The sequence below is a fragment of the Haemaphysalis longicornis genome, unplaced genomic scaffold (assembly GCF_048455015.1).
Source record: "Haemaphysalis longicornis isolate Haplotype H1 unplaced genomic scaffold, Haemaphysalis longicornis Haplotype H1 scaffold_1, whole genome shotgun sequence".
Lineage (NCBI taxonomy): Eukaryota > Metazoa > Arthropoda > Arachnida > Ixodida > Ixodidae > Haemaphysalis > Haemaphysalis longicornis.
Genome location: NW_027526203.1, coordinates 176,850,606 through 176,994,784, shown reverse-complemented (window position 1 = coordinate 176,994,784; position 144,179 = coordinate 176,850,606). Strand labels below are relative to the sequence as shown.

At 46.6% G+C, this 144,179-nt stretch overlaps 2 protein-coding genes and 1 long non-coding RNA gene across 3 annotated transcripts; 1 reads left to right on the top strand and 2 right to left on the bottom strand.

The window, feature by feature from the left end:
- Positions 1-51,794: 51,794 nt before the first annotated feature.
- On the bottom strand, positions 51,795-58,381 carry LOC144139732 (uncharacterized). Its single transcript, XR_013316299.1, has 3 exons — positions 58,003-58,381; positions 56,212-56,481; positions 51,795-53,329 (listed from the first exon to the last, which is right to left on the bottom strand). It is a non-coding gene; the product is annotated as an uncharacterized LOC144139732 (long non-coding RNA).
- A 33,534-nt stretch (positions 58,382-91,915) lies between these two features.
- On the top strand, positions 91,916-100,350 carry LOC144139713 (uncharacterized). The gene is made up of 12 exons (XM_077671999.1): positions 91,916-92,386; positions 93,587-93,860; positions 93,961-94,057; positions 94,526-94,763; positions 94,910-95,279; positions 95,772-95,942; positions 96,034-96,220; positions 96,304-96,447; positions 97,885-97,983; positions 98,046-98,217; positions 98,310-98,458; positions 98,512-100,350. The coding sequence occupies exons 2-12, from the start codon at positions 93,588-93,590 to the stop codon at positions 98,730-98,732; spliced, it is 2,121 nt and encodes a 706-aa protein (XP_077528125.1). The 5' UTR covers positions 91,916-92,386; position 93,587; the 3' UTR covers positions 98,733-100,350.
- A 53-nt stretch (positions 100,351-100,403) lies between these two features.
- Positions 100,404-103,807, bottom strand: LOC144139723 (P2X purinoceptor 7-like). Its single transcript, XM_077672009.1, has 3 exons — positions 103,243-103,807; positions 102,958-103,164; positions 100,404-100,687 (listed from the first exon to the last, which is right to left on the bottom strand). Exons 1-3 carry the CDS (start codon positions 103,431-103,433, stop codon positions 100,531-100,533), a joined length of 555 nt encoding a protein of 184 aa, XP_077528135.1. The 5' UTR covers positions 103,434-103,807; the 3' UTR covers positions 100,404-100,530.
- Positions 103,808-144,179: the final 40,372 nt, after the last annotated feature.

Sequence of the window (144,179 nt, the reverse complement as noted above, 5' to 3'; positions counted from 1 at the left end):
AGTTTTTCTTGCGATACTTAAACATGAGACTTTGTTTGTGTATGTCTACGTCTGTCTGTCTGTCTGTCTGTCTGTCTGTCTGTCTGTCTGCAAATTTCCAATTCTGCAAAGACAAGTTCATATATGCAAAACCTTTCCAAACCACCAAATCTGCTACCATAATTCATACTCGTCAACAATGCAGAAACAAAATGGGCGTATCTTCGGGAAAGAATCAACACATTTTGCGATAGAAACACAACATACGCATTTAACAGAATATTTTGACCAAAAAATAGAAAATGAGCTCGTGCCATAGCCTAGACCTCGCGGCAAAATTTCAAGTAACGACAGGTCCTAATGAATGGCGCGCGGGCAATTGGAACGCGGGAAATTTGAATGGACTCGAGCAAACCTCCACCGTTTTCATCGTGGGAGGAGCGAGACGGGAGGGGACGAAAGTCAGGGTGGGTGGGTGGGAGAGAGAGGAGATGCATTTACGTTGCAGGGACGGAAGGCGACTGTCGTCTTTTGATGATATTTCCAGTAACAGTAACGGGAACAGATATGCGGCAGATGTTTTTGTCGGGTGTCAAGTGGTCGAATCGCGTGGCGGGCAGGCAGGCAGGCAGGCAAAGCTTTCGCGTGTAGGCTTCTAAAGGAAGACCTTAAAAATCTCATTCTAGAGTAGTGGTCCATTAACAGATGCTCTATCGCCCCATTAATCCATGCCCAGCACACCACGAGGCTTCACATGGCAATGCAATTCAAACGTATTTTGGCCATGGGAGACCTCCATGCGCGGGCAATTGGAATTGCCTCTCTAAAAACTGTCTCGAAAGAAAATACTTGATAAAACAACCTATTTAGGGAATACTGTATTCAGACAAGGTTTTTCTTCTGGATGATAATCAAAAATATAAGCAACTGCTTTAAACTACCGCTGACCAGGAAACCAAGAACGTTGGCTTATATGTTAGTAGAACATTCGGACATATTGGTTTTAGGGGAGCGAGCGAGCGAGAGAGAGAGAGACAGAGAAACCTTTTTATGTGAACAGGTGACGTCAGCCTTGCAGAAGGCAGGGCTCGCTACGGCAGATGAGGATGACTACATTGATGTGGGCAAATGTGGGACATTGCGGGGACAGCAAACAAAAAAACATATAAATTGAGGTGCAAGGAAATGCTAGGGGTAGGAGGAGTAGAAGAAGTAAGAATACTGGAGCACTGCCGATCGAGTATTGCAGAATACTGAGACACAATTAATACAAATATTTGACCATGAATATAGGCAAAGGAAAAGACTACTTTACGGTTTACGAGGCAGAACGCCAGTTTTTTCACTTAATGTACCATTCCATTCTCTCTGACTGAAAAGATTTTAGCTAAGACCTTTATTCCGAGTTCAAAAAGGTGGAGCTTCGGCGAATTCATGTCGGTGTAGCATTCACACCAGGCCATCACAATCACCTGGGCACTGGATCGACGTCACCGTTTGGGCCAAGTTTCCCATAATGCTTGCTGAACATCGGCATCGACAGCAGATATTCCCTATCTTCTGTGGACTTGTCCTGCTGTACTGCAGCGCTGCCAACAGCGACTTTTAAACTGTTGCGAACAGAATAAAACGCCGCCTTGTTGGACCGTATCACCGCAACTCCTTAGAAATTGTCAGTGAGAAAAACCTGTTCCAGTACATGTACCCGACTCGTCTCCACCGAACTGTGCTGCAGAGCGAGGTTTCGAATTGGAAAAAAAACAAAATGTGCTATCAGACCCACAAGGCTGAGTATATTACGGCGTTTTTATCCGTAGTACGACGGGGCATTCCCCGATATTCGACGAGAAGCCGAGCCCATAAAATTAAAAAAAAAAAACGCTCGCCACAAGCCTCCAACTACCGGCAGCCTTTCCTCAAGCCCTGTTTCCACAGAGTTCGCTGGGATGTCTCCGCATCCATACGATCTCCATACTCTTATCTCGACCGGAAAAGCGGAGCCCATAGAAACAGAAAAAAAACGTTCCTGGGGTGGAATACGCTCGACCATAAATGAGGCAGTGCGCGGAAAAGAAATCTCCTCACATTTCTATTTTTATATATATAACACGGACAACTCCGATCCAAACGGCCCAAAAATCATAGCGTCATCCGAATAGCCATAGGGACTAACTTTTTTTTTCCTCTGTTATAAGCGTCGAGAATATGTTCCACGTTAGAATACAATCAATATAAAGCTGCATATGCGCTGTTCTTATAACCGGCTTTTTGACTGATGACACGAGAAAAAAATCTGCAGAAATTCAGAGCATTGCCGTCTATAAAGCGTAGCATTCTTCTGCCGTTTGTGTAGAGTGTGACCTCTTTAATGCCAACTATGGCTATGAATATCGAAACACGATGGAATATTTTATTATTTTTAAGTTTTAGTTTGTCTGTTTAAACCAATGATCTAAATTTGTACCATTAAAGCGCTGAAGTGCCTGTACTTTGCGAATGATGTTTTTTTTTTTTGAAGATGGCGTAGTGCAGGTTTGGTCTATTTTTGCTGTTTTTGTATTCGTGTTTTCGACGTTATTTTGCGGAATTATTTTCCTTACTGTTCGCCTTTGTGGGGGTATGTAGAACATGCATAATTTTTTTTTGTCAGATCATTGTTGTCAAAATGTTATTGCTTCTATTTTTCTTATTTTTCAGTTTTTCACAATTCTGTTGGGCCAATGACCTCTATTTACGCTAATATACGAATTGCAGGTGTTACTTCCGCAAATCTGCATTTTTGTTGCAATGTTACGTGGTTTGCTCATTTTCCCTACTCTTTTTATTCAATATGTCAGCGTTATTTTGTGGACTTTTTCCGTTTATTCTCCGGTGTTTTTGGGAGTTGTAATAGATGCATATTTTTAATTTTGTCGGATCACTTCTGTCAAAAAATTATGCTTTCTATTTTTCTTATTTTTTGGTATTTCAAAATTCGGTTCGACAAGTATGCGCGTCGTTACACGGTCCTGGCTGTGTGGGTATTCGGCCAAAAATTCATCGCATTAAAAGTTCGTACTCATAGCTAACGCTACACCCAGATCCCGTTCCAAACCAAACCAGTCTCACACATCACTGCGCACAAAATTTGCTATCTTCGGCGCCCTAATTAGCATAAGACGCCATTTTTGTGGTGGACCACAGAAGAAATACTGGGGTACGTGATAGAAAATTTCAGGTACACGTGTTCGTCTGCGTCAAGAGGCGCCTATAGCTACTAGGACGACTTCTAATCACGTAAATCACAATATTAGTCGGGAACATGATCCTGAGAGCGCAAATCATGTGGTACTCATGAGAAAAATATGGACCACCACGGAATCTCAATGTCTTTCCTCCTTCTTCCGCTTGTAACGTTAGATAGCAGCGGAAATAAGCGCTTACATCCTGCCTGCAGCGCGACCGTGACAGTTTGCCTCGTTACGGCCCGCAGGTTGATGGGGAGAGAAATAACACCGCAAACGTTTTAATGCGACGGTATTATTAGGCTCATTTTTCTATTTTCCTGTGCCTGCTACCAGTCCGCTATGAGCGGTGCTCATCAAGCGATCACGGAAATGCGTCACCGCTGCCAACCGGAAGCTACGAACTAGGCAGGCAGATGCGAAGGTTCGCCTGAATCCGGAAACGCGCCGCACCAACAGAAATGCGAAAGGATGGACAATATATAGTAGCGACGGGACGACAGAGAAAATAGTGAATTTAGCCGGCACCGCGCCTTCTCCCTCAAGTTAGTTCTACGTTCTGTGGGTCCTAAAATGCTCGGCAGACCGTCGCCAGCCGTGCCAGCACTTATGCCATTACACTAAAGGGACTGCCCCATCGCAACTAATTCCGGCAGAAACATTGTGCCACCTAACTAACAAGGGGGCAGAATGTTATCGCTAGGGCCTGAAAAACCAAGGCAGGTCTAGATTACGAGCAGAAACGAACTAAAATGTCTCCTGTTAAAAAATAAAACCAAGTTTATAGTTCCGAATTACACTATTTTTAAAAGTTGGTTTTCAAATTTCCCGTGGTTTAGTCACCACCGCAATGTGTGCGGGGCAAAGGAGTGATGGCACCCCGGTGCCAAGATAAAAAAACACTCCAAAATATTTCACCATGTCACCACCGAGAACACTCAAGCAAGAATCCTCGAACCCACCTCGGCGGCTCAGTGGCTAAGGCGTTGTGCTGCTGAGCACGAGGACGCAGGTTCGATTCCCGGCCGCGGCAGCGGCTTTTCTGATCGAGGCGAAGAGGAAAAACATCCGTGTGTACGAGATTTCGACGCACGTTAAAAATCCCCAGGTGGTCAAGATTAATCCGGTGCCCTCCACTACGGCGCACCTCATCGCCTGCATTGCGTTGACGCATTAAACCCTACAATCAATCAAGAATTTTTGATGTTGCCTTACAGAGAAGCGGCAGAACTGTTCTCACAATCGCCAAGATACAGAAAGTCTGTAGCGGATTGTGCCACATTATAAAACGCCTTACCAGGGAAACAGCACGAGGGAAAGAGGAAATGATAAGAAAAGACAACATTAACTATAACAGATAATGCGCTTATTATCGTACAGCCTCCCTTACCGGAAACTTGCCGTCACCGAAAAAAAAACAAATAAATGTCTTCGTCGGGATTGTTATAAGCCAGTCCTCAACCTACCAATTTTCATGGTCGTCGAAAAGGGTCCTGAAATCGGGTTTTATAACAAGGTTGAAGACATCAGCAAACCGCTCTCCTAGCGCAAAGGAAGGAGCTATTAATTAAAATAGTTACCGCAGTAATCGTATCCATGACAGCCCCCCGCCCCTCCTTGGTAGGTCAGAAACTGGACTTCATGTTAGACATACCACAGATCCAACCACTACCGATAAATACCCTTCTCAATCAATATCATTGGGTCCAATCCTACGAAAGGACAAGCGAGCAGCCAGGATCAAACTCCTGGCTGCTCCTAGATCAAACCATGAAAACGCAGTATAAACCGACGCCGAAACATGCGAAAGTACTGGGGCAACAATGTACGCAATGGACTACCCTGGCAATCCTCGTGACTGCATGACCCTCCACACACACAGGAACGGAAGAACCGGAAATTGGACCCGCCGTCTCGGCAATCCAACTAGCGAAACTATGAAATAGAAGGCCAAACTTCATTAGAGACGCTCATCACAGCATTTCAGACATCGTTACAGGCGGAATACGCCAACGCATCCGAAAGATTGTTCCATCCACAATGAAGACGTTGACATTACATGGACACCCTGACGCGAGAGCTGGAAGGGGTGGAGGGTGCTGACCGGTAACCACGCGAACTCACATATCGGACTCCTTGCGACCACGACTGCCACACTCCCCTCACCGAAAAATATGGACAACCTGTCTTCTTTCTACGCCTAGGAACACAGTCCTACGCTTGCTGAAGAATCGCAAGGTCTGCGCAGGAAGCAAACCACTCTTCATACCCACAAATCTACATGGGCGAAGATGTTTGGAAGGAAACATCCGACGTTAACTGCAAACTGTTTCAATGCGGAAAACATGCACCGTCTTCCACGCAACTAGCCATGTTAAAGGGTAGGCTCAGGGGAGAACGACTCAAACATTACATATTTGACTTCTGTGTAGAAATGGGAGGCAGCTTTGGCTAGCTGGCCAACTCAAGATCTAAGTGAATTTATTCAGAGGGCAGGGAACGAGCTGCTGCATCCGGGGGTCACTGAAACTTATCAACCCCAGGCACCTCCAACTTTTCACGCCCACATCTTAAGCCACACATGGCGTCTGTCTTTTTGTGCCAGGGCGGGGTAAAATCATTGCAGCTAGTCTTGCTCTATTGACTGATTTTCGGTGTTTAAAAATCATAAATGGTAAATTCAGCAACTCCGTTCCAAAACGATCCCTGGGCGTCTAAGTAATGCTATCGCGTCGTACATCTTAAGCCTTAAACGTAGATGTCACTGCAACTTTTAGGGGCGCACCGCCTTAGGGGGTCGGGCTGTTGGCGTCTCCTGTCATCGTCCTCATAATCGCCGACTCATGTAGTTACGGTACTAAAACACTGGAAAACTCATTTACGTTTTGCGAGAACGTAACGCCTACTAAAAAAAAAAAAACACCTGGACACCTATTTACGGCTCGCGCTAGGGGGCTTCGTGCTTCGAAGACAAGAGAATTTTACACCAAAGCTGTATACCTTACACCCCAACTGTTTTTTCTCCGTTGGCAAAAACGCCAAGGCGCATGCCTTGGTGTTTCACTGCATGCTTCGCTCCTCCACAGGTTTCACGTGAATGGCGATGGTACGGGATTTTTTTATTACTACCCCACGCCTCATTGCGCTGCAGCCGCTAGTCTCGAGAGGGGTGTTTGCTTCTCAAGGGGGCAATTGCACCATTCCACGCTCCCGTTCTTATGACACCGGTGACAATACGCAGGAATGGCCACACTACGGCCACGACCGCCTTTACAGATAGCGAACTGCCCATCGTAGCCGGCGACAATGGGAGCCAGCGTCCCAAAACATTGCCCTGTAGGGAAGTCGTGCTCCTTCAGGTGTAGCTAATTTTAATCCCCAAATTCGCCAGCTTCGCTTGGCTCGCAGTGAGGCCAGGGTCTTCTCGCATAAAATCTAGCGGTTGTACCAATCTATACCTACTGCACCGATTCCTACCTATAATACCGGCCATCAACGACAATTCCCGGCTAAGTTAGATCTTTTTCTTAGCTGTGCAAAAGTCAACGTAAGCCACGCTGCTACCATATGCTCCTGCTCGACTAGCGTTCTTTATTTTCGAGCATTTTTGTTCATCTAAACATGCGGAAACTTTGTCGACTTTCGCTTTACGTCGAGGAGCTTTCTTTGACGTGCAGCTCGTCTACGCACGTGCAAACGTTTACAGGTAAAGCTCAAATTTGTATAAGCGCCCCAACACGACCATCCTGCGCGTGGGAGCGCCGCCATCTTTGCGGGAAAACAATGTTTTTCCAGCGAAGGGAGCACTAATCGACGGCAACCTTTCAGCGGCTGCGACCTTTTCGCCGTAACTGGCGCGCCATGTGTGTAGGAGCTCCGTCGGGGTGGCTTGCAAGCAAAAAAAAAAAGAAAAAAAGAAAAGTTGGGTATGGCAGCCATCCCAGGTACATCTTTCCGGGGAGAACTGGTTATCTGCCGAATATTTTAATGACCCACTGCCCCGTACCGAAACGGTCGGAACCTAGTGGAAAGAAATTGTCTTTACCGTGCGCCTTCTGGGCATGCTCACTGGGTACGCAACAAATACCATCCTACGATATGTTCACCGAAAGTACGTGCAAGAATATTGCAGGATCTCTCAGCGTATTCTGTCGCGAACGCATTTCTTTTAACTAGGTTTGCGCCGAGCCTCCTGCGTAAGTCTCACTATAACCTACAACCTCGGCATCAGACTCACTACAGCTACTCTTTCAAGAATCACTAGTCATGCTGCTGCTACACTGCGTCAGAAGCTGAAGGCCAACCAAAACTGCGCGGGAAATTTACGACACACGCTAATGTTTTTACTGAAAAGCAGCATATGTCCAACCCCCCATGTTTTCATTCTGGTGAAGCCGATTTACTCAGCGCCACTCCGGGGCTCCTCCTCACCACCGCCGACCCCTCTTTCACAACTGTTATTACCCTCGCCACCACCGATGCCTTTCGCAAGTTCCGCAATCGGCTGACAACGGCGGCAGCGCCGTTATCAGATGATTACGGTGAATCAACACGAGTGCGAATAGGCGTATAAACGACCGAAAGCCGCCGCTACCGAGCATGTAGCAACCGTTGCCGCCTGAAATTCCACCTCGCCGTGCAGCTGCCAATCTCTCCCCGTTTAAGATTGATTGAACGTGGGGTGTAACGCGCCGACGCAACGCAGGCGATGAGGCGCGCCGTAGTGGAGGACTCCGGAATAATTTTGACCACCTGGGGATCTTTATCGTGCGCCGAAATCTCGTACACACGGGCGTTTTTGCTTTTCGCCTCCGTCAGAAAAGCGGTCGACGCCGCGGCCCGTTTAAGATCAACATGCCCGCTTGGAATGAAGGCGTGAACCTATAGTTCTTCAGCTTGAAAGACTTTGCGAGCGGCATTTTCGCCAGTGAATTACACACCTAAGTTTCGCCCATGACCTGTTACCCATCTATGCGTGCACGGGTTAGGGGTGAAAGGAGGAGGGCGTGCACGCACAACTGGGCTTCATACCGCTACCGATGACATGCCCGTTGAACTGGTGGGAGATTTAAACGTGGAAGTCTTATAGCTGAATGCGCCATGCCAGCTCTCTTCAGCAAATGAGCGGTTTGGGTCTGGGTTGGTATGTTACACAGACAGCAAGATGCCTACAACGGGAGCGGATAATGGACAGCCATATGTTTTTCCGCTGGAGTAAACATATTCATAGTAACAGCGCGAACAACACGAGACGAAAAGAAGAGGGCACAAACACAGCACTGAGTTTGTACCCTATTTTTTCGTCTTGTGTTGTTTGCGCTGTTACACTGAATATGCACCAACTCGCCCAATCGTTTGTTTTAGCTAGAAGAAAGCTCGAAGCCGCGCAGGTTTTTACTCGCTGGGGAAGAACGCATGTCGTGCGCTCGGGGGAAGAATAGCGGCAATTCAAGAAGAGTCGTCCTGAACAGAAGCGCGAATGGAGGAGAAGACTACGCAAAGTTCAACGAAAACAACGAAAACTTCCCGTGCGTCGTTGGGTCAGCAGCCTTGCTTACCGTCAGTCCTCACAGGGGGCGCAACCATACTGAGCCGCGCACCGTTATCCGACGTTGCCTTGTTTTTGACCGCGTATTTGTACCTGATTTGTTTTTGTTACAGTAGGAAGTAATTAATCGCTTCGTGAAACATGGGATATGCTCGACAAAGGGGATCACGTAAGGCAACGTCGCCTACGTCAATCTGCCAGTGTAGTGTAAAACAACTACTATGCGGTGGACTGCTGTGCAGCTAAAACAAGCATATTGCACGCTGAGGGCCAACAGCCGTACGCATCAGTACTTCTATTTTTACGTGTATTTTCGTAACTTTTATTGCTTACCTCACCCTTCTTACTTCGTAAAATGAATATGAATTGCATATATGCGCAAATAGCTCTTCTGCAAGCTTATGAGCCTGCCTGATTTGCAGTTGCTTTAGCCGGCCTCAGCCAATCGCACAGCTGGACATCATAGGTTCTGTTGCGGGAAATGAGCTAGTGGGTCGCAAGGCGATTCTCTTTTTTCCTAATTATACAGCTTATTTGAGCGATGTGTGCGTTAAAAGTGGTATCAGTATGATTCTAACGAGGTAATATTTCGAATGAACCAAACTTGTGTTTTGACTGCATGGTCACTTTAATTATTGTAGCTTAATCTCGGCATCCACAGCAAAAACAAACACAGCAAAAGTTCAATCATTAAAAAAATGTTCCGCCTACTTTCAGGGGTATATTAGTTATCCCCGACTAGAAAAATATTCCACTCTTACAATATTATAGCTTTTGAACAGGTATAATTTCCAGATTTTAAGTTCTTTTTATTTTTCTTCCGGAGCGTACAAGCACTTTTCAAACTCCACAGCACTGCTAACAAGTTCCTCCCACGCAGTGACCACACGAAATACAAAACCCTGGCATATTCCTCGTTTTCCAACTAGCTACAAATGGCGATCGTTACAATGGAATCTTGCCGTCATTCTAAATAGGTATAAAGTAACGCAAAGTTTTGCCTTTGTAGAGCTGTTACGATATTTTGTTGATCTTGTACGAAGTCGTGGATCTTGAATGAGCGCTCCTTATTTTTTGTACCCAATGTCATCATTTATTTTGCGTAGCACTTAACTTTGTATATTGAAGATTATTGTTATTTGTACAGACCCGAAGACCTTGTTCTCCATAAAAAAAAGTCACGCTCCCATGTACAACCAATTCCTGATTCTATTGCTCGTTTTTATAAACGTGTAATTTATTGCATTGCAGTCTATTGTGTCTTTGGTATTTTGCATCTGTGGACAAGTGTTTCTGTAAACCACTATGCTGAAATTTATTGTGCTTGTTGCTCTAACTACAGTCTTGTATGAGAAATTTGCGATTTCACTACTGTTTACCTTGCAAATATGTTCGGTACCCTTGTAACTTTTTTTGTGCATTCATTCAATCCCACTTATATTCGTTTACGGCCGGTCTGGACTCGCGCGCGATCTCTGCGCTCGCTTGGCGGTGAACAAGCGCAGAACACGCTAGCGCCTCCAGGCTGGATGTGGTTCATTATATGTATTGTGTGCATGCCCCACCAAGTATCGGCTCCGGGGCCGGGTCACCGTGCCGGTAGCAGCTTTTTGCCTATCAGTCCGTCTATATCAATCTACAAAATAAACTCAACTGAATTAAAACTTACTGTTCGGATTCAACTCCGCATGTATGAAGCCCCCCCTCTCCTCCCCCGCTCCTCCTCTCCATGGAGCTTCCAGGCCTATATTTGTTTGCGCTCCCGGTTTATTTTTTGCATCTCCGTGGACGAAACTTATTTGACTCCAAGTGTAATTCGTTCAAACACGCATTGTTTATATTTCTTTTATATTACATGATGTGACTCCCGTACTCGGTATTGAAGGAAAAACAGAGCTTGTGTTTCAAAGCCCTTTTCCTTCAGCCGCGAAACTTCTCCCGTGCTTCCGATTAACAGCTATTTTAAATGATTATTTATCGAAGTACCCTGCGTGTTTGTGATTTATACAGATGCATGTCAAAATACGGAGAAAGCTGGAATAGGAATTGGAGTTATTCACATCGGACCCCGAACTACACACGCATTTTTATGGCATTGTTTATAGCAAAAGCTCTCGCTCTATGTAAAGTACCACAACATGTATCAAACATACCACAGAATGTATCAGAAATCATCATGGTATCGGATTCAATGTTAGTTCTTTCGGCACTAACTTCCTCTTCCGACCCTCCTTTCTACCGCGCACTACGTTTTTCGCTCCAAGGCACGGGAAGGTGGTACATTTTGCATGGGTCCCTGGCCGTATACGGGCATCAGGGAACACGAGTTAGTGGATAGTCTAGCTAATTCCTCAAAGCTCCCGTGCAGTTCTGCAATCTAAACATCGCTATTTTTGCATCTCCAAGATTAAAAAGATATTGGAATCAAGGCGCTACTCGTTCCGATGCACACCTATCCTTTGAAGAGTACAAACATTTAAATTTCGTATGGAATGTTTTTTTGTAATTCTGGGCCATTCGAAGTAACCTTCACTGAGCTGCGCTGCAGAATTCCAAGGCTAAATTTCTATCTGTATAGAAAAGGGCTTTCACGTACGGAACTATGTGCGCGGAGCCAGGTCTCGCAATCAATCGAACATTTTGTTCTCATATGCAGCCACGACTCAGCAGCTACAAAACTGCTTTAGAAGGAGCGATTTGAGCGTTTGGGGTTGGCGCTTTCGGTTCCCCTTATCTTATATATTGGGGCAATAAATTTGGGGTACGCAAAAAGGAATATGTGTATAATTGTATTAAAGCTTGCCCTTCGCCTATGTCGCTTGAATCGCTAAAGAATACATAATTATTTGGCAATTCAGGTGTTAATTATACTGAACTTCCCTTTCACGCCCTTCTTTTTTCTGGAAATAAGTTAATATTTTAATGTATTTTAGAAGTACAATCAGTTAATAGCCATGGCCAATCCCCCCTTGTGAGTACGTCTCCAATAAATTAAAGGATCATCATAATCAAAGGATCATCAAAGGATCATCATAATTAAAGGATCATCATACTTCTTTTTTGAAAAAAAAAACGGAGCGAGCACTGTCGCACCTGTTATTGTCGCTGTTAATCAGGAAAGACTGATGAATTTACCGTGCATAGTTCACGACGTCGCTCTCCACAGAGAGTTGTTAAGCTATGGGACTCAGCCGCACTGTAAAAAGCAAAGAGCAACGTTGCTTGCATAGCAGGCATTAAAAGAATTGGCGGGGTTGTGGATTATATACCATTGTAAAAATGACCCATTTCGGATATGTACTGGGGGATCTAACACAGGGCTTCGTGATGGTAGTGCACGCACTGTGAGATATGTCATTTCCACTGTATTTCCGCATACCTTCGTTGTTAACTTTTATATGTTGTCTTCCATCCCTCCAACCCGACCAAATTACAAAACAGAAACAGTCTGTTCCACTCTCCTGCATTTCATATCTCAACCCATCATTTTTTACGGCTATTTCCTAGCTATCCTACAACATGGTTCCTCAATTTCACTTTTGAAGTTTGATCCCCGTATTGCCATTATTTAAATACATGTTAAAAACTACCTTTTCTGGCTGACTTGTTACAGGCGGAAAATAATTCTCAGGCCTGCTTTCTCTACTATTTTGTTATCATTACTTGCACCTTTGTTTATGTAGTGGATGAGATCGTTGGATTCCTGGCTTGGTGGTACGCTTCTTTCAGACTCTTGTTACGCTGTTCTTATCTTACCTGCTGTAAAAATGAGCCATCGTGAGCATCTTAATTTTTCATCGAAACAGCTATGTGCAAAGTTGACACAGATGTCTGAAGGCTACTCCAAAGCGTGCATTGGCTATCTCGCCTTCGGAATCTTAGACTGCGCCAATAAAAACGGTAGAGGTCACTTACAGAATTGTGAACTGTACCGTCGACCCACGCACTCATATCTTTTGTGACATCAAGAATACCTCTCGGAAAATCATGGTGCCCAGTTTTGTGGTGGATCCTATTGGTCTGTAACAGGCCGTTACCACGAGTACTATGTTAGCGAGAGAACATTCCCCACACCTGCCCAGTTTTCGTCTTTTGGTCGTGAAAACTTGCTGCCAGGAGACTTAAGCGTGATGGTTTCCCTCGTTCCTAAAGCTTGCGGACACATCTCTAAAATAGTGAACAAAAAGCAGGTTTATCCTTTAATACTTGATCCACAAGTGAGCTTTGATTACAACTCCATATTTGTAGGTAGTTATGGCTGAAAATATTGCCATCGACATAAATGCTGGAAGCTAGTGCTCGTGAGTATAGACAATTTCATCCGTTAATATTTAATACGATCAAGCCATGCCCTGCTCTACGGTGCGAATGCGCAGTAAGATCATCCTGCCGACTGCGCCAATCATAGATCCGCTAGCATAACCCACTGGTGAAATGGTTGCTCACACGACGAAGAAGTTAAAAAGATCCATGGTACACATAAAAAAAAACGCATCCTCGCAACAGGTATTTTATTGGTTTGTTCCACCTCGTAGAGCTCCTAGCAGAAAACGGAGGTCAACCATGTTAGAGGCAACTTGCGCGTCTGGGTGGCATATTCAACACTGGAACCGAGAAGCGCATCATTTGTTGCCCTTTTCGCTGTTTTTGCCATTATTTCTGATATGACACCAACCGCAATGCACTGTTTCCCTTTTTTCTCTTTTTACGCAGTTCTGATCTAAATTATCATTTTATTTCCAAAGCGCATTTACTCTTACTTTGCTTGGCTGTTTGACATGATCGTATATTGCAAGATTAAGCGCCACATTACCTTTTTCTTTCGCTTTTGTGGGGTCGCCTGGCGCGCCAAGAGATTGTGAAGGGTAGCGGCCATTGCTTCTGGTCTTCATTTTGCTTTCACTGCCCAGGTAGGCAGAGCTCCCCCGAACCCACGTCGTCCCTGCGTCAGGGTAATTACCGTGCGGTGATGCGCCAGGAGAGGGCCGCTGAGTGAACGTGTCTTCAGAGCTTGCGCCACACTCGAGTGGCAGCTGTCTCTTGCAGTCTCTGTGGCAATTTACTTTGCTGTAGAAGAAATTATATTCTGATGTACGAGTAACTTTCCACACACTGACGTCACGTTGGGTGGGTGGTAGAGAACGTTGCATAAAAGTGGTGCCCCTTCTAACAATTTTTTTCCTTTTCGGCTAGTATAAGTATCATTCTTTTTGGCCAGATTCGTGTTGTGTCACGCAATATTTGTCAAGGTGTAGCACGACCACATGCCCCTTCGTCATGGGTAATTTTTATTGCCCATATTGGGCGTCACATCTTGTTATTCACTTGCATATTTTTTTCTGAACACTAACTGAACCCAGTTGCAAATATATTTGGCCTATTCACTCAAAAGCATATTAAACTGGAACGGGTGCTCCTGCCCGAATCGGTCGGTTGAAATAATACATTTAGGTTATCTTATAATTATCTCGGCCCCTAAGACCGGGCCTCCCCAATGTCTTCCCGTACCTTTGCCGTCGTTTTAATTCTTGTGTAAATCCAAAGGCCGTAAAATTTTCCCCGCGTACTCAGACTACGGAGTATTCACATGCATTACTGCTGAATACAGCATAAGACAAAATATATACAACATCGGAGCAGTTGTATCCCCTCGTCTGACACTTTCCCGAAAATTGAAATTTGAAAAAGAAAATTGAAAAATTTTCTTATGACGCTTCATCCTGGCCGTAAGTTCTTTGTAATGATCTCCACGGGCCATGCGGAAATCTAACTTTTTTGTCGTCCCCGTGAGCTACCATTTTTTACCAAATCATGTATAAATAAAGACGATTGCCAACCGACAAACCGACCGACCAACCGATTGACTCATCAATGCCCAACCGAAACTGCTGAACCTCGGGCCCAGAAATTTGGGGAGTGCAACAACGAATTCTTATTATGGCTCAGGGGCTTTTCAAGACAGGGTTTTCGGAAATTACACTTTGAGGAAGTTAAAAGGGCTAATTGGTGTTGTCGCAAATTTCTGATTAACTCGCAGGCTCTGAACTATCAGATCAGGTTTTGATGATACATGAGACCCGTATGGTTTCAGGGTATCGCCCTAACTATACCCTCTCAGGTGATTTGGGTGTTGGCGGTTAATTGCGTCTGTTTACGAATTCTTCATTCCGCAGCGTAGTAGCACTTGGGGAAACGTGAGAGAGAAGGGAGAGAGCGCGGGGTCGAACATGATACAGATGCTGCCCCCGCCAGTCACGTGGACATCGCCAACAGGCAAGACGAAGCATTCCCATCCACTCCTTTGGACACACGCCAGTCAATCATGTTTTGTTTCATAAGTGTGTGCACTCAAATGAAACTGAAATAACTTGGCTGTGTGATAAAGTGATCAAACGGTTAGACAGATATCGACAGACCGAAAACGTTCAAATATAAGAAATGAATAAAGACTAGGTGAAATGGATGAAACCGGCCTAGAGTGCTCATGGTATTGAAACCACCAAGTACGGCAAGTCGTTCTGGCGCTCAACTGGTCCCATCTAGCAACGCCACATTAACCCCGTTAGTCAAGAATATGCGGTTTTCTTGTTGCGACGCCATATCTTCCTCAATAACTTCCATTTTGTCCTCACCGCCCACTTTGGGAACATCCCACAAGTTTTAATTCCCTTTCTGAAATATTTTACATCATGTCGTCATTCTAGTATGATGTCAGAACGCTGCAGCTATTTGAGCGAGTTGTATGAACACCAGGTAATTAAAGGAGCCCTACGCGTGATAACGTTCTAGTGAACAAGGTGGCGTGGCCCGAGCAAAGGCTGCCAATACAGTTCTGTTTTAAAACTTGTTCATTGAAGTAAAATGGCTGGTTTTCAACTGTGTATATCCATGAAGCCTTAGACCGACGATAAACATGCAATGCAGACAGTGTGCAATACACGATCTTCAAGATGCGCTATGGTTTCAACACACGAGGCGGTATTTTACACCGGCGTCGTTAAAACTTAACAGTGTTTTTTTTTCTTAATGGTATGGTTTTCAGAGTACCCTGTTTGCCTGAACTGAATCTTCATCCATTACGTTTAATCATTCCGGCGACCTTTTCTTATTTGCTTCCTTTTTTACTCGGACCATCGAGACGGTTATTTGTCACAGCTGTATTTTTTTCGCAGGAGTCTCATTGAGATATGAGATGAAAGCATCGTTGACTAGCCAACAGAAACAAGATATACAAATTGCGCGAGCAAGGCGTACTATAAAGTTGCGACGAAATGTTACAACTTTCATTACCCACATAGGCTGCTCTATCACAAGATTAAAATACAGCGTGACCGAGAAAACAAGTTAAATTAAGCACATAAAAAAGCATGCTCGCGCATCGATTACTCATCACACTCTAGCAGGCTTGTCACACAAAAAAAAACTTCAGTGCCTATAAAATTATGCGCTCCTCCGTAGCCCTATCTCGCATTAAAATGTTTTTATCGGGCAGTACATTTTTTTTCTACACGCTTTTTTAGCGTTAAACGCACGGCCGAGCTTAGGAGTTAAATATTTACAACATATATCGCCCCTGGAGTCTTTGCATGACTGGGCTCATGAAAAACTGCGTCTCTCGACATCGTTGAGCATGCTTTAATATTACTTCACTGCTGCGTCAAATCGGGCGCCGATTATCGATTTGTCGGAGAAACTTCTTCAGCTCCCGTCGCTATCTTTGACACGCATTCCGTTGCGCCAGTGGACAAATATGGAGTCAATGACCCCTGATAATTATAGCGTCACGTCGCCTCACATGGTTGCTACCTAGCTGAAAGGGCTGGCAATTTTCCCACGTGGGGACCTGAAAAGGCCGAGCCCTGATGCGGGGCTTCGGAAAGGTATAGTACTGGAAGCCGTTCGGAAGCAAGCAGAAACCTTTTCACGCCGCATTACCTGCAGAACTCAGGCGCCAGCACTTTGTCCCAAGTTGTTCTGAAATTCTCCTGTAGCCTCCAGCCAGAAAGGCCAGAGCAACTTGGTTTCAAAATTACTGGCGACAGTGAGAGACCGTTGAGAGCATTGATGTTCTCCAAAGGAGCCGCATTTACTTAAATACCAGATTTTTTTTGTCCCCGATGTTTAAATGCAAGTAGACGAGGAACCTAACGCTCCTTTTTTCAAGACGATCGATGTTACGAGAAGTGGATGGCTGGGACTAGAAGTTCAGGCTAACCTGAATTATACGGCTGCCATCAGCTGGGTATTAAGTGTGGGGGGCTTCAAAGATACCCTAGGCCCAAATTTCAAGTTTTCACCTCAAATGGAACCTGGTGGTGCAGGGAGGTGCGAAATTACTTAAGATATTTTTTAGGAATGCTTTTTACAATCTTTCGATTTTTTCTGCGACTGCAAATGAAATATATTTTATTTAAGATTTAGTTCAAAAGCACACGCATTACAGATTCGCATACACACAGTTGTTTTTCGTAATGCAGATAGACAATGCTCCGAAATATCTGTAACCCTCAACTCGACAATAGAAAATCTACAGCAGTATTCTTCGGCAATACACTTGGCAGATTGCAAGTCATTGTTCCGTGTGATAGCAAGCACCACTCTAAGTTGGCATACTTTTTACACAAACAGAGCATGCTTACCGAACCCGTAGAAAGTTTCCGACTGCCTTGACATTGCCAAAGACTGCTCGATTTCTTCAGTAGGTCAAAGGTAGTAGGATCGTTGCCGTGAAATGTGCTCAGAAAACAATCGAGGCTTGCCCATGACGCATCATGATGTATTTCTTGTGTGCGGCGCATGTAGGGAAATCAACGTGCAAACTTTCTCAAACATTCAGACCTATGTAGAGCGCCAACAAATTTACATGATAAATTAGACCTCCGGTTTATAGCTAGTCACGTCCCAAGCATGTTTGGTCACTTTAGTTTCATTCGATACTCGGTATACAATTCATATCATACATCGGAGACGATTTAATGAATTGCTATCTTCATTATATATTACTAGAAAGTATTTATCATCTGTTTATAACACGAGAAGTTGCTTAAATAGCTCTCTTGCAATTAGTAAAGGGAAGCTTCGGCTTCTGTGACTGCAGAAACCACGAATAGCAGGAGGCAGTGACTTTACCCAGGCAGCACAGAAAACGTGACCAGCCTTTGGCTTATCTTTGGCCGATGCTTGGCCTGTTTGGCCATTGGAAAAGTTTGGGCTGCCAGAGAACTTAGGTTCTTCGGCATGCATTTGGTCGCGGAATACTTGTTGTTTGTTTGGCCAGCCGAGGTCCGAAGACGAACGACAAAAATCTGGCCGCGGAATACTTGTTGTTTGTTTGGCCAGCCGAGGTCCGAAGACGAACGACAAAAATCTGGCCGCGGAATACTTGTTGTTCGTTTGGCCAGCCGAGGTCCGAAGACGAACGGCAAAACTCTGGCCGCGGAATACTTGTTGTTTGTTTGGCCAGCCGAGGTCCGAAGACGAACGACACAAATCTGGCCGCGGAATACTTGTTGTTTGTTTGGCCAGCCGAGGTCCGAAGACGAACGACATAAATCTGGCCACGGAATACTCGTTTTCTCTGCGGCCACCCATCTAGAAAAGATCTCCGGCCAGAGAATTGCGCGTGTGTACGTGACTACCTCTAGAAGGAGGGGTCGCGGTGGCCGGGAAATACAATGGTGCGGGGGAACGAGCCGCTTGTCCGCGGGGACTATGTGGCATGCAGTAGCATGGTATGTAGCTTCGCGAGTGCCAGGCGGTGGCAGTGACCTCTTCAGCGAATACCCCTTTCTTTGAGTCAGCTAATGATGGCCAAAGATCTCTCCTTTAGTTAATAAGCTCTGATAAAGCAGGTACGGCTACTGACATCAGACTTGCTTTAACTGAAATATTAGTGTGTAGGATGCTAACTTAAATTTAAAATATTTTTCGCGCCGAAGCTTGCTTAAACAAAACGTTACCCCTAAATGCTACATTTTCACAAATACGAGGATATTAAGTTAGCGCCGCAAAGGCGACGTAAGGGCATTCTTTTTTAAAAAACGAAAAAAAAACGGCAGCTGTTGCAACGGATCTAACTAGCATTCGTGTTGTGTTTGGAAGCACCGCACCGCTCTGGTTACTTTAGGCGTGATACCCATGAATAAAAGCAAAAACAGGCAATGAGCATGTAGACCAGTCATTTCATTTTCATTCTCCCAGCCTACCACGCACATGCATATGCTCCTAGCATACAGCTAAGTGCCCGTGAGACACGTGGCGCTACTGATTCACATCAGCCTTTCATTTGAGACATGTGCTGTGTTAATAAATGTTATTACATTTGCGGCGTAATAACAACATACCCCTTAGCCCTGCTATGCATGACTGCATACTTCGCTGTGCCAAAATGTCTTGCGACCCAGCTGCTTCACCGAAAACACGTTTCGTCACTGGTGAGTGGAACATCCTTGACGTTTCATTTCGGTTATATTTCCTATATAATTCAGTACCTGGACAAAAAAAAAGAACCCTTCGGGTATTAGAAATATGTATTTTACGATAGCTGCATGCCATGCTAATGTTTTATGCTCTAATGTATATTAGTATGAACCATGAACGCTCTGAAACGACGTGAGTTATTCATAAAAAATGGTGGGAACCACGTAAGTTGCGAAGCCCTATATTTCTGGCATCTAGGCCATAAGAACTGTCCTGACATGCACAAAGGATAATACATGCCTTAGGTCACACGTAGGTTGTTGAATACAAGCTATACATACGATTGTGAATACCCTCATACTACGAAATCACGTGCTGGGAGCGTCCTGAATTTGGAAATAATGTATTCCGTGGTTGTGATGAAATGCGTATGCGTGTGAGATTTAAAGGAACATTACGTGGTGTTTCCCTGCAACGTCATAGCATGCTTTCAATTATCGCTTCAATAATCTTGTGCATGTCGTTACCACAAACATATTCTCACCCAGGCAACGTGTATCACGGCTTTTTTTTTTCAAAGTAGCGAATGTAGCTTATTTGAACTGTTCCTTCACGATTTTGACTGCCGCCATTTTTACGCAGCCGAGGTGATCAATCTGTCTCCAAAATGAATTATTACAACAGCATTACGAATAGTTACATCCTTACAATTTCCTTGTGAGAATATCAGTTTGCCAAGTACTTGAATAGTATATTTTATATCGCCAGTAACAAGCCATCTATATAGTGAACGACACACCAATGGAGGTTACGGGTGACACTGCTGAAGGAGGATCCGGCATGAGGTCGCCTCTCGCCTAAACAAAAAATTCCCCGCATTTCCCCAAGGGGAAGATTGTGAAAGTGCGAATGCACGAGTTGAATTTGCGCGGTTCGGTAATGTTCGCGAAAGAGAGATCACACACACACACACAACTACAAAGAAAGAAAGATGCATTTATTCACAGACACCTATTTGTGTTGTCGTTGTACTTGATTGCTAGAGCGGATCTCAGCTTTGAAATTTCGTGTCAGTACTCCTTTAAGCGGGTGCATTAGCCCTTCTCACGCCCGATTCCTGGCCAATCCCCCACGTGGGTATGTGCCATGTCAGCGGCCAGGCAGCGCGCGCCCATCTCCCCCCCTTGCCAAGGAAGACGAGGACATTCCTGGCCAATCCCCCACGTGGGTATGTGCCATGTCAGCGGCCAGGCACGAGCATTCGCACGAGCGCGGACATCGCCGGTAGACGCAGGTTCAGGGTCGCTTAAGAAGTGCATTCGCACTTAAAATGTTTGCCCCTACGCCGCCGTAACTCCCATCCCGTTTCTCCCACATGCGCTCTACTCTTGCACCGGTCGCTTCCAATTTGTTCACGAACATTTTCGGCCTAGCGGACATTTGTTTTTGCTAAAACGCTTTTCAGCTACTTCTATAGATTGTTTCTCCCTCGAAAGATAGAAATAATTAGCATCGCTTCTGTGCGGGACGATATGTTTGTTTTAAAACTTGAGGCAGGAAGTGAAAGTCTACTGTCTCCCGCCGCGGTGGCTCAGTGGCTAAGGCGTTCGCTGCTGAGCACGAGGTCGCGGGTTCGATTCCCGGCCGTGGCGGCCACTTTTCTAATGGGGGCGAAAAGCAAAAACACCCGTGTGTACGATATTGCACGTCAAAGATCTCCAGGTGGTCAAAATTATTCTGGAGCCCTCCACTACGGCGGGCCTCATCGCCTGCGTTGCGTCGGCGCGTTAAACCCTACAATCAATCAATCGAAGGTCTAGTGTCGGCTCAAACGTCGGGCTGAATGTAACTAAGGGAAGAGGAGGGGTAGGAGAGGGGGGATAAGGGGATAGGTGCATTTTGAAGTTTGAAGTTTATTGAAGGGTAAGCATACATATAAAGGAATAGATAAGCGGAGTACATGAGGAGGTTCCAGAGTACGAACTGTCGGGGGGACCTCCTAACACATTGTGGATAAAATAATGCATAATATGCAGCAGACAATGGCCGTTATGACAAAGTTTTAAATACAATGTGTAGCGTTAACGCTACACGCTACAATGTGTAACGGGAACTTTTTATCCATATAAATATCATTAGGCATTCCACTCTGTGGAGGTGGATTGTCAGTGACACTTTTTAGCTCTAGACATAGGGGTGACAGAATTCAGGGGAAAGGTATGACAAAATTTTATTTACTTTACTTGCTCGGCAATCTTTCCACCGAGCAAAGAAAATAAACGTCGGCATGCGGACGTCCATCCCTGTTTTTCTGATGGGGAAAAAAAAGAAAACCTCTAGCTGTGTTCGCCACTCATTTCACGACGCAGCGGTGAGTCGCAGTTCCAACTCTAACTGAAACCCCTTGTTTACGATGCGGCTGGTGGTCTAATAAAATTTCGGAATTTTCCTCATAGGCTACCCCCCCTGAAGGCAGCCACACGACCGTTTCGCGCGCTTTATATAAATACAAAACTTGTGACCCTTACGTACAAACAGCAGCCACGCCATCAGTGTTTGAGATATCACCTATTCTAATTTTTCTGGCTTTAGCGTTCCCCCTCTCCCTCCAGCCACTTTTTTTTACTTTCCGGTTTTGTTATTTTTTTGTAAGTTGCTGCTTCGCGTACTGCACCCGCCTGTTTGCAATATTGCACCTTTCACATTGCTTATAATTGTTACAGCTAAACTTCCTTAATCCGCGCGTGAACGTCTGAAAGCTCTTATTAACAAAAATGTCACTGCCTAAAGTATGCGAAAACATCTATAAAAATTGTTTTTGGTTAGGTGGCTAAACAACCCTAATATATCTGTTGTAATTACATATAGGCGTACTGACCACTTAAGCAACGGCCTCATGCTAGAAAGAAGCCAATATTTAACTTCAATCTCGTTTTAAAGCAGCTGACAAGCTCAAGGTAGCGCATAAAAAAATCTACGTTTCTCTTCAACTTGTGAAGTTCACTTGACATCTTTTAATGAGGTCATTAGTTGTTCAAGCAGCGACTGCGCTCAGCAGTGGGGGGAGGTTTGGCAAGAACGGGTGAAACCAAAATGGATCTAGCAAATGTACGTCGACGTACTATCGGCGTCAAATGAAGCGCGAACCTAAAAATATGAACCTGAACCCCCAAATAGCGCAATTTCTTTCTATGCAAGCGAAGATGACGCGTGCATTAGTTACAAAAACAACATTTGGAAAAGTGGATTTCCAAACATACCAACAGTAAGCCAATATATGAACTCTGCGAACAGTATTTTTCAATTTTGCACGTTCTGGGTTCATATTTTTGTGTTCGCGTTTCATTTGACGCCGATATTACTGTATTAGTCTATGACATAAAGTTGCTCAGGAGTTTCGAGAAATCCTATGGTGTATGACTATGCGATCTCCTACAGTTATTTATTTTGTAAAGCACCTCAACAGCAACAAAAAACAAACTGAAACCGAAACTGAACATTAGCCACAGCCAGCAGCAAGACGACAGTAGCTCAAGCCAAAGCAAAGCCAGTAAGCAATGGCCGGCAAAAGAGTTGGGCGGCTAGGCACGTTGGGGTAATTTTCGATCGCTTCCACGCGTAATTTCAGTTTATTTAATTTGTTCGATGCTTTTCAATCTAAACTACCGTTCTCAACTTTAGAGCAGCATCCGTCACGTGTATTATGCGCGGCAGGAAGCCAGGACTCGCCTATTTCTACCGTACTATGTGCTCGGTCTTTGTTTGAGGGGACGATTGTGTGTGTACTGGAATTTCGGTGCAACAAGGGACATCAACGAAGCGGCGTCCTGCGATTCGTCGTGAGTGCCCTCTAGGGCAGTGCATGGTGACGGTGTTTGAAGGTATGTTGGTCTTCCGTTACTCTATTTCATGTATTTGCAAGCGTGTTTAGCCCTGTTGTGCTATGCATGTATTGACAGGGGTGTAGGAAAAAATGGTCCCGAAGCCAAGGCAGGAAAAAAGTGTGGGTGGGGGTGGCCGTATCTTTCGTACGAAATTTCAAGACATATCAACAGAAAATTTCGCCTTCACATTCTCAGAGTCGTAAGCACCCCCTGGAATTTTTTGCGTTTTTCTTTCTTAGCTTTTTTATGCACTCTTTGTTGCTGTTTGTTGCTCCTGAATGCTTTTTTTCCTTTGTTCGTTCATACTTCGGCGTTAAAGATTGTATATTTGAACTGTACTTACATTTACATTTCGGAGCAGGCACATGTTGTTGCAGGATGTCTCGGTGTGGCAGTTTCGGTGCACGGGATGTCCCAGACATTATTTTAACGCTTTAGCTTTTTTTTTGTCGGATGACATGACATTACGTTCGAGGGTTTGGTTTGGGCCACACTGCGCGGAAACTAATTCACATAGTAGATCTGAAAAATTAGCGTTGCTAATTTACTTCCGTTCCACCTTCTTTTTATTTTAACATTCATGTGAAGAACCCTAATAAGTGTTACCGAAGCGCAGTGCTTTCACTTCACCAAACGCTGCGAGACGTTGCTGCCTCTAGGTCATTCCTATATCTCCTGCCTCCCCCCCCCCCTACCCACAGCAAAACTGCCTCGAGAGAAAGAAAGGAAACAAGGTAGCTTAAGCGCGTGTGTATTTACTCATCCTCACTTTCTGTATTAATGTCGTCTTCGTTGCGTTCGGTTTCAGTTCTATTTATAAGCTTATCAACAAACGTGTTTACAGGAGCATCGCTAAAGGTTTGGGGTTGCGGGGGGGGGGGGGCTGAGCATCGCGGGTACCAGCCCCCTTGGTAGAGAGAGGGGGGGGTGTCACTTGTGCTTCTCCAAAGTACTTAAACACGACTGTCGCGGCCCTCGCCAAACCAGCCTATTCAAAATTTTCCCCTCTTACAATGGAAGAAAGGGAGGAATGTCTGGCCTGTCCGTGGCGTGCGAAACTTGAAGAGGTAATTGCGGAAGGGTCGACCGAAAGCAAAGAAAGAGCTATCCTAGAGAGGGGCGCCTTCGGTGGGACCGCGACGCGCAGAAGAGTGCGGCCAGCAAGCTTGTTCCTCCATGGAGGCGACAGGCGCCAACGATCCTGGTCATTGTGTCCCCAGCGGCTTTTCGGGTGGCTTTTTGTTGTGCACTAGAGAGGTTGTGAGCTCATGCTGAATGTATCGCTTTTCTTGCATCAATGCGGTGACGCTTCGGAGACCGCGACCTCCTCTATGCCTGCAAGATTTTCACCTGAAAGTGAACATACCTAATATGACTGAAAACGAAATCTGGGGATGATTAAAACTTAAAGAGGGGGGGGGGGTCTTTTGGTAGCTATGGCATAAGGAATGCACGGGATGGTTCGGAGGAAGGTAGCCTGCATGGTTTACTGTCAGGGCATGAGATTGGGCGACTTCAAGAGGAATACTGCGAATTTTTTTTTGAAACTGACTGGGTGAAACTGTCTCGGTGGTTTTGAAAGCGGTGACTAACATTGGTGAAATGTTTGGTGCATTTGCTTCCTGTATTTTTTTCTTGGTGAGGGATCGTTGCTGCCATCTTGAATTTTGGTGTTTCGGGATAGTGCTCCCTCCCAACTTTGCCGGTGATCTCGAGTTGCGTGCAGGAGAACACTTGCTCCAACTTTTACGGTAGCAATTGCGGGCTTCGCATGCTTTCAAAACTGCTCAGAATGCATGTGCTCAAGACATTGTCTGGTTGAGTGACTCTTCACCATAAGTAAAGCACACATTTACGCACACACGCCCTCCTCAATCTGCACTGCTATTATAGCGCATGTTTGCCCACACTCCCCACCGAACTTGAATCAGTGCTTCCTGCCGATAATATGCGTTCAACGATAGCTACAACAGATAGACCCAGCCGTTGTTGTACCTATTTTAACACTTTTAGGGAGTACTGTGGTGAGCGCGTCCCGTGGGAAGCTTTTCGAAGCCATAAACACCATTCGAGCAGCACCTAGTTGCACTTAGTGGTACTCTACATTATGGTTAAAATGTTCTATAAGTATGGCGGTGAGTGCTCATTCGCAGCACCGCAACTGTCGCAGCAACACAAACTAACGTGCACGCGTGATTAAAAAAAAAACAAGCTCTGTTCTGTGGCGGCCATTTTATTTCAAAACAACGCGCACGCGTCATTAAAATAAAAACATCTGTGCTGTGGCGGCCACTTTTCGGGAAATTCGAGATACCATTCGTACAATGGTGATGGGGTTGAAATTCAAGGGTCCCCGCGCACAGCCAGGGAAAGTAGGCAGGTCTGCTTATTGCTTTGATTTCATTTGTTTGTTTCATAATTATTTCATTTTTCATTTCCAGGACCACCAAAGCCAGACCAAGAAGCCGACAAGAGAATTGGGGCAGCCATTATGAAGAATTCATGGGAAAACATTGCAAGGAAAGACGAAGACACAGATAGAAAGGCAATATAAATAAGCACGACGCTGGACGATGCTGATTATGAAGAAATTGATAAATATACTCTGCGAATGCCATCTAAGTGCTAACTAACAACAAAACATCTAACAAAAGGAAATTGCATGCATTGCGTAAGGACAAATAAAGACATAAAACTGACTGGTTTGTGTTTCATTTACATAACACCTGTGGGCCATTAACACGGCCAAGGTTAACGGCCTGCTCCGGGGCATGCATGGCAGCAGCCTTGGGCGGGCTTCCTCTGGCCTGCATAGAATAACCAGAATCTGGCCAATGGAAGGCCATACATTATTGGCCAATGGTAGGCCATACATGCTTGGCCAATGGTAGGCCATACATGCCTGGCCAAGAGTAGGCCATATGTCTTTGGCCAATTGTAGGCCATACGTAGTCGGCCAATGGTCGGTGACCCAATGGTATCAGCGGCCAAAGCAGATTGGCCAATGAATGACAGCCAAGCTCCATCCTTACACGGCCAAGGACCATTTTGGATTAAGTGCCGAACACTTTGGCCGAAGATTGGCCGGGGGGAAAAGGGCTGGCCAATGTTCTTTGGGCAAAGATTGGCCGCACATGCTCGTGCTGCTTGGGTAAATCACTGCAAGCTGGCTGACATTGCAAGCTGAGCGGAGAAAAAAATTCAAGTAAAGGGGAGAAAGATAACATACGTTACATTATGACCATCTCACACAAAAACATAAAAGCAGATTTTATGACTGGATTCCGCTATGGGATCTAATTCGCGCATCAATGAAGAAAACGCGATACCAGATACCTAGAGACAAGTCCAGGTCCATACGAAAGTGGTATAAGATACGGCCGCCAAGTAATCCCCTCCAAGCGATTAGCTAGATGATCCCTATTGAGGAGATAGCGCTTGACACCGTTATTTAAACTTGGGCACTGTCTTCGACTTAGGAAGTGAGAAAGATGACATCGTAATAAGGTTCTATTTCTTTCGTCAGTGCAGCTAAACGTAAAAACTTGAAGATGAGAAAAAATAGTAGCTACTTGGCGGCAAGCGCAACAAAAGCAGCCCAAAAAAGATAAAGAATAGTACGAAAACCGAGACACGAGTGACCAGGAACATTTTTTTTCTTGGTCCCAGCAATATTTCTTGCGAGAACGTGTCGCCGCACCGAGGTGCGCGCGACTGCCTTCGTATAATACACGGGAAGCTGACCGCCTGGCCGGTCGTTTATTTCAATTACGTGACAGAACAGGGTATCGCGGGCCGTATGTTTCGATCTCAGGGACGAAAAGTGCAACAAACGTACAAAGAGGATGTCGGACGCAAGTGATGTCAATACGTGTTTGGGTATTTCAGTTTATGTACCGTATTTACTTACCTGCTTTTCTCGCTTCCTAGAAAGATGATATCTTTGAACATTTGACCTCTGCTTCTGTTTACTTGCTGCTCAAATATATGATTAAAATCAAAGATGGAGCATTGAAACCTGGAGCATTGAAGTTAGCGCTTCGGAAATAAAAGTGGACGGCAATTCAGTGCTTGTCACTTCAGGATGGGGTGTTAAAATGGTGAAGCATTTTATACGGGGCCACGTGGTTGCTTGTCAGCTTACGGCAACAGTACATAAGCTGCGAGGTGTTATTGCTATGTAATTAATATGTTTTTACGAAACTGTTTACTTGTGGGCCCCGAAGAAGAGTACAAGTCTTTCAATGCTAATTTCAAAGGTGTTTGTAGCTGTAGAAGCCTTAAAATAACTCTGAGATTTGGCTCCACATTTGCTATTTAATGTTTCACCTTAGCCGCGATAGCTGCCATCCTACTGAATACGTTTGTCGGAATAGTCACGTTGGCTGACTATATATGTAACACAAAAATTATGTTTATCCTTCTGTTCCCCTATGTTCAGATAGAACCCCTTAGCTTCCAAATTACTCCCAGAATGGCTTAGGTGTCTGCAGTGCCACAATAGTAAGAAAACTACACCCTAATTGTAATCCATGGGAAAAATGATTTTAAATCGACAATAAATTACAGACCAATCAGCCTACTTTCAGTTGTGTCCAAGTTATTTGCAAGGCTATAGTTTACCGCTTAAGCGACATGCTGTAGATTTCCAACAATCGAGCAGACCGGTTGGTTTTAGAAAAATATCCACAACATTGTTTCAACTTCGTGCCATAAACGACGTAGACGATAAAGCCGTTAGATATTTTAAACCCCGTACACGCGAAGAAGATAATAAGAAATAAGCGTTTATTCAGAGGATACCACCCCAACAATTATAAGCATTGAGAGAACAGGGCGAGTGGGAGGGACAAACACATTTATTGTGTCCCGTGGGTTAGGTGGCAGCCCTAATGACCAGGAGTGCTTAGACTTCCAGGTTCTAGCTGTCCAGCTCACCCTGCCCATTCTCCTGGGGGTATGTCCGCGTACAACTGTGGTGAAGTAGCCGTGGATAGAAAACTTGTTAAACGGATGGGATAGAAAAGTCGACGGGTAGGAACGAATTTGGATGGCGTTGATTAGGATAGAGACACCGTTCTGCAGTGAACATAAATGTGCTGATGTTAAGAGAATTAGGTAATCTTTTCCCTCCTCTATTGGGGTATGAGAACATTCATACGCTGATTAGCGTCGTCCTTATGTGATAAGAAGTTTAGGTATTGGGACATCGTCTCATGGCGATGATAAACGAGGTATAACGTTGATGGCATAAGGGAAGGCATAGCGCTGGCAGTAAGTACATGGGGAAGTGGAAAGCTCGGCAAACAGGGGTTGCCGGACCAGCTTTATTGTCCGCTCTACCAAGCCGCCGCGGTGGCTCAGTGGCTATGGCGTTGTCCTGCTGAGTCCAAGAACGCGGGTGCAACAGAGCACCCTTGTGAAGACATTTGCGATACGGCAGTTCGCATGTGCGTTGTAAACGCATTTCTGGACAAACATCATCACCAATGTGGGATAGAAGCTTCAAAAATTTGTATCGAAGTGCTGTATTCGTAGAAATGTGTGACATGCCACCCTTGCAAGCAGGGGGGGAATTATGATTTCGGGTTCAGTAGCATAGCAAGGCAAGAAAGGACGAAAAGAAAACGGGAGTAAAAAATTCAATGTTGATTTGTTTCTTGCACATTCCTCAACGTTCGACATTCAAAGTACAACACAGCGGGCTAGGCAGGAGGCCGAAGCCAGTTACTGTTTTTTACCTAAGCGGTAGTTCAGGCGAACGTTTAAATAGTAGCAGTAAGTATAGAATAGTCGGCGAAACAGCCGCAGCAGCAAACCTTGCTGTTCTCTTGCGCAGATGTTATGTACATTATAGAAACTGCGCTGTTTTGACTTCCGGCTCTTCTGTCGCTGTGCCGTTTTGTCATTCCAAAGCGCAGAGGTGCCTGGGCGTGCTCCCCCTGAGCCCACCAGATACATTGGATACTCTTTTAGACCAGTAATTACGCTTCATCAAGTGGTGGCGTTCTGCTGATGGCCTCTTACTGATCCGTTTCGTTTACACAAAAATATTGATCCTAAACCTGTTACCGAACTTACAGGCTTATTGTGGGAGGTAAAAAAAAACTAACTATCCATTCCGGCCCTTCCATAATGACCAGCAGAGCTTTATAGCAACTCGCATAGAGGTGACACAAAATCTGGTGGAAAAGTACGAGGAGATTGTTTCTTTTTAGCGGTGGTCATTAAGAAACACACGTACATTCACGGACACACGTTTGTTTTGTCCTTAGTGATCGTCAAAATGGTGCTTGTTAATGATAGCTAATACACTTCAAATGCGTATCCTACTAAAGAAACGTATAAGCTTGTGGCCCAATCATATTTGAAAACAGCCTGAGGCTTTCAACGTTACCGATTTATAATATCCCACGCGCTTGGTCGCTTTATGAGTTGCACAATACGTCACCCACTACGTCATACATTCACATGGTCACATACCTTTGACGCGAGCGGTGATATGTGTTTGCTTTTGTGACCGGCTTTTCCACTCCCTAATATTTATGGGTTAGTTTCCCCTCCAGCGCAAGGGACGATTTGAATTTGCTCTGGTGATACGCTCGGTCTTGGTAAGCTGACTTCCCATATCGCGCTTCTCCGCGAGCGCCCCGACGCCATAAAATCCTGGATACTAGCCACCGAAGCCTACCTTAAAATTTTCATCAATCGCTGGTGCTTACCTTTTCCTGCGAAGCTGAGCCAGTTGAAAATAACGGTTTTCCGTCTTGTGCAAATAAGTGCTATATTATATATGCATACGCAAGAACCAATGGCATCCGGGCAACCGCAGAAATATACAGACAAGGAATCTTTATAGTGAAATAATCTTAGAGGGAGAAGAGGACGCACACAATGCTTTTACAGAAGTTCAAGGAATAACCATGGCATACTCCGCAACGGAACGTTGAAATGATTTGCTATTCATGGCAAAATGCAGGATCGTTTAAAGGGGTCATACAGACATAACACAAATTTCTTTTATTCGAAGGATTTCGAGTTTTATAGTGGCCCCAGCGCTTGTCCGGAAGAAAACGATGCTTTATCCACCGAGAAATTAAAAATATTAAGTTAAAATTTTGATTCTCGCGCCAAATCGTGTGTTTTACTATACAGCGGCGAGATGTTTTCTGGCTTTGCTTTGCTTTTGGCCGCATTTGTACCTCGCTTGTTTTTGTTAAGCCAGCAAATAACGTTTCGGGAAACATGGTGCTCGCTCGACATATATGGTCATGTAAGAGAGCGTCGCTTACGCCAATCCGTCAGTGTCGTCTGAGACAATCCCAAATCCCCGCAGTCCTGTGCAGCTAAACAAGAATAGTGCGCGCAGTACCAACAGCAGCAGTACGTATCGATACTTCTATGTTTACTTTTACTTTCGCAACTTCCACTGTTTACACCACCATTCTTACTACTATAGAGGGAATGTGCCTTAACTTTAAACACAAATAGCTTGTTCGGCAACCTTATAGCCCGGGCTAATTTGCGTTTGCTTTTTCCGGCCTCAGCCAATCGCAGAGCTGGCACAGAAGACATCATAGGTTCTGTTGCGGGAAATGATCTAGTGAGTCGCATGGCCAGTTCTTTTTTTCCTAATTATATAGCTTATTTGAGCAAAGTTTACGTTAATAGTGGTGTCAGCAGGATTCTAACGAGGCAATCTTTCCAGTGAACCAAACTTGTGCTTTGTCTGCATCCTCCCTTTAAGAAGAACAGTAAAGCATCGCTATGAATGACGAACCGTCACGATATGCACCATACGCCTCGAAGGCTGCCTTCTAAGTTTTTACACACATAATACTCTTTGAGGAAACGATTCTAGTATCCTTGCAGACGTGGTTAATATGGCAACGAGAGGGTACCAGATAGGACAAACATTTCTACTGGGTGCTTTAAAAGGACCCCGCAACACTTTTTTCAACATCTTTTGAAATCGTAAATGCTTGGAGAACGCAGTCACCCAGCACACCCAGCACTTAGATTTGGGAGTCGCAAAGTACCTCGGACAAAAATTACTGCTCTATGCCCGTCAGATAACTTGGAAACTCGCTCAAAAGATTTTTCTCTCTTTCCCGGTATTGACGTTATTCGACCGCTCGAATTACGTCACTAAGGCCGCGTAATGGCTGTTGGCCGGTTTTCCTTCAATTGCAGCAATGAACGCTTTTCGATAGCAACTCTAAAAATAAAGCCAGAAACGGAAGGCGTATCTGGTACGACGAGCAATGCAAGCAGTGCTGCTCCATGCTGGTGATAACTATAGCTTTCGCAGTGCTTCCAGACGCGAAGGAAAGAGTGAAAGCGTTTATTGAAGGTGTTGCAGGGTCCCTTTAACAATAATTTACAATAGTTATTTCTAGTCGCCGTTTCCTTCAAAGGCCAAAGGGAATCAATTTATTTTCCACGAACATGATGCGGACGAGTACACTGTCATTTATACGCTATCTGTAGTACGTACATCCAAACGTTCACAAAAACAACTAACTACTTTGCTCCCATCGGCGCAAGCACGGTCCGCCTCATGCGGGCCTCCGATTGATAACTTCAGGCCCTGTCGCGGATATTAATTTACGCTTGCAAGCCATTCCTATACGAACTAATATTTTTTCAGCTCTTGGCTCATTCGGCGTTTGGGGCCCGCAGTCATTCCGTTTGGAACCACTCGTAAAACTCGCTACCGTCCGGACCGCTCAAACTTTAACTGAACAGAGGCATTCAAGATCTAAGGTCACGAAATTTACCGAGGAACTGCACTGGATTTGGCGTCAAAGTTTAATGAGGTTGCAACATATTAGATCACAAAGCTAGGCGCTCGTTTCATTCCGCGGAGACGGGGGGGGGTGCCCTTTTTGTCGCTGAATAATACAACTCTTGCACAGGGCTAGATCGTGCGCCGTGTCTCTCGGTGTGCGTCCTGAACTTCTTTGGCGTATGTGATTCTTTGAAGGGATGGCTTGTAAAATGTGGATTTATGCCGGTGCCAGTATTTTCCAGGATTGCTGCATTCACGACAGCGGGGAGAAATGAAAACGAGTGAATCGGGAAGGCGTGGCGAAAGATGTCTGTGCCGTTACCAACTCAGCTGAGTATGCAAGGGTAGGTTCCTTGATCATTGACACTTTAGATAGTCAATAGAAGACGATGCTTGAATGCTCGGTAGCCTAGTGTGGTGGCTGTCTAAGAGCGGGCGTGAGGTGCAAGCTCTGTTGGCCTGTGTTTTCGGCTTCTTGAGAGTGTCAATGCCTCCTAAAATGCCAGTTTTATATCTCGCGGCAAAATAGTGGGAATAATTAATATTATTATAGTATTTATAGAAATAATGATAACAGTGCAAGAATCTAAATACTAAAACAATATTTAAACTACTATTTTAACAACGGGAGTATTATTATTGATAAAATTGAATACGTTTTAAACTTTCGACAGACTACATCCAGCGAGCAAGCGGGTTTCCCTAAAACAGAGGATGTATGTAGCTTTCAAATGACCTGGTCTTAATGTAAGAAATGCACGTTTTTTACGCTCCTGGAGTCACGTGAGCGTGCCGCAACGTAGAGCTGCCCAGTCATTTCGCGCATCTCTTCGCCCATTCGCTCGTTACCCTGCGTTCGAAACCTGTATGTTGTTGTACGCTCATAGGACGCCAGAAAAATAGAAAACGTGCATTTGTATCACCAATGGCGTGGCATTTTAAAATGACTGATTTTGTTTTGGAGAATACAGCCCCAAATCAGTTGTCGTATATAGAGGGCATATCCCAAGGGTCATATACAACTGGCCTAGAAATCTTTATTTAGAATGGAGTGCAAATAAAACAGCGAATAGAAGAATACAAATTAGCCGTGCAATAATAAAAAAAATGTATTCCAATATAAAAAATATATTCTACCTCGGGACATGCTGCATACTTGCCCTGATTAAGCGAAACAAATGTATAAATTAAGTAAATACCCTACGGTTTATATAGCCTCAGCTTTTGCAGTGCAAAAAAAAACATGTTTTCGTGTAAATCAACGAGATCAAATTTTAGATGCAACAACAGAGATATAATAAACCTCCATTATGATATATTTAGAGTAAAAACATTATTATTTCACTTTTTTAGAAAACAACAGCCACGACAGGAAATTCTCGATGCAAATTCAGAGTGAATTGTCCAAACACATTAGAAATATTCAATTCCAGTTTAACATGTTTGCAGCTAATAATAGTGGTATTAAGATCGTTTTTCTGGGCCCAAATTCCTCAGCATTTGCGCAGTAATTGGAGGAATACCTTTAGTGTCAGAGGGGGCATTAATGCCTCGTTGGGGAAGGAGGAAGTGAGGAAATAATCGAAAAAAAACTGCTGTTCAAGGTTGAATCACTTGAAATGGTGGATGCATTTTAAAGTCTATGTTCCGGGAATACATAGTTCGTAGATTTTGTGAAGAGAATTGAGCAAATTCGCAAGGGCTTGCAACTGATGAAATGCAAATAAAGATATACAGAAAAAATTGCGCGATAATAAATGAAGATGTTTTAACGTGTGCCACTAGAGCAGATTCACTTTATACCGACCAAGGAATAAAACAAAGAGAACTTAAAAAAACATAACTTTTAACCTCAACAATGCACCTGTAGCGGCCACTTCTTTATCGACCGCAAGCAACCACCATCATCATCACATTATTAGACGCTGCCTTCATCGTTATCAGGGCGTCACCTCGCCACGCAGGCCAAGACATGCGCCATAGAGGACACCCACGGTTCAGCTCGGCCGCTGCCTATGGGCGCTCCTTGACTCGCAGCTCCTGTTGCCATCGATACCCATCTGAAAATAAGTGTAGGTGCTGCCGCACAACCAGATCGGCGCTTGCACAACTATTACGCGCAATAAAACATTACCTAAACTGCAATAAGCAAACAGAAAATGTAGTTTATGCAGACAGAATAATGATAAATTATAGTATCTATAGGCTGAAGGGTAAAATCAGAGCACAACGCCTTAACACGGGCGGTATACTAGGCAACCAGTTGAACCAAATGTCAACGTCTATTATATAAAAGAAACATCGTCTGACCACACAATGAGAGAAATACACCATGCAGCTTTACGGGAGTTATTTAGAGCAAGACTTTGCATTGAATAGAACAAATGAACTTAACATATGAAGTTAGGCGGTGAAAATATAACCATCATCAACAACGATACATCTACCTTAAAAGTTCAAGGTGCTTTGCAGCCTGAGCAGGGGACTGTAGCCATCAGAGAAGTTGGAAGTGCAAAAAGGACATTTCCTTGCTAATTGCGGTAATTTTGGGGGGACTATTACTGGGCTTCAAACAACTTAGCACAGCTAGACTAGTCTATATCTAGTAGAAGTAAAACTAGTATATATCTAGTAGAAGGCGCAATTGCCGGCATACCACACAAGGCTATGTCCATCCCTTAAAAAACATCCTCACCACCACCACCTGGAAGGAAGGACCACTCCTGCATCACGAGGCTTTAAACAGCGTCAACAATCCCCGGCGCTGAGAAAAGGCCTAAAAAGTGATATCGAAGCTTAGTCAAAACACTGGACATCGATGCTTAAATATTGGGAGCATTTCTCTCAGTCATAGCGCAGGAGCTCATGATGGATTGTTTTTTAATCAACCCATATAACAGAGAAAAGTGCGAGAGAATTTCTTTTTACAAAATCCTCGTAAACCAATCCAACCTATCCTGCGGGAGGGTTTCTGTTATGAACTAGGTTTTCTTGACATACTCATGCGAATGTCGAAACTGGTTTGCAGGATTTGGCAACTAACTCTTAATCGGGCAAATTTGGGTTTCGAGAAAAGTGCACGCTTTTACGGATATTTAAGAAGCGTTCAGCTCGTTGATATAATGGTACACTGTGTTTTGCTTGTATGTGTGATGTTGTAGATGATACCTTGTATATTGTATATCTTACCTTGTACCTTGTTATATGTTGGCTCTAAATCCCAAAAATCTCAGTATTGTTCCTTCCAAACGTATTTAAACAGTGAGAAAATTTGTTTTTTTCACACCACTTTGTGAAGATGGAGTACATATTGTATTAGGGACTCGCCGAAAGTACCCAAAATAAAGACTTCAAATGCTAGAGTACATTCCTCTCCTGATCTAAGCTTCCTTTTTTGTGGCCCTCAAAAGAGAGCGGGACAGTTAAAACGCTTCTTTCCGTAATGCTTGATGATCTCGCGGGCCCGTTGCTCACATACACATCGCTTACCAGCATCACTTCCGAGGTTTCTCTAAAACACTATTCCAGCAAACCTCCATTTGTGACCAAATTCCGTGTTTTACGGATTCTGCCCGATATCTGTTGTATTTGTAAAAACATACCCCGCCGTGCGGGCCTCATCAGGTGCTACAGCTAGTTAACAAGGCAAACAGCCAAGTCCGAGCACGGATCTTTCCGCTACGCCACTCGATAAACAGTCAAGATAGAACTACTTCATAATGCTTGGCACTCTGTAATGTTCATGCACCATAAACAATTGAAGTTAGCGCGTAAGATATGGGAGACACCATACAAAAATAATACGGCTTGATACTATTCTACAGACTATTCTTCAGCACATCAACGAATAACGTCAAAGTATAGCACGCACAGCGCACATCGCGTAAGTCAAAACCGACCGGTAACTACATGACATCGACGACATTTCTGATAAAAAGTAAATTCTTAAGGAAAGAGTCATTCCAACGAGCCACATACACATTCACGGCAACATTTCTTTGTGTGTAACGCTTTTAGTATATATCGCACGTGCACTTCCATTCTCTGCTCGTCATGAAATCCTAACACCCGTTACGCGGGAGTTACAACTTCTCGGCCCGAAGGGTATAGAAATGCGGCAGTTTCTTAATTGATCTTGAGGGCAATTGACAATCACGTGCTAAAGCAAAATTACCGCGTGAACCCCACCCAGGCAAGAGTCCCTCCCGCAGTATACTGGGGTATCTCGTGTATCGTTCCTGTGCAACATTCTACGAAGAGCCTAGCATATTTCTTCTCTCCAGCCCACTGGCTGTTAACCGATAGCCGTTGAAATTGACGTAACGTGGCCACCTCGCCAGTAGCTTATTCAAATTTCAAGAAATGAATTTTCCCTTCAGGACTAAACCATTTGGTACTAGCAAGAAGTGACTCACGACATCAAAATCAAAGCTCTGCTCAGCAGATTGCAGTGTGTTGGGCTGTCTGTGAAAATGAACCGGTTAGGCCACTCGTTGTATGGAAGAGGTGAGATTACTTGTAGGGAAACGGTCATACAACATCCCTGCTGTTCGCAAACAAGATGATGATTTAACCCTGAACGACAAACGATAATAGTGGAACCAATGCCACACAAAGAAGCTAAATATAGGTGAAAAAGTTACTAGCATTATCTTCGTCAGCAGTTTTAAAGTGAGGGTGAGTTCGCTATATTTTCCAGGCACCTGGAAATGCGGCTGATCAAATTGAACTGAATATTTCCGGAAGAGTGTCGCCAGCGACTCAAGAAAAATGCATTAGTAGAAGATTCATTGCTGTATCTTTGACGATGCGTGAGCACCAACTTCCTCGAACAAGTCGAGAGGCATACAAGAAGCGAATGTACTCAGGCTGGTCTAAGACTTTGTCGCCTCCATACACCGTACAATCTTCAGGCTGGAACGGACAACATGGATGCGATCGTTCACTAGACAAACAAATTATGTTGATGGGTAGTACCATCAGGTGGCGCTCCCCATTAACACCTCGACGTAGAGACTTCTACATTAGGGAGTTCACATTACCTTCGGTGAAGTCCTCGAAGCTCCTAATTTCACCCAAATCTTGCGCCTTAGCTCCGCGCATCCCATGCTAGGGGCATTTTAACCCAACTGTGCCTGAACTTACGGCCGAAACCCCTGCAGGCAGAGGCGACTAAGCTCGTGAAGGAGATTTCTCAGTTTATTGATGTGGCTCCCCCACTCCGCGACCTGCGCCAGGCACACCACCAGGTTCACTTAGTGCACAGAGCAAAAGCGAGTTCCAAGCAGAGCCGCCAACGCTCCGCCGCAGGCTACACCAAGCAGCTTCGTATCCCGTGCGATCAAGAAGGACCGCTCGTGTGGCTGGTACTCTAGTCCATATCACATGCACGTAAATTCATACCCCCCCCCCCCTCCAAACAGGTGGCGGCGGAATAAGCGGCCATCTCCCTAGACATTTCACTAGCTCTGGCCTATGGCCCCATGCCTAGCAACACAGCTGTCAACCAGGAAGCATGATAGCTTTTCTCCCAACAAGTGAGGCATTCGGGGAGCAGTGATAGGTCTGTCCCCTATTAAGGCGAAACCTCTATATTCTCATTGAAAGGTGACCTTGAACCACGAACGCTATTATGGATAGCAACCTGCCCATAGCTGCCGCCTCCAATGAAAGCCAGCGCACCGTAACAAATACAGCTGGAGACCGCGCGCTCCATGAGGTGGTGCTAAATTTAATCCCCAACTTCGCTATCTTTGCTTCGCTCTCAGTGCGATCTGCGACTGCTAGATAAAAATTAGCCGTAGTCCTATATTACCGGTCAGCGCCTGGATTGCACTACTCAGTCCGGACTCACCTCTCAGCTATGCAAACCCAAATGTACAAAAGTAAACCACGCTGGCACCACATCTGCTAGCTCAACTAGCTCCTTCATTTAATTTCTATTCATTTCTATTCATTCAAACACTAAGAAACTTTTTAGACATTGGTGTTGCGTTCAGGAGCTCCGTTTTTGTGTGAAGCTCGTCTGTGAACGTGCAACATTTAACTGCTAGGTCCTAAATAGGTGTGAAGCAGCTTTAACAAGGAATTTTCTTCTTGGCCGCAGCGCCGTTTGGTAGCGAAACCAAACGTTTTTCATTCGAAGGGAGAACTAGTCGAGGCAAACTGTTTCAATGGCAGCGGCATTTTCGCAATTATTGGAGCCATGCTTATAACCCCTTGAGGTTGCTTGCAAGCCCAACAAATGAAAAAGTTGGGCATGACAGCCCACCCCGCTTGACGCCTCTGATGAGAAGCGTAGTTATCTTCGGAGTGTCTTTCGGAGCCACTGCCTGCGTACAGAAGCGTTGGGAACGTGGTGAAAATAGAATGCAACTGCGTACTCCTGCTGTTCCTGCTCAGGTGTACGAAACAATATCCCAGTACAGTAATGTGCACAAGCAGAAACGCTGGACGAGTCTACAGCGGGGGCATTCAACTCCCCAGTGACTAAAAATTTAGTGCCTTGGTAGGCGTTGACTATATAATTGTTCAGAATAACAGGCCGTTTGGAACGGCAGCGTGTGTGTCAAAATAGTGACACCCGCTGTGGCGGCTCACTGGCTAAGGAAAGCCGTTTGTTGGGGCCCGGACGATGTTTATGACTGTCTTTTGGTCGCTGAAGTGGATAATAAATGCTGGGAGACGATTCGTGCTTGGTAGATCTTTGAGGGACGGAGGTCGATGTTGGGGAGCATTGACCGTAGCCGGATTTCTGAGTTCTGTGTTGTAGCACGTAGATGATATTTTAATGAGTTTCCGTACACAAGTGTTTTTTTTCTCGGCGATTCCAATGTTGAACTCTCCAGCATTGATTAGAAGCGCTGCGTAGCTGTAAATGATTGCGAAGTTGTTTGTCGTGATTCACTCTATGTATGTTTTGGCCCACTTGGAGAGAAGTGATAGCAGCTAAAACAACTGCCTTATGCAACAGGGCAATACGTCTCCGACGACGCTTGTAGCAGCTTCGTTCTCGAATGCGGTGAAACCATAATAGATTGCCCTAACACTCTTCTAATGGGTGAGTATCCCTGGCGATCTACAAACGTACCTCTCCAACTTGCTGAAGCCGCGCTTTTGACTTGATATCGTTGAGCACATAATTGGACCATGGTTTCGCCCCGCTGTCTACCGACTATTGACCGAAAGCGTTGTGGGGAAGTAGGTCTGATGCCTCAAGACAGAGCGGCAGAGAATGGGCGTACAGGCACAGAGAATGAATGACACCGCTCAATGACCACACGGGCCCGCGTGGTGGGCGGATTATTCCCTGAGAAGCGCCGAGATAGGTGTGGGTCGCAGAGGGGTCGCGAAAGGAAGATTTCATAAAACTCGCTGCTGAGCTAGTTGATTCAAATTCATCATGACGGAGGTTAGCGCTTCAAGAAAGAAGATACACGACAGAAAAACGAACAGGACGGGCGCTACTTCAACATCTTCGCATATATAGCACAAAAAAACAGAGCATGTGTAGCGGGAACCATTCAATACACACCGCCAAAACAATCTTCGCAACAAATACATAGATAGCACCAGCCTGTACTAATTAATACTAGATAAAAAGTCTACCTCACAGGAAAGAGAGCAACGGAAGTATCACCGACACATTCATTACCATATTTCTTGTTATTAAAAGCTTCAGTATTTCACACGCTTTCGCTTTGTGGCTCCTTCCCAAAATCTTGATTTCACTTAGCCGTGCAACACAATCCTTATAGTTCCCGCAATGTGCAGGCAAGTGCGGAGTCCCCCCATTTTTTAATGCCAATTCATGTTCCCGTGCTCGATCATTAATACACCGCCCCGTCTGGCCGATATAGGCCTTCCCGCACGAAAGCGGAATCTCACACACCCCACCGGTGCAGCATTTTACAAATGGCCTCGCGTGTTTCTTCCCGCATGCTCGCTTCTGCGCGGTAGAAATGCGAGGGCACAGGGCAGAGAGCTTCCTAGGTGCCGGGAAGACAACAGAGAGGCCGTGTTTTTTGCCACCTTCTTCATGTGGTGGGACGCCTTGTGCACATTAGGCACCAAGCCTTATTGTCGCGCGCTTCAAATAAGCTCTTTCCTTTCTCCCGACACTTTTTATCTTCTGAAGCAGGGATTCAGCAACCGCTGTAATCACCGGGCACAGAAACCCAGCCGCAAACACCCTTTCCACCGGTTTTTGGAAGGCTATGTGCATTTTGTGGCAGCACGACCTCGTGAGTGCAGATTTACGTTTTCAGCGTTCACACGCCAAGTTTAGGATACCGAGGAGTTCTTGCACCGTGAAATATTTTAAAAATGTGAAGACCAGAATTGGCCTCGGGTTTTTTCGCTTATAAAAAAAACGGGACTGCTAGACTCTGTGGTTGAAGGCAGTGCGCAGTGAAAACGGATATACGGATATACAGTTTGATACAGTGAAAACTGTATCAAACGGATACAGAATATTCAGCGGCCATTACATTTCTGATTTGCCAAATGCTGTTTCTGAATAATTTCCTCTGGCTTACGTTGCACAGTCGGGACATATGATCCTGTTTTTCTTTTGTCACCACGTGATACAGAAGCGCAGAGTGAGTGACCGACAGCCATACATACTGAGTGTAGACCAGCTACTGATGACACGCAAGGAGGCATTTCTTCTCGGCCATTTCGCACGACAAATATGTAGCGCTCATCGCGTTTTTCCTTCGAGAAACTTTTTAACTATTTCTTGTACGTCTTTGACGATGAGTAAGCCGAGTATAACTCAATTCCGACCCCCATAGGACGTTGCTTTCATAGAAAGAGATCACTACATTGACGAAGTCTCAAGTTTTACAGAGCGCCCCCCGCGGTGGCGTAATGGCTAAGGTGTTGTGCTGCTGAACCCAAGGACGCGAGTTCGATTCCGGGCCACCGCGGCCGCTTTTCTGATGGAGGCGAAAAGCACAAACGGCCGTGTGTCCAGATTTCGACGCGCGTTCAAGATTCCCACGTTGTCAAATAATCCCCGAGCCCTCCACTACTGCGCGCCTCATAGGCAAGCTGTTGCTTCGGCGTTAAACCCCACAATGAATCGAAATCGACTAAATGGAATGTGAATGCTTTGAGCGCAGCAGGAAGCGGCAACGACGCAAAGTTAGAGTAAGTCAGACCGGAAATATTTTATTAGTGAAAGTGTTGTCGCCCGACCGTTATTTCCTCAAGACAAGCGAAAGGCGAAGCTCTTCCTCACTCATGTCAAAGAATTAGTTACACCGTGTTGATATTGTCACGAAGCCAAAGACGACGCGGTTGTCTTCAAGGAAAACACGTTTATTGGAGCGAACTTGTGCGCCCCTAACAACTCAAAGAATACACAGGCGGCGAAGCAGCAGTCAACAAAGTGACGTGCCCAGGCGAGCGTCGGCGAGGTGAATGCCGCGGCGTCTGCTCTGCGGTCATTTATCTCTCGGCGCGAGGGCTTCTCGAACAGTCGAATTGCATCCAGAACACTGTAGATCACAGAAGATTATTCTAGGCTGGTGATGTTAGTTCACGACACTCTTTCTATCAAAGGAGATAACCCGTGCTGCATAAAGAATAGAACATGCGCTTCACTTGGCCGACGGATAACGCAGATAACATAGCCAGGCGCAGCCGGTCGGCAAAAACAAAACATAAACAAACCAACTCAAAACATGGTTCGTGGCAATGTATCTGTTGACTTGCTCCAGAAAAGGATGTGAGCTATTCCCAATCGAAAATCAGGACAAGAAAAATTTCCCTAGTTTTGTCGTATTTTCGCGTGTCGTTATGTCGTCTTGTCGTATTCTTGTCGTGACGGGATTCTGATGTTCGGTCGTCTGTCGTATTACTGTCCTTATTTTGATGTTCCGTCATGCCGAATCCTCATTTCTTGTCGTGATACTGATGCTTAATGTGTAGTTGCACGTGGTTTGAATGTTATTGCCCATTGTGAAGAGTAGCGTTAATGGCAGTTCTGTTGTGACTACAGTAATGTTTTTCGTTTAGAAAATTGACTTTGTCGTTATGACAGAAATGTGTGTCGTGACAACAGATAGTTTTGTCGTAACAACAAGACTTCTGTTGTCACAAGAATCTTTTTTGTCGTACGACAGGAATTATTGTTAGGTTTTTGTAGTATTCCTGTTGTGTTTTTAGACTGGGTTGTTGATTAACCTTTCTGCAATATAACCTTTTCTCTCGACTTTTAAAATCTACTGTGGCAGTTCAGTGGTCGTTTATAATCTCGGTAAACAACTTGTAGGCAAGAGGCAGTAGGGTGGTGGGGCGATAATTTTCAAGTTCTTTGATAGTGTCTTTCTAGTGAACCAGAATTACAATGACATTTTTACAATGACGCTAGTAATATCTGTAAGGTCTTGGGAAGTTCACAGAATTGTTTTGCAAGCTTTCCAACTGCAATGTTACCTTACCTCTATCGTTGAGTAGATGAGAGGCGTTTTTGTTGCGTTCTGCGGCTTACTCTCCCTACATCTTCTTCAGCTCTTTTTTCTCCTTTCGTGTTCGGTTAATCCGCATCGTCGCAATCCAAGCTACTTCTTTTTATTACCGCTTCATGGCCTAACGTTTCGCACCGTACACATATGGCTAAAACATGTCCTCATCCATTTTTTTTTACCGTTAATAGATTCCTCTCTCAGAGTATACATCTGTCTCTGCCATAGCAATCTCTTTAGTGGTCAAAAATTTGTCCGGTTTTTAACATCTCCTCAATTTTTTTTTGTGTTGTACAAAATGCGTCCCCATCCTTGTTTCTGTTAATCAATTTTGTGGTCTGCGCCAGTTCGATTAGCTCTTTCTGTCCTCACAATTGTTTACTTCTCTGTTTCTTGGGATCTTAGATTGCTTTTTTGGAGATGGTCTTGTTGCTTTAAAAAATGTATCTGGTGTTGAACGCGCCGACGCTACTGATAGGCCATGAGCCGCGCCTTAGTGCAGGGCTCCGGATTAATTTTGACCGCCTGAAAATTACTAACGGGAGCCAAAATCATGGCGCCGGGAAGTTTATGCTTCTCGCTTCCACCTGAACAACGGCCACAGCAGCCGGAGTTGAGCCCGTGTCTTCAGGCTCAACAGCATAACGCCTTTTTTAAGCACTGCGCCAACGCGGCGAGCTACACCGTGTCCCCAAATCTGTCCCTCCTACAGTTAGTTCTAATTTGAATATTACGTTTGTTGCAACTCCCAGCACATATCTTTCCCCGTGATTCTTTTGCTGCTAGGGATTACTTATATTGATGTCCACAATTTTCAAGCATTTAGAAATTTCATTGTTATACAGGCTAACAGAATACGACATGGTTTACGCGTGTTTGAACGAGCCCCCTATAACTGTTAGGCCCATGAAGAAGGTTTGTATAATTTTCGTTTAAACATTTGTAACTGTTATTTGAAATAAATGAACGGTTGGCGGGAATTACAACAAAAAAAATAAAAGAATTGCACCTTCCTCGAACTGCTTTCACCACAAGAGCATGTAAGTTCTACATTCCTTAAGTCTTTAAAGTTATGGAATTCGTTCCTACCACCTAAAAATTGCCCTTAATCACAATTTTAAAACATTCCTCATTAACGACGTAAAATGGAGAGCACGTGACGCAAAATGCGTTTCAACATTTTCAGTCAAGTGAAGTTATCACATTGTTTCATATGCCAAAGTCCTGCTCGAACAGGAGTGTAAACGCAGAATTATAGAGTTTCTAAACACTTTATTTGCACAGAGAATGAAATAAATCATTCGGCTTAAAAGCATTTCCCCACTTTCCGCATTTCAATGAGTTGTATGACAAGATCACAATGTTTCTTTTTTCTCCTGACCACTTCTCATACTAAAGTCTAAAAACAATTTCAGCCTTTTATATACTTTTTTGTTATGCGAGTAAAGAAATGAGCCTAAATGTTTACATCAATCCCACACTGTGTCTTTCACCTCTGGTGTCTCAGAGTGCCAAAGCGTTCTGCTCCATACTACACGCGATACCATACACGTTTGTGTGTGGCTTTAAAAGCGGGATTATGCGCACCGTCAACTAACCTCCGCCTTTTTAGCGTAGCGAAAACCCTTCCGCATGCCTAAATTGACTGTCACACTGCGACAATCGTCTGAGCCAATTTGCAATAGACAGCCACGATCCTCCGCTGCATGATATGTTTTATGTGCGGATTTTCTGATAATTTTGAATCCTCTTGCAATGGCTAGGAGGTCGCAGAGAGCTTAGCATGGCTTGTAAACTTTTGTCAACTTTAAAAAGGATCCCATATACATATATCTTTCGCTCCAGACCCTTCTGACACACAAGGAACACCCGCATGGTGGATTCACGCTAATTGACCCTGACCTGACGAGTAAGCTTAGACGGTCATCCGTAACAGTTCAATACTTATGTGTCCACATAGGACACGAGCCTAGACCTTTTTTTTCTGGTTTTAAGGATAAAACTTCGTGATATACCGCCGGGACGTTGTCCTTCCAAGATTATTGGAGGCCCAAAAGCTGTCAGTGTGGTCCGCATCCGCTTAAGACGATCGTCTTCTAATTTCAATGTAAAAGCACTATTGGACTCGGTAGCTCAAGCATCCGGCTTCGTCGGCGTCGTAAACGGGAGATGACAAACAATGGCCTACCAGCGCGAAGTAAATACAAGTAAAGTCATTGAATTGAAAAGAAAATTCCCTAAATTATGGTTCTGGGTGGGACTCGAACCCAGTGCCCCCGTTATCCGATACGGCACGCACCTCCCCCCCGCTATGGCTCTAGTTGAATAAAAGTGGTCCTAGTGAGTGCGTTGTAGTCACCAATTTCGAAATATATTAGAGGCATGTACTAGGGCTTGGTTAGTAATTTCAGCATGCTAACTAGACAAGTTGCAATGGCGCCTGTGGCAAATTACTTGGACATGCGAGGCTGGTTGTGCCGGCCTAACCTTACGTTTTCAACTCCAGCGTAGTAAAATGGTACCGACAGTGTGCAGATTAAGTCTTACGTTGCTTGGGAAGTCGTAATGCTCAACGTTAGGCCTACCTAAAGTTAAGCTTACATGACGACTAAAAAGTATAATTGGCCAAAACTCAGTTGTAGAAACACCGCGAAGAAAAAGACACCAAAAGGAAAGTATGACGATGAATTTGAGAGCAAACTTAGTTTTAGCCCGCGCTGCACAGAATAGGGTACTCCCGTCGAGCAGAGGCGCAGCGGCCAACTGAGATACAGCGCACTATGGCGGCGCCCCTCATACAAGCCAATATTCGGGCACTTCAAACAAGTATGCTCATATCCGGGATATACAACCGGCATTACGGCCTACAGGAGGCGGACTTAACGCGATTGGTGCAGGCCTTCATCATAAGGCGCATCACCTACGTAGCCTGATTTTTGGCTCTCAAGAAAGTACGCCTCAAGAAAACAGGCTATGTGCTTCCCCATCACAGCTTCTACAGAATGTTTCCTAGCTATGGTCGTTCACAACACTTCTGGTTAACTTGTAGAGGCTCAACGTATTGAGTAACTTTTACGCCTGGCCGGGAGCACGACCTGTCGTTTCATTCTGCAGCAGTTGATCGTCACGTACCTCAGACAAGGTGGGGCTAACGGGCGAGCAGAGGGCGCATATACGCATACCCCCTCTCCTTCGAAACATGCACTGCGAGCATTACGCCGAACGCCGCTTGTACGCGCGCAAGCCTAACGACGCCGCCTGCTCAGTCAGGAACACGTGGTCTATGTCGATGCGGCCGACTTCCTAGATCGGAAAGACATAGGTGTAGCACTCGTCGTTGATCGAAAGAGTGACACGGTTGTCTCTGCATCAATCGGCACGGTTTACCTAGAAATTGGGGAAGATATGGCCACTGCGTTAGCACTTCCTTCCAAATATGGTCAGTGATTCAAAAACAGGGCTCCGACACTTCGCAATGAGTAGAATACCCCTTAAACTTCAACGTTCATTCCGTCAATACGGAGGTTCTTAGATGTGGAACATATATGGATTCCAGCCCATTCGTCTCTGCCGAAAAGCGAGGGTGCTCATAAGCCTGTCTGAATCTTAAGCTGCCAGGTCCGTCTCGGCTCTTCCGAGGGCTCTTCCGAGGACACGGACATGCTAGCTGCATAATGTAAATAACGATAACCATTGTTTAGGCAGCCACAAATACACGGCGCAACACCACTTTCTCACCAGGTGGCAATCCGTGGCGCGGAGACACAGCCTCACACATTTCCTAATCCTGCTTCCTATAACCATTTGTATTCTGAGCTTATATACACTCCTGCAAATTCTGTGCCTCGAAACCTAGCCTACATCATATCGTTTGGGTCTTCCCGCAACACCCCACTCGCACTCTACCGATAACAAACACCTTTAGCATCAACACTTTGGAGCAGTGCGAAGCTGCTGCCCACCTCCAACGCAGAGTCCCAACTACGAGTCGTCCGATTTGCTTATGTACTGACAAAATTTTGAAGGCGAGATAACTTCGGAGATAGATTGGTGTGAACACACATGCATCATCTGCAAAATATCAGCGGCGAACACAGCCTAGAACATATTTAAAATCAATTTTGAAGTGTGCGAAACGCAACTGAGCAGCCAGCAGAGGGCCACGCGCAATCAACATCCCGCGGATATTTTGTAAATAAACAACATCCAAACACGCCACGAGTTTGTGTTTGCCGCTTCCGCACTGCCGGCGTTTTTCGCCGGCTCGCCCGGCTCGCCGCTCCAATCGGAGGGCCGGAGGGCGGAGCTTCTGCTCTCGAGAACGAGTGACCCGATCGTTGGCGGCAGAGGCAGCCGAGGCGCCGTGATTTCGTCAGCTCATCGGGCAGCTGGCCATGACCAAAGTTCTAGAGCGGTTCCAGGCACTCTGTTTCTATTACTTTTTATTTAAATGGGACGCAAAAACGCGCCAGAGACACGAAAAGCCCACTGATAGAGCCGCACGGTCGCTGTGCAGGCGGCGGCCACGGCCGCGAAGTGGCCCAGGCCGGCTCAGGTAGCTCGAGTGATGGCTTGTTACCGCTGCACGAAATTGTACCGAAGTCCCAACCATGGCAACTTATATGAGAAAGGAGTTAATGATGCGATGACGGGTCGCATGAAAAATTGTCATCTGCACCGCTTACGAGAGCGGCAATCGAATATCCGCCGCAGTGCTAAGCCGAACACATCTGTAGGCGGACCTGTAGGCATACCGGCCGGCTGCTCTTAGCGCGCGTCTTGCCACCCACTGTCTCGAGCGTCGCGCGTCGTTCTTTAGCCGCGCTAGCATTTGCACTCGCAGCGCCTGCGTCACGTCACCGTCGCTTTTTAATTAAGCGGCTCACAAGATAAGTACGTGCCGGCGATGCGGATTCGACAGTGCTACGGCAGCTCTGCTCTGTGATACCCCTCCGACGGTCACGTGGTCAGCTTTGTTCACAAAAAATCCATCGTTTCGCGGCACCCGCTGAAACCGAAACTGCTACTGGCCACAGTGAAAATGGCTCTAATTAAACAACCGTCACACAATGAAGCAAATGAGGTTTCTACAGGTGATAAGTAGGTGACTAGCTACTTATCGCAACAACAAAAACAAGATGAAAAATTTTTGTGCCAGTGCCCCTTTAAGGATGCCGCTTATGGCCCATGGCTTAATCACAGCCATCTTATGGGAAAGGACCTGCGCAATATCCCATTCTGCGACTCTATTCGTCGAGTTCTTGGCACATTAATGTTTATCCATCGTCACCATCCGGTCGGGAATCGGTACTAACGGCTTCTCATTCCTATATCAGAAGCAGCGTTTAGGTATCCTCATAAATTATTTACCTTGAGCTCAGTGGAGAGCGTGCACATATGCATTCAACCTATTTGTCCCGTTGTACAATACGAGCAAAGTCGGCAAAATCGCAAAGCTAGACAACACTTAGGAGCTATTTTGTGTCGCCGCCAGGACCGCGAATACTTCGTTGGTGATTGAAACTGTGTTTAGCGAGGTTGTCCGGAAGTCATGCCATTCAGGCGGCCTCAAAACATAAATTCAGTTTTCAATTTGGAATTTAAAGAAAAGGTTCATTTCTTCGCAAACCGAGTTTCGTTGGTCCGTGTTTTCAAATAAGTTCCACGTTTTGGCAGTTGTGTTAGCGTACTTTTTCCTGTTGTATTTTTTATACTACATAACACAAAGTCCTCTGCAAAGCTCCAGGCATCACGTTTTTTTTTTGTTTTAAAGTGAACTTATTTAAAAAGCAATAATTGGAATATATACGTTAGCCTAAATAGGAAGTCATAACAATAAGCTCCAAAATATCTACCTTCATTGCTGTTTTAACGTGAGAGTCGACTGTAATCGTTCTTAACACTCAACCACATGTCGCAATAACTGAGAGCTGTTCGTCGTGCCTTGGATGTAAAAGATACGATCCGAGGCTATCCAACGTTATTTTCGCGGGGTGAGCTTGTTGCTCCAAAGCAATGATCTTTTACGGCCTCCTCATCGCGTGTATGGCGACTATCGTGTTTAGATGTTGACCACCACGATGGCGGCCCGCGTGTAATCCTGGCAAGCTGTTCCAATCACGTCCGCGGTTTGACGACAGCCTCTCTAGTTATTTGCTGCGCTGGCAGCGCTCGCAAAGCGCGTGCAGGGGACAGGAATGATTGATCGTTCGTTTAAAGGCAACCCACTCGAGGATTACTCGGGGGAGATACTTTCATTTCGTCGTTTTTGTAACTGTACTTTCCGTTATTGTAAACGCGCGAGGAGCACGGCTCCGTAGCCAGTCTCTATACGTTTGGAAGCTTTTGAGCGTTTAAGCTTTATATACGGCGTCGTTCACTGAGTATGTTGTGATTCATGACGTTGTGGCCGAAACAGAGCTGTTGCTCTAAACCAGTGACAAAACAATCCTTGATCCCAGTGCGATACAAAAGCAGCAGTCAGCTTGTAGGACTCAAGAGTCTTTTTCGAAAGCAATTGTGCTCCGGTGACCCGTGCTATACACGGACAGCCTTGATTTTGTTTCGATCTTTGGGTCATCAAGTATTTTGCGTTACTGAGTAGCTAACAAATATAAAAAACTGTTTGCGCTAAGCCTTAAGTAGTATAGTTTATTCTTTTAATTAAATCTTGTTCACCCGCCGCGTTGGCTCAGTGACTAAGGCGTTGCGCTGCTGAGCACGAGGTCGCGGGTTCGATTCCCGGCCGCGGCGGCCGCTTTTCTGATGGAGGCGAAAATTTAAAAAATGCCTGTGTGTACAAGGTTTCGGCGCACGTTAACGATCCCTAGGTGGTCAAAATTAATCCGGAGCCCTCCACTAGGGCGCGCCATATCGCCTGCGTCGCGTCGGAGCGTTGCGCCCTACAATCAATCAATCAGATCTTGTTGGCTTGTGGATCTGTCTCTGTTAGCGAAGGCAGGGATCACGGGATAAACCGGTTATTTTAGAAAAATGTTTCTCTCGATTTAGGCACTCCTGTTCAAAACCATGCAAAAATTGCGGAGGATGTACCGGTTCAAGACAAATAGCTAATACTTGAAACATCTAACAAGTCTCAGTTTATAATACGGTCAAGGGATTCCACATCAGCTTACCCGAGCAGGAAAAAAAAGTGTATGTGTACAAAGAAGACCTTGCTGGTGCAGGCAATGCCTCTCGAGATGTAGCATACAATCCTTCCTTTGGGCGACTCCTATTCGCAAATATGCTTCCAAGTAAACAGCGAACAGCCACTAGAGGAGCAGCTAGCTGCGTCAACCGTGGATTTCCAACACAAATTCGAGCCATTTATTTCATTTTGTTTTCTCCGCAATTTCTTCCAGGTACCCCATATACCAGAGCTTGAAATGGGGCTACACACTAAAAATTTTTACGGCCAAAAGGGTGCTTCAGCTTGTCGCCGCAGGAGCACCCTAAAAACTGAATATTTTACGCCCTTTAGGGTGCTTGGATTTTGTCGCCGCAGGAGCACCCTCTGTGAAGCACCCCAGAAGACAGGTGCCTTATAAACACCCTTTTCCGCCTAAAAGTATCCTAGGGTGCTACTTTGCACCCCAATCTGTAGGAGCATCTTCTGCAAAAGCACCCACCTAAAGGGGTACAAAACGGGTGCGTCATCCTCGGTTCACAGGTGCAGCAGGTGTGAGACCACATATTGCACAATATCACACACGATTATGGTATGAAACATTCGTGCTTTCCAAGCTCGGTTCTGTGAGACATTCCATTGAAGCTCAACATCAGCTGATAATTTCCTTGAACTTGTGTCACCGATTGTTAAAACATCAATTTAAAAAGTCAGGAGCCACATCTCAGTACAGTTATAACTTTAGAGGTAGTTGATTACCCAAAACTTCGTAAAAAACCAATTATATGTTCACTTTGCCGAACTGCAGTACACATCCTTCGAGATTCACTGCAGAGCCTAACCATGCTGTGCAGTGAAAGCAATTAGGTGTGCAACACTTCAACCACACAAAACTTCCTTGAACCTTAAAACCCTTGGCTTCTTAGTATTGCATCAAACTTCCAATCAAGGTAGCTACCTGCAATGTTTAGTGCCTTATTCTTGAGCTGAGCAGGAAGGTTCAATATCAAGGAAGACCAAATGCAAAATGTATAGTTTCCTCCGTAATGCGGCTCATAATATAGTTCCCTCCGTACTGCGGCTCATAATCTACTTATAAAAGTTGGGTACCCAAGCCATTTATTTTCGTTTGCATTATTCTTTTTGCTTTACGGAAAAATATTCATATGGTACAGCACTTGCAAGGTTTGGTGGTATTTGGAGTTTTATAAACATATCTTTAGACTAAATGACCCCACATAGCAATAGCAAGAACTGCAAACATCACAGAACAATGCATACAAGTTCCCTGGTGAAGCCCATGGTTGAAATGTAATGCCATTGTTCAGAAAACATTATTTTATCATGAGGCTAGCTTGTACATGGTGCCTTGCATTATGTCCCTGCCGGTGGATGTGGGGTCATTTGTCACTGTTGCAAATGAAAACAGCCAGGGCCCATTAGTTTTGGCTAGTATTACGAGGTGCCTCACAGTAAGCATTCTACGTCGATAGACTTTTTTAGAGTTGACTAGAACTGAAATCAGCAAAAGATTCTCTACAAAACATTCATTCTATCCGCAGCTTTAGGGTTTGCTAATTTCCATAGTTCGGTTTCTTCTGCCTTTCTTAACAACATTTTTCTTTTGATAAGAAGGTGCACAACCAAAAGCAAAAAGCTTTTCTGTAAACCTTTGGTAGCTATATAATTATTACAAAATATTTTACTCTAAATATGGCAGCTTAAACTGAGAATATTTGCATGTAAAAACATTAAAATAAGTTTAAATTGATCATAAATTTTTAGCTGTTTTTACGCAAAACTGTACATGGGATATGAAGTGCACCACAAGGAGGGCTTTGGATTAGCTTTAGCAAATTTGGGACATTTAAGGTGCACTGAAATCTCTACACATGCGCTTTTTCACTTTCTGTATCCACCAGGAAAATGGCTGCCAATTTAGACAGCGATTCTAAATAGTAGTTGACGTGCATTTTAAAATAATCACAAACATTATAGCCACAAAATTAATTTTTACAAGTTGTAGACATTGCCCGTTACACCAGACATTGGACTACACTGTCAAGAGCTTTGACATCTACAATGACGTCTACAAAGCAGGCTTATACTGGTAGAATGTTTCATACCATAATTACTGTGTGTTCAGAGCTCACGTGTGAAGTATGGATACTGCTGCTTCAGCAAGAACCGAGGATGAGCACCCTTCCTGGTTCTGAAAAAAAATAACAGAGGAAATGCCTTAAGCAGGATTCTGAAACGGGGTTGAATGAAACAAGAATGAACAAGAAATTCTTTCAAAACATGTAAAGCAATGCAAACAAATATTTATTTCAACTTATTTTTACAAAAGACCACCTCATGAAGACTGGTAGTGGGGTATTGGCTCAAAAAAAAAAGCAGAGAGCACTTATACAAATGCTACAGGGAGCCTTCGCAGCCAACAATTGTTTGAACACACCTAAACTAATCACTGTTCAACAAACTCATAAAAAATGTTTGAATGCATAAAAAACCAGTGGTAAACACAGGAAACAGTTAAAACAGAATGACGGCACAAGTTTGTCCCGTCGTTCTCTTCTGTGTCCTGGGTTTTCCTATGGTTTTTCATCCATTCAAACATGTACCAGCTAGCCCAGTCCAACGCCTTGGTATCATAAAAATATGGATAGTCAATCCTTACACAAAGTTGAAAAAAAAAGAAAGTATAAAGTAGGTGACAAAATTAAAACGACAGCAAATTGGTTGGCTTTTAATTTTAAATGATAATATAAAAAATAATGGCATGAATGAAAGTGAGCAGCACGCGAAGTACCTTGTTGCTAGCCCGACATTCCACTTTGAAGCAAAATGTCCGCTTTCAACACTACATAGGCTAAACATGCAATGAGGCATTCCTTTAGGCACACAAAATATACCATAATTGTTAAAAAAGCTACGAATTAGTTGAAAAAACCTGACCACGACAAATTGGAATTAGTGACTAGATACAGTTTCAGAAATACACAGCGACATCATATAAAAATATATGGTTCCCATACAAAGAGTGATCATAACAAAAATTCAGGACATTTATCAGACTGGCATCAATGTGCAAAGCAGCTTAATGAAGGAAGACGGTCTTCATTAAAAACATGTTAATATTGGGAGCTCATGTGCTTCCCTGCAAGTTGGGTGTGTAAACCCACTGACATCTTAACTAACCCGCCTGAATCATCACTTGATAGACATTGAGGAATTTTACGAATTGGTTTATTGTAGCCAGCTGTCTAGTTTATTTCCCTATTTTTCTTGGCATTTCGTGTCTAATTCTAAATTTGGTGACTAGATAGCTTTTACTATGGTCATGCACTGGTGACAACGAATATTTGATTTTACTTTAAAAAATTTTCAGTTTTGTTTTATTGCTCACCAGCCAACGATCTGAAATATCAGAGGTGCTTAAAACGTATGTTGGCATTTCCTTCCTGCAGTGTAGTACAACTAATCATGACTTTTACCATAATTTGTTCACAAATCGTAATATGTGGAAAGTATTCAGCTTAATGAAAATGTCATTTCAGAAGCATGCACAATCAACAAGGCCTCAATGACTCTCATGACGTGGTCCACTTGTTTCTGTCACAAATAACCTGAGTGCAGACACATTCCACCGAAGACGAAGGTAACATGCCCTCTTGGGTGATGAATATTTAAAAAGCCTTACGAGTAAATTTGCTGCTGAGCACGTGAAATTGTGGCATTAAAACAAAAGATCCCTCTGCGGCATCGTTCACTTGGAGGAGCGCTTGACCACAAACTTTGAGAAGCTGGAAAATGCTCCATGAACCGCTCCAGCCAGCAGAAACGATGCAGGACACAAGTTGGTAGGCGGACCGTTGGCATCCTGCGATTGTGAAGATATTTCTGTTTAGTAGATGCTCTTCTTTTTGTACCACTGTTTATTTCACCTTTAACAAGCAGCTGAACTCCTTAACGTTCGCATAATAAAATGCTGCAATGCAGAACAGTTAGCAGGGTTACCTCAATTTTGCTTTTCTACGAATTAACACAATGTAGGTAATCTGCACACAACTACAATCAAACTACAATTTTCACCTACTTCACTGCTAACATCAGCGTTTGACTGCTCAAGCACAAGTACAGGTTAGACATGTGAGCAATCTGCTAAACGTATCCCCACAAACTGAACAATCAGGCATCAGAAATCGGCAAGGAAGGAGGTGTCACGTTTAAATGGCACTTTTTTTGTTCAAAACATAAACAACACCTGGAAGCTTGAAGCGTGAGAGGGGGTCTTTCACGCTGACAATGTCAGAACATAGCTTGCTAGTGGGCACCTGCACGATGTGCACAATGTGTTTCTTGAAAATGCGTGCGAAAGTTTGATTGATGTGTAGGACGAGAATTGCAGCACGTTTTGACACAGGCCTTGTGGACGCTTCTGCCTGCTAATGTCAATGTGGATTCTTGCTAGTCGCCCTCTTCGCTTCTTTCTGAATATAATGCTTTAGGCATTATATTCAGGACAACGACTGCATCAAAACGTGCAGCAATTACCTACGTCCCACACATCGGTGAAACTCTCGCACACATTTTCAAGACACGCAGTGCATACATTGTGCATGTGCCCACTAGCAAGCTGCGTTCTGACATTGTCAGCGTGAGAGACCCCCTCTCACGCTCCAAGCTTCCGGGTATTGTTTATTAGATTCCATGCGCTGAATGCAAATCAGTGTACATTGGCGAAACGGGCAATCTGCACAGAAGATTAATGCAGCACTGGAACGAAGTGAACAAGGGCCATGCAAAAACAAGTCCACTGGCAGAGCACCGTGAGAGGACGGGACACGTGGTCGACTGGAACAAGACAAAATTACTGACAACTGAGTGCAATCTATCTTCTCGATTACTGCTAGAGTCCCTCATTGTTCGGACGACGCCCAACATTATCAACATAATGGATGGCAATCTGCACCATATCTATGCAAACTCATTGCGCCGCGTAATGCCCAATATATAGCTTCGTTTTCCACGACCCATGCTCACCGTGAACAAGCAACAAACCGTTAAATGGCTTTCTTGACTTGGTCAGTGACCTACGTTTCATCACTGCAATAATGCTTTTACCTGCCTACACGGCATTCCGTCAAACACTGGACTACACCACATGAGCCATTGGCGTTCTTAACCTGCACCAGAGTATATAACCTTTCACTACTGCTATGAGATAGACCCATAAACGCACTTCAATATGGCCTTTATATTTAGCTCTTGGAAACATTATGTATAATTTTACCTTTAAGTTGCACCTGCTACAGCAGCTGGTACTATACCAAAAACATGAAAAAAAAACGGTGGTTTAACACGCCAAAGCTACACTTGGGATATGGGGAGCACTGTAGGGGAAGGCTTCGCATTAATTTTGACCATCTGGGTATTTTTGTGCGCATCGAAATCTCCAAACACGGGCGTCTTTACGTGTTGCCTCCATCTGAAAAGCGGCTACACCAAGCGGTATCTAACTGACATTCGCCTCCACAGCACACCACCCTAGCCACGGCAGTGGGTTAAACATATAAAATAAAGCGAGTTTTGGAGTGCAAATGAAAATATTAATCACACGTCTTATTTTCCCAATCGATGTACCTTTTGAAATCCACCATGCAATCCCCCCTCCCCTACTGGCCTACCAAAACACCTTTGTCTCAAGAGGTAATCAGGCTGTTGTTAATGAAGTAAGTATTTACAATCCGAGACTTGCCACCGTTAAAGTCATGCACTTTGTTTTAGAGATAAGCGACATTAGCCATTTGCAGCACCAGGAGTTAATTGTGTTAAGATCAGATTGAAAGCATTGACGGTAGTAGTTAAAGAAATTGTGTGATAAATTACAACATCATCTGCAAATAGACCTACATGGGAGGATATGCAACATGGAAGATAGACCAAGCAACCTGCCTGGGGGGACAACAAAGTGGCACGAGCAAAAGAAGTATATAGTTATTAGAAGTAAACTGCATTTGAGAAGAATTGAAATTTTTTGCTCAAGTGAGGACATTAGGGTGAAGTTTGAGAAGTAGTCTGTGGTGTGCAATGCGATTGAATGCTTTAGAAAAATCGAGAAAAACTACCGCAGTTTGTAAGCCTGTGTCAATGGATCAATGTAGATCGTGAACAAATCCTGAAAGTTGTGTTTCTCAAGTAACCCTTGTGAAAACCGTGGTGATACTCGAATGTGATATTGTGATTTTATAAATAATTAGCGACCTGAGAGTGGATGAAATGTTTCCTGACCTTGCATATGGTGCTTGTTAGGGAAATTTAATGGTGAAGTACCGTCTCCTGATTTAAAGACTGGTGCTACCTCGACTATCTTCCAACTATTGAGATTAGTGCCTGTCATGAGAGACTGCGAAAAAAGCGCTGTCAGAATTCTACAGACTGCGGGATGTACTTTTCGGTATAGTATGATTATTAGCAGTATGATCTGAAGTAGACCAGTTTGTATTGCAAGTTTAAAACCATATCGAAAGATCCTAAATGTTTGCTTGGCTTGATTACATACGAATACTTGCTTCAAAGTCAGTTCAATTTCTCTTCTTGCCCTTTAGTCGTCAGCCCCAGATTCTCTTCAATATCTCTGCTAAGCAATGACACGCTCCATACGCACAGCACTGCTTCATGAAAATGTTTCAAATAATCAGAGGCCACAGCACTGCTAACAGGTATACATCATGGCAAGTTCCACAACATGCAATAACTAACCTAAAAATACATAATCGGTGGGTGCACCGATATGGCAGCAGTGCCTGGACCGATGTGTCGAGCAAATGCGCTGACTTCTGAACGGGTGGTCCAAGCGGCCAGATGATGGATGAATGACCATTCCTGGCGGCAAAGCGTACGGAGCACCAACGAAAGGCCAGGCAGTACTTGGGTACAGCAGGTGCAGTGTCGGTTGGCCAAGGGAGGCCCTGGCAAAGCCTTTGAAACTGGACTGGAAGGCAGCTGACCCAGGACAGCCAGCAGCAGCACCTGCAGGTGCATAATCTGTGAGTGTGCTGACACTTGTTGAAATACAAGAAGAGCACACACAAAGCATGAATGCTTACATCAAGTAGATTTTTAATCGTTTAAAGACAGTAACCACCAAGGCACTAATAAGAACATTCCCGGAACACCCCAAGTGAAATTTAGGTCACAGTAAGAATGTATTTATTAGACCCGCAGGTACTGTGAGTGGGGTATGCATGATATATGCAAAGCTAGCTACTGAGCTAATTTGCATGGAACGCATGCTAGCAGCTCATCTGTATCCCTTGCTTTCAATCGGAACTGCTGTGTGATAGTTGAGGCTCCTCCATTTCAATGTCTGACTTGTATCTGCACGTTCAATTCTCCAATATAAATCGAGTTGAGTGAGTGCCTACAGCTTTCTTGTTAGTCTCTGTATGGCCTGCGGTTTTGCGAAAATGAGAACTTGCGAATTGGCTCAATTTTCTGCACTAATTTAAACAATACATATGCCTCTGATATCAAGCCCCAGACTTCCCGAGAGCTACTCTGACAGAATCGGCAGGCGCCTCGTAGGCGTTGTGAAATCTCCCCCACTACCCCGAGACTATGCTAACTCCCTGCGAGGCCACATGCGCGCATTTCACCTTCAATTTGCACGTATGTGAATTCTATACCTCTATGAACTCTCAGACGGGCGTCGTCATATTCGTGCCGGACTCGTGAAACTCGGCAACGTAAATTACCGCACTCGCTCGCTGGCGCGCGGCCCGAACTCTCTCACCGTTTCCGGCCCTTGCATACTATTTTCTCCACCTTGCACTTTGTAAATTCTCATGTTTAACCACACCTCGTGCGCCCTCATCTCTTGCCTGCTTTTCTTCCAGCACAACTCCGTCAGCACCCGGTCGACGCGTACGCTGTCGGGGCGCGTTGGCGAGCGAGTACGGCAATTTCGCTGTTGTCGAGCTTCACGAGAACAGCACACATATCGCGGCCCGAAGACCGCGAGGCGTACGGTCGCCGGTCTCGCGAGCGCAATAGCTGCGAAGCGCACTGCACGGAATTCGTGAAGGGGGGGGGGGGGGGGGGGGAGAGACGCCAGCCATGGAATCACGTGTACGCGTTTTCACATGCACTTCCAGGGAACCTCCTGTTCATGTTATTTCTTGGTATACCGCGGGTATTCACGAGGGAGGACTAATCACAGCGTTGTGCCACTCACGCGAAATTGCGACTGCGATCTGCAACCGCAAAGGCACTGTTTGAGAGACACATAAACAAACGCCCCGGTGTTAAAGAGCCTTGCGTGATGTGAAATTATTAGCAGCCGTGTACCATAGCGCGAGCATCGTAGCCAAGGTCTAGCTTCAGCGTAAATTGATGCTGACTTCTGCGGAAACGGTGGACTGGGCGCCAAACAAGTATACTAACTCACGTAGGCTCTCAGAGCAAACGAGATGGGGGTCTAGCGAATTACTGACCCATAAACACCAGAACTCGTTCCAACCAAATACAGAATAATAAAAAATGCGTACTTACCCGAGCAAAAACGATGTTTCCAACGTAAAATTCTCCTTCACTGTCGTCTTCATCTCGCGGACACACGAACACGCTTTATTCTGATGCAACGTCACCCACTTTTGACGCGCAGTATTTTATCCGGCGATGATCGTTCTTCCGGGGTCCCCATGTTCAACACACGCGTAGGTTAGAAGGGTAGACATCACCCATAAAGCTTCTATAACTATGATTTAAGCTTGAAATAGATAAAACAGATTAAATCACGCCACCAACCACTCGGCACAAAACGCCATGAAAAAACACACACAAAAGTGAGAGATAGTTGCCAGACTTCAAATGCAGCACCTCTATGTTTGACGAAAATTGTGTTACTACTGTAATGTTGGTAATTATCTTTCTGCTTTCAAAGTTTGAAATGTGTTTATAACTTAAATTTAAGGTTTTTAAACACAAGAAGTGAATACACATAAAGTAATTGACATATATACTGATATTGTAAAGAGGTTTGACGTTTGTTTTGGTTTTGTTTTCACGGCGGGCTTCTCAAGAGAGAACGTGCGAGAAAACGAGCTACTTTGGGTTTAGGAATAGGGCGGTAAATGTCGGCGTGATAGAAAGCAAGGAACAGGTTCTTACCCTGGTCGTTAAAAAAGGAGCTAATGAAACCCTCACGTAAAAAAAAAAAAAAAAAAAAAAAAAAACACGTTTGACGAGGAATCGAACCATTGACCTACAAAACAGTAAACGGACGCGTTAACAAACAGCTATGTCGGCGGGCGGTGTTCGAGGCGCCTAAAACAACTCTATACTTACGTAAGTTGTCAACGAATATTGTTGCTTGTGTCTAGTCATCGCCACCTTTAACGATGGTCTAGTTTATGCTGCATTTTTGAAATTCTGGCTGTCCTAACGCTTGTTTCTCACGCACCAGTCTTGCAGACGAGGCCGCATTGCTAGCGCTGCAAGCGATTGAGCCAAAGCTCCATTATTTGACTCAAGAAAAGCTATCGCAGTCAACCCGACCTTTTCTGCGCAAGCCACGGCAGCCACGAAATAAATGGAATGTGCCGTTAGAATTATGGCGTTGATAACGCTTGTTTGACCGGCACCGTCTTGCAGACAAGCAACGTCGCTCTAATACTACAAGCGATGTCACTCCTGGCATGTCAGGCGCATCAAACCCATCGTGTAAAACGACTGCTAACAGTGCGAAAACCTCTGAGTTTGTAACAAGTGGGGATTTGCGGTGGCGGCGACGTAATAGGTACAAACAGCAGCGTAGGGTTACAACCTTTCCCCGAAAAAAAAAACGGGCCTTCCGGGGGGGGGGGGGGGGGGGGGGAGGGGGGATTGTGTTGAAAAAAGACGCCATGTTTTTTAACATGCAGTGCCATTTATTGTAGTGTTTTCTTAGAGAGAAATCCACATAACGTTTGTACTGGAAGTGATTGAGAGCTTGGTTAATCGCTCTGCATGTGCTTCACTGAAAAGTAACCGCAATTGCTGACCGCGGCGGTAGAATTTCGTTATTTTGTTGTTCCCTTAGGTCCCCCTCCATCTGAGGCAGTGCGCTCGCCCGCGTATTTTCTCTGCTCGCGTGTCTTTGCGCAGCTTGTCGTCGTTGTCGACACGTATTTATTGTCTTAGTTGTTGAATTGACGCTTATAAAACGCCAAAACGGGCATAATCACGGCACAAAAGCCAAAAAACCGGCTGATGACGGCTGGTTTTAGATATGGACCGGCAACCGGCCCGCTGTTTAAAAAACCGGTCGGGCCGGTCCAAAACCAGGAAGGTGGCAACCCTACGGCAGCGACGAGCGAAAATGATTTTACACGACCGCCCCCGTCGGCCTGCGCAAAAAAGGAAGATAGAACCCCTGCATACACGCCCTCGAAGAAAGCTGTACAGCCGATTCAGTTTGTTGTGGACGAAGAGCAACCGAAGCTGCAGCCACAAACGATTGCGCTTGCCTTGGTATGAGCCAAAGCATATCTTCACATAGTTATGTTATCGTCCGTCTGACTGTTACTTACTGAAGGGAAAATTCAGAACACAAACGTTGACGTCTAGCGTCTATGCCAGACATAGACGCTGCTGTTTAGGCCCTAAAAACCACCTTCAGGGCGTCTGTCGGTTCTGTCTGATGGCGCGCTCGCGCCGCTGATTACGAACGAGGCGTCTGTTGGCGTTGACTTATCGTGTTGGCGAGCCGGTAAACGCCATCACGGTTAAACTCCCTGTTGGAAGACTACGCTGTTGGGACGATAGAGTGCCGACAGAGCTTCTTATTGGCCCCACAAACGCCATCAAGGTTAAACTCCCTGTTGGAAGACTAGGCTATTGGAACGATAGAGTGCCGACAGAACTTCGTATTGGCCCCACAGGCGTGCTGTGAGCCCAACAAGAAAGTCTTGTTGGAATTTTTGCCCGGGGCATAATAATACGGGAACAAATTCTTAGGTAAATTCGATTTCGTTGAGGACACCGATGCCTCGCGTAAAAGTTTTATTTATAGGACTACAAGAGGCATTTTGTAGCCTTTCCTTGCCGTGCACCCAAACGTCGAAACGAACCTTGTGATACACTCGAAGCAGTAGATTAGTGCAGAGTGGAATTTAAACATTCAGCACGTTTTGTTCAATTTACGAACAGCAATTTTAGAGCCTTTCCCCTGGTCTATGTGGAGAGTTCATATTTATTCTCTCAACGGGCGGTGAAATAGTGCAATGTGCGGTTTAAACATTCAGCCTGTTTTTGTGCAATTTTGCATGCTTGCATTCACACACCGTTCTTTTAGGCACCCTAACGATAAGGTGCCGTGGTAACACCCCAATCGAGAAGAAATACTTTTTAGCACCCCTTTAACGGTCGTAGCACCCTATGAAACTGTTGATTACACCCCTGAATTTTGGCACCCTCGAGGTGGGGTGCCCGAGCAATATTTGGGTGCTTGAAAGGTGCAAAAAGGGTGCAAAATGTTCAGTACACCCTCCTTGCACCTTAAAGAGTGTAAAAATGTTAAGATTTACACCCCTTAATATGTGGCACCCTCATGATTGGGTGCCGAAGCAATGTTTTAGTCCTTAAAAGGTGCAAAAAGGGGGCAAAATGTTGAGTGCACCCTTTTAGCACCTTTAAGGGTGTTAAAAAGTTTAGTGTGTAGTTGGTTTCTTACTCGGAACATTGCTGGCGCTAGGCGGGACAAGGACAAGTTGTGTGTAATTCGTCGTTCTTGTCCCGCCTAGCGCCAGCAATGTTCCGACCCCATATACGTCACCTAGGAACAGGCCGGGTTAGCCACCAGTCCCCAGCTACCATTATACAAGGATTCCTCACCTTGGAATTGTGGGCCGTTGAAATCGCAATACACAGTGGCAAAATAGCAATATAGACTTTTCTATTACCTTATTTATTTTAACAAGGCTCCCATCCAATGTTTGTTGCTAAAACATTTTCAGCTCAACTTAGACCCAAACATTCTAACTGGATAAGAGAATATCTAAGCAACCGCTCGCAATTTGTAACAGCAAATATCCACTGTTCAACTTCACGTCCAATAATATCCGACGTCCAACTAGGCTCTGTTCTCGCCCCCTACCTGTTTCGCATATACATCAATAATCTTTCATTGCATATTTCAAGCCATATTCGTCTCTACGCTGAAGACTGCGCCATATACCCGCCGATCACATCCGCTAGCTAGCCCTACAACAGGACGTCCTTCATCTTCAAGAATGGGGTAAAGTGTGGCTAATGACACACTCCTTCCAAATGTAAAGCTATGTCGTTTAGCCACCGGCATAATCCTTTCGCCTTTCCGTACAGCATTTCTAATGTTACAATAAACCTAGTACCTTCGTTCACCCGCCGCGGTGGCTCAGTGGCTAAGGCCATGTGCTACTAAGCACGAGGACGCGAGTTCGATTCGCGGCCGCGGCGGCCGCTTTTATGATGGAGTCGAAAAGCAAAAACGCCCGGGTGTTCGAAATTTCGGCGCACGTTAAAGATCCCCAGATGGTGAAAATTAATCCGGAGCCCTCCACTACGGCGCGCCTCATCGCCTGCATTGCGTCGGCGCGTTAAACCCAACAATCGATCGATAGCACCTTCATTTAAAATACCTCGTTGTTATTCTGTACAATGATCTTTCGTGGAAGGCTCACGTAAGTAGCGTTATCGCCTCAGCCAATAAAATGCTTGGTTGTCTCATACGTCATCTGCGCCATTCTCCATCACATGTCAAGAAACTCGCCTTAAAATCCATTGTTTTCTATACTTCAATACGAAAGCGCCATCTGGAACTCACGCCAAATTTATCTCATCAACGCTGTTCAATCTGTTCAAAACCATACTACCAGGTTCATTAATTCAGCGTCCTCCAATGATACCAACACTTGCTCTTTAAAATCATAATCTGGATTGGAGCATAGTTCTTTTCGACGTCACATCACCACCGCTTCTCTTTATTATAGAATCTTATTCTTCAGTCAACTGCCCACATTACATCCCCCAACCGACGTACAGTCGGCACCAATTTGAGGGTGATCGCGGGAGCATTAATAACAGGACCCTTCAACCCACACAGCGGCCGTTTTCAGATCTTTGGAGATAAAGGTAGCAGTGCCGCCTTCACCTCGTGGTCTCTTGCGTGGTACAACCCCGATACAACCCGTAACACGGCGTTGCTGCTTGTTTCTTTGTGACCCGAGCTATCCCCTTCAAATTGATCCAGACTGTACATATCTCATCGCACCGGTCATGCAGTTCAAGTTTCAGGACACCGCACCTGGACCACCACCTTCACTCCCTCCTTTTTTGCTTGCGCTGATAAAGACTGGAACGGCACTTCCCACCATATCGCAGCCAACAACATGCCCCTCTTCTTTCAGTGCAGAAGTAACGGCTTATCTGTGCTGTTAAGTTTTTGCGGCTACAAATTATTGTTTTTCCTGTGCTCATACCGCCCTTTATGTAATACCCTTATTTGGGGGTCTTTAAGGAAAATAAAACGAAACGAAATGAAATGAAATATATCACCCGTTTTCGCAATAATTGGTAGTACGCCTTGCACTGCGCTAAGTGCCAATGGGTGCCCCCCTGTGGGGTCCACGCACATTGCCACAGGCGTGTTGCAGGATAATCTATGAGAGTTAATAACAACTGGAATGGCAATAACAAAAACTTGTGAAACCATTGTGATACCATTGCCTGATTATGAAGCGGAAACAAAAAAAAAATGCTGTGACGCGTCAAGTTAGGTAGTACGTACACAACTATTAATAAGACTTCCAACACTTCCGCTTTCAAAGCATGCTAATTTGCATAGTAATTTCTTTCAGCCATCTTTGAACCACAATTATCAAGCTGCATAGTTTTCGAATAGATGATACTGAAAACATTCAGAGTCTTATGAATATCATAACTGAAAGTAATCATGACATTCGTCCGGGGAAACCGGAGAAGTCAAGCTGTTCTTTAGCTTTTGCCTGGTGTCTTTTGCGTGATTTATCAACTTTATGCAAGCATAACATTCTATTCTATTTATTCAATCAATAAATCGATAAAATAACAACAGGTTAATTGCTGAAGTGAGGTCTCTAGGGTCACTCTCTTATTGCCTGTGCCGTAGATGGGAAACCTTGGCGATATTTTCACGGCATTCTGTTGATTTCCGTGGCTCTTTATAACGAGAGGAAACCATTAGAGAGTTTTAGCATAGCGGCTAGCAAAGGCTCACGCTACGGCTGCGGGAAAGCGGGACCCTACTGCGCATGCGCGCGCGGGGGTTGTGAGGAGGTTTAGAAGGATTAGGAGGAATGCGTGGGCATGGCGAAGGCTGGCTCGCGGAACTAATCCCCCCTAGCGGAAAGAATTTGCGCTTGCCTAGTTTGGCCCCGCTACCCGCCGCCGTAGCGTTAGCGGACGGAGCCCGCTATGCTAAAACTCTCTATTGAGGGGCAGGGAACGGCAGAGTGTAGGTATGCGGACAGCCCCGACCACATCGCGATACGTTGAAACAATTTTTCGACAAGAAGTACATACGAGCTATAACGTTCCTACCTTTTTTAATCCACCGGCATGGCTCATACATGTTAACTTTATGCTCATGTTTGCGGCAAGAAGTCAGTACCTCATACTAATGAACAGCGGCATCTTTCTTTTAATAAAAAGTGAACGCTGCATTGCTTTTTGCGGTACGATATCCCCGTATGCCTTCCTTGATATTCTAGAGTGCTGATTTTCCTTTTGCCTTCGCTGTATGTATGTATGTATGTATGTATGTATGTATGTATGTATGTATGTATGTACGCACGCAAGCACGCACGTACGTAGTTACGTATGTATGTATGTATGTATGTATGTATGTATGTATGTATGTATGTATGTATGTATGTATGTATGTATGTATGTATGTATGTATGTATGTATGCATTCATTGATTGATTGATTGATTGATTGATTGTAGGGTTTAACGCGCCGACGCAACGCAGGCGATGAGGCGCGCCGTAGTGGAGGGCTCCGGATTAATTTTGACCACCTGGGGATCTTTATCGTGCGCCGAAATCTCGTACACACGGGCGTTTTTGCTTTTCGCCTCCATCAGAAAAGCGGCCGCCGCGGCCGGGAATCAAACCCGCGACCTTGTGCTCAGTATGTATGCATTCATGCATGCATGTATGTATGCATGTATGTATGCATGAGACCCCGATAATACAACTTTGAAGGGACCGCGAGAAATCGTCGTACGACCGGGGGGGCGGGTAACGCCGGCCTCGCAGACAGTCTCACGCGACAGTTGGGCTGAGAACTTATCAAACGACTATATTTTGTGCGTTCTCATGTTTTTGCAAAACTTTAGCTGAAATCTAAACGTAAAAAAAAGAAACACCTATGCTGCACCCCCCTCACCTCCACGGCGTGCGAGCTAGCCCACCAGCCAAGCGTCGCCCGCTACGCAACACCCGAGCCATCCCCGAGCAACACCCGAGCCAACACCCGAGCAACACCCGAGCCATTAGAGAGTTTTAGCATAGCGCGCACCATCTGCTAACGCTACGGCGGCGGGTGGCGCAGCCCTACTGGGCAGGTGCACATTCGTTCCGGTAGGGTGGATTAGTTCCGCGGGCCTGCCTCCATCATGCCCGCGCATTCGCTTCGGTGAGAGGCAATTCTCCTCGCCCTCCTTGCGAGCGCCTCCGCAGTCGGGTACCAGTAAACCGCCGACGCAGCGTGAGCCTCCGTTAGCCGCTATGCTAAAGCTCTCTATATCCCGCCAGCCCCGCGACTGTTGTGCGCTAGGTAAGGCCGACGTGGACAAGCAAATTGAAAGGGGAAAAGCCAGTGTGAAACTGACAAGGTTAAGCGAAACGAACGATAGCACAAGGCGGAGATTTAAAAAAAACGATATTCCCGAACAGGGTGGAGGTACCCTTTGAACGTTTCCATGAAGTCGCTATTGCGTCAAAGGGATCAACACATGGATGTTTTCGTTTCCTACAAGACCCAGCAACGCCGAATTGATAAGATGATTTAAACTACGCGAGTAAACCGTGTTGCGGCAGAAATTATAGCGTGTTCTGGCTAAAGTTATTTGCTTGGGCGGCCAGCCAGCGACCCGAATTGGCGGTGCCAACGTATACGTGTCTCCACCCTTACGGCGGACGCGCGCGAATGTAGTCACCTCCACAAAGAAATAAGCCGAGTGACAAGGCCGCTTTAAAAGACACTGATAAGCAGAGAGCAGAGATAGGGGGAGAGAGCGAAAGCAGAAACTTTGATCGAGCGAGGGAGGAAAGCGGGGGTTCAGTCATCGCTGTGAAGTTGCGTCGTAATGTTTCTGCTTTCGTCGGCGGCTCGACAGAAGACTCAAATTTACGGTCCGCCAGCCACTTGACCCTTGAACTATGACTTCTCGCGGTTGGCAAGTTGGCGTACAGCTGTCGCGTGGGGCCGTCGAAGGGTAACCCCCGCTCACGAGTACCAGTCCTGTTTGCTTGCGTCTGTTCAGCAAGTGGTCTCGCCTGCTTGCCGACCCTTGCACATCAAGCAGCGTCAAATGGGCGTTAAGAATAAGGTCAGGACGAGGCGGCGAAGCCCTGTAAAATGTGGGAAATACGCCGGTTTATCCACGCCAGGGTCTGTCGTGGAAGCGGACCGCGTGCAGCCGAGCGTCATGTCATTGGGGGCTTTAATGCATTGTTTCTATGGGGAGCTTGCCTGGACCGCGGCACATCCGTCGTAAGAAGCGGGTGGTCGTATGTCCGGGGGACGTACCAGCGGAGTTCCACTGTAGTATGTATGTATGTAGGTGTATGCGTGTATGTATGCGTGTGCGCTGTTTCTTCTCACGACCATTCTTAATTAAAGGTGGCTCCCATATATATACATGGCCGCCTTCGGAACTTGAACCTGACCCGCCGCGGTGGCTCAGTGGCCCAGGCATTGCGCTGCTGAGCCCAAGGTCGCGGGTTCGATTGCCGGCTGCGGCCGCTTTTCTGAGGACGGCGAAAAGCAACAACGCCCGTGTGCATGAGTTTTCGGCGCACGTTAAAGATCCCCAAGTGGTCAAAATTAATCCGGAGCCCTCCACTACGGCGCGCCTCATCGCTTGCGTTGCTTCGGCGCGTTAAACCCTACAATCAATGAATCAACTTGAACCTGGCAACGTTCAACGCGTAAATCGTGCCTAGCGAGGGAAGGTAGGCGGAACTACTAGGGGAGCTCTCGGGCGTTAAGTAATGATATACCATAGCGCTAAGTTAGAAAAACAGGAAAATGTTTCATGGAGTTGAATAGCAGGAATATTCTTTGCTACGGAGGGCCTATAAAAACAGAAAGAGCACGGGGTGGGATTCCCAATCCACATAGAAACAGTAGGGAACGGGGAGGATTTCGTCAGCATTAACGAAAGAGTCGCAGTCGTTGTGATCAAGCTATACAAGCGATACAGGGCAAAGACCGTACAAGCCTATGCGACAAACGCTAGCTGCGATGATGAGGCCGTAGATCGGTTTTACGAAGACGTCGCGGCAGCACTGATAAAGGAAGAACACAATTCACGATTGTGATAACGACTTCAACACAAAAGTAGGTGAAAAAAGAAACGAGAATGGTAAGTGGAAAACTTCGGAATAGACAACCGCAATAGTCGAGGAGATACACTGATGGGATTTGCTGACAGAAATAACCTCAGGATAACTTACACATTTGGCCGCAAACGAAATTATAGGAAATGCACATGAAAAAGCCCCAACGGGAAAACGAAAAAATGAAAACGAAAAAATGAAAAAAACCCATGTATTGTTCAGGACGCACAGGTGTCGGTCAAGATTCGGAGCAGCTATCATAGGATGGTAGCGTGCAAAATATTGCTAAGTCTTAAAAGAGAAAGAGGGATGCTAACGAAACGTAGAAAATTCGGGAACAGCCCTACTCGTCGCAGCCAACTCGTCCTGGGATAACTGGTCATAGGTGGAGTAAATGATGTAGGTTCGTTCTTTCGTTGTTGTTGAAGATGATGATGATCTGCGTTGGTGCCTGATGGTTGTGGCACTGATGACACGACGACGATGAGAGTTGTTGAGGGTTTTAAAACTGTATATTTACACGGAAGACATATACAGGATATTTACAGACTGAGTTGACAAAGTAAGAAATAAAGTGGGATTTCTGGTCAGGTAAGACTTTGTGCACGCAGCACCCCCGTCAGCGACGGTCCCTGACCTAAGAATACCCAAGTGGTGAGATCCTCCCTAGCCTGACCTGGCTAGCCCGGCAATACGCCGGCCGTGCATAGCACCTTAAAACCCTGAGGATTCGACCCCGAGACCTCGTGTCTCGTGGTTTTGATGGGTTACTTAGGCTCCACCCCCGATACACAGGCCAATCAGTATCTCCCGGCGACCTGATTGTATGCATCACCACCCCGGGCCTAAACCGCGGCGGGCAACGCCCCCCGCAACCCTCAAACGCTGGTCACTCTCTCCCACCAGAAAAACAAGGAAGAGATCAAAAGTAAACCAAAAAAATAGAACAAACACTCAAACATCCGAGGAAACACGTGCAAGCGCCCGGGTCAAGCGCCCGGGGCAAGCTTCTACGCACGCCGCCTCTCTTGCCCGTTCCCACGCCCGCACTTTACGCGTATAACGCCTTGTCCAAAGTTCGACCGCCACCACAAACACGGGGTGACCCGTATCCGTTTCTCTTAACGAACGCAGCGGGCCCTCAAGGCTCCCCGCCATTCACAGGCGATCTTCGGCAGAAACCATATGGGGCGCGCGGACCCCGCGGCGTCGCATTCCCAACGAAACATCTTCGCACCTCCTTAGTGTGCGCGCGGGCCAACAAAGAACCAACCACGGCCCCAAATCGGCCGCCGTCAAAGAACGGTTGACAGCCCCTTGCTTGTCCTTATCAGAAGCGCGTCGGGCCACTTTGTTTTACAACCGTCCCTCTGGCTAAACGCGCGCGCAGACGGCCCCCGAAGCGACCGCCGCCATAGTTACGGAAAGCACATCGAGCATCCGACCCACGCTTTCCCACGCTCGTACTGTGCTTTGCTGATTGATTGATTGTGGGGTTTAACGCGCTAACGCAACGCAGGCGATGAGGCGCGCCGTAGTGGAGGGCTCCGGATTAATTTTGACCACCTGGGGATCTTTATCGTGCGCCGAAATCTCGTACACACGGGCGTTTTTGCTTTTCGCCTCCATCAGAAAAGCGGCCGCCGCGGCCGGGAATCGAACCCGCGACCTCGTGCTCAGCAGCGCCACGCCTTAGCCACTGAGTTACCGCGGCGGGTGCGTACTGTGCTTTGAAACACGCCGTTCAAAACAACGTTACCGCCCAGCTGAGGCTCAAGACAATTCGTCTCCGCGCAGGCGGCATGATCCAAAGGCCACCTGCTGTTGACAGGCTGGCTGCCAGAAAGCCCTTCAGGCGCCCTTCACGGAACCGCCGCTTCCCACGCTTTCGACTTTGCAGCGTCGCTGGCGCCTGCAACCCTTACAGGTGGGCTGGTCAAAGCGGGCATCTGGCTTTAGGTGAGCTCGTACTAGGGAAACTGGTAGGACCGACCTTCTTGTTCCTCTAAATTTCGTCCGGCAGTTCCATTTTTGGCGGATGTAGAGGAAAAGTGGGTGGGTGGGGAGGGGGGGGGGGGGGTTTAGTGGCTTCAACCTTGATAATCGATCGGCCCCAGCTTCACCTATTGCTAGTTCGTGGGTTGGTCTCTGTTTGTTTGCCTGCAGGTGGTGGTCGAAATTGGCTTTTCGGTTTTAACCCGTTTCGCTGCCCTTTTTTCTATTTCTTTTCCTCATAAAAAAATTGTGCATATTTTTTAGGAGACGGGAGTAGCATTTTTTTCCCTATATTTTTTTCTGTGCTTCTGTTATTGAACCATTAATTAGTGGCGCTACACGAACTGGTGTTTTCATTTTTCGGTGGGCGCGCACACGACCAAACCATGATTGAAAGTGTGGGATCGGTGTATACATTTTCACGAATGACACTTGTACCCCTGGAAACCGGTAAACTAAACTAGTTTTAATGGTTGGGAGTTATTGGCGGAGGCCGAAAGAGTTCCTGGCGCCAAACGGCGCAACCAAAAAAGGTTGTCTTTTTTCTGTGATGATGATCGTAGCGTCAATATAGATCATTGTAATAACTCTGTTAGTAGGGCCCTCGCGCCCGGCCGCGGTTCCCCAGAAAGACACCGGGTCCCCGAAAAACCCCACCTTCACTGGAAGTCCCCTTCCCTCAAGGTCCGCTCCTCAGCAGGTCCGGCTCCGCACACCTAGTTCACGCTGTCCGCCGTGTTCCAATCTAGGTACTATCCCGCGGCGTATTTGCAAACGCTTCGCTGCACAGAGCACCCACGTGACACGTCTGTTCGCGCGATGCAGAATGTAATTATATGATTATATGCCGTCACTGGCTCCGCCCCAAACCTAAAGCGAGCTAAAACATACTAATTCCCTATTATTAACAGAAACAACAAGTAGATATGTGTTTAGAAAAAAAAATTTTAAAAAAGCGGATAAATGAAAAAGAATAAGAGATACATCTCCTGGGGCTCGAACCCAAGCAGTCAGCGCCACTACTCAGTTCTCCACATCGAGCCCTGAGAGCCCAAGTTGTAGGGTACTTTAGCAGGCGCTCAAAAGTATAGCGCGTGCAGTGACATCACACGTGTCACGTGGGTGCCCTGTGCAGCGAAGCGTTTGGAAACACGCTGTCCCGCGCCACATCTTCGTCTTCACCTGGCGCATATCCATTTCCTTGGATTGACCACTGCCATTTGTTTGATTACCACCCCCGCCCACTCCGAAGAAAATGTTGACACACACAGCCCTCGACTTAGCCGAGAATGAACCAAGAGTAACTCGAAGGCATCGGCATCCGAGCTACAAGATGATTTATTTATTTTATTTTTTTATCATAGTACCCACAGCGCCATTAAAAGGCATTCCTGGGGGGGGGGGGGTGGAGAGAAAGTAGAAATTCATACAAAATACAGGCAGAACAGAAATATCACTGAAAGCACAATGACAAGCCAAAACAAGGCATGTTCAACAAAGATACATGACAAAGAACACGAAAATACAAAATTAGACATAATTGCCACAACATTTCTGGCTAACTTATTCTATTCAGTAATAGTTTTGGGGTAAAAAGAATGCTTAAACAATTCGGTTCTACAACTTATTTCTTTTATTTTACAGGAGTGATCTGTCCTTAGTGAAACGTAGTCTGGACTGATTAAATAACAACTTTTGTCTATCCCTGTTTTGTTACAAAATATATTGTGAAAAAATTTTAGTCTGAGTACTCTCCTACGATGCTGAAGCGAATCCCAACTTAGGCTGCGCTTAGCTGTAGATACACTGAAATTCCTTGAGTAATCTTTAAGAACAAAGCGAGTAGCCAATTTTTGAACTCTTTCTAGTTTCTCGATATCAGATTTGAAACGTGGATCCCATACCGTACAAGCAAACTCGAGTATGGGGCGAACATTGGTCTTGTACAGCAACTCTTTAGTCTTCACTGGAAAACGTCTCGCGTTGCGACGTAAAAAGCCCAAAACACGACAAGCTTTCGCACACATAATTTACATGATGGCGCCAAGACAGGTCCGAGGTAAGATAGACACCAATATATTTATGTTCGAACGTTTGGTTAAGAGATGTACCATTAATGGTATAGGAATAAACATGAGGCGTTTTCTTTCTCGTGAAGCACATGTACACAGATTTCTGTAGGTTTATCTGCAATCCCCAAGTTTTACACCAATCAAATAGCCTATTCAGGTCATGTTGCAGCGCGGTGCAATCGTCGAAGTGATTACTAATTCTATATAATACACAGTCGTCTGCAAACAATCGTATTGTGAAAGAAATACCGTTACAAATATCATTCATGAAAATTAAAAATAACAGTGGGCCCAAAACAGAACCCTGCGGTACTCCCGAACTTACATCAACATCTTCAGACTGCTGACCATTTACGACAACACGCTGCTTCCGGCAGTTCAAGTGCTCTTGTATCCAACGAACAATTTCAGGGTTTATGTTATACCACGCCAATTTTTCTTGAAGGAGTGAGTGAGGAACAACGTCAAACGCCTTTGCTAAATCAAGAAAAATTCAGTCCACAGAGAAACCTTGATCCAATGCACCAGCAATATCATGAGTTAATTCTGTTAGTGGCGTCACACAAGAAAATCCAGCTTTAAAACCGTGCTGTTGCGGGCTAAGCGGCGAGAATGAATTTAAATGGTTAATAATGCAAGTGAAAAGCACGTGCTTGAACACCTTACATAGTACACTCGTCAAAGAAACCGGCCTATAATTGGGTACGGGGCTACGTGGTCCCGATTTGTGCAACGGCGCAACGTTTGCAAGTTTCCAGTCATCTGTTAGAACTCCTTCTTTCAGTGACCTCGAAAAAAGAATTCAAAAATATTTTGATAACACGGCTGCACATGATGCCATATTCCACGAAATAGCTGCTAACAGCAACCTGGAAACTTGAGGATATCCTCCGGTACAATAGCCACAGGATCAGGCCAGCCCAGGTACATCCATAGACGCCTCTATATCCCTGGCGTTAGTGCAGGAATACCACTAACAGATCAGATCATGTCTGATAGCCTCAGAGTGAGGAGGGAGGGCCTCCCGGCCAGAGAGACGAAGCGCCAGGGGGGGTGCCGAGAGCAGCACCAATAAGTCCGCTTCAAGGCCCACAGCGCGCACCCCAAGGCAGCAGAGTGGAGAGGAGAGAGCAGAGACGGGCTGGAGTAAGCGCCATGGTGCCGGGGAGGTGGTCCTAAGGCCAGGGGGTCAGGATGTCACCGGGTCACGCACAGCACGAGCGTCGATGTGGCAGTGGTGAGAGCCCTCCAAACCGTGTGGGGATGAATGCGGGCGCAGCCGCAGCGAATGCCAAAATGAAGTCCCGAAAACAACCACAACTATAGCTGGGAAAAAAAGAAACGTGTCACGTGGAACTTCTCAAGCATCAAATGCAAGGGTAAGAATAGGTAATCAAAAACAAAAAAAGTAAGAAGGATACAGCACAAACAAACATGTCATAGAAAGTTAATATTACGTGTGCGCAGACGCCATTGAAAAATAAGAAGCGTCTCGGCAAAAGCAGGTCAGTCCATGTGGTACTGTTTAAGGTCTGATATGTTCCCTGGGCCGGTATCTTCACCTGTACTGCGGTTGCGTATGCGATACGTTAAAGGGACAGACAACGGATTTTTGTCGCGTATAGGTTCTCTAGCTCATATGAAAGCCAGCGTTTTATATAGCCCTGTAACTACAAGCAATTTATAAACAAAATTGGAAAAATAATTTTAATTTGGCACCAAACTTTGTGAAATCGGAAGGGGGGCGGTTCGTAGTGTAGAAACTTGGATGTGTCCCGGTGATGTGATCTGCAAACCTATCAGCTACACTAACTGCTGTAACCTCATTCACTTATGGAAAACCTTTTCACACAAGTATTTGAATAGGTTCGATCGTATATGTATTTTAACCATTATTTTGAACATTTTTAAGACACGCCGCCCACCACCGCTTGGTTGCTCTCAGTGTGGCTGACTGAGCCTCCATGCCCAGAATCAACGGCAGCGTTCAGTAAACAGACCAAGTGAAGGATCTTTGACGATTCTGCCTGAGTCAGGGGCGTTTCTTCGCAAATATTCTATTTCAGTTTCCAAATACGCCAGCGGCAGCTTAAAAAAAAAAAAAAGGAGGACGCGCCCGGGGTGAATCGACGTGCCTACTTCCACAACGTGAAGCCAGATTCTACCTATCGTCCATCCCAACAGATGGCGCCTTCGTGCAAAATAGACTAGTGAATAAAAAAAAACATAAAGCCTGCGATTCTTACTTTTTTAGCTGGGGACAAGTTTTTAAATATCGCTTTTCATCTCGCATACAGACAAAAGTATTTTGCCGCGCTACTGAATGTCATGGTTGCCAGCAATATTTTTGGGACGACACATACGGCTCGTAGATCTAAAAAAATCGATTTAAAAAGTCCTAGGGCGTTCTAGGTCAAAGTTCTAGGGCAAACCCGTTTCCTGTTTACGTGATCTAAGGGATGCCCTTTCATTTGGGATAGAAATCATATACGCGACAAAAATCGGTTGTCGGTCCCTTTAAGGCAGACAGCTTCTCGCTTACAATAAAAGGGCCCTCCCATTTAGGGGCTAGCAACGCGGCAAACTTGCGTGAAGCGTCGTTCAACGAATGAGTGTGCCGTAGAACCAAGTCGCCAACCGCAAACTGAACATTTCGGCGGCCCCGGTTGTACTGCTCCGCCTGCTGGAGACGAGCAACGTCCAGCTGCTCCCGGGCAGCCTGTATCACGTCACGGAGGCGCTGGCGAAGGGCCACAGCACGGGGCGACAGACGAGACCCCGTGTCTGTTTGTGGAAGAAAAGTTCCGTCGAGAGGAAATGGCATCTCCAGACCCTAATTTAAAGGTACTGTCTATTATCACGGCAACCGTGAGAATTAGCGTCCGACATTTCTCATGGCAGTCGCCTCTCGTTGGCTAAGAACTCTACCCAGAGATTCTATGGGATAAATATTTTCTAAAAAGCCGTGTTTGCAGCCACCCCTGTAGCGTTGTGGTATACTACTTGGTTTCAAACGAGAAGGCTCAGGTTCCAGTCCGACATTGTGACGTTTCTTTAGCTTTCAGAATTTTTCGGTCATCGGGATTTTTTTGATGTTTTTTTTACTACCGTGTTTAATATATCAAGATATCGACGCGCAGGACTTTTATAATGGGTTGAATTACGTTTATTATACGTTGTGCTCTGTGTCGTTGGGCTGGGTTAGATTATGTTTGCTGCAGTTTGGCTGAATTTGGGTAGGTTATGACGGGTTCGGTTAGGTCCCATTAGAATCGTGAGCTTATGTGCCGTTAGGTTACGTTGGGACGTAGTATTATTGAGAAAATGTTAGGCCAGCTAGCCTTTATTGAAACTGCCGTGAGATTAGACGCAGCCTAATTTAAATGATCCGGCGTGAACCCAGTTGAACAATTCCCCGTGGTGCAAGTGGCAAATGCAATCTTAGGCAGCTTAGTATCCAAATACTTGTGTTGCTTCGTATGAGCAATTAGCACCGCCGTGAGGTTGCGATTCACACGCTCAGTTACGTTTGCCTGAGGCTGATATGTGGCTGTACGCTTGTGCTTCACGCCTACAGCTAGGCAGTTCTCCTCAAACAACTTGCTCGTGAAATACGTAGCGTTATCAGTGATTGTCCTTAACACGTGCTTGTTCCCTGACCCACTCCACTCTCTTCTTGTCCCTTAATGTTAGATTTATCATCTTCCCTTCCATTGCTCGCTGAGTCGTCCTCAATTAAGTTGAACCGTTTTAGTGAGCGTCCAAGTTTCTGCCCTGTAAGTGAGTACCGGTAAGATGCAACTGTCATACACCTTCTTCTTGATGGACAATGGTAGACTGCCATTCATTATCTGCGAGTGCCTGCCGAATGCACTCTACCCCATTCATATCCTTCTAATTAGCTCAGCCTCATGGTTAGGATCCGGTGTCACTACTTGACCTAAGTAGATATATTCGCTTACCAATTCCACTGCCTCGCTACCTATCTCAAACCAATGTGCTCTCACGAGGCTCTTGAGCATTACTTTAGTTTTATGCATATTAATTTCAGGCCCACGATTCTACTCTGCTTATTAGAGTTTGTGTTTGGGCTAGTTGGTAGCGGTAATCCATGACTTCGTGTAGCGCCAACAAAACGACAAGGACAAAGGGGGGCGACGGGCACTAGCGCTGACTTCCAACTGAGTTTATTGAAAAAATGCGTGAATTTAAAAACACTTATCAAAAGAAACAAATATAGGAAAGAACAGAAAAAACCGCTCATGACAAACGAGGCATTAACTAAGGTGGCACCCACCCCCCACTGAGATAGCCAATCTCCTTATCGGATAAGGCCACGGATAGCGCGGACACGCGACGATCCGTAGGCTTGTTATTTCGGCAGCCTCGATTATTTTTCTTGTCTTCTGGTTGGCGTGACGAGCGATGACAGCACAACTGTCGACGAAGGGCGTGCAACCGCAATCGCGGCAATGAATGCCCAAGTGGCCCTTGACAACCTTATTAACATTGTAGTCATGCTCACGCAGTCGGTCGTTCAGGCACCGACCTGTTTGGCCGACATATACTTTACGGCACTTCAGAGGAATGGCGTACACAACGTTTCCCATGCAGGGAACGAACGGCTTTTTGTGTTTCTTGTCACAAATCGGCTGCCGGGGAGCTGCGCCGTCATTTATGCGGCAAAGGCTTAAAAATTTCCTTGGGGCGGAAAACACAACATTCACTTCGGCGTTCGCACCAATCTTCTTCAGCCTATGTGACAGGTCGTGAAAGTAGGGAATCACAGCGAGCCGTTTCTTGACAGGGCTATCAGCGCCGTTAGGCGCCTCAAGCTGTGCATCTCGACCGGCGTGCTTGATAGTCCTGAGTAAGGCCTCAGCGAGAGAGGTGACAAGCTGTGGCGGGAACCCGGCCTGTTGAAGGCGCTGCACCTGCTGCAAGAAGCTTTCTTGGATCTTGTGGGGACAAGACCTTTCCAGAGCATTACTCAAACACAGCTTAGCCAGTCCCCGTTTCACCAAGCGAGAGTGCCCCGACGAGAAGGGTAGCAACGGCTTACTGGCGCGTGGCTCGTAGCTCCAACACACATACTCACACAAGCTGTCTGTTCTTTCCTATCTTTGTTTCTTTTGATAAGTGTTTTTAAATTCACGCATTTTTTTCAATAAACTCAGTTGGAAGTTAGTGCTTGTGCCCGTCGCCCCCCTTTGTCCTTGTCGTTTTGTTGGCGCTACACGAAGTCATGGACTACTCTGCTTGTCCAGTGCGGTAATCGTGCTTTGTAATTCGTCCCCTGAGTTACTTGACAAAGCAACGTCATCAGTATATCTGAGGTCCCTGAGATATTCTCCCTTAACCCTTCCGCCAATTTTTTCCCTGTCCAATGTTCTGAATACCTCTTGTAAACATGCTGTGCATAACATTGGACATTCTTAAGGACATATTTGTAGAAATTAAGAAGACGAATGGGTAACAGAGTGGATCCCTAGAGAAGGCAAGCGTGGCAGGGGCGACAGAAAGTTAAATGGGCAGATGAGATCAAGAAGGTTGCGGGGTTAAATTGGTCGAAGTTAGCACAGGACCGGGATAGTTGGAGATCTATGGGCGAGGCCTTTGCCCTGCAGTGGTGATAGACAGGCTGATGATGATTATGATGATTACGATGGTTATGGTGATAATGATGAAGATCAGTGATTAGCTGTGAGGGGAAACCAAATCGCTCAAACACATCCTTTAGGCGCCTCTATGCTTTCTGCGTATTGACGGTACGTAGCGGGAACAGCTCTACCCACTTTGTAAAATGGTCGGTCCTCACAAACAAATAACAATTACCCCGTGGGTTGCTGGGTTTCGGGGGTAAAGGCCCATGAATTCACAAGCTACGATTTGCCAGGGGCTCTTACTCTCGGCGGACTGCAGCAATCCAGGCGGGCAACCAACTCGGGGTTTCGCTGTCTGACACACGGGACAGCTTCTGGTATGCCGAAGCGCATCGTTCCTCATTCGTGGCCAAGTGACTGTCTGACATAAGTTCTCGTACGTTTCGCTGCCAGAGCTGTGTACAGCCAATGCTGAATCGTGAAAGCAACGGATGAGAGCTCTTCTAATCTTACGCGGTACAACAGCGCGGAATGGGAAAGTGGATTCGTCATCCTCGTGCGGAATATACCACAGCAGAAGACCGCCCTCGGCCAACACAGATGTATGAAACTCACCGCTGTTGCTGGTGGGAGCAGCGTCTTGTGCCCAGAGGTGCTCAATGACCTTACGGCAAAGTCTGTCGGCACATTGCGCAACGAGAAGATCTGCCCCGCTTACCAGCGTACCCCAGCGTGCGTCAGCATTCACTGCAGCCACCAGCGCCGGCACTTCCGCGTCCAAAGATGACGGCAGGGGCACGAGAGATAGTGCGTCAGCGACATGGTTCTGGGAACGCTTCCTCTTCTGGATGGTAAAATCGTACCGCTAAAGTGCGCGCAATCAGCGTGCAAGACGACCTGCAGGGTTCTGCAAACGCTGCCGCCACGTTAATGCCATGTGGACTGTCTGAGTCGAAAAGAGGCATCGTCTAGATATATGTCAAATTTTTTTCAGTGCCAATACGATTACTAGACACTCCGTTCTGGGACCGTGTAATTGCGCTCAGCTGCGCTAAGTGAATGGCTAGGAAATGCGTCCGCACGAAGAACGCCATCGAACTCCTGCATCAGTACTGCGCCCATTCCATGATCGCTAATCTCGGTCTGCTAGACAAAGAGCTTATTTAGGTCCGCTATCCGTAACGCCGCTATTTCCGCGATCGCGCATGACAGTGCTTCAAAAACTTGCTGTTCAGCCTCCTCCAATTGCCATTTCACGCCTTTCTTAAAAAGCTGGTTCAGCGGATGTGACAGCTCTGCGCAATGAGGGATGAAGCTACGGTAAAAGGCTATCATGCCCAAGAATCGCTGCAAGCTCTCAACGTCACGCGGGCATGGATACTCTGTGATTGCCCTCAGTTTGGCATCGTTAGGACGAAGCTCTGCGTCGTCTACGACAAAGCGGAGGAAGTCCACTTTGCTTGTCGCGAGTTCAGCCTTTTTGGGATTGATGGTGAAACCGGCGCGCTTCATGCGGTCAAGCACGTCTCTAAGATTCACGAGATGCTCCTCAAAGGTACGCGAAAAGCAGACGACGTCATCTATATAGGCCATCGCGTACTTAATACGTGTATCATCAAGAACGATGCCCATCAATCTTTGAAACGAGCTCGCCGTGTTCCCTAGCACAAACGGCATGCGCACGAACTCCACGAGACCTCTGTAGCACGTGAAGGCTGTTTTAAGAATACCATCCGGGTGCATTTATATTTGCAAAAGGCAGCGTGAGCAACCTAGAGAAGTAAACATGCGCTTAGGAATACCATCCGGGTGCATTGATAGTTTCAAAAAGCCGCGTGAGCTATCTAGAGAAGTAAGCATGCAAGCCCCCCCACCCAGCGAGGAAATTATAGATTCTACGCCAGGAAAAGGATAAGCGTCTCTCACAGTCCATGGTTGAGACGGTGGTAGTTCACGCAGAGGCGCGCACTGCAGTCTTTTTTTGGCGCTAACACGACGAAAGATCCGTGGGCGCTCGCGACGGCCACACAACCCCCGCGTTCAGCATCTCCTCGAGGGCGACGACCAGTTTCGCGTTCTTCTGAATGCTGAACGGCCGTGGATTGCAGCTTCAATGAGGGGCGTCCCCCGTGCCAATGCGATGATAAAGCACGTTTGTCCGTCCAGGGTCCCCTGTGAACATTTCAGGAAATGGCTCCAGCACAGAGGCGAGCTGCTCGCGCCCATAGTTACTGCAAGAATAGTCCTCAAACAACTCCATGGTTCGCTTAGGTAACAACGGTTTCATTGTGACTTGGGCTGTCTTTGTCAAGTTACAGATATAAGTTGACGCCACAAAAGGTATCACATTGGCGTAATTACCCACTCTCTAACCACCTTTCGCAACGTCAAGGTGTGCGCCCTCGCGGATAATGAAATCTCTGCCCAATATCATTGGCACCGCCAAGAGGGCAGTATGTAAATCACTGCCGACACGTTCCCCTTCCGTAAGAAATGTCTAAGCGCTGTTAAGATCGGCGTACAGTGTTGGGGAGACGGTCTACAATATTATCGGGTTGAACCAACCAATCCTTCCCTCGTCCGATTTCGCCGGTATCCCCCCCCCTCATCCACGGGGAGCGACCCGGCTTTATACGCAATGACGCGGCGGCGACTGACGCTACTGCTGGACACAAGCCGCTTTCGGCGGCTTCACGGTTAACCAAGCGCCCTCCGTCAAGGTAAGTCACAACGACTGAGAACGTTGCACGGAGGGAGCGGCAAAGGCGTCACGCGGCCTTGATCTTTTGGCGGCAAGCTAAGTGGTCCGGTCTTCTTCGGCTCTCATGATCTACATGGGGGATCCCTTCGTGGCGTGTCAGAAACGCCGCTGTTCAATGATCGCCCGGCGCCGGATTACCGACGGAGCCCAGGCATCCTTCTGACGCTGCAACCTCGGGTGGTCCACCCAAAAGGGTGAAAGGGGTTGGGCCTAACCTGGTTATTTAATCTCGCACGCGCAGGAGCGCAGAACCCTGTTCCCTCAGTCAAACGCCATGTACATCCATGTACATAAAGTTTGTTTCTTCAGCCTACTCGGCCCCAATGTTTGCCCCAACTCCGAACCAACAGACGCCCAGACCGGACACGCTACCAGATCCGCAACAGCGCGCAGCACCACGCGCTTCAACTACAGCACCATTGGCCACTTGCAACCAGGTGCTGCATTTGTGTAACTCAACGTACTCGACAAAGTTGAAAGACCTCATCCCCAATTGTTGACAAACGGCCGCCAGTGTCAACCAATGCGTAAACATCCGTTCCAAGCACGTGAACAGAAACATGTGGTGCTATGGGCTGTGCACGCTCTTCAACGGGGCAAGCAGTGGGTAAAAACATCAGTCCTCGCCACCAGCCAATTCTGGGGTCCTCGACAATGGGTTAGTCACCACCAGTGCCTGAGTCTGCATTCCTTCAACTCTATGGCTATTTGTATATCGACGACCAGCCATCACACAAGGGCACTGACCAAGGATGTGTCCTGGCTGTCCACAATGGTAACAGCCGCCAGCCTCATTTCCATCAGGAACGTAGCCTCGGATCCTCCCGTCTCGACGACTGGACGAGAAGGACCTCTGGAGTTAAGGGGATTTGGTTGCTCAGTGGCTAAGCCGTTTGCTGCTGACAACAAGTGGCCTCGATCTCCCTTCCCCACGACTGTTTTTCTGAAGTAGATGGAAATCGAGAACGTCCGTGTATCGAAATTTTCATCCACGTTTCATATCACCAGCAGGTTAAAACAAGTCTTCGGGCCTGCAACATATATAAGCTTCGCCTCGGAGAAGAGATATAGCACGGGGCATCAGATGCGCCAGCTTTTTTTAAATGTGTTTACATGGAATACAACAAAAAAGAAAAGGCGAATCACGTTGTTTTAAAATATTACGCCGAAAAGTAAGTAACACAGAATAAGTGAAAAAAGCACCAAAACGTGCGCTATACTTTTCTTTTCCCTGCCTTTCACCACCAAACGTGTCATCAATGGGCAGGAAGTGAGTTCCGGGGTCAGTTTTTGAGGACAGTACAGTGGACAAGTTCCGTTTTTTACAGATAGGAATAACAACAGATATGTCAGGTAAAACTGTTAAGGTGCGCACTTAATCCCTTGGCAAAAAACTGCAGCCCTCGACCTTATCTTGGAAGCAGAAACAGTAATAAAGCAGATGACACGTGCAAAAAGGCAGGCTGGCACCTCACACTGTCCCATTCGCCCAGCGATCATATTTTCTGCTTCTTCTGCACTTTTGTCTCTTTCAAATCTGCTTCTTTTTTTGAAAGTGCACTTGTACTGACTGCCCAACATTACTTCTACTGCTACTCGTTCCGGGGTGGAGTACTGCTGTTAACGAATTAAAGAGCGTCTACCCAGAAAAGTCCCATCTCATGCTCCGCGCGTCAATTCCCCTTTCATTTTCGAACAGCATAATCTGTTATAAGATTCCGCAATCTAGCACACGGAACGATGGCCGGGGGTCAGGCGGTACGGTGACACACTGATTGTAATGCACACATCCGGTATAGCTATAGCAAAAGGAATTGCAGTGGTCAGAGCAATAATGCAGTGACTGAGCGTTAACTAAAGCTTACTTTTAACAAAAGTGTGGCTAACACGTTCGATAAGGTGATAGCTAACAAATTATTCAGGGCGACCAAATAATCTAATTCGTTGGTAGTATTTATGTGCCTGTTGTAGGATTTTCCTGTTATGTTACAAATATAAAAAAGTGCGCCATTGGTATTAGGCGCTGACATTTGAACGCGCCAGTACGCAGGCCGAAATTTAAGGCTTCAAGGTTAGCGTGATGGACGATTCCATAGCGACGATTGCGATTTTATCAAGAAAGGAAAGGGCAGAAAATATATCCCACCGTCATATCTCTAGGCTGTGGCTTTATGAATAGTCGCTAGGACAACATAAAGTATGGGCGAGAAAGTAGGGGGTAAATCGTCGCCACATCATCTGTTTTCCTAATATCTCGTAATTGTTTAAAGTTTGCTTTGCAATTGCGCCAGTGCCCTTGGGGAACAGGAGAATTTTGAATTTTGGTTTGTATTTTGATTTGACTGTCGTGTGAAACTACTCTGTTTTTTCTAATTTCAGTGATAAATCAACCCATCGAACCGGTTCGCGAACTGGCTCACTCCCCAGAAGGCATTTTCACGGGTCGACACGCTGATATATGTATATATATCAGCGTGTATATGTATATATATATATATATATATATATATATATATATATATATATATATATATAGAAAATAACGGTTGGAAGTCAAGAAAACCTCGGAAAGCAAAGGGGAGGTTGTGGTGGGTCATAGAAAGAGATGAAGAATTTTTTGAGTCGAAAACAAAGTGGTGAAAAATGCCCGCAGGGCGGGATTCGAACCCACGACCTCCAGAATACCGGTCTGGTGCGATAACCACTACGCTACCGGCGGGGCTGTTTCCCCAGCACTTTCTCGGGTATTTATGTTAAGGTATTTTTTGTTTCCTGCACTTGGGGGTGGTAGCCAGCGCCACTCGGACTACTCGGGGTGAAGGGGACCTTCTTTTTAACCCCCGGGCCGTGACTCGAGTGTCAACGGCATGTCGAGAGTGGTCGACCAGCGTTGAACCCTCTTAAGCTCCCTTTGGCACCAAGACTGCCAACCTCCCCTTTGCTTTCCGAGGTTTTCTTGACTGCCAACCCTTATTTTCTGTCTTATTTCACGGAGCCCCTCATTTCCCATTTTCTGGTTCGCTATATATATATATATATATATATATATATATATATATATATATATATATATATATATATAATCTGTCGAAGGACGACGGCCGGTCTCTCGGCCGAAACGTTATTAAATCTGTTCTCTTTCTTTTTTACCGTTGTCGAAATTTTGTGTGTATATATATATATATATATATATATATATATATATATATATATATATATATGTCGTACACACTCGAGTCACCGCCCGGGGGTTAAAAAGAAGGTCCCCTTCCCCCTGAGTAGTCCGAGTGGCGCTGGCTACCACCCCAAGCACAGGAAACAAAAATACCTAAACATAAATACCCCAGAAAGTGGAGGGGAAAATCGCCCCGCCGGTAGCGTAGTGGTTATCGCACCAGACCGGTATCTGTTTCAATGACCTACCATAACCTGCCCTTTGCTTTCCGAGGTTGTCTGCACTGCGAACTCTTATCTCTTATTTGTGTGTTATATATATATATATATATATATATATATATATATATATATATATATATATATATATATATATATATATATATATATATATATATATATATATTATATATATATATATATATATATATATATATATATATATATATAGTAATGAACGAACGTCCGATGCCTACGACGCCAGGTTTATTCTCCGGCCGAACGAGCTCCGCGCTGCTTCTTCCTTCGCTTGCAGTCGGCCGCCGTCCTCGCTGCTCTAATGGTGGATCGGCCGCTGAATGCGCTTGCAGCTTCTCTTTCGCAAAGCTTCGTGCCTTTACACTCGGCCACACTGCGATGGCGAGCACCAACGACCTCTTGGTGTGGGTCCTTGACTTTGACTCTAAGGTTGGCATAAAGCTCGGCATACGAACGGCGGAAGAGACTGTTGTACGTCCGTCCTTGGTGGAAATGTCTCACGTTCCGCTTCGTGTCTTCCTTTCCAGCTTGCTCCGGAGATATGCTTTCCGTTGTCATGTTTTGTGGGCTTGTCCCGCGGCTATTGTCTTGTTCTGTTTTTTTCTTGGTGAGTGATTCTGCATTTGCTTCAGCGTTCTTGCCTCCTGCAAGTTCGTCGTCGTCGGCTTCAGCAACTGCCGCCGAAACGTGCTGGTTTTTGACAGGTGCATGCTCCTGTGCTTCATTCTTTTCTTCATCCAGTGGGATCTTTCGCTGCTTCGTAGGTTTTCCTGGAATGTCTTTTTGTTCAGCTTCATCGGGTTGAGCCATTTCAGTTGTCTTGTCGCGTTCTTGTGGGGACAACAAGCACTCAGTGAGGTTGTTGGAGTAGCACGTCATTGTGGATGCCAGGTGATCTTCCGCCGTCACCAGGGTGGTGTTGAAGTGCTCCAGGGAACTTCCGGGCGTCATGTTGTCCTCGTTCGAGAGTGGGAGCGTTGATATGCCAGCAAAGTGGTAGGATCCGCCCTGGCATACTGGAGTCGGGACGACGGACGTGAGTATCGGCGCAACGGGCCGCTGCTCCGGCGGACTGGGGTTGAGAGACGGTAGTGATTGGCCCTCTGGCATCGCACACTTCTCCGACCCGACGTAAGTCAAAGGTGGCTCACGGAGAAGACTAGCCTGCTGATGCACGCAGGGAACAATCGGCGGGTCACTGGCTTGGTAGGGAGACTTGGGATGCAGGGCGTCGTCCTCAGTGACGATCAGAGACGTAGCGGTAGTCCCGTCCTCAGCCTTTTGTGACGTATTGCTCGCCTCCGGTTCAAAGCCAGCAGACCATTCCAAGGACTGCGCCGACGTTTGCACGGAAAGCTGCGGTGACCACCGGGCGGTGCTCTGCTGCAATGCTGCTGCCAGGCGGATGAACGCTTGAGGGCTCTCTTCCGGCGGCTCCGAGGTCAGGACTGCAGCATGAACGGTGTCGGACAGGCCATCTATGATACACTGTCTCGTAAAAGGAGACACCCAGGTGAAGTCACAGTCTGCGAGCAGGCGCAGCTTTTCGTAGATGTAGGGCATCACGTTTTCGCCAGGGCCTTGGCGACGGGCACGCATTTTCATGAAGCGAGCGTCATAGCTGGAAGTCCAGTTGCCGAATGCAGCGATTAACGCTCGACTCCAGCTTTCCCAGGAGGCATGGGAGTGACCTTCATACAGGTGCCATGCTCGAGCAGCATCGCGCAGGCGTTCGTTTGCAAATAACGACTTGGTGTGGTCAGGCCAGGCGTGGTGAGTAGCAAGGGCGTCGATTAGCTTTATCCAGCAAACAGCATCGTCCTGAAAACCTCGGAAAACCGGGACGACCGTGTCGGTGGGCGACGGGAACGGGCTAGGAAGGACGTCCCGAAGCTGCTCACACATCTCTGTGAGGGCCTGGACAGCCCAAGAATGGTGGCCCGATTTCACAACAGCGATCGTCATTGTAAGGGTAGGTCACTGTCGGCGGAAAATCTAAAGACGACAGAAATCACGGCGCGAACGGTGGAAGCCGTGGCGAGTCCAGAAGACGTCGTCCGCTTCGAAAGCCACGCCCAGGGCTGGATCGCCTAGGTGTTGGGTGTTACCTCCGTTCGCTGCTCGTGCTGAGACCGTGGCCCCACTGATGAACTCGGGCAGCAGGGCTGGAAGGCGTACCAGGCCTTCGCCGCTGCTGAGGGCCGTCCCTGCGGCTGGATCGCCGCCAGGGAGAGCAGGTCTGGAGGCTGGGTCGCCTCGGGGCTTGAAGGGGTGTCGGCTGCGCCACTTGAAATGAACGAACGTCCGATGCCTACGACGCCATGTTTATTTTCCGGCCGAACGAGCTCCGCGCTGCTTCTTCCTTCGCTTCCAGTCGGCCGCCGTGCTCGCTGTTCTGATGGTGGATTGGCCGCTGAATGCGCTTGCAGCTTCTCTTTCGCAAAGCTTCGTGGCTTTACAATATATATATATATATATAAATATATATATATATATATATATATATATATATATATATATATATATATATATATATATATATATATATATATATATATATATATATATATATATATATATATATATATATATATCTACAGTTGTAGTACATTGTAGATACAGTTGTATTCTGATGGAGGCGAAAAGCAAAAACGCCCGTGTGTACGAGATTTCGGCGCACGATAAAGATCCCCAGGTGGTCAAAATTAATCCGGAGCCCTCCACTACGGCGCGCCTCATCGCCTGCGTTGCGTCGGCGTGTTAAACCCCACAATCAATCAGATACAGTTGTAGTAAATATAAATACCGCCGAAAGTGAAGGAGAATACAGTCGCCCAGATAGCCGAATTGGTAAGGCATTCGAGACCAATCGAAAGGCGTGGGTTCGGTCCCCACTCTGGGCGCGTGTTTTTCTTTCTTTCTTTCTTACGTAATTAATAAAAAAAATAATAATGTAACGTCACTAACGGTACAAAATAGTCTAACCATTTCCCTATGCCTTCTTTGGCGTTGTAGACTGCCGGCATTTCTTTCTGTATTTCCTAACGAGCCCCTCATTTTCCAAACGCTATTATCATGCGAAAGCTTAGCGAGGGCCTCGGTTCTGGCAGCCTTGATGCCAAGGTAGCATAAGAGAGTTTCCCGCCAGTTACCCGCTTATGACAGGCTGTAGACGTTTGCATCACGCCCCAGTGGTTGAAAAGAAGGTCCCCTTCTCCCCGTGTAGTCTGAGAGGCGCTGGCTACCACCCTCAATCGTCAGATACAGTTGTAGTAAATATAAATACCGCAGAAAGTGAAGGAGAACACAGTCGCCCAGATAGCCGAATTGGTAAGGCATTCGAGATCTAATCGAAAGGCGTGGGTTCGGTCCCCACTCTGGGCGCGTGTTTTTCTTTCTTTCTTTTTTACGTAATTAAGAAAAAAAAATAATAATGTGACGTCACTAACGGTAAAAAATAGTCTAACCATTCTCCTATGCCTTCTTTGGCGTTGTAGACTGCCGGAATTTCTTTCTATATATATATATATATATATATATATATATATATATATATATATATATATATATATATATATATATATATATATATATACATGTAACACCAGCTATCAATGAAAAAGAAAAATGGGTCGCATCTTGCACACCATTGTTTTGTCTGTGAGGACAGACCATGTCAGCCGCTCTTGAATGAAACAGAAGTACTGAGCAGACGCTGGGAACCAGTCGCCCACGAGTTGGTAGGAGCCTCTTTTATTCGTAAAAACAACTGAAATTGTGAGCGAGCATGTGTTACGTTGAGCATGGTGGTGCATTGAAAACAAACGAGCGGAAACTGGTTGCTTTGTGCGCATGTGCAGTAGATCGTGTAGGCAAAGCGGGGTGCCATGCTGCAGACGTCCGGGCCACCAAATATGTAGGCGGCCGAATTAAGTGGTGAGGCCTAGCCCACATTTATTCACAGTTGCCTGGGGACGACAACATGGGCCCGAGAATCGGAGAGCGCCCATGGAGTGCGGCCGAGAAGCGCAGAAGCCATGATGTTCTGTCTCGCGTGACTCGTCGTGCCTCTCGAGGCCACGCGCTGCTGACAATGGAGGCAGCGGCCAATGATGGTGATGGTGGGAGCTTGCAGTCGATGGCGAAGTGGCCGCTACAGAGCCCCCCCCCCCCCTAGCGCGGAGGGCGATAAAAGAAAACAACTTAGCAACTATCTAGCTAGGGAAACTATATACAAGGTGATCGGGACATGACAGGGTAGGTACGTATATGTACAAGGTGTGCCCGCGGTCAAAGTTCCTTAAGGAGTCCGAGTCAAAGAGTATCCAGATGTTAAGGTTGGTTCAGGACACTTTCGTAATAGCGTCCGGGGACAGTCCAAGTCGTATTCATGAGGGCTCCCGGAGCGTCGTGGAGTCTCCGGTGGTCTGGGCTGAGATGGAAGTAGCAGACGTACTTCAGCACAAATCGGCTGGTCCGCTGTAAGGCCGCCGCGAATGTCCAAATTTATGCAGATGATGGGACGGGTCTGAAAGGCTGGGCGCAGTGAATGTAGCGTTCCCCGACGTGAGTGCGCCCGTCAATCAGCAGCACGCCTGAGCTGTTCAAGTGGAAGTTCAGGGGATAGAGCTGGGCGCAGGATCGATGCGTATGCATTACGCGGAATCTGGAAGTGACGCCGAGGATTTTCTCTGCGGGCGCGTGGTGGGGATGTCGCCAGAAGTAGGCGATGACTCGGGCAGAACAGATGACGCGTCCATCGCAGGGACCATGGGCGTCGGCGTGGCCGGAGCAAACGGTTTACTTGGCATTTCGCCCTCGTAGGAGGCGGTCGTCGTGGTCGGTGCTTGCCACGTCTGCGGCCGACGTTTAGGCTTGACGGCGCTCGTGACTGCTGGTTGACAACCCTTCAACGGCGGAGATGGTTTGTTGTTATCAGATTGACCATGTGGCTGGTCCGTTGAAGGTACAGGACTTGTGTCTCGTGAACTTTGCGTCCACTCAGCCATGCTGGTCCCGTTAGAGCTGCACCTTAGAGTCGTGTGTCCGGGGTGTGTTGTGTGGGCCAGAGGGTTGTCTGTGACACAGACATTGATGTCGGCTTTGTTGCAACGGCTGGTCACACGGGACTGGGGTAGCAGCTCTTCGGAGGATGGGTTTTTACCGTCACCGGTAACGAGTACCAGTGTGCTTCTCGAGCGTACTATGCAGCGACTGCAGTGGAGCTGGAGTAGACGCGTCCGACACCTCACAGATGGTCGGCATGCGTCGTGAAGCGACTTCTTCGACTGATGCCTCCAGCTGTGTCGACGGAAATGGTGCAGTGGTTGCGGAAATTGCACTTGGGTCGACGGGAGCCGCTTTCACGAAAGGTAGTAAATGCGGTTGCCTAAAACTCCACCCCCGTGGTTCAGCAGGGCGTGGAGGCAGAGCAGCTGCGGTGGTGGACAAGCTGCTGCAGGGGTGGGGGGCACAGTCTGCTCTACATGCTACCGCATCGGTGTGGTCCGTGAGGCATGATGGGGCCATCGTTGTCATGGCATCGTTGCTGCACGGCAACGCGGTCGCTGTGAGCAGGCTGATAACGGCTGCAGGTTGTGTTGGGATTGTCGTCTGCCGGGTTTTCATGCCGTAGTTGTTGAGGACAGGGACAGTGTCTTTTGAGTCGTCATACGCACTGGGGCCTGAGGTCGGCAGCTGGATCTGCTCAATGAGGTCAGCAGGTAGCTTCTGTAATGTTACGACGTACCTGATTTCCGAGGACCATGTGTCATTCACATAAAAATGGCTGTCCAGGATGACGAACCATGCAGCGGGGTTTGTGATGGAGTCAAACGGAATAAGCAAGGGAAAGTCTTGGAGGGCGGGGAACGTTCTTCGCGTGCCGTCGTCCGCGTTGTGGCTGGGGAGACAGCGTTGTGAAGGCATGGCGAAGCCGCTTGTCCGGGTCACCAAATTGTAGGCGCAGCGGGGCTCCATGCTGCCGACGTCCGGGCCACCACTTATGTAGGCGGCCGAATGAAGTGGTGAGGCCTAGCCCACATTTATTCACAGTTGCCTGGGGACGACAACATGGGCCCGAGAATCGGAGAGCGCCCGTGGAGTGCGGCCGAGAAGCGCGGAAGCCATGATGTTCTGTCTCGCGTGACTCGTCCGTGCCTCTCGAGGCCACGCGCTGCTGACGATGGAGCCAGCGGCCAATGATGGTGATGGTGGGCGCTTGCAGTCGATGGCGAAGTGGCCGCTACAATGGTATATAGTTATGTTAGTTTTTTCAATAAAGCTAGTTGTGAGTCTGCACCCGTCCTGTCGCTCCCTCATTGTCTTGTCATTTACGCGCAGCTTGTTCAGCCCGTAAACACTGTTGAAAGTTTTCCTGCATACCCTACAAAAATGCTTCTTTACATTCTGTAGACGTTCTGTTGACATCCTACCAACTTTATTGCTATCCTACATACTCTTACATTCTATTGACAGTTGTCTGTAAAATGTCTGTTGAATATATGTTGACACTCGTCTGTTGACTGTTGTATATACAAAGTCTACTTAATTTACGTTGACATTTGTCTGTTGACGGTGGTATATAGAAAGTCTGTCTAATTTATGTTGACATTTGTCTATTGACGGGCTTCTGTAGGATGACCACTGAAGATGTTTTCAGACGCTTTGTCGCAAGTTGAATTCAACGCAAACATCTGATTCCTTCGTCCCGGAGTCCGATTAGAATTAATTCTTGTTGGTTTTTTCTAAATACCTGGACAGGTTCACAATATTTGGAGACAAACTATTTACTTGACTTTAACCAAATTACGTTACTTCGTTTAAATCAGGTTTTGAACCAACAAACACACGCCCACACGCGCTCGCACACACACGAATCTTTCTCTCTCCCTCTCTCTCTTCATGTATCTTCACACTTGTGCACTCCAAGAAACAAAAAAGTAGCAAAAGGGAGCAACTTCTCCTGTTGGTTAGAACGGTGGTTTGGGCTAGTCGGTGCATACTACTGAATTCGAAAACAGCGCAAGAAGACAGGACAAGCCTTGTCCCGTCTTTTTGCGCTGTTTTCGAATTCACTGTTCGTACCTCGAGCCGCACAGTTTCTCCCGCGGAACAACCAGTTCGTCCCTCAGCCGCACGGGTTGGTCCTTCACGACTTGCTTGCTTTCACTCTTCACGCTGATAAACATGGCTTTTCAGCGGTTCCAAACAAGCGCCAGCCAGCGGCATCAACCACTCGCAACCGCTCGTCACTGTGTTTTGATTTACGCAAGCTAAGTGCTACATGGTTGGAAGGAACGAATTATTTGCGTAAATATTTCGCGACAGACTGCTGGACGCGCCTCTAACAACGACGATAATCGAAAATCGCCCGGTATGCTAACCTAATCCGGCTGGCGAAGATGCTTTGGCCGCTCTCTACCAACCGCCACCGGCGCCCCTCCCTCTTTGCGTACCTCCGGGAGAAACGCGTCAATCACCGGAGGCAAGCGAACACGCGGCGCGCGTGCCGGCTCCGGGCTTTCTTGCAACCCATTCCAGTTTTCCGTTTTGTTTGGTTACAGCTTGCAACTATAAAGTAAACAAGAAGATATGTGCAATCGTTTACGTCCCAGTGTTTCCCAGTATTGTATTTTGGAAATAATAACGCGCAGTTTTGTAAAAATGCAATAAGAGGCACGCCTCACCGCGGCATCGGCATGCCGCGGGTGGCGGCTATATATACATGAAATGCACTGCTGAAAAATGTGCGGTGACCATGTCGTGCTTCGTTGCGTTTGTGTTTCTTCTGCTGTTGTATGCTTCTGAGGTGGGGTTGTGTTGTTATGTTGCATTTCAGAAAGTGAGCGTGTACATGTATGCCTAAAAATGTGAACGTTTATCCTTTGAAGAAGCCGATTAGCCTAACCTGTTGCTGTTTCCTTTTCCTTTTTTCATTTTTGCTGCCACTACACGATCTTTTAGAGAGAAATAATGACGACCTTCAATTAAGCTGTATTTACAGCCCGGTCTACGAATGGTCGGATTTTCCCACTGCATCACATTTTGAATATCCCGTCAAGAACGCTTCGGTTAGCAACAGCGATTGAGTATAAAGTCTACAGAAAAGTTTCTGTAGAAAGTTTACAGAAATGTTTCAATTCAAACACGGTGGCCAATGGTTGACAAAAAGTTGGTAGGCCGTTGCTAGGAGGTCTACAGACAGTAAGTAGACAGTCTACTCAATGTTGGTAGCTTTTGTCGACTTTTGTAAACAAACATTGAATTCAATGTTGGTAAAAATTTTTATGAGGGTAGGGACAAAAGACCGCAGAGCTGCTTTAGCTTACCGCATAGGCGCCAAACGACAAAGAAAAAACGGGGAAGAAAGGAATGGAAGTACGATGTAGAGTGAGGTTGTGAATAAGTATCGGCAGGCTTTCGCTTTCAGAGCACGTGAGCAGACTGAATAGCATCGAGCAATTTTTAATCGCTCTTACATCAGCGGCGGCAATTTTCCGGGCCTGACAACGACAACCAGAATTGCGTTTCGCAGACTGAGATACTTAAAGGACCCCTGCAACGCTTTTTTTGTGGGTGCTTTTCTGCCAGTAAATCGTTTCTTCGTGTCGTGAACAGATAGGCGCAAAAAGAATTATCGAGATTGGTGCAGAAATAAAAGAGTTATTCAATTTTTAATTTCAAAAATGCAGGCAAACGCGCCGCTCGCGACGTCACACCCGAAGCCAGGGGATATGACGACGAAGGGCGGGCGCCCCGCGATTGGTTAACTTTGAAATATTTTGTCTAGCGCCATTGTGTTTACCAAACAAACCTTAATAGCAACTTGTTTTCCTTTGCAATTTTGAAACAACCACAACAAAGTTACTATGAACCCGGAATAGAAAATAACTGAATAAAAGTGGCGATAGAGGGCACAAACTGTTTCCCCACTTCAAGCGCTTGTGCGTTTCCACCTCCACATTTTTTGCACACGGTGCACAACATGGAGGAATGGTGCACAACGCCGACGACGCCATCCTGCCTGTTCTGTGACGACGAGCCTGACGCACCGCCGCGAGCATCTTTCGCGCTCGTTTTTCCTCGCCTGTGCTTGCAGTTTCAACATGCGTTTGTGAACCTGTTCTTGCCATGGCAAGCAAAAGAAAGTGCGCAGTACCTGGTTGTGTGAGTGAGGGCGCCGGCAGCGTGTCTTATCACAGGTTTCCGACTTCTGTCGAACGACGGAAACTTTGGCTGGAAGCCCTTGGCCTTGAAAAGCCACTGCGACAACAGATATGCTCGCAACATTTCGAGTCGGACTCTTTTGTTAGTTCCGCGGTACCAGAGGCCTGGGAAGGAGCTGGCTACAAGCGACGGCGGCTTCATAATGACGCAGTGCCTGTGTCCAGCGCGTGTCTCCGCACGTTGTTGGACACTACCGATGAACGGATGAGAGGTGACATTGAGGTGAGTGCGACGTGAAATTTCTCCCCCTTGTCGCATCTGTGTGCGTGCTATGTCCTTTTCAAATGGAAGTGTCTGGCGTTCCGTCTAGACGAACGCCAAAAACTGCTAAAGTTCCGTCCAGTCTGACTGAACGCCAAATCAAAATCAGCCGATTAGCCGCCTTTTCTCGTCCTGGGATTTGGTGTAGCGGTTCCGCCGCTGTTTACGGACGCTGTAGTCCCTGGTTCGATTCTTGCAACTTCTTTTTTTTCTTTTTTTTTTCTGTCGTGTTTAGCGTTTTGTAATAGATATACTTCACGCTCGCTTGGCAATTCACGCGATGAGAGCAGTCGGTCTTGGTTTTTTACTCAAGCGGCCGAACCGCTCCCGCTCACTGGAGCCAAGGCCGACGTCATCACCAGTTACGCCTGATCTCCTGTAATTATTACCAGTGATTAATAATTAAGTGACTCCGGCTAGTCAGTGAGCGGAAGCTGTTTGACCGGTTGGGTAAAAATCAAGACCGACTGCTCTCGCTTAATTATTGTGAAGCGGGCGTCGGGTGGCGGCTTTGAGATCCGTCTGGATCTGTATCATCTGTACTTATTAATAATGATTAATAATTATCAGTGATTCTGGCTAGTCAGTGAGCGGTAGCGGTTTGGCCGGTTAGGTAAAAATCAAGAAAGACTGCTCTCAACGCGACTTGTGTTTCCTCTGGACGGAACTTTAGTGAGAGTTGCCGTTCCGTCTGGACGGAACGCTAGACACAGCCTTTTGAAATTCCTTCACCATTCTATTTTGTGAAGTCAGAGCTTGCTGAAAACACGGCGTTTGTGAGCGCTCTTGCGTGTTAACAGTGCAATGTCGAGCAAGCAACGGTGCAAACGCAGTGCGCTCGCAAAAGATTGAGCATAGGTAACGTAAGGCATGAACCAAGTAGGTTCTTACGGTGATCTTAGCCGGCGCTTAGGCCTGCACCACTGCGCAGTCAGTGTCTTGGAATTAAGAATGGTACCAGAAAAAAAAAAAAAAAACTGACCAAATTTGGGTAGCGTTCGAGCGAAACTTTTCTGCTCTAAATTCGAAACCAAAACTGACCGGTACATAAATGTGGCGAGTGCAATGTTGGAAAGTAGACAATTTTTGGGGGTATAAATGAAAAAAGTGTTTCCAGAACGCAGCTGACAACTTTCATTGCCACATTGTTCATTTTTGCAGGATGACGCAGTGGTGCTCGAGCACGCAGCTTGCAATGATGGAAACCGCCTGGAACCTCTTCCACCTGTATTATGTTACCAGGCAAGTTTTTTTACTCGTTTCGCATGAGAAACAGACCTTCAGAAGTGCAATGTATAAAACCATGCCTCCCCTGACCTTTCAGGAGGGCACCTTTGCAGTGGAAGTGGCGGCAAATGTTGAGGCTAGTTCAGCCCCAGCTACCGTGGTCCTAAGTAAAGACTGTGCAGACGTGGGATTACAGTGCAGTACTGAGGTATGGTGAATGTTTTTATCACAATACTCTTACATCGACATACATTAGGAAATTGCTTTTATAAACACAATAGCAACATGTTAATTCCACTGCTTTACAGCATTGTGACGGGCCGGTGTCAGACCACGACTACTTTACAACAAGGAGTGTGGCAACCCAGACTGACCCTCCTGTCTTGGGAAGGACACAGACAATCGGTGAGATGTTGCTACTTCCTACTTTTTAGTATTGTTATACAGGCGATACTTGGTGAGTGTGTGCTTGCTGAGCGGTGGGAGTTTGCACTAGGCTTCCTAAATATATTTTTTGTAACATTCTCAAACTGCGTTGTAGCTGTGAGGTGTCATGCACTGGTAAGTTAAGAAATAATTTCAATCACCTGTAGAATATTTATCATGCCCTCAAAAATCGACACGAGTGGTTTTGCTTTTTTTGCATTGGAAACATGTTCATGAAGCCCAGAGCGCATGCTTCTTGCGCAGGAATGCCAGCGTTCCCGTAATTTTTCAGTGCAATTTGCACAGTCCATTAAAGAAACCAAATGACTGTGCCTGTATTCCTTTTTTGTGCAATGTGTTCTGCTGCATCCTCTAGCCGTACAATTAGTTCAAAGCGACACATTTGCATTGCTTTGAAAGTATACTTGAACTAGTATTTAATTTCAGGTGTGCAAACAAGCTTTCGCATCAAAGCACTGAGGTCTCAGGATTCTCAGACGGAGGCTTGTTGGTCATTGGGTGGCAGCACTGTTGCTGACCAAAGTGAGTTCCAAGGTGACGAGCTAGAAGCATCAAGCCTGAACCTTTCCGCACCATCATCACCACTTGGGCGCTCAACACCCATTCCAACAGGCAGGGCAAGTGCTGACGTCACGTACGATCCTCATGACGATGAGTCGTTCATGTAAGGACTTGTTTCAAGATTTTTCCTCCCCAGTCATTCTAACCACCCTATAATTACTCTAACGTATCATCATGCATGTTATTGTAGACATTCACTTCAGTATTTTTTACTCATACATAGTGGGTGGTATGCTGCCTTTTTCACAGGGAACCAGATCCTCCCGCATTGCCAGTCGCCTCAGAGAGGCAGTTTATTGTATTCGAGAGCAAGCTAATGAAGCTCTTCAGGTGGTGCGAACAGTGCAGGTCGCCTCTAAAGATTGTTGGAGTGAAGACCACTGGGTCTCTGCTTGAAGTGAGCACAGTTTGCCGTGAGCAGCACACTGCAACGTGGGCCAGCCAGCCTCTCATTAACAACAGAGCAGCTGGAAATCTGCTGCTGTGTGCGGCCATCAGCTTTTCAGGTGCTGGCCCTGAAAAAGTCCTGCGCTTGCTTCAAGACGCCAAAATTACGGTCCCAGCAACCCGCACCTTCTACCTCTACCAAAGTGTACTCTTCCAGCCCTCCATTCAGCGTGTACGTAACAGAGACTGCATCATTTTACACAGAACTCATTAAAATTTATCAGTAACTCAATATCAATCCTGAATAACAGTGTTGCCATTTGCCATCGGCAAGGTGTCTGCGGACAAAAACCCTGGCACGGTAAGATGTGCATTTCATTTCAGCATAGTCCTTGCACATGTCTTACCAAGTCTGCACGGGTGACTGTGGTAAACTAAAATGCACATGTTATAGTTGCAAGATTTTTGTGCAGCCTCTTTCTAGGATGTTTCAAAAGTGCAGAACTATGTTGCCTTGTGCTACACAGGAGTGCATTGTAAGGGAGAGATACCTTGGGGAGGAAACTTCGTGGTTTGGCGAAACTTGCGTGTAACATGTTCAGGGCAATATGCATATTTACTGAAATGCAAATTATGTTTAGGGCTTAAAGAAAAAACTTCAAATTGCTATCGTGCCACCTTGGTACTACTGGGCATTCACCGACATTTCACTGTGCTTTTTTAGGTGTGGGAGGCCCAGCAGGAGGCACTGGTGTCTCAGCTGAAAGGGCCAATAGATTTGGCTGGTGATGGACGATGCGACTCGCCAGGTTTTTCTGCTAAGTATATGACCTACACGTTTATGGACGTATCATCTAGCAAGGTCGTCCATTTTGTTCAAGTACAGCTAGGGGAGGCAAGTTTGTTTTGTTTTTGATTTTTTACCCATGAAATAAGCTCTGTCCTTGTATGCTGACAGAGTGCATACTTGGATGTGTAACTTTCAGAACGAACAAGTCAAAAGTAGTCCATCCATGGAGAAATATGGCCTTGTCAAAGGCCTCCAGGAACTCAAGGGACGCGGCATCACGGTTGCGTCACTGACTACTGACCGACACCCGGGTATCAAGAAGCACATGAGGCTACATGAACCCGACACGGAGCACAAGTTCGACATTTGGCACGTTGCAAAAGGTCAGTTTGACAAGACTTCCTTGAACTTTCGTGGCACCCAAGTGTTGATAATTGCTTTGTTATGATGAACAATTTGAATGCAGGGCTGAAGAAAAAGCTTTCGGCTGAGTGCAAGCGTGCCTCATGTGCTCCCCTGCGAGACTGGGTTGGGCCCATTGTGAACCACTTGTACTGGTGTGTGGCCATCAGCAAAGGAGATGGAAAGCTGGTGGTGGCCATTTGGAAAAGTGAGTGAACAAATTCTAGAAATTTTTTATCAGAAAATGGAGTTGGGAAGTCTCCCACTGTCTAGTGCTGACACCATTTGTTGCTTGTTTCTGTTCCTTCATTTTAACATAAAATTGTTCTGCTGCTACGCAAGACTGCTAACGAACTGTTACGCCCTGACTGCTAACTAAACAGTTCACTTGACAGGAAAACTATCAACAGGCTAAAGAATCATCACCATTTTTGTGCACATCATATTTTTAGCTCTTATAGTTTTTTTGGTTGTTGCTTCTTGTTACAGCTCTTTCTTGTGGCTAATGTATACTTCGTGGTCTGAAGGATGTAGATGCTAAAAAACTGGAAGCAATTCGACAGTCTCCTGTCCCCCGCATTTATCTTCCCACATATTGTGGTCCTGCTGTTGCTTCTCTTTTTTTACAACTCTTTCAGCACAGCAGTGTGCTCGGGAGAAGTGGAGAGAAAAAAAAATTAGAGGAGGGGTGCTTCTCCAGGCCCGTACAGCATTTCACAAGTTTTCGTTTTTTAACCAGTATATGCGACTGTTTCTTGCCCTTCTGTGAATCCACAAGTGGAGTTCACGTCAAGGCTCAGCAGCAAGGCAGTGCACACACTTCACACTGTGAATCACTTGTGGCATTCTTCAAACGAAGTCATGTTATGAACAGCTTTGCTCTTAACCGAAAATAGCTTGAAAAATATCGTAGAGTTAAGAAAAGTAAGCCCAGTAACACACAACAACGCGGCGATGGGCAGGCCATTTTAGCAGTCTCAATTTTCTACCCGTCAGCACTGCATTGGCATGGTTGTCGCGGTGCAGCCGAACGATGCCATCAAGAAGCGTAGAAAGGAGCTTCTCAGGAAAGACAACCGTGGCCTCAAAACTTCCGGAAAGCGGTGTTTTTTGCTGCTCTCATTGTTCCCACGATGCATTGTCTTTGGGGAGAGAGGGAAGTGGGCAGCAGTCCCTGGTTTTCGAGCGAGAAAGAGAGAGCAACCTTGCATTTGCTTGTATTTTTAAATTTAAACATGGAATAACTTTTTCATTTCTGCATGGACCTTGAAAATTCTTTTTATGTCCATTTCCGCATAACATGAAGAACATATGCAAAGCCTGAAAAGTAGCTAAAAAAGCGTTGCAGGGGTCCTTTAAGGTGTTTAGCTGCTGAGTATGAAGATGTGGGTTTGATCTACCGTGGCGACTATTTCTGGTGGGTGCCCAAAGTGCGTATGGCCATGGGTTTAAATTGTGGCACAAGTCGAAGATGCCCAGGTGGGTTGAAATTAGGTGATTGCTGTACACTAAGGTTTCTTACAGCTGTGCGTTAGCAGGAGTTATGACTGACCACACATTCATAGTAGAAGGTACGCAACAGCATTGCTTCTTGGCTACATGGACATTTGGTAACACATCACGTTCCTGAAAACTAATTTTTCAGGCATGCTGAACCATGTCATCAATGTTCACGATGGCCACGACAAGCCGTACTCCAGGTGCCTGCATGACGAACTGCCAGATGGCAAATGGCTCATGCCAGGTAGGCTCTGCATTCTTTAGCAGTCGTGTCTGTATGACTTACCAAAGGCTGTATACCACTAGGTACTCCTGCCTATGCACGGCTTGTTGCGGTGGCGACAAACAACTTGCTGCTGCGAGACATGGAGAAGCTTTCAGCCACTGGCCAGACGTCCAGTCTGGAGTCGTACCACAGCCTTCTGATAAAGTTTGCTCCAAAGTCAGTTGGGTACACCCCCAGAACAATGCGGGCAAGGTAAAATGATCACCTAGTTTGTGAATATTATAGAAAGCAGCCCTTGCAGTATAAGTGTGACAATATCGTGTTTGCCAACTATCTGGTTTTAGGACACAGCTGGCAGCCTTGCACCAGAATGAAAACTCCAACCGGTCCCATGCTGCTACAAAGGATGGGAACGGCAAATATAAGCGGAAGAACCCTAGAGCGCAACCGGGCAAAGAGGTTGTGGGCCTGGTCAAGACGCCGCCAACCTACGGTTAGTATACTATTTTTTGCGCAAACATCTTCTAATAGAAGTTTCCTCCACAGGGTATGTTCGCAAACTGGTGCATGAAATGCTGGATGTGTGTGAGGAAACCCCATCATTCCGGCAAGCCCAAAGGAGTGGACCACCTCACAGTGATGATCCTGCACCTATGACCAGCCTGAACGGACCAAGACAAACAACTGCAGATCTCGTCTGTGCATACAGATCCCGCTTTTCTAAGCAGATGCCAGACCTTGATGATGGGGAAAGAAGTGACGTGTGATGACGTGTGCAGGGGTATGTGAATGTTGGCGGTGGAGTGCAGTGGGACAAAACGACTGTGATGTGAAGTGATTGGTGTGTGCCTCTTCATGAATATTCTTTTCAACTTCAGTGTTCTACGTCCGCTATGTCAAGCCATGCAAAGTGGTTGTGCAGCTTGGTGAAGTGACCGGTGTGAGCCTTTCTTTCGTTCTCAACCTGTCATTGCGGTTGACTATTCCAGGCATGGTGCTGTGTTGTGTGAAATTTCTGGATCATTCATAATACCTTTGAGTAATCAAAAGCTCTGTAAAATTTCGGTGATTTGATTGTAGGGTTTAACGCACCGACGCAACGCAGGCGATGAGGCGTGCCGTAGGGGAGGGCTCCGGATTACTTTTGACCAGCTGGGGATCTTTAACGTGAGCCGAAAGCGCGTACACACAAGCATTTTTGCTTTTTGCCTCCATCAGAAAAGTGGCCGCTGCGGCAGGGAATCGAACCCATGTCCTCGTGCTCAGCAACACAATGCCTTAGCCACTGAGGTGGGTTGTGAAATTTTGGTCCTCAGCTAAAATGATTAGTTTCTGCGGTAGTTAGGACCAGTATGGCCTTGTTCACAGTCTACATTTAGGTCTTACAGAAAGAGAGAGTTGCTTTTTAAATGTGCCAACTGTCACACATTGCAGCTCTTCAGTAGAAGGCTTTGCAGTGTACTTGGATTATTACAGTGTGGCCTGGCACAGTCTTGTCTGCCGTAGCTGTAGTGTATGCTTCTAGTGTTTCAGAAGCTGTACAGGAAATGCCGCAACCATGTAACAACTTGAAGGAACTTTAAAAAGGGACCTGTACTACTACACTATGATGCAAGTGCGAGCCCTCCCACCTTTCCTTTCATTGTACCTCAAGCGCACCTCTGGGCGTGCTGGAGAAGGGCAGAGAAGCAGTGAGAGGAGAAATCTTTTGCGTGCCCTTAGCCACTGTGACTAGGAGGAGGTTCATCAAAATTAACAAGAAGCATTGGCCTGCCGCAACCCTGATCAAACCCACGTCCTTGTGCTCAGCATCATGCTTTAGCCACTTAGCGCTAAACGGACCCTTCAACACCTTCGATAAGGGCTTTCACTCCTTCCTTTGTGTCTGGAACCACTGCAAAAGCTATAGTTATCGCCAGTATGGAGCAGAACTGTGTGATTTGCTCGTCGCACCACATACGCCTTTCATTGCTGCTTTGTTTTTGTGACTTTTTTAAAGTTGCTATCGAAAAGCGTTCATTGCCGCGACTGAAGGAAAACCGGCCAACAGCCGCTACATGGCTTTAATGACGTAATTCAAGCAGTCGAAGGACGTCAAGACTGGGAAAGAGAAAATCTTTTTAGCGAGTTTACAAGTTATCCGATGGGCATGAGCAGTTATTTTTGGCGGAGGTACTTAGCGACCCCCTAATCTAAGTACTTGGTGTGTTGGGTGACTAAATTCTGCAAGCATTTAAGATTTCAAAAAAGGTTGAAGACAGTGTTGCAGGGTCCCTTTAATCTGCCTGTTCATTGTTTTAAGAACTTTTAGAACTACATTTTCTCAGCCGTGTATTTTTATTTCAAAATGATCTTTGAGTGGTGTGCACCTCAAAAATGAAATTGGTGGAAATTTTGTACTGTGTAGGTGAATCTATGCCGGAAAAAGTATGCGAGGATGCAACTGTTCAAAATTTATTGTCCTTATTGTAGTGAATTGTGCTAGCATTCATTTGAGCAAAAGGCTGGAGTGGCAGGGAAACAAATGTACAATCATGCTCCTCCTCTTTGGTGAGGCCTTCAACCTTAAAGTTCAGGATATTTGAATCCTGTATACGATTCCGATGGAAACATTTTTCTTATCATCCAAACTGCACAAGATGGTATGACCTTCCTTTCTCCTTTCCGCAGTCTTCCCCAAATCCATCTTGCAAATTGCCGGTATGCAACGTAACGATACTTCCTGAAAGAGAAGAAAAAAAGATTGTTTTATTTAAAAACGCTTTTATGTGTAGTGACATTTAAAATTGTTGCTTTGTACATCTATTTGTAATGAATTCATGATGCTTAAAACTAATCATCCTTCAAGTTATGCAAATTAGGGCTGTTGTCCTTGCAATGGTTAACACTAAAATTTCTCGAACCAAGCTACTTTTGCTTCATAAGAACCTTGTTGATTTTGATCACACCTTGAAATTACTAGAAGGCACTTTTGACACGTGCATCAGGCGAACAAAATGTATGGGCAATTATCTACCTCCTATCAAGATATTGATCTCTCATTGCACCAAAGGCGAGTATCGCATGTTTTTTGGGTCGGCAAAAAAAAAAAGACTGTTACTGTTACAGCTACAAATTCTATTGTACAATGTGGGAACCAGTTTGATAGCTTTTCATGCTGTGTACATAGCTGTGCTAACCTTTAGTGTCAGCTGTTATTCTAGGTTCTTCCCATCTAACCAGTCTGACTTAACCAGTCTGACTTAAACCAGTCTGTTTAAAGAAAGTGGGCACTGTGAAACAGGACTATTAACCCCAGTAATCAAACAAATACAGCCCCACTTATGAAAAGCCGACACTGATGTTAAGCCGATATTTTTTAGTAACCATGCATAATCACTTATATGTATGTTTCTAGATATTGCTGTGTTCGATTATAAGGGTCAAGGTTCAGTTTGTTCTGATCTCATTTCTCTTTTTGTCATGAATTCGTTGCTTTTGAAATATGTGTGATGGTGCTGTGAACTGAATACAAGTGTCCACAAGTTTTTTTTACCTCTGTGTGCAGTTTTTTTAGTAAAAAAAATTCCCTTTAAGTATGCTACACACATCCCCTTTTGTATTGTGTGATCTAGGCACAGTTGTGGGAGGCCAAGATTTTTTTCTAGCTTTTTTTTTGTTAATCCTCCGTCCCTTATTTGTTCAGTGAAAATAAAAACTTTTATTCATTCAGTGCTGTGATGTTTGTGCCACTTGTGTATAGTCAACAGGTTGTTTGTTTTCTGAAGCTGCATGTGTGAAAACAATGGCCTATTTGGGCTTGTTTGTTTGAAACAGCTGATCTTGCAAGGCACTTTGAACGCAAGTGCCTCAAAAATATTCTGTTGGAGTGCATCAATAAAGACTTGTCTTTTATGCTGAGCCAAGTATTCTGCAGTGGCCTGCACATGCTTGCGTGCATTGTAATCCAGTTATGTGAAAAAGAACTGGGCCTCACAAAAATAGCTGGACCGCATAAAAAACAGTTTGTGCAATGCTGCAAAGTGAAAAAAATGCTTTTATGCCACTGTGTACACCAGTACATCAGGTTGTAGGCCTTTACCGTTGTGTCTGGCAGTAAGGCAAGTAAAATACCCCTGAGGAAAAAAAACGAGTTCAAATTTTTTTTTTTTTTCAAAATTTCAAGAAAGAGAGTTTTTCTTGAGATTCTGCCTAATAAGGTACATAGTGCATAAAGCTTACGTGCAATGATGCACCAGTTATCCAGACATGCCGCATGTCGCCAAAGGCCATTATAACACCCTCGCAAGTTTTTAATATCAGTGGAGCAACGACCGGTCCCGGTCGTGGCCTGATACCGGTGTCCAGTGCCGAAAAGGCGAGAGCACGCACATACAACTTTCTGTTGTAGGACTCGTCTGCTATGCTGTTCTCCTCAGAGCAACACACCACCTGCTTCTTTTTGCGAAGGTCGTTTTGCTAGTCGCCAACGGTACCTATAAGCAGCGTAAACCTTTCTGATGCCCGTGCATGTCGAACGCACATTGGAAATGCGCATGTGCTTCAAATAACTCCGTTTCTAGTAAACAAAGCCACGCCGATACCATGACAGGGCGTAAATCGCCCTCAATTGCGAAAATAGTGGAGCAGACGATGCTTGCAAAAGACGAGGCTCTTGCGCGTGCCCATGAGGACACCGCGATAAAAAAAGATGCCGGTCGGTCGTCGCTACCGTCATATGAAAAAATTGGGAGAGCGTACAGTAAGGTGTCATTAGTGCCTTCTATGACAGCTGATTCGCGTCCGGAGTGCAATTAGAAAATAAAGAAAACGTTCTTTATGCAGTTTGCGCACGCAATGACATAAAAGCGGGCAAAAAGTACGGTAAGAACATTGGTGGAAATAAAACTGATTGATTGATTGATTGAAACCGCAGTGTGCCTTTAGTTACTTGTTACTTTTGCGGGAGACGGGAGCACCACGGCGTGTCAGGTGAAATTAAACGTTACTCACTTGTGGATTTCAACGTCCGGCACGTCGCCTCGTTCTTCAAGCTCGTAGTATGCAACCCGCAGGACTTCTACGTCCAGGCAAAGAATAAAAAAATACTCGTCCTCGGTGATGCACCGTTGCGGGCTGCGGGTAACGCACTGCGGTACGTCGTAGCAGCAGCGGCGCTCAACCGCTTCTGCCATCGGCTGACATCGGCCGCAATGACACCTGCAGGTAAACGGTAATCGTTGCACCGCATCAGAAAGCCAAACAAAGCAACTTTTTCGCGTATCTGCCGATATTTACCAGCCAGCGTCGTCCGGGTGAGGCGGTTCCTCGGGCGCCGGGGGCGAGCTGGAACGCTCAGAATCGTCAGGTGAATCCGGTGAAGCGCAGCACGGCTCCTTCGTAGGCGTGTCGCTATACGGCACCACATTCATGTCGCGGCTGCGTTGCAGCAGAGCGCGCTCCAAATCCGATAAATCGTCAAAGGACATCCTGGCGTTTCGGCGGCGGCACGTGCGGTTCACTGGTGTGTGCGGGTTAGCAACGTGAGCGTAACCATAAAAACGACGCAGTCAAAAAGCGTGGCAAGCAATCCCTCAGGTCTAGCCACTGTGGGCTCAGAACTTCCGGGACGTCACATTTTTCGCCGTCCGCATTGGTCGCGCAAACCAACGTCATCGGTGAAAGCGGGAAAGCGAGCAGCGGTCGCCCCGTTTACGAGAGAGAGAGCAACCGTGCATTTGCTTGTATTTTTAAATTTAAAAATGGAATAACTCTTTTATTTGTGCACGGATCTTGATAATTCTTTCGGCGTCTGTCTCTGCATAACACGAAGAACAGACGTAAAGCCTGAAAAGTACCTCAAAGAAAAGCGTTGCAGGGGTCCTTTAAAGCCTGTTGCTTTACCTCTCTGGCACGCTCCGTAGCGCTGCACTCGGGAAAGCCTGTTCCATAGATCCTCCTACGGGAACCAGACCGCGCAGAACGACCAACTTCTTTTTCTTCCGGGAGCAGCTCTCCAGCAGCAGTGTGTGGGCCTCTACGTCACGCAAATGAAGAGCTGTGATTGGTTCGCCAGACCTGATACTTTTTGTTTACTTTCAACCAGCTGTTGTGAAAATGTAAGAAAATAAAGTTGTTTATCTTCACGTAAATACGTGCGTTTGCTGTACAGATGGCATAAAGGTCGGTCTCGACAGGCATGATCAGCAAGGAGCCACAACGTTCGTGTCGCAGCAAGCGCAATGGAGAGGTGCCCAAAGACCGAAGCACGCGCGGTGATACCGCACATTGGCTCGGGTCGCGAAGCGGAGACTGCAGAGACTGTACCATTCCAACTTTTGCGGAAGTCAGTAGCAAGAGCATTGTTCTTTTGTTGCATAAGCACGCACAGAGCAACGTAACGTGCGTCTACATTTCAGCGCCCGATGATTACGAACAGATAATTAGCTCTAACTTAAGAGCATCGAGGTGATGTAGGCAATCTGGGTCTGCCGCGGAGCATTTGCTATCTGAACTGGAGAGAGTCGCCTGATTTTATATTGATTAACGCGCCGACGCAGCGCAGGCGATGAGGCGCGCCGTAGTGGAGGGCTCCGGATTAATTTTGACCACCTGGGGATCTTTAACGGTCGCCGAAATCTCGTACACACGGGCGTTTTTGCTTTTCGCCTCCATCAGAAAAGCGGCCGCCGCGGCCGGGAATCGAACCCGCGACCTCGTGCTCAGCAGCGCAACGCCTGATTTTATATTGTTGCCGGTATAATTTCTGGTACGCAGGTAGTGTCAGAATGTTTTGTACCTTAAAATAAGTGTATCTGTCCACATTTAGGTAAATTTTATATTCTAGCGGTCTTTCATTTTCTGATCACAATATCTCTGCTGTCTTGATAACGTGGCACAACTACGGCAGCCAGCGACTATAAACAAATCACAAAAAAATTACTCCCACCTCCCCTCGCGGGAACACAGGTGTGATGCGACGCTGAGGGGGGTTCAAGCGCAAGCGGAGAGCAACCGTCGACCAAAAGGCCGCCGGAGAGAGGCACACCGGTTATATGCGCAGCGCGGCCGAAGGAGAGGACACCGCAGAGAGAGTGCCGCGGCTATGACGCAACACAATCCAACACAATCCACTTTAATCCAATCCAATCCAATCCAATCCAAATCCAAGTCAAGCCAAGCCAAGCCAAGCCAAGCCAATCCAATCCAATGCCCCTCGCGAGAGAGTGTTCGCTATCGGAGAGGAGAGGGGGATAGTGGCTGCGGACAACAAAACGGACGCACGCGGACAACGAACGCACGCAGGAAGGACAGGGCCGCCGACAAGAGATGCTCTCAGCGTCGCATCTAAAACACCATTCATTCTCTCGACCGGTGCCTCAATGTTGGATATTTTATTACCCGATGCTGACTTTTACAGCGTCCCTTGCGGTCTACAACGAGACTTTTTTTATATACTATATGCCCCTTCAACGACACACTGTGTTCTCCTCCGCAGCAGATGCTAAAAGGCACAACAAAACGTAATATGAACTTGTTATCCATATCAATCAGGGTGTCGAACCGGAACCGAACCGAACCGAAAACCGGAACTGAACCGGTATTTTTGCCGGAACTGAACCCGAACCCGAACCGCTATTTTTTGAGCACGCTGAACCCGAACGGAACCTGAACCGAAAAAAGAAATAACGGTTACCGGTTCATGCCGAAACGGTTTGACCCTCCGTTGTTGATAATGTACAGTCAATGCAATTCAGGCCTTTTTTTCTTTCACGTACCATCAACTTCGTACCCGCTCGCGCACTTTCCCCTCCAGACAATTGAACACTGTCACTTTCTACGTAACAACAGGGGAAATGAATGAGCACCAATGTAGCAATGGTCTGTTGCTGATGAAAGCGCGATCGTAGTGCAAGCTGACCAAACGAAAGGTCATTCTCGGCAGCTTGCAGGGGATATTAAACGACTTTGCCTTTCCCTAGCTGCGACTTCATTGGAGCAATCAGGCTGCAGGAGTGCTCCATTGCGCAACAGCGAAAGCCTACACCCGATGTGTGCCAACTTTTTCCATTTCATAATTTGTTTAAAAGGTCCGACACCTCCAAATTGTTAATACTTCACAAGTGTGACCGCAGGAGCTGCTTAGTGGCTAAGCCGTTTGCTGCTGACCACAAGTGGCCTCGATCTCCCTTCCCCACGACTGTTTTTTGAAGTAGATGGAAATCGAGAACGTCCGTGTATTGAGATTTTGATCCACGTTTAATATCACCAGCAGGTTAAAACAAGTCTTCCGGCCTGCAACATATAAGTTGCGCCTCGGAGAAGAGATATAGCACGGGGCATCAGAAGTGCCAGCTTTTTTTAAATGTGTTTACACGGAAAACAAGAAAAAAGAAAAGGCGAATCACGTTGTTTTAAAACATTACGCAAAAAGTAAGTAAAACTGCATAAGTAAAAAAAGCACCAAAACGTGGATATTGCTCTATACTTTTTTTTGCCCTGCCTTTCACAACCAAACGTGTCATCAATGCGAAGGAAGTGAGTTCCGCGCTCAGTTTTTGAGGACTGTACAGTGGACAAGTTCTATTTTTTTCCAGATACAAATAACAACAGATATGTCAGGGAAAACTGTTAAGGTGCGCACTTAATCCCTTGGCAAGAAACTGCAGCCCTCGACCTTGTCTTGGAAGCAGAAACAGTAATAAAGCAGATGACACGTGTAGAAAGGCAAGCCGGCACCTCACACTGTCCCATTCACCCAGCGATCATCTTTTCTGCTTCTTCTGCACTTTTGTCTCTTTCAAATCTGCTTCTTTTTTTGAAAGTGCACTTGTACTGACTGCCCAACTCGCTACATTACTTCTACTGCTACTCGTTCGGGAGGGGAGTACTGCTGTAGACGAATTAAAGAGCGTCTACCCAAAAAAGTCCCATCTCATGCTCCGCGCGTCAAATTTCACTTTCATTTTGTAACAGCATGATCTGTTATAAGATTCCGCAATGTAGCACACGGAACGATGGCCGGGGGTCAGGCGGTACGATGACTTACTGATTGTAATGCACACATCTGGTATAGCTATAGCAAAAGGAATTGCAGTGGTCAGAGCAATAATGCAGTGACTGAGCGTTAATTAAAGCTTACTTTTAACAAAAGTGTGGCTAACACGTTCGATAAGGTGATAGCTAAAAATTATTCAGGGTGACCAAATAATCTAATTCATTGGTAGTATTGTTGTAGGTATTTAGGCCTGTTGTAGGATTTTTCTCTTTTGTTACAAATATAAAAAAAATGTGCGCCATTGGTATTAAGCTCTGGTATTTGAACGCGCCAGTACGCCGCCCTAAATATAAGGCTTCAAGGTTAGCGTGATGGGCGATTCCATAGCGACGATTGCGATTTCAACAAAAAAGGAAAGGGCAGAAAATATATCCCACCGTAATATCTCTTGGCGGTGGCTTTATGGATAGTCTCTGGGACAACTTAAAGTCTGGGCGAGAAAGTAGGTGGTAAATCGTCGCCACTTCATCTGTTTTTCTAATATCTCGTAATTGTTTAAAGTTTGCTTTGCAATTGCGCCACTGCCCTTGGGGAACAGCAGCATTTTGAATTTTTTTTATTTTGATTTGACTGTCGTTTTAAAACTACTAAATGATTTTTTTATAATTTCAGTGATGATTCAACTGATCGAACCGGTTCGCGAACCGGTTCAAGCTCCCGAACCGGTTCGAGGACCGGTTCGGTACAGGATTTTGTCGAACCGGAACTGAACCGGAATAAAATAATTTCGCCTGAACCAGAACTGTAACCGAACCGGTATTTTTTTCGGTTCGACGCACTGATATCAATTGTTATGAGTAGATAATAACTTTCACACGCACAACACAAAAAGGCGACAATTCTTTAGTAATAATTATGGTGATTGCAACACTACCAATTTTTTTCGCTAATAGTGAGCACTAGCTGTAAACCTGGTTCAATAATTTAAAAAACATTCATTAATTGTGGGGCTTGCCGCGCCGACGCTACTCTGGCGATGAGGCGCGCCGTAGTGCAGGGATTCGGATTAATTTGCCACAACGTGCATTGAAATCTCCAACACATGAGCGTTTTTGCTTTTCGCCTGCATTACAAAAGCGGCCGTCGTGGCCGGCAGTCGAAGCCTGGTCCTTGGGCTGAGCAGCAAAATACCATAGCCACTGAGCCAGCGCGGCGGGTGATTTACAAAAAAAACAAAAAAAAAACAGGGGCATGAACACGTTTACTGCATGTTACCCGCACCTGCATACATGACGAGTTCGTACGATATATATGGCACTGTTATTACTACTCACACACGCATGTCAGGCGCATTACTTACACATATTGGCTCAACTTATCATACTGCCTATCACGGGCTACCCTCCTTTCTCGTAGCTTGGGCTGATTCGTAGGATCGAAGCCGACAAATCAGCAAAATGGCAAAGCAGCTGGCACTCTTTCTCTTATTTTGATAAACCTCACAGTAGCGTCCTTGGTCCGGTACTTTTTAAAAATTTGTTGTGTGGTCTTTTCTGTTGTAACAGAACCCGTTCAACTTTGGCTTGTCAGTGGGGATTGCGTTACTTTTAATAACGCAAAAAACTCGGCCTCAACTCGGCCCTCGACAATATCCCCTCCTTAAGCGGTGAATTTGCGACGGTGTTATAATTGGATGATACCGTCTCTTTTCTCCTTCAAAACAAAAAATTCCTCGTAAAGTTTTGTACTCGATGCATGAAAAAATTCAGAAAAGCTTGCATTCACGCGGAACACTTGAATGGCGAAGGTGTTATAGGTGGACTTTGCCGGACACATAGTTACGTTTTAGTATCATTGTTTACTTGCATAGTTGCGGTGCTAGTAGTCGTCGTCATACGCATCGTAGTGGTCGTCGTGCTCCTCGCGGCGAGTGGTTATGCAACTCAGCCTTAGCATTGTAGACTTCCACCAACTATTCGCGCTCGACTCGAGGCAGCGGTGCCGAGATCTGGAAGTCACCTAGGGAAAGATTGGCACACTCGTGGCCGTGTCTCCCATTATCCACAATAGATTCTCGGGAATGCGGCGGCCGTTGTTACCTCTTCCAAGCAGGGTGTCTTTTCACCTTTAACATAAGCGCTGGAGGTTTTTTTTTTTCATTTCTTTTTTTGCATTCGCGGTACAGCTTGACGACAGCGCTGGAGTTATTTCTTTTTTCTTTTTTGCTAAAGCCACTGCGTGGTGCGAAAACTCGGCGGTCGCCACGAGGCACGCGCTCAGGAGCGCTTGGCATTTTCTTGGTATTTTTCCTGCAACGGCGAACATATCATGGGTACAACAGATCCGTTTTTAAATATTAACTGAATTTTAGAAATATAGGTATATTTTACCACGTTGACTAACAACTAAGACTGGAATTTAAATAAATATTATGTTTCATCTGCTTTTCACGAACTGTGTTCAGTTACTAGACATCACTCACGGATATGACCACTGGACGCGTACATACAAAGCCGATATCAAAACGTTGGCTCCAATGTAGACACTACCTCAATACCGTTCTTAAAAAGAGCGCACTCCCTCCCATGCGACGCTTATTCTTCGAATGTGGTGTGGCGTATACGGCGATGGACTCTCAAGCGTCTGAATCAGCAGGGGGTGCAAAAAGTAGTTCGCCACGGCATATTGCAGCAAAACAGCAGCCGGAGCGGCAGACCGCGGCCAAGTGATTCATACAAATGGCCATTCAAGCCATTCAAGCCATTCAAGTGATGTGAATGTGAAGCGGGGCGAGCGCTCGTCAAGCTTTCCACAGCAGCTTTTTATCTCGCCCTGTCATGTTCTTTAAAGAACAAGAAATAAAGTTATATTCTATCCTAAAACATAATTCGCAGACTGCTGCATGGAAAATCAGCTGTTACAACATTAAAAAAAATACGGATGCAACGACGACATACGAGGCCTTCACCTTAACAGCACCCGTGAAACAAGCGCGAAAGAGCAAAGTGTGAACAACTTCAGCAGTATCAAGTACAATTCGAATCAAACCTTCCGTCACGTCACCCCCAATATGTACAACGTGAGGGCGCAAAAATTTACCCGCACATCCGTTCGACGATTCAACAAAAATCATCCCTTGACATAATCCAAATCAAAATGACCTTGTATGCTTCCCAGAACTTCTATTTTTGCATGGGCATTTTTTTTTTCTTTCCGGAAGAAAGAACTATTGCAAATTCAGTTTTACTACCAAACTAATAAATAGGAATCGGTAAGTGAATGCCGTCCTGAAGTCGGATGAACCGGCCGTGAAAACTTGTAGTTGACCACGCAATAGTTTTCTTTTTTAGGTGTGTATATACAATCACACAATGAGAATCAATTAAACTCCCTCCTCCCCTCCCCCTCCATCCCCCCCCCTTCCCCTGTAGAACCGGACGGGTTGGGTCGGAGAGCCGTCGTGACGAGTTCAGTCGACCCGGATGCAGGGAGTAGGTTGACTCGTTCGTCGGACTGAGCCGCCGGGCCGCGAGGAGCAGAATACCGTATTTGCGCGATTCTAAGGCGCCCGCGATTGTGACGCGCGGGTAAGTTCGCGCAAGAAAATTCTAAAAAATATAATTTGACAGTGACTCTCTCCTGGGAGATCTTATACAAAAGCATAGAGACCGGCAAATGCCGCGTCTTTCTAGCACAAAACAAGGACACTGGATCCTTCACCAAGTTGCTCTCAAGCCTATTGACTTGCCTGTCATCACCCCTCCTGCACCGCTCCCAGATAACCTCAGGATAGCTCCCATCCCAAAAAACGTTGCAGCTGATACCAGTCCAGGGAGACGATGTGCTGGCGTTGTCAATTATGTCCATCCAATTGATTCTACGATAGTCTACACGGATGCATCACGGACGCATGTCGGAGCAGCCGCATATTCCATCGCAAGTGGCAATGAAGTAGTGACACGCACCCTTGGTCCTTTCACTAATCCCCCACCTACAGCTACTCTAGAGACCCTCCCAATAATCACCAGTATTCAGGAACTCTCATTACGGCAACCCTAACACCTCAGGATGTACCATATACACTGATTCAATGCAAGGTATTCGCGCCATTCACATGGGTAGGATTCCTGAAGAATTGCAGCATGATCTACGCAAAGCCTTAACAAAGCTACGTCCCCACACTGTCACACTGAGGTGGATTCCTGGTCACGCTGGAATCCCAGGCAATGAGGTTGTGCACAGCCTCGCCCGCAAACTTCCGCACCGGGCGCCTGGGATTCTCTGGCTTTATCCACCGACGTGGGACACTACTCTCCACTACAAACAAGAAATAAAGCTTCACTACATGAACATCAGAGAAACTCTTCGTACACTTCCTGTTCCAGACAAATCTCTAACAACCACGCAACTACGCATTCTTCGACGCGTACAGTTAAATACCTTCCTTACACCTGCTCGTTCCTTCCTCTACCGTATCCGACACTCACCAGCATGTCCCAATTGTCCCGAACCATACGCTAATTTAGAACACTGCATTTTTGCCTGCCCCATTGCAATTCAATCCCCACATTTTCCCCACCCACCTCCTTCAACGTGGCGGACTTGGCTAGCCTCGGACCAGCTCTCGGACCAGTTGGCGTTGGTGAACCTGGCCCGGGACATTCTCGACGCTTAATGTTGCGTTGGAATAAAGTTTTTTCCTCCTCCTCCTCCTGCGCAGATAAAAAAGACATGACACCACGTACCTGGAAGATTTTATTTAACGTATACAACTGTGGAAGCCAAAAAATGAATTGTGCTTCATGAGACTGCTTATCCACATGCTGCCGGAAATAAAGTTAAAGCGGGGAACATTGAAGCTGTTTCCGATTTCTCGAGCCTTGATCTTCAGAATTCTGTTGGTGACGGGATAATTGAAGCAGCACCAAAATTGTGCAACAGCTGACCAAGGTATGTGGTATGCCATTGAGGAATTAGTGCGCCGAAATTCACTGACGTAGTGTTGACGGTTTGTTTTTAAGTGCGAATGCACTTTATAAGCGACCCCAAACCATCCACCGCCGGCGTCGGCGGCGGCGGCGTCGGCGTCCGCAGTGCTCCTCTATAAAGAAACAGCATCCGGCGCCAGGTTTCGATCCGCGGACTTTGCGGCCGCAGCGCGACGCTCTACCGACCAAGCCACGGACGCGACGTGATATCAGCGTTAGTGACGCGCCTTATATCTTTAACGCATTCAAACTACGTCGTCAGCGGCGTGCGTTGGCGACTCAGCGGCGTTATAGCGGCTTGATAACTGCGTGGTGTACACGTGATACTACAAACCCGATGGAAGAGATGGAAGAGAAGGCGGCGAGGCGGTGGGCTGCGGGGGCCGAGCGCAAGCGCCGCAAGCGGGCCGACAACCGTGCATTCGCACTTTCACATTCTCCCCCTCGGGGAAATGCGGGGGAATTTTTTATTGGATTGAGTTGGATTTTGGGAGGGCTTCGTGTCCGTTACGTAGGGCAATGCTGCTGGCTGCTTTAAAGCCAATTTTTACCTTGAGCCCGATTGTAACGCGCACTATAAAGGCTACCTTTGAGCAAAGAAGAGTGCGTGTTAGAATCCTGAAAATACGATATCTCCTTTTCCAGGATCCCTCCGCTCCCCCCACCTCAAATTTTTGGACGGGATTCATATAAACGTGGGCGGGGTCGAGGTAGCTGAACCCGCCAGCCGACTAGACCCTTTATCGTCGAGTACATGTATCCGGGGCTCTGGATTAAAAAAAAAATCCGTTAAACACCGCACAAACCCGTGGAGACATTTCCTGCAAATATGCATTTCATGTTAGAACATTGAAAATAAATAGCAAATAAATAAGCGGCAACGCCATTATCTCTAATGTAAAACACATTTTATAACGCCATTCATCCCTGTGGCATGTAGGTATTTGCTAATTTGAATATAGCATGCAGAGCAACATGTTGGCGCCAGCTGGCGCCGTATCGTTTGACATCGTGGGAACAGCATAGTTGAGTAGAAACAATAGTGTAACACCATAAAAATAGATTCCAACTAGGCTCTTGGGTGTCTTATGTGGCGGTGCGGTTTTCCAAAGTTTCAAAGACCGCAAGCACAGGACAAAAAAGGAATCATCCTGTTGGAAGAAATGACACTGTCAAACTATGCCCTACATAATTTGACCTAACAGCCACTTCCTAACTTTTTTATAAATATAGAAGGTTAATCACAACAGTGCTACTAAAACTTTCAAGTTTAGCTGCATGTAGTCTCGATGAATACTTTAAAGGGGCGCACTGCTGCAAGTGAAAAACGCACCCTGCTTACTACACCCTGTCATCCCTTACACGGTGCCTTGACGCCATTCATCTTAGCTTTGGGAACCAAGATTTTCGGACATCAGGAACAGAAGCGGCGCGCGGGGCACAGTGTAATGCAGCAATTTGTGTACGCTCTCACGGGAGTAAGAGGGAAAGATGATGGATGGCCGTCTTCCAGAGTCAGCAGTGAGGAGTGGTGCTGCCTTTAATGCCCAGGTTGTGGTTCATCAAGTGCAGCTGGCGAGAGCATAACGCGCGAAAGAGAAATTGATTTTTGTTGCGGCCAGGAAAAAGCAACACGTGCCACGTTACACCTCCGAGAAAGCTAAGCCGCAGATACAAAAGTGCTGGTTGAGGTTCGCGGATATGAGCAGAAAAAAAAAAAAAGGGGGGGGGGGGGGAACGTGCAATGTTGTCGGCGGCTGTACACCTTTCAGAGATGTAGAAAGGCAATATTTTCTCGTCCTTGACGCTTTATACGTTTTTGCTGCGAAGGCGTTCTTTGTTAAGTACCTGAAACCGAACAGTGTAATGCCTCGTATCTGCACTCTAAACTTTCTTACAGTCTTTTTGGGCGAAAATGGCGTGAAAATCTTGTCCGCGGCAGCAAACATTTAAAAGGTGTTTTGGCTAAAAAAGGGCGTTCTTGTGAACACACCAAAAAGGGTTTAATGTTGCTTAACACCCTAAAATAAGGGTGTGCGCAGCACAGCTACAACTGACAATGTGGATCGGCTTAACACGCAGCATCACATACAGACACTTTCAACACGCACAAGCAACACTTGGACCACAAATGAATTGAGAAAGAAAACCAACGGGATTCGTGGGGAGAGCTAGTACATCATACTTTGAAATGCATCCGCTCTTCTGGCTTTTATAGCCAGCAGAGGAAAGTCCTCCGATAGAGTCGGGGGGCTTGTCGCAAAAATCAGATATTTTACCGGTAATTTTCGAATTATGCATTTTAAGGTGAGCATAAACAAGTGAGCATGCGGATTTGCAAAAGCTTTTTAATGGTGGGGTACTTATTAGAGTCAATAAGTCATTGAATTTTATTAAATACCAAAAACCTATTCCACACCATTAGAACACCCCCCAAGATGGGTATTCACTATTTCAACACCTTTTTCCCCGGAAGGATGTAGAGCTACAAATTAGGGTGTTGGAAACTGAGAAAGAAAGGTGCGAAAGACCGCCGACTAAGAAAAAGGGTGCAAAAGGCGTCCAACGTTCGAGCTATTTTATACCCCTTTACACGGGTGGACTAAACATTTTCTGCAAGTGGAGGAATGTGTTGTACTTCACAATGTTTAAAAGAATAGAATAGCGGACCTCTTTAGGCTTCAGCTTGGCTCGTGGGGTTAGCAAACAAAATACCAAAAAAAAAGAACTGCGCCGATTGTAAAGGGTGCACCAACGAAGATAGGGTATTATACCAGTAAATACGGCTTTCGAGCCTGTTCGAGTGTGAGCACAAGGGGCCGATGCGTATGCGCACCTCTTACTATACCATTTTAAAGGTACTGGTCTTTTTGGGACACTAAAACGCAAAAAGGCAATTTGCCGCAGCTTGCACTAGTGGTGCAAAGCTGGAGAAGAGCGGAGCTGGGGGTCGACCTAGCTTCCTCCCCCCTTGGATCCGCTTTCAGTTCGGGGGACACACTGCAACAGCCTCGTAAAATCCGGCTAAACTTGGCCTCACCCCTCCGAAGTTAGCCTAGCCTAGCATGAACATCGCAAAGCCTAACAAAACTTAGCAAGGTCTATCGAAACCTAGGAAAACTGGTGAGCACCGGAAGAAGCTAGGTCGATCCCAGCTCCGCTGAGTTTTTTTTTTTTTTTCAACTGAATACCTGTTTTCAACCCTATCAACACCCTACAGAAAACCAACCGTGTTGCAGTCGGTCAACAAACTTTTCGGCTCACAAATATAGTCTTTTTAATTTGAGAAGTTCAAATTGACGTTTCACGTGCCAAAGCTAAACTTGAGCCATGAGGCGCGCCTTATTCGCTCTTTCTAGCGACGCTCGTGACGCCGCGCGCAATTTGTCCGAAGCCGGGAGGCGGTGCACGGCCGGGCTAGCGAGGCGGCGTGCGCGGCCAAAGTAGAGCGGCGGCGCGCGCGCGCCGCCGCCGCTTTAGCCTGGCTGGCCTGGCCGTGACGGTGATCGGCGGACCATTCGCTCCGTCGGAGGCGGCCGGCGCACCTACGCGGCCCCCCAGAAGTGAAAGGAAAGTAGTACTCGCAAGTATAGTAATCGTTAATGCCATATAAATAATCGGAGAATATAGGCTGCACGAGCGTTCATATTCTCTAAACTTTCTTGAAGCTATAGTAGCTGTGGGTAAATGAAAAAGTTTTGTGCCTCATCGGTGTCTTCTGCGGAGAAAAACGGAAGTGTATGGGGCCCACCCTGTGCGTACGCGGTGCTTAAATTATTGTTTACTGAGTTACGGCTGCCACAATTAATAGTGCTTTGTTGTGAGGGCGCCGATTTTGGAGGCTTTTTGTATAACTTTGTGATCGTCTTTTTCGGATACTATTTACATTCACTGCCGCATAATGTGTCAACCGATCTTCGCTTATGTGTTGCTAAATTGATTCAATTCAACTGCTTTCAAAAATATCAGGAGCAGAGGCTGTCCAATCCGCTTGCTTTTATTTTCAATAAAGAAACAAATGAAAATTTCTTGCTCGCGAAGGAGAGAAGCAAATGTGGTGTTGTGTTTGCTGATTAATGACAGAATATATAAATAATTATGATGAAGCAAGGTGTTGCAGCGATGACGGTAATAATTTGTTTGTATGTTTGAGAACAAAATAAAAATGAATTTCAATTTGAAATTGACAATAACATTGGGTCTCGCAGTTCAAATGTGAGCTCTTGAATGCAACTGATACTTCCGTTTTTTTTTTGGTAATAAGCATCGATGCACTTAACAAGCTCACCAGCATTCAAATCAACATACAGTAATTTCAGCCAGGAGATTTCTCTTAAAATAATTATCACAAGCCAAAACCGCACCTGTAAAGTACCGCTTTATTAAATGCAGAGCATTTCTTAGCCTCGCCTCTTCCTGCGTCGGACGGCGTCCACAGCTCCGCGTCCGCAGCAGGTGCGCCTCTCCTCCTTCTCTCCTCTCTCTCAACAGCAGCTGGCGCGCGCATGCATCGTAGTCAGCCCGTTCGCTCCGTCGCGGTCTCGGCGTAACAGGTGCGTGATAGCAGCGCGGTGGGGCGTGGAAGGGTGCGCGCTGCTTGCGCATGCGCTCTCTCCCCCCCTTACTGCTCTCACTCTACTACGCGCGCTGCAAATATAAAGCGGCTAGCGGTCGCTCGTGCTTCAGTCACTGCGTTGCTCCTTGCTTCCTTGCTCGCTCCACCCTAACGCGACTTTACTCTCCTCTCTCTACCCCAAACCAACACCAACGCAACTACGACCCAACTACCCACCCTAACGCGACTTTACGCGGCGTTAACGACACCCAATGCTCTGCATTTACTCGTGTTCCCCTCGAGGGAAGGCACGGGAATTCTTTTTTTTTTTTTCTGTACGCTTCAATATCACACGCCAATGTATGCTAGATGCACGCGTAAAGACGTAGGATTATATATGTTTTTTTCATATAATGATAACACTTTCGTTTGTCTACCACTTGATATTACGTAATGGGAGTCTCGTCTTCGCCGTTGTACCGCCCAAAGCCATAATTAGGCTTTACTACACCCAAGCAAAACAGCGAAATACACACATGCCCTCGCATACTGCGCATGGGCATCTGCTTATTATGCACACGGGGGAAAAACGAACACGCCTTAAATATAACGTGCACTGCAATAATATCCCCAAACTTAGCGTAGCCCATTCTGCAGCAGGTTGTTTGCCCAACAAGGCGGAATTGTTCTCAAACCACTTCCGGGCGGGCGGCCTGAGCCACGCACAGCGGATTGCCTCGCACGCGGCGCTTTTTACGCCGCACCAGGCACACTGAAACGAATCGAATGTTGTTGGAACGAATCGAAAGCAACGTATACTTGTGTTTATTTTTAAGAAAGTAACTGTTTCAGGCAGAACTATGGGCTTTCAGGCCGCTACTGATGCTGGCACGCATGTTGCTACAGGGGCCCGATCACCGTAACGTTCTCTATTGCTGTTTTCCGCAGCGCCACCTGTAAGGGCTTCTTGAAAGAGCGGCCATAGAAACGAGCGATCATTGCAGACGAGCAATTTTTTTTTGCTTTTGAACCTTTCCTACGAGGTGGAGAGGAGGGTTTGAGGGGATGTCGCAGTTGAATTGTGCATGCATGCATGGTCTCAATCAATAAACAGGCGAACACGTTTCCCACACCTTTTCAACACCATACCAAAAACCAAAGGTTTTGAAGTTTGTCAACACCATTTTTTCTACACTATAGGGTGTATAGCTACGAATAAGGCTGTTGAAATTAAAAAAAAGGGTATCATGGCCTCCCAACACCCTTTTTCCACTTATACTACACCGTTTTTGGCCAAAAAGGGTGTAAAGAAGTTTTGTGTGTGCACAGAAAATTAGTACTGAAATTGAGGATAGGAAAATTTGCTCAATTTGACTATTTCACTTGAATCTGCATTTTGGATGCTTCTAGACAATCCTTGTAACAATTGTTGGATGGAGTAAATTAAGTATAACAACAGGACGTAAAATAAAAGTAGGCTCATCCACTGTGACAGATGAGTAACCACCGAAGCTTCCCTTTCCTCGCTAGAAGGTAAGAGCATTCGAAGCGGGTGAGGGTACGCTCTAATGGGGATTGAAAGGAAGGCAGCCGGCGTACGGCTCCGGAAGGAGACGTGCGCTGGTGTTCATCTTTCATTGGGGAGAGATTTCACCCCCAGAATAACGAGTGCGATGAGGAGGAGGAATGAACGTGTCGTATATAAATTCCCAGAAGATAGCTGGCCGCCTTAGTTAAGGTACCCGGATGATTCCGCTGCTCGGCTGGCCCGCTGGATCAGCTTTTGCTGGTCCTGCAGTTGGTTCCGAGCTGGTGAGCGCGGAGCGGAGTGGGTGGGGGCGGTGTGGGAAGACTACGGGATGGGAGTAGTGGCTGGGGTGTGGCGGTCAGGGCAGTTGTACAGTATGGTGCCATTGTGGTATGTATTATTTTGAAAAATAAGAGTATTGCAGTGACCCGTGTCACAGTTGTTGATCTACAGTTCTGTGCAGTTCAGGCTACTCACGCTGGGATGTCACAACACGAAAACATAGATACCAGGGTTGTTGGTGTGTTGGTAGAAGTGAAAATGACAATATCAAGCGTGCCAGCGAAAGTACCAGGCGCAAAATAGCAGGCCAAAGCCACGGCCGCTCGATGGAAACAACCTCCGGCCTGCCGAATCGCACCTCGGCAATGGGCGAGCGCGCGACCGCGGAGTTTCCAGTTGCGGCCGCTACTTTCGCCGGGGGCGCATCACATCGGTGATGGCTCACCGGGTCCCACTTCGGAGCGCCTTCGGAGTTGCCTGGATCATCCTGCATGAAAGAGACTTCAACCAACGTCCTGCCTCGCGCATATGTAAAGTAATACTATTACCAGCGACTGGAAAGATGACTCCGCAATCACTAAAAACGTGATCTCCTGGAATGCCGTCAGTAAATGGTAATCGTGGTTTAAAACGGCTTCGATGACGCACCCGCTTGCGCAGCCGTTCAGAGGCCAAGCAGTGTTTGGGAAAACGGCTGTGCAGCCTGGTGCAATGCGAATTTGGTTTAAACATTCTCATAGGTGTATGCTTTGAGATGGCCGCTCGATGGAAACAAGGTCTTTGTTTCCATCGACCAGCCGCGGCTCTGAAATGAAACTATGACGGCTGGCATTTATTACGCTAAATTACTTGAAGCTATCTTTCAGCGCCGTTAATAAAAGACGTATTTTAATCTTGACTAATTTAGTTTCAGTTGCCTTGGGGCTAAAGCTGTCTCGCCATGCAAGGTAATATGGCTCAAAAATCTAAATATTATGTTTCAACAATCATATCTTCAAAAAAAAAAAAACGTTGTCTTGCAGCACGACCTTCCCGAGGGTTGTAGAAGACCAGAGCGGGGTGGAAAACCAAGCACTGTGTTTTGTTTGAAGTTACGACGAGAGGCTTGCTTGGTTCGACGTTGAGATTGAAGATATGAAACACAAAAAACCAGGGCTCGGACGGAGTTTCACACCAAAAAGACCCACGAAACAATCGTCATGACAATAAAGAGGGCGGTCACTAGAGTGCATACATTTTCGGTAAAGTCAATCAAGTATAAAATTTCCACATATTATTTTATTTGCTCATATATACAGTTACACCCCCCCCCCCCCCCCCCCCACGCACACACACGCAAATCAAATACCGAAGTTAAAGAAGTTCATCCGACGCAGTGGCCCAGTGGCTATGCCGTTGTGCTGCTGAGCCCAAGGACACGGCTTCGATTTTCGGCCATGACGGTACGCTTTTCTGATGGTGGGGAAAAAAGAAAACACCTGTGTTCGAGATTTAGGCTCTCGTTGAAGATCCCCAGGTTGTCAAATTTAAGCAAAAGCCGCCCACTACCGCGCGCCTCATCGCCTGGGTAACTTCGGCGCGTTAAACGTCACAATCAATAGAAATACAGTAGTCGTTCCTCATAGACATTTATATATAATTTTTTTAAATAATGAGGTTTCTGAGCCTTCAGCGGCTTTCGATATTTAATTGCCGAAATGAGCGTGTTGACCACACAGAAGCAGTATTTAAAGGGGCCGAATTGTTCTGTGTTCGTAAAAACACTGAATGGAAGTTAAGCGTGCAATGCCTTCTTGAAACCTGGTGAAGTGATTGACCACGTGTTCTCTAGGGGTATTGAGCTGCCGCTGAACGTCCCTAAACGCGTCTCTTATTTTTCGACGCACTCGCGACTGCTTTTTTGCTTTTCGTCGACTGCGATTAGGCAGTTCAATATTTGAACCAATTGCTGTGACCGGTGATGATGACTAGCAGCAAGGATATTCAGTTGAGAAACGTACTTTTCTATCGAAAATTGTGATGGGCATTAAATGCATGGTGCGGTTGAAAGCTTATATATATATATATATATATATATATATATATATATATATATATATATATATATATATATATAGACCGCGAATCAGAAAAGGAAATGAGGGCCTCGTTGAAATAAGACAGAAATAAGAGTTCGCAGTCAAGAAAACCTCTGAAAGCAAAGAGGAGGATGTGGTACGTCATTGAACCAGATAAAGAATTTGGAAAAAAAGAAAGTGAAGAAAAAATGCCCGCCAGGTGGGATCCGAACCCACGACCTCCAGAATACCGGTCTGGTGCAATGACTGCCAAGTCGGGCTGTGCAAGCTAGTACGCACATTTGTGGAGAAATCCCCATTGCCGGGGCTGAAAGAGTCTGGCGGCATGTCGTGCCACAGGCGGTTGCGAGTTGAGAGTCCACCGTGGCTGTGAAAGGAACCATGTGCATTGGTGTGCCTTGGTGGCGCAGGGCACCTACCGGTAAAATAGGTACAAGCGACTCCCTGGCCTGGCGCTCGGCCCTTGTGTGGGACTACAACGCTTCGGAAGTTCACCCGGCTAGCACGGGAAATCGCCCCGATGGAATGGGGTGGCTGCAAAAATGCTGGAACTTTTTTTTTGTGCAGGCTTTTTTGTGCTTAAATAGTGTACCAGAAGCAGGAGCCCACACAACCCCGCCTTAAAATATATAAAGTGTTCTTAAGAAAACTACTGAGGTCGCTGCTTGAAACTGGACTAGTAATCTCTTTAAAACGCCTTTCCGACCAGCTCTCCGGTTAAGTGTAGTTTTTCCTCCACTTCTTCCTCCTTCTCTTCCTCCTCCTATGCTACCCCACAAAGTTCTACTTCTTGTAAGCTCTTTCATGAACCCTCTGGCTTTATAACTGTGCTACACTGAATCTTTCATTTGACGGTTGACTACTTTTTACGAGTGCGCTCGGTGTAAAGACAATGCACCACACGATAAACAATCCGTCTGAATGCCTCCGGAAGTGGCTTAAAGAGGTATTACTGTATATGAAAATATAGCAAGCATGGAGGTCTTTAAATGTTGCCGAATTTTTACTTCGGTAATAAATTGCAGCAATCGAACGCTAATGAAATATATTTCTTCTTAATTTTCGGTAATTAACCGAATAAAGTACAAACAAAATCCTAGGGGCTATTAGCGACATTTGTAAAAACATGAATAAAGGAAGAAGAGAAAAAATATGGTCACAATTGTAAAACGCGCTGTAAAAAGTTGGTCGCACGTCACATAATCCAATATTTTTCTGTTTTACATTGCAAGTAACAAAGAGGCTGTGGTCTTCCCTGTTCGTTTTTTGATGGGAACGCAGTTTGTAAAATATCAACACCAGAATGGTTCAACCCAGTATTAATCAAAACAACACCATGGCGCGCCAAACATAACATACATGATCCTTGAAAAACGCTGAAGAAATGAGCCGCCTCGAGCGGGACGTTTTTTCACGCCGCATGCTGCTAACTCCCGCTGCGAGGAAAATAAACGAAGTGCTCTGACCAATAGCACTTAAAAATTGACTGTGACGCCTTTGGCAATGTCGATCACTTTTAAATGCTCTCGAGTCACCACATAATTTAAAAAAAATACGATGTAATCAATTACGGCCGTTCGTCTACGCGGGTAGCAGCGCTTCGAAGCAGCTTCCGTTGCCGGCCGCCGCCGCGGTTCTTTGATAGGGTGCCTCGATGTGCCCCCGCCCCGCTGAGCAGGGGTGTAGCGGAGCGAGCGCGCATCGAGGCACCCTATCTTTCACCGATGACCAGCGCCAAGGCCGACGCTGCGGCAGAAAAGGAAACTAGCGCTGTCACCGGCGGGGAGGCGCATTCGGCTGGCCGGGCCTTGTTTCCATCCAGCGGCCGTGCCACAGCACAGAATGACAAATGTCCCGCTATATTCCGCATTTGCCGTTGTAGTTGTCACTATTCGTGGGCTGCAACCTACTGCAATTCAGGAATGTGCCTCCTGAAGTGATGTTTACTCTTCGTTGGGCAGGCCTGCAAACCAAGATGGTGCCGGATTGAGGCAGAAGCCCTTAATTGAAAAACAGTGCGTTCGTTGTCTCAGTGCACGCTTTTTATTGGCCGACTTCATAAGCAGTTTTGGCTTAAGTAGTCTGGCTGACTGACCACTTTGTGGGAAAGTTCGTCTGACCAACCATCGTATTCCAGAAAACACCAGGAGGGAGGGGTGAGTCAACGCGTGAGCGTATGGTCTACGCTTTGCGAAAATGTACTTCAAGACAAGGTAGGCCGGAAATCAACTGATAGTTGGAAACATGTTTCTCATGTAACACTAACAACCATTTTATTCGCGCTGCCGTAGCGACAACCTTTCCCGTTGGCATGTCTACGTTGAATCTATATCCCATACTCGAGGCTGAGACATGCCACCGTTATTAGATGCGATGCATCTCTTGCTCTGAGGCATGTCCCTCCTGCGTCGTTGTCGTGGCGTCCGTCCGCATCCCTCCTCCGTTCTTCTCTCCCACAGCTGTGTGCAACACTCCGGCTCATTAGCATACCACAGCTGTTTTCCTCGGCAGGAGACTAATCCTACAACAACCCTTTGTGCGGTGATTTTACAGTGAGAAGCTTTTAGGCGCTCAATTCTTGGCGTATGCTGTCCTGTACGCCATTTTGCTAAAAACACTCTCTTCTTAAAACCCTTCTCCGTCTTTACGCGCGATGAACTGCCGAAACCGAAATAAGTGGCGAAATGCAGATTGATCGTTTCAGGGAGTCACGTTGGCTGGGAAGTTGGCGTTACGGAGTTCGGAAGTTCGGTTGTGGCGCTGGGCCAGTGACGAAGCGATCAACCCGGATCCAACAAAACTGTGAAAAGAGACGATAAGTCGTCTGCTCTCATTTCATCGTGGATCCCTCTTGTGCAGCGAGAAACATCCTGGTACATATCAAGACCAAAACCTGCCGCTGACAAAGAAAATGTTTCCGCGGCGAAAAACACAAACAAACACGTAGCAACAGGCTACCAAAAAGAACAGCTCTGTGGCTTTCGCCTATTTCACGAGACTACCTTGAATCGTATCCACAAGGCTTTCAGTTGAACGGAAACTTAGGCGACGTGGAAGTACATAAAAAAACATGCAATGTTCGCGATGGCCATCCTTTTTTTTCCTGGTATTCCGGACTACAGGAAACCCCCCACGAGGCGGATGCCCAGACATCAGCACCTAAGGCTCGCCTAAAAAAAGTTTATTCCTCTTCCTCCCACCCATTCGAACGCTGTATCAGAATTTTTTGTGTAATCGTGTTGCAGGCTTCTTTGTGATTCGTTGGTGAAATAGAAAAGGCACCGTTTACAGAGAAACAAAATAAACGACGTTCAGACCAAACTGTATGCATGCTCAGGCTAGAATCGGCCGGGGAATTAATCCAGCCCATCGTTTTAGAATGTATACCCACGAAGGTTTAGAGAACAAGTTTTATTTAAGCAAGCGGTTCCTTGTCATTTTTGGTTTGCTGAAGGAAAAAGAAAAGAAAGGCAGTTAAAGTTTCGGACGAAAGTGTTTTGATGCTGACGGTGGATCCACCCCTGCTCCTGCTTCATGAACTGGCATGGTTTGAAGAGTAATTTTGACACAGTTACACCTGGCTGGCTAGTCTGGCACACTCTATAGCTGTAGTTGTGAAGTCTCTCGTGTCCTGAATCCACTGCAAGCTTTTGTACTCAACACCCTTTTTGTCCAATCAGGCGGTTGGGGTGTCCCAGCCTGAGAGCATCAAGCATTGCTGTTGTCTTCCTTCTCAGCAGCGTTCATTGCCGCCAAGGGGCATCCGGAAAGGCTGCGGTGAAAGGTACTGCCGATGCAGACATGTCCTTCTCCCTGGCACCCAGGATAAGGGCATTTTCCGGTCGGTTGGTTGGCCGGGGCATCTTTCTTCGCAGTCTTGGCTGCTTTCGGGCACCCTGATAGGCTCCGGTGGTGCAAAAATATGCCGGTCACATGCCCTAGGCCATTGCAACCAGGAGTTGGACATGGAGCTTTCTTTTGCTTGCCGCGAGACGTCTTCTTGTAAAAACCTTTACGGGAGTAGGTGCGTGAATTGCCGACTGTGTTTTCATCTACCTCTTCCAGGTCAATTACAAGTGGTCCATCATCCGGGAGAGGATCCACGTATGTGTCTCCGTTTTCACAGTCCTTGGACCCCTCATCAACACAGTCATTGCTACCCGAAGTCGGCGGCTCTAGAAGCCCGATGCTCGCAAGGCCAAGAATTGGTTTTTCGGCAGCATTCAGAGCTTCTTCAGGGACCGCGGAAGCGCCAGTGGGAGCTGAAGTTTTAGTGCGCTTTGGTGGCGGCAGAGGAAGGGAAGTGCCAGCGCGGTTGCTGTCACCAGACGTCGAATTTTCGTTGTTGGTAGGCCTGTCGCTTTTGCTGCTATCCCTCGACTCATTGCTCGACTCACCCACTTTGACCGAAGAGTAGTTGTATTCGGGGCTTTCCGCGTTTTTCTTGACCAGGACCGCAGCTTCTCCCTTTCCGTCCCGTGAAGACGTAGATTGAACCAGCGCTGATCCAAACCTCTTCTTCAGCGGAAGCCGGTGCAAACCGCCCTTGGCAGGCTCAATGGAGACCGCCGCAGTGCTCCGGAACAACGACTCTCGCAACTTGGGCCGCGGTGCAGTGCCAGGACAGCCAGCTGGCCCCTGACGCTGCATTCTCGAGCGACGTTCTGGGTTGCACTGAGATTCGCTGCTTGGTTGGCTGACCGTTTCATGAAAGGGCGCATACCCACAGTGGTATTGACCGAAAGATGAATTTTCCAACAAAAATTGTCCTTTTTGGACCAAAAAGGCGGAAAATAATCGAGAAAGAAAACTAACAGACGCTTTGGCTGCACCAGCCACGGAATATCGTGGGAAGACATCCCGCACTAATGGTTACAAAGCGTTAAAATTTATTTGTGAATATTTAACCCTTTATCAGGTTTGAGAGGGCGCCTACAGAATTCACAGTAGGACAGAATTGTTGCGGTTCACAATACGAGTGTGTTCGCCGTAAATAGTCTATTGTAAGCATGCGAATTTATTGAACAAGTTAACTCACACAAGTCCCTTTGTATAATTGTGTTCAAAAAATTTTAAGTCGGTCTTCCTATCTTGACAAACCGCGAAAAGATATATCCCGGTCCATTGGTATTATTTATAAGATAAAATATTTACTGAGTCCTTTGTTAAAGAAGCAAGTTTAGTAAGGTTTAGTGCACTCTTGCCGAAACTGCGGCCTCCTAGTAGTGAAAAGGAAAAACAAACAGAGAAAACCTATACCGCCTCTAAAACAAGTTTTACACGTACTTGAAAACTCAGCTTATATCAGTCACAGTTTTCCATTGTTTAAGAAACATCAGGTATGGACAGTTACGAACGTTATAAAAAAATATCAACTATCTACCACCAGATTAGGACTGGCCGTAATGTGTTTTACAAAAAAATACACTTCAAGAGAACATGATTACGAGTTTAGGAAGTAACTTACCCAAAACCAAAGCCACACACCAACTATGATCACCATAAATTCAGTTACTATAGATACTCCGCTTCTTAAACAATCGCAGCGCAGCTATAACCATGATACAAAATGCTAAATGCGAACCAGCATTCAAGATGAAATTTCACATATCCTTTCTTGAACTACACTGAAAACTTGTATCGTAATGAGTTGTTATATCTGAAAAGTGACTTAATTTTTTTTGTTAATTCTTGTAAGGTAATTATTGTTTGTTCCTGAAAACTGAATGCTGATTTTCTGTTTTTATATATAATTGCATACATTCATCGGTAATTTGTCAAGGCCTTATAGGACATGCCATTTTCCGCAGAGCCGTGCCAAACCGGGGGGGGGGGGGCGGAGACGTCACTTTATCAGGCTCCTTTCTTTGCCAGTTTGACTGTTCCCCTCTACAACTGCACTAGCTCTTTTATCACCTTTCCTGTACATGTTGCCGAAATAAATAAACTGTTCAACTTCTAAGTCGATCAACTGAGTGTGGTGCGCCTCAGCCGCATCTGCATCTATAGCAATGCACTCCGCTGCAGCACACATTTCTGTTCATAAAGCATTGCCGGATACGCCACTGCAGGTAACAGCAACTTGCGGGCATGCATCATTTTGCTAAAATAACGGCAGCAACCGTCGGATATGTACTGCAGCGCCAAAGCTTAGGCCTACCGTCTCGCATTTCCGGTCTTTAGAAGGCAAACGGTACCAGCAGCCTAAAGCAAAATAATAGGTACTTTTACGGCCTGAGCATTATCCAGCTCACACCCCGGGATTTTTTGTTTTGTGCGAGCCCCCAAAAAACTGGGAGTCTGGAACTTGGAACTATGAACGCGCTCGAACACATACGCATTCAAGGGAATTGGTCTCGAACATTGCAGATTTATGAATGCAGAGAGTCTTCTTACCAACAGTGGTATTGGTTGAACCTCTACAACACTGGTATTTTACGTAATTAGGACACTTAGCCAATATCTCGAGATTTGCGGTTTCTACGGCCTAGTCCCAAATTATCATTATCATGGCGCAGCGGAGCACTTGACTGCACAGGGGTATCACCCAACTACTGCCTCTATTGCATTTCTTTTCTGCATGCGCCGAAGATGGAGCAGGTAGTTTCGGGTATTCAACGTCGTGACATTGGGCCTATGATTACGTTGCGAGTGTAATGACGCTCACAGGCACTCACAGTGTCACTCGCCTGGTCATCACTTGGATAACAGGACTGGGGAACCACTCCTACTTCACGGACTCTAAAAGTTTCGTGCTGCTACTACTACTACGCGCAATTGGTTTACGTTCTTTGGCAGTATAGTGTCATTAAGCTCAACGTTAGGTCTATCTAAGATTATCCTGAAAAGGGCGGCGGCACGTATCCACAGATGGGTACTGGTTTACGCAACGCTAGCGTGGTCGAACACCCACAGAGCGCAGATTGGCCCCTGTTTTTGCTGGCGTGGCGAAGAAAGCTTAGAGGCGAGAAATTATGGTAGCCAGACGTTTGGCCTGATGGAAAGCTTATATGTTACTGCGCTAACTGGTATCTGCCTCTGGTAATAGACAGAGTTTGACGTTGGGTAGCACGTACCCCGAGCTTTACGTGCTCTGACTTTTACGTTGCTTGGTAATTAGTTAAGACGGGAATGGGACGACCTGACGTGAGGTCGAGCGTAATGCTGAGGTCTAACGATGCTAAATGGTACCCACCCGCACTTTGCGTGCAATAACTTGGACGTCACTTCGCAGCCGCAGCCTGACATACAATTAATTTGAAGTTGCTTGGAACGTTACAAAGACACGTTATGCGACGGTCCCACGTTAGGGCAAACATAAACTTTGGGGTGTAACGACATAAACCGGTACCTGCTGATTTACCTACAATGAGTTTGACGTTGCTAGACATTTCGTTAAGCTCAACATCGTGATAGAGCCTAGGTCCATCGCGTTACGAAGCCGAAGTCAATCCCATTGCGCTACTGAGGCACACGGCACTCACATGCAATGTGTTTGGAGTGATCGTGCACTGCGCCATTGCCACGGAGGCTGCCGTTGCTAGGCCGCAAATGAGTACACTATAGTTTGAAATAAAAAATATAATGTACGGGCTTCCCCAATCGTCCGCTCTAGTCTGACGCAACGAACGCAAGGTCGTGATTTCATTCAATTGCCGTCGCGGACAACAGAAAACGTCCAGCGAAGCAACCAGTCAGGTAACGAAAATCCCTCCCGAATGCTGCAATTTCAACTTGAAAAAAAAGCCCCCAGCGAAAAGACACATCAAATGAAAACACGGAAACCATTACGAGAATACACTCACCGAGTTCACTTTCACTGGCGCCGGGGCATTGGTCCAACATGCGAACTTGATGCTGGTCGTAGAAAAATGGGCCGTGTACCGCTGCCGGTCACAAACGGGCTTGCCACAGCCTCCGAAACTCACGTCGACAAACAAGTCTTGTAGCAGCAATCCTCTCTTCATCGTAGGGGTATCACAGCGGTAAAAAGGCTCGAGTGGCGCGAAAACGCGGCCACCGGACCTGCGGGCGCCGCCATTTCTCTATATGCCGTCATGCAACGGAGAAATCACAGGTCGCCAGGCAAGATGGCGCGATAAGCATCTCTTATAGGTTACCGGGCGTTTTATAGGTTACAACGTAAAGGTTACATGTGAAATTTTGTTGAAGTAACGTATAAATCGGGGACGTAACCCGCACACCGCTTCGAACTTCACGCCTGTAACCCTTGAAATGGACTGCGATAAAGAAAATATAAAATTAGCTCCATTGTAACCTTTATTCTATAGGTTACTTTCCTTTAGAAGTTACATTATGGGTTACCAGGATTATAGTGTAGTCTCTGTCAGGGGCTGTGGCACCCTTCATGACTACTTGCGTAGCGCCAGGCTGGTACTGAAACTAGACAAGGGAGGGCTCCACAGCCCCTCTAGCGCACCACTGCTCCGCACTTGATAGGTTTCCCGTTGAGTGAAACTGCTTTGATGTTTTTAGGCTCCGATTTTAGACCCCAATTTTTTAGGTCCGAAAGATTTCAGACGTGGAAAGGTTCCAGTAGTCGAGACCACACCTGACCAGAGCTGCATGACGCTTCATTCAGTGGAGTCGTTTGAACCAGCAAAAACTACATGATGGCAGTGAAAATACGCAATCACCGGTTGGGCCTAACCTATGTGCTCGTTGACTACCACTTTGATAGCTTATTGGCTATTGCACCAATTAATTGCTCTTCGAATGGGGCAAAGCTTCTAGGTCTGCATGAACGGGCAGAGTTTAGAAAAAGTTTTCTGGATTGCCTTGACGTCCCAGCACACGAGTTCGTCATGACCTTATATACACCTCTCAATTATGCGATCGCTGCCCGAAGAACTCACCGTCCCCTAGTGCGCAAACGACTTCACCACCGAGGCGTACTCTGCACATAGATCACGATAGGACCCAGTTCAGGTAATAATTTAATTACCCCGCCGCGTGGTTCAGTGGCTATGGCGTTCTGCTGCCGGGCCAAAGGACATGGGTTTGATTCTGGACACCCTGGCTGATTTTCTGATGGGGGCGAAAAGCAAGGTGTTTGACGCGCTTTCGTCTAACGACAACGGCGGCTGAAACGCTGAGCTTTCTCGCTGTCGTTGGGAATATAGGGTTTCACACAGTTTTGGTGACGGGATGGTCGCTATCACTTCAACCAAGAAAGCTTCGCTTTAAATCCAAACTGCTTCGACCGTGGGGGGAAGGGTGCAATCGGATAGACGCCTACTTCATAACGCGAGAAACTCGGGTTGGATTCCGACCACAGGAAGCGTATTTTGCTGAAGCGATTGATGTTCCTTCACTTATCATCATCATCATCATCATCATCATCATCATCATCATCGTTTTGTGAAACCCATTGAGGAGAGTTGTCTATCCTGCAGCAAATTTTCGTGACGAGACGGTCGCCAACAGTGCAACATAGAAAGTGTGGCTTTAAAACCCCCGTGTGTCGAGATTTCGATGCGCGTTAAAGACACCCAGGTGGTCAAAATCAATCCGGAGCTCTACACTACGGCACTCTTCGCAGCCCAGGTGTAGCTTCGTCGAGTTTAACTCCACGATCCATCAACAATTAAATTTATTCTGGCGCAAGTGAAGAGCAGGGAGGAGAGTCAAGCCTGGCGAGTGTGGTGCGGTTTTAATATATCAGCAACAGTTCGACAAACATCTCGACCTCACCCCATTAACCAACCGCGTTGGTCCTGACTGCACCGCATTCCTTGCCCTGTCATGACGTGTGGACTACATAAGACAGATTATTGAGATTACGTTGGCGCGACGACTATGGGAACGAGGACTTTGCGTTTTCAGTTGCAGGCGCACTTACGGCATGTGCTCTGTGCTGGGCATCTGGGCATAAGTCAGCAAGAAAACTGTTTAGTTACCCCGATCTTTGTTTTTGCTAACAAAAAGTGACACCCTTAAAGGCGCGTCTTCGTTGGGCATTAGCCACAGCCGTAGCTCTGCTAGCGCTCATTGAGTGAGACATCGCATAAAAAGAAGTAAAAACAGGGTCTTCCTTTTTAGAAAGACGTAAAAGGTTCACGATTCCATCTTGTAGCCGCACAATGTGTACAAACAATGTGTACAAACGCCTGAGTTCAGCCGACTATTACTTCGCTACAAACAAAACAATGCAATATGCTTTTCGCACTCTTTTTGGCATTCTAGAAGAGTCTCATTTCCCCAATTTCAGAAAAAAAAAAAACGAGAGCGGGTTTCTTCTTATTTTTATTTTTAAAATTACGCCTTTTAGAAAGATCATGCCAATCAATCTTTATTGCGTATATATATACTTCTTCTGTCAAAGCGATATTTTACAGATATGTTCATGAATACGTGGCCGACATTACCTATCACTTACAAGTTGGTCGCTACCGCAAATACGGAGATGGGGGTCGTCAAAGCGAGCGACAATAAAGCATCTGGTCTGATTTGACAAGGTTTTTTTCTATAATGTTTGTTCACAGCCAAACGCAAAGTTTAGTCTGAACTGTTTGCCGTTTTGGTGCAGTTTTTGTTTTCAAGCATATTTTTTCCAGAAACGTTACAGCTTGCCGTTCGCAATTTCCCTAAGTTGGAAAAAACTGCAGCCGCCAGAAAGCGCGTCACCGGCGCCACCTTTGCGATATTTTTTTTTCTCACGAAGTACGCACTCTAAAGAAAAATGATGTGAACTTTTGGGCCTCGCTTGCGCATAATTCATAAAAATGAGATAAAACAAAAAACAATGTGCGTGTACACACATGTTCAATCTCTCGTGGAATCAGCTAGTGGCTACCGAATGCGTTTATTGATGCAACTGAAACGGGTTCGTTAGTTGAATCTTTTATTTTACACGAAGGCCAATGCCAATGAGAGGGTAGTTGGGGTTGTGAGGGAAGGGGGATATGTAAAGTAGGATCCCTTTCAGGTCTTAGTGACACTTCACGTTTTTCAGTCAGTGTGGCGGACTTGGCGTCGCCCTGCTAGGCGACCCACGCCAGACCACTCTGAATTGCCAAGCTAGCAAGCTCCGAAAGACGGTCACCGCAGTCGATGTTGTCTGATATTTCAGAGGAGGTGAACGGTGTTTGACGTGATAGAAGCTGGGTTCGATGCTCCTGGAAGTATACGCATGACCAAATAAGATGGTATAAATCAGATTTCACGCCGAGATTTCAATAAGGGCAATGTTCTGTTTTTCAGATCTGTTGGCCCATTTCTGAGTTATGTGGGGAGTATATGCAACGTCAGCATAAAACTTATATATTGTTACGGTGCAAAGGGTTTATTTACAGCCGTAAATAGGAATAAGAGCTCCGAAGGAGGCGGCCACCGATCCTGCGGTCAGTACGAGTGCAGTTCGTCGTCCACTTCCTCTTCTGCTCCCATCCCTGACGCATACCCCGCTTGGGGATTGGTCGCGACTAGTTTAAAGCTGTACAGTTTCGAGCGTGACATTTCCCCCTTCGCAGACGGAGCCCGCCGGGCGAGGCACGAGGAAGTCACAGGCGAGGGTGGAATGTCTTCAACCGGGCGACGTGGGCGAGTTCAGTTTTGCAGCTTCTCCGTCCAGGGGTGGTTACACGACAGATAACGTAGGTAACATCATTCAACCAATCGACGACAACGTATGGTTCCGTGTAATGAGACAAGAACTTGCTGTACAGTCCACGTTTGCGTACAGGCGTCCACAACAACACCATGTCGCCTTTATCGTACGAAACCGCACGGTGCCGACTGTCGTAAAGGCGTTTTGAGCGGTGCTGGGAGGCCAGGGTTCGTAAACGAGCGAGGCGACGAGCTTCTTTAGCGAGACACAGTGTGCGCGAAACGGATGTGTCGTGACCCAAAGAGAAGGGTAATATTGTATCCAGGGTGTTAGGGGGTGTACGGGCGTAGAGCAAATAGAACGGGCTGCAGCCAGTGGTCTCATGTTGGGCCGTGTTATAGGCGTATGTGATGAACGGCAAAATCTCATCCCACTTTTTGTGGCGAGAGTCAACATACATCGCAATCATGTTGGTGAGAGTCCTGTTGGTACGCTCGGTCAAGCCGTTTGTCTGGGGATGGTAGGGTGTCGAGTGACGAAAGTGAGTCGAACAAAGGCGCATCAAGTCTTCCACAACATCAGCTACGAACTGATGTCCACGGTCGCTGATAATCACGCGGTGAGCACCGTGCCTAAGGATGACGAACCGGAGCAGGAATGTCGAAACGATGTCTGCCTTCGCAGCTGCTATAGCCGCAGTTTCTGCGTAATGCGTCAGGTGGTCAACGCAGAAAATGATGTAGCGATTACCGGTTGAAGAGCGTGGAAACGGACCGATTAAATCAATGCCGACTTGGTTAAAGGGGAAACAAGAAGGTGTTATAGGCTGGAGTAGGCCAGATGGAATGCTCGTAGGGCGCTTGTAGTGCTGACATCGGAGGCAACTCGACACATATTGTTGCACTTCACGGCGCATTTTCGGCCAGAAGAATCTTTCTTGGGTACGGTGTAAAGTTCTTATGTAACCCATGTGACCGGCAGTAACATCGTCATGCATGGTGCGTAGAACTGAAGCGCGCAATGGGTTTGGCACGACAAGAAGAAAACGTGCTCCCCAAGGCATGTAGTTAATCTTGTAGAGTAGCCCGTCATGCAATGAGTAGCGCCTGGGCGCCGTAGGATCAGCAGCAGCAGCGAAGAGGTGCTGGATGCTTGGGTCTTTCTGCTGTTGTGAACGGAAGGTAGCAACATCGGGGAATTCTGTGCCTACAGCTGCCAGACAGTCATCGAAATGGTCTTCCTCCCGATCAGTGCACGCATTTGGCTGCCGCGAAAGACAATCAGCGTCTGCGTGCCGACGTCCACACTTGTAGGCAATAACGAAGTCGTTCTCTTGGAGCTTTAAGGCCCACCGTGCTAGTCGGCCGTTAGGGTCACGGAGGCCTGTCAACCAGCACAGCGCGTGGTGGTCGGTGATGACTGTAAAGGGACGGCCGTACACGTACGAACGAAATTTGCTGGTCGCGTAGATGACGGCCAGGCATTCTTGCTCGGTGACTGTGTAATTGCGATCAGCTTTGCTGAGGCAACGACTGGCGTAAGCGATCACATGCTCAGCACTGCTATGCCGCTGTATGAGCACTGCGCCAAGTCCAACACCACTAGCGTCCGCATGATTTCGGTGGGAGCGCCAGGGTTAAAGTGGCGAAGGATAGGGCCCGACGTGAGGAGATATTTAAGGTGGGAGAATTAAGCTTCACACTCGGCGGTCCAGGTAAAGGCAGTATCTTTGTGCAAGAGGCTAGTGAGGGGAGACGCCAAGTCTGCAAAGCGGGGCACAAAACGGTGGAAGTATGAACAAAGCCCCAAGAAGCTGCGGAGCTCTCGCACTGATTCTGGTGGCTTAAATCTCTCAACAGCGGCGATCTTTTGAGCGTCCGGTCTCACGCCATCCTTATCAACAAAGTGTCCCAAAACCAGCGTTTGACGCTCACCAAAACGACATTTCTTGGAGTTCAACACTAATCCGGCACCTTTTAGGCAGCTGAGGACTGTCTCGAATCGTGTGTTGTGCTCGTGAAAAGTTCGTCCGAAGACGACTATGTCGTCGAGGTAGCACAGACATATGTCCCATTTCAGACCGCGCAGAATTGTGTCCATGAACCGTTCGAATGTCGCTGGCGCGTTGCAGAGGCCAAATGGCATCACATTAAACTCAAAAACACCGTCCGGATTGACGAAGGCTGTTTTTTTCTCTGTGTTTTGGGTCCATGGGGATCTGCCAATAGCCGGATTTTAAATCTATTGACGAGAAATAAGATGCAGAGTGCGGGCAATCAATGACATCATCAATTTTGGGCAGCGGATAGACGTCTATTTTGGTGATGGCGTTCAAACGTAAGTAGTCCACACAAAACATCCAGGTACCATCTTTTTTTACGAGGATCACAGGCGCTGCCCATGGGCTGGCCGACTCGCGTATGACACCTTTTTGTAACATTTTCTTAACTTGCTCAGAGATTATCTTCGGCTCAGATGGGGCCACCCTGTAAGGTTTCTGCCGAACGGGGTGCGCCGATCCGGTATCTATAGTGTGTCGAGTTCTGGTGGCTGGAAGTGTCGACTGAGAAACATCCGCTGAGAAGTCGAAGATAGAGGCATGTCGAGAAAGGATGTCGACCAACGAGTTTCGTTCATCCGAGAAGAGCGACTTATTGACCATGCCGAGAAGCTTCGATTTCGGGAAAATGTCACCAGGAGAACCCCAATCAGCACACAAAGCGGCGACTGAAATGTGGTCGTTTGTCTCGTACTCGGCCAGCTTCATATCCTGCGGTAACACCACGCTCTGCGAAGAACAGTTGAGAGCGCACAAATAGCTATGTCCTCGTTCAACAGATACAACACAATGGGGCACCAAAAGGTCTTTCTTCGCACAGTTCGGGGAGAGTGGTTCCGCTACAGCGTCAAATATACCGGTCTCACTTATAGCACTCACTGGTACGACCGCCAGAGACCACGCAGGTATAACGGTGTCCTCAGAAACACGCAAAGTATCAATATTTTTATGGGTATGTGGCTCATCATCGAGTGCAGGGAACCGTAAGCTGCTAACAGAAACTTCTCCCGTCGCGCAATCGACAGTGGCACGGCAATCGCGCAAGAAGTCGAAGCCCAAAATTACGTCATCGGTTGACTTGGCAAGAATTGTGAATTCCGCTTTGAACGTCCGTCCTCCAGTAGTAACATTGACTGTACACACACCAAGAGGGTGCAGCAGCTCGCCACCGACTCCACGAAACGAGGTTCCCTTGTCCCATTTGAACACCACTTTACGTCCCAGGCGATCTTTAAAAGCATTACTCATAATTGAAACCGTTGCACCAGTGTCAACTAAAGCCACTGTAGAAACACCGTCCACGAGCACTTGCACTTTGTTTGTCGTCATAAATACTGGCAGAGGTTGTTTATCTATCGAAAGCTGTCCGGCGACCTCACCTCCATCGGTCGCGCCGGCTAGTTTCCCGGCGAAGGGGATGCTGCGCGGCGACCAGGCGACGGGCATCAGCGCTGTCGTCCAGCGGATGGTGTTATGCTGCGATCGGAGGTGGCCGGAGAAGCGTTGCGCTGTGAGCTGGTCCGAAAATTGTTGGCGGGAAGCGGGAACTGCGACCAGCGACTTTCGGCAGTGTGGTTAGAAGGTCCTGAAGCAGTATACCGGAAATTCTGTGTTTGCTCTTCGCGACGACGGCGCCAAAACCTTGCAATGTGACCCGGAATTCCGCACCAGTGGCACGCAAGCTGTGGGCGGCGAATTCTCTCGGGTTGCATGAACGCAGTGGGCTGTGTGTGAGGTCTGTAGGCCCGTCGACCTTCACCGCAATATTCGTCATCTCGGCGCGAGTACACACCGCGTGGTGGTGAGGACCAGGTATTTGTTCCAGCTGGTTCAAATGAGTAACGGTGGTTGTCGAAGTTATCAGAGCTCCGGGTAGGGTGGAAATGGTGACCGTCAAAGCTAGCCGCTCTCACGGACGGATGAAACTCTGTAGGGGCACATGAACGTCTGGGAGCATCATCTCGCGGAGCGTAGTATCCGATCGGTGCACGTCGCGTCAGGGCATCGTATGGCGGATGGCAGTCGCAAGTGGTGTCGATGCGATGCACCTATTCGTCATGTGGACGCAGTTCTTCCCGAACAATTTTCCATATCGTCGATGACAAGTCCATGGCCTGGGTGTCGTCTACGGTGGCTATAGTGGTGACGTTTGGCAAGCGACCAAACTTTGGTGCTATACGACGGGTCTTCAGGGCTGCGAATGCCTGACAATGTCGTATGAAGTCTTCTACTGTGTCCAGGCTATCCTTACTGATGAGGAAAGCATACACGTCTTCAGCGATACCCTTAAGAATGTGCCCAACCCGATCTTCCTCGGACATTGCGGGATTCACAATCCGGCACAATTTCAATACTTCTTCGATGTAGGTCGTGCAAGACTCCCCCCATCCACTTGTGCTCGCTGATGCAGTGTCTGCTCTGCTAGTTTTTTTTTTGCCATCGAATTCCCAAAGCACTTCTTCATATCCTCTACTAGCCGGTCCCAAGTGGTTAGCTTCGCCTAGTGGTTTTCAAACCACGTCAGCGCGGTGCCCGTCAAGAATACCTCGATGTTTGCCCGCTTGGCGGTCGCATCCCAGTGGTTAAACTTGCTCACCCAGTCATAGTGAACGAGCCATTCGTCGAAGTCGTCCCCTTCGTTCCCAGAGAACGTACGTGGCTCCCTGTACGGCTGCCAGTTGGTCATCGGCATGGCTTGGACTTTCTTTGTAGCCCCAGTCAGAGGTACACGCTGTGGGGAGAGACCGGCGGCTCGGCGGCTTCGGCGAAGTTCCAGTGACTCCGTCTTCCTTCCAAGGCTACCGCGCACCTTCACCACAAACTGTTACGGTGCAAAGGGTTTATTTACAGCCGTAAATAGGAGTAAGAGCGCTGAAGGAGGCGGCCACCGATCCTGCGGTCAGTACGAGTGCGGTTCGTCGTCCACTTCCTCTTCTGCTCCACCCCCTGACGCATACCCCGCTTAGGGATTGGTCGCGACTAGTTTAACGCTGTACAGTTTCGAGCGTGACAATATGAATACTTCAGCCTCTCTTGGTTGCATGCCAACGTTGAGGAGCGTAAGAAGCCCGCCAATAGCCGCTACAGCGTTCGAGGGACGCATTCTGAGCGCTCGAAGAACGCCAAGACTGGAAAAGGAAGAAAATGTTTTGGGAAAGTTTTAAAGTTTTTTGATAGGCACACACAGAAAATTTTGGCTGAGGTATTTTGTGACCCCCTATTGTAAGCACATTATGTGTTTGTTGAGTAGTACATTCTGAAAGCATTAAGACTTAGAAAGAAAGTGGGAAGAAGTGTTGCAGGGTCTAGTTAATGTCTACAACCTATGCTTATAATTTAGAACGGTACCATGTGAGCTCGTCTGCAATAGGCTTTCGTCTCTAATTAGGTCTATAGACATCAGTTCGTGCTGCGGTGAAACCCGGACTCTTGCGAGTGGCTTGCGAAATAATGGATGCAAGGCTAGAGATAAAAAACGGTGACAAAATACGTAAGCCCGCATGCCAGATCTACCACCGTCACACATTTCAAATACCTACCACCGTCACACATTTCAAAATACGCTGTTTCGCAAATCACCGCTTATCGGATCTGTTCCTCGTTCCTACAATGTTTGGAAATGAACCGCGCAATTTAACAGGCTCACGAGCTACTCTGTTCGAGACAAATTACGAGAACCAGCGAACTTGTAACCAAATTTTTGTTCTGCTACACGAGGCTACCCTTCAGGCAAGTGACGTAAAGCTGCTTATGAACTCGAGCCGCGATTTCGTACAAACAGGCGTTGTTCGTTTTTGCTGCCACCTAATACAGCCAGCAGGACCTGGTTTACATCGGACCCGCGCCCTCCTGCTCAGAACCACAATACTTCAACCACTCAACCATCGCGACAGGTGCAGCGTTTCACCACCCTGGAGTCATCATAATGAAGGTACGCTGCTTAGGAGTACAGTGAACTGGGCGATTTGGTACTGATGGATAATATAACTGCGAGGTAACACGAGGACACAGAAAGAGGCACACGTAAAACAGGACACACAGGACACGGCGCAGTGTCCAGTAGGCGCAGCCTACTGCCGAGCTAAGGCATCTTCTTGCTACATCCAACAACATTTACACTTCTCCACCAAAGGCCAGCCTGTGCTCCAATATTGTTTTAACTTGTGCGTCCGCTACTCCCACGTTCTGTTCCTACCCCTACGTTTACCCCTGTTTTCGGCGTTCATTGAGGGCTTCCTGAGGCCATCTGTTATGGAAGGTTACAAAAGCTCCAACATGATTTCGCTCCTGAATTCGCAGTTATCACTACCACTCTCGTATTTGGGCCCCATACAGCTCTTCCAGCAATCACTGAAAAATCTAATCTTCACCTAAATATTGCCTGTATTTTAAAAGAAACCAATGGAAATACCCGTCTTTATTATTGGACACGGCGGGATAGCTCATTTCCCGTATTGGGTGCTTTACGCCTCAGTTTTTTTAGAAGCTGACATCATAGTTGATCAAGGCGGCCCGGAATAGACGTAGAAGAAAACCGAGTAAGAAAATTGTGAAAAACGACAGTGTCTGATATGAAAGCAGACGACTAAAATAGTGTCTAAAAGACCGTAGAAATTATATTTAGATGCGAACGGCGCTTAAGAGGCTCCATCGCCGCATATGGCGTTAAATATGCACGCCGTTTTCTGACCCATCGCGTCTAATAAAGGAGCTGCACGAGTTGAATGCCTAAATCGCAACACCGTCTTGGTAAACAGGCCCTCGCGCAGACCATGAAACATAACGCCAGTGCAGGCGCATACTGCTTTGTGATGACCGCGCTATGATGCAGCAGAGGCTATCAGAAAAGTAAAACAAACTTAAGTTGCCGAATCTTCCTGTAGAGTGACGTTCATGATTCTGTGCGTAGGCCTGTTAACTGTGACAGCTTTTGTAGCCCGCTGCTTCTTGAAGCTTACTTCAAAAATCGTGCAAATAACTCTGGCGCGCAGAGCAACGTTATATCGACTTAAAGTAATTTTTAGTACTTGTTTATGCCCGTAGAACCTTTTGCTCAGTTTGCCAAAGTATGCATAATTTGTCACTTTCCAATAAACACTGTTGGTGTTTCAAAAATCTTCACTGTTTGCGCCCGGACCGAAAAAGATTGTGACATGGTTTCGATCAAATTTTCAATTCAAAAAAGTGCCTTTTTTAGCTCCGCTATGAAGCATGACTTGGACCCTTTTAGAAACGTTTAATGCGACAGCACTAGTTGAGTATTTTGGCTAAAAATTTGGCATTCATAGCACACAAAATCGCGGACAGATGGTAGACAGTGTGGAGGACTCTCCAACAGTAAGAAACAGGTCAAATAATGTTCACAGTGGCTTTACACTTCTCAAGTAATCTTTGTACACAACGGAACTAATAGAATTGAAAAAGGAAGCTGATAATTTTTGCAATGGGTGGGATTTCAACCACGTCCCTGGGGTACGCTGAACGAGCACAGAACCCCTGCTTTACAAAAGCTGATTAATAGAAGCTGAATTAAGATGAACCTAGTGGCTGTGTTGTGGGCTACGAATTACAAACGCGCGTGCTCACTTGTGCAGCAAAGATTGGATCAGTGTAATTACAGAATAAGCAATTAGGTGGGTAGGAATTCCGGTTCACGCTAGTAGCGTATATGTAGGAGCAACAAGGATGGTTGGAGAAGCCTCTTATTTATGGTAATCGAATCACAAAGAAAAAAATTAGCAGTGGCTTAGCTCGGCTATTTTAGGTTATACGTAGCGTGAGCTAAGAATCCTTCGCTGCTTAAAGAGAAATAGCCAAAAATGTCAAGCAGCCGTTGCTTTCGTAACCTCTTACTATAAACTACATACCTGTGAGAACGCACGCGCGACTTTATTCCTCGTAATCTTAGCATTTTTTTTATTATACATTCGGGCACTCTGGAATATGAGGTCTTATATGGCGGCAAATACTTTTTCTACACGAGTACATTATGAAAGGGTCGGGAGGTTTTGGGGACGAACCACGTAAAAAAAATATTTCCCGGACATCTATATTGTGGGCACGAGTTTCTGGAGGGTAACATGGCGGCTGATGCCGCGCCCGGGGCCGTTCCCACCGGGCAACAATAACTACCCTCACCACCATCACAGAAGCTCAGGCTGCTCCCCCGTTGCTGTTTCCACCTATTTCACGACGCACCAGGGACACATTGTAACATTACAGATTAGCCCGACGAAAATGCCCACCTCCTCATCTGTAAATAACCAAATATGATGCAATCAAACTAAGAAAACTTCAAAGGAACTCTTTCCCTCACGCCACGCAACTGCATATGAGTCACCCTAGTGTCTACAGTTACAACTGAAACTTCTGCGGAATGCCCAAAACTCTCTACCACATAGTATGGGAGTGCAGGGGTGTCAAGCGACTCCCAGAAGTCCTGGCGCCGTCGACGGAACAGTGGGAGGACCTGCTGTGCAGCGAGGTCCTAGAAAACTTGCGCGGCCTGGTGATACGGGCCAGACAAGCAGCTGAAAGTCATGTCATCCCGGACGAGGGCCACCATCCTCCCTGGATGATCAACGTTGGATTACCGACGATCATATGTCGTTCCTTTTGTGTTGGGTGCAAAAAAAAATTGGAGCTTGCACTCACACGCAAGACTTGAACGCGCACTCACTCACGCACACTCTCGCGCAAGGCTGTTGTAGCTGTTGTAGGTGATCATTGACGGACCCAAAGTTGAGTTTTAGTATCATTGTGGTGTCGTGGTTGACGTCGGCCGTATGGCATTTCAATGACTTTATGTTGAGCAAAGCCAGAGTGAGCTCGTCGTTTGGGTCGACATTTCCGTATGCCACTGTGCAAGCGCGACTTATAATTTCTAGCGGATGCTTTGCACGCCGAGCCTCTCGAAGCGTGGCCTCTTCCTCGCCGTGAGAACGTTCTGCCGCCGGGCCATGCGCAATCAATGATCACCTGCAGAAGCATCGACATTCAACTAGCGGCTCTTCTACGGAACAGAGCGCACGCTCACGACGACACGAGGACGAACGAACGAGGGGCGTACGCTATGACGTGTCTTTCGCGTTACAGGCAAGTGTTGCCACAATACGGCTAACGGTGCAGTTTTTTTGCGGCCAATGTTGGCCCATCTCCCAAAGTGGGTATGCTCATATCGACAAATGTGCGCTGTAGGCACGCGTGCACAAACGATCGGCATTTTCTCGGTATTTTAACTGCGGACACCATACACAAACGATTTGCTCAATAGCCTCGCTGTTACTAAAAGTTTAATTCTATCTCTCGTGTTATTGCAGTTCACTATTTCAGACCAGCGTTCGCACGCAAATTTGCCTGAGATGATTACCATGTCGAGCTGTTTCCTGGTTTAGGCACATACGTTATAATTTTGGGGACATGTTGACTCGTGCCTTATAGGAATATGAATAATGGTTTAAAATGTCGTAATGACTCTCTACACACCCGCGCCATCCTCTACCCTACCCCTGTTTCCAACGACGCCTATAGATTCCACTTCGTCGGAATGTCCAGCATCGCCTCTCCAGGAAACGCGAGACCCCGCTACGGCTTTCTGCACGACGGAGTCGACCTTCTCCTTAGTGGACTCGATAGTACATCATGTCGCAGCACCACAGGCGGTCGACTCTGCTGCACAGACCCACGCAAGCATCGACCCCCCTGGTACTCCTAACTGGGAAGCTGCACCATTTATACTGCAAAGCAGAGATGAGCAGGATCTACGGGGCCTCTAAGCTACACGCATGCGCCATTCCTCCTCCCCAACTAGTATTCTACATCATCCAACAGCCACTAAAAGCTCGGAATCTTTGGGGGCCCACCGTGTCCTTGAAGCAGATAAGTTCGCTCTGCACGATCGTGGCATCGTTATCTAATGACTGAACTGACGAAAGGACTAAGAGACACACGGATCACACGGCAATGTCAGCAGCCACGCTTTCGCGCGTTTTTGGAAGCCCCTTCTTCTTACGGTATACTTCCAGATCGCAAGCCTACGAGCAAGCGTCGCCGACAGCGCCATCACGTGTCTCCCTGCCATCAAAACATGCCTCACAAACTGGCCACCAGATCTCGACCGCCGCCCTACCCTAGGACAGGGATCTCTTGGCGCCGCCCCAAGAGCTCAGCGGGTTTACAACGAACAAGATCGGCGAAACGCACATACACGGAGAATATAAAACGCGTCTGCTGTCCTACCAGAACACTTGCGTGGCCCTTTCTGCGATTCCATCTCTCACCGCGGGTGTCCAAGCTGCCCACGCAGCGACGCAGACACATAGGTCCCGCCAACGTGCAGTCAAGACCACACTTCTATCGTCATTGCACTGTGCCACGATGCATCTTCTCCCACTTTTTCAAGTTATTCCTGCTGTTCGCTTTGTCATTAATGCATCAGTCGGTCCACACCCCACAACGCTTCCGCGGATGCACTCACAGCCTCGACGACCAGAGATTTTCTCATACCCCGAACGCTACCTCGCTGCCGACCTGGACCGCACCCTCTGAGCAACCCCTGGCGTTAACGATCACGGACTACCCACCGGACCTTCCTGACTTCGGACAAACACTGTATATAGGTCTAGATATTTTTAAGCGTTTCCTTTTAGTTCTGTACTCTTCCCGCTTTCTCCTGCCGCTATGTACTTTCAGCGTTTCTATAACCTGTCAAACTTTCGCTTTGTTTACCGCGCGGGGAAGGTGTATGTTTTGGTTTCTTTTTAACTCGCTGGGCGCTAGGGAGGGCGGAGCCGTGTAGCGCACCCATCATCATCATCGCCATCAGCGCCTCCATCATCATCAGCAACAACTGGCTCCCGCATAGAACACGCTCTGCGCGGGGCCTGGAGAGACACCCCATTCAACGGTCGCAGCCCTCGCTATGGCACAGCCATAACGCAAATAAACGTGGGCTCGGCCCCACCGCCACGTTGGCCGCCTACAGTGTCAAGATCCTGCTTCAATATTTGACGCACCATTTGCCCATTTAAAGTGAGAAAGAGCAACGATAGCTTCCCAAAAGATAGATTTTAAATTATGAAGAACGTTTAGGACTATTCAAAATTGGAAAGGCGAAAGCCTAGTTGGCCCTCCTGTTGATCTGATGTTGAGCTTTCTGTTGAACTTTGCGGCCGCGCCTGCCACATCCCCATCCGAAACTCGCCCCTCTCACTCGCTATCTACCGGAGCGTCCGTTCACCATGTCGGTCCGTTCGCCTCTCAAGGCAGTCCCCATTCCCCGAGCACTCCCCCTTTACTCAGAACCCTCCTCCGACCCTCCTCCTGCACTGCGGTTTCCCTTTCCCGGCGCGGGAACCCCAGCTTGGGCTCGCTCGAACCACTCCAACTTTTTTCGTACCTCCGAATTTCTGTACCTCACAACGCGCGTTCTTGAAACACACAGATCTGCTTTCGCCGTAAAAAAAAAAAAAAAAAAAAAAAAAGCCAGCGCAAACCATGCTCTGTCTACCTTTCCATCTTGCATAATTGCATGGGCGCCGTTTCTCCCTCCCACAGTGCAGTGCGATGCTAGGAAGAGTGTAGTTATAACCCCATGACCCGCCGCGCTGGCTTAGCGGCTAACGTGTTGTGCTGCTGAGCACGAGAACGAGGGTTCGATTACCGGCTGCGGCGGCCGCTTTACTGATGGAGGCGAAAAGAAAAAACACCCGTGTGTACGAGATGTCGGTGCACGTTAAACATACCCAGCTGGTCAAAATTAATCCGCAACCCTCAACTACGGACCGCCTCATCGCCTGCGCTGCGTCTGCGCGTTAAACCCTTCAATCAGTAATATGCCCACGAAGGAGTAGAAGCGCTTTGCATGCTCTTCTGGGCTGCCAAAAATCAACCACGCTAATGACATGTGAGCTTTGAGCTGCCGTCTTGACTGGAGATTGACCCTGAGTGGGTATTTGAGTAATGTGGGATGCCATGTTATTTCGCAAGCCAATGGCAAGTAATAAATTGGTCTGAGCTTGTGAAGGCATACCATAAGATTCGACATCTTTTAATATGGTCAAGGATTTCTATGTGAACTCAAAGAGGAAGGATGTCTCTGAATGTCTGCAACCTGTGATGTGACACATTTTTTCGCGTAAAAATGCTATTATTCATGACCCTAGGTGCATAATATTTTA

Coding starts and splice junctions, on each gene's coding strand:
- LOC144139713 (XM_077671999.1), top strand. CDS start 93,588: ATGACGCAGTGGTGCTCGAGCACGCAGCTTGCAATGATGGAAACCGCC. Junction 94,058..94,525: donor GGGAAGGACACAGACAATCG/GTGAGATGTTGC, acceptor ATTTAATTTCAG/GTGTGCAAACAAGCTTTCGC. Junction 98,218..98,309: donor CCCAGAACAATGCGGGCAAG/GTAAAATGATCA, acceptor ATCTGGTTTTAG/GACACAGCTGGCAGCCTTGC.
- LOC144139723 (XM_077672009.1), bottom strand. CDS start 103,433: ATGTCCTTTGACGATTTATCGGATTTGGAGCGCGCTCTGCTGCAACGC. Junction 103,165..103,242: donor CACCCGGACGACGCTGGCTG/GTAAATATCGGC, acceptor GTTTACCTGCAG/GTGTCATTGCGGCCGATGTC. Junction 100,688..102,957: donor CCGGACGTTGAAATCCACAA/GTGAGTAACGTT, acceptor CTTCTCTTTCAG/GAAGTATCGTTACGTTGCAT.